Source organism: Ostrinia furnacalis, unplaced genomic scaffold (assembly GCF_004193835.3).
Source record: "Ostrinia furnacalis isolate ACB-3 unplaced genomic scaffold, ASM419383v2 OfSCF5758, whole genome shotgun sequence".
In the NCBI taxonomy this organism is placed as follows: Eukaryota; Metazoa; Arthropoda; class Insecta; order Lepidoptera; family Crambidae; genus Ostrinia; species Ostrinia furnacalis.
Genome location: NW_021135997.1, coordinates 56,031 through 177,581, shown reverse-complemented (window position 1 = coordinate 177,581; position 121,551 = coordinate 56,031). Strand labels below are relative to the sequence as shown.

General features: G+C 39.9%; 2 protein-coding genes across 3 annotated transcripts; both read right to left on the bottom strand.

The window, feature by feature from the left end:
• Positions 1-12,488: 12,488 nt before the first annotated feature.
• On the bottom strand, positions 12,489-81,771 carry FASN3 (Fatty acid synthase 3). 2 transcript variants are annotated; one of them, XM_028316515.1, is made up of 41 exons: positions 81,713-81,771; positions 78,685-78,837; positions 78,116-78,308; positions 68,067-68,187; positions 61,538-61,741; positions 60,756-60,872; positions 58,903-59,066; positions 52,465-52,607; positions 51,576-51,779; positions 50,594-50,783; positions 49,999-50,158; positions 49,185-49,354; positions 48,773-48,924; positions 47,714-47,897; positions 46,823-46,971; positions 46,182-46,366; positions 45,536-45,655; positions 41,408-41,517; positions 40,289-40,479; positions 38,250-38,419; positions 37,216-37,479; positions 36,827-36,947; positions 36,375-36,668; positions 35,624-36,067; positions 34,879-35,049; positions 34,204-34,334; positions 33,311-33,461; positions 31,955-32,126; positions 31,361-31,473; positions 30,705-30,866; positions 29,887-30,015; positions 29,253-29,332; positions 23,074-23,229; positions 18,782-19,033; positions 18,127-18,280; positions 17,470-17,674; positions 16,506-16,656; positions 15,820-15,991; positions 14,737-14,913; positions 13,579-13,681; positions 12,489-13,482 (listed from the first exon to the last, which is right to left on the bottom strand). In XM_028316515.1, the coding sequence occupies exons 2-41, from the start codon at positions 78,835-78,837 to the stop codon at positions 12,893-12,895; spliced, it is 7,272 nt and encodes a 2,423-aa protein (XP_028172316.1). In that variant the 5' UTR covers positions 81,713-81,771; the 3' UTR covers positions 12,489-12,892. The 2 variants fall into 2 exon arrangements, with proteins under 2 accessions (XP_028172316.1, XP_028172317.1); XM_028316516.1 differs by lacking the exons at positions 68,067-68,187; positions 78,116-78,308; positions 78,685-78,837; positions 81,713-81,771 and adding an exon at positions 64,720-64,826.
• A 22,932-nt stretch (positions 81,772-104,703) lies between these two features.
• On the bottom strand, positions 104,704-108,025 carry LOC114361489 (uncharacterized). Its single transcript, XM_028316538.1, has 5 exons — positions 107,948-108,025; positions 107,074-107,190; positions 106,336-106,383; positions 105,926-106,074; positions 104,704-104,836 (listed from the first exon to the last, which is right to left on the bottom strand). Exons 1-5 carry the CDS (start codon positions 108,015-108,017, stop codon positions 104,738-104,740), a joined length of 483 nt encoding a protein of 160 aa, XP_028172339.1. The 5' UTR covers positions 108,018-108,025; the 3' UTR covers positions 104,704-104,737.
• Between the last annotated feature and the right edge of the window lie 13,526 nt (positions 108,026-121,551).

Genomic DNA, 121,551 nt, shown 5'->3' with positions numbered 1-121,551 from the left:
TTATAATAAATCTGTAGAGAGGTCAATTCTGTACATGAAATATATTTTCAAAATAACTATCAGGGGGTGATTAGTGATCGATACTGATACCAAAAATGCAATCAGTAAAATTTTTGTCTGTCTGTCTGTCTGTCTGTCTCTCTGTATGTTCCTTATAGAAACAAAAACTACTCGACGGATTTTAACGAAACTTGGTACAATTATTCTTCATACTCCTGTGCAGCTTATAGTATACTTAGGAATTCCCACGGGAACAGGAATTAGCGGGAAAATCCTTTTGTATGAAAAATCTAAACCGCTTAAGTTAGACGCTTGAAATTTGGCATGCAGGTACCTTAGTAAACTTAAAGCTTAGTTACAACAGGATATTGCAAAATTCCCACGGGAACGGGAGTTAGCGGGAAAAAACATTTGTATGAAAAAATCTAAACCGCGTAAGATAGATGAAGGGGGTAAAACGGGATCCACGCGTACGAAGTCGCGGGCGGCCGCTAGTTGATAATAAATTGATCAATAATTCACACTTACCTATATTAGGTACTTAGTTAGGTAGACATGCAGACACGTTGAAGTTCTCAAAAACCTTTCCCAAGGAGGGGACTTGAACGATTTTTTTTATTTAAAAGGTATATTACAATAATAAAAAAACCATAGGTCTCCCTGGTTCAAAAAGCCCAGGCAAGCAAACCCGAGTTGAAAAAGGCTACTTAAAATATCGCTTATAGTCTTTAAAAATTCAATTAGCTAAATTCTTTCTTGTTTCTTATGGGCAATATTGTCAAATATATAACCCAGTAAAATAACTTTAGTGTTACACTTTTCTTAACGGTCATTTTATCTCTCCATTGGACTCAAGATGTCTTTTAAAACCTACTTTATGTACCTAGGCCGAGCCAGCTGGTAAATAAATAATCTAGCCAATTTTCCAGCCTGCCTTCTGGTTGGGATTGTTGTTTATAGGGATGTTAGATGTCGATGGTTAGATTTGTCGATAAACGTCCTCTTCCATCACTGTTTAATATTTGTCACCAGCTACATATACAATTGTTAAAAAAGAGAGGTGTGCGCAGTGCATACTGTGCAGTGCCTGCCAGAAAAACGGAAATTACGATAAATCACTCACAAGTAACTACACTCACTAGAAACACTATTTAGCGTTGAACGAGTTGATTCTTCAACTCTAAGATTGGAATGAAATGAAGTTCAAACTGATACTTAGGTCAAAGAATAACTTACGCCCGTATTCACAAACAATGCTTGCTTAAGTGAAGCAGCAAATCGAACGCACAGCGTTGAATAGAGCTCTGTGACTGATTCGTGTGTCACCCTGTGCGTCCACGCGTACTGTGAGACCTAATAGTAATGTTTGTCAATACAGGTGTTAGGCTCAAGCCTATTAAACGATCTTAGGACAGTCGAAAATGTGTAGGTATGTATCTTAAGGCGTCGCGATTGAAAAAAATACTTAGATATTACTAAAAGTATCGATAAACTTAGTAACAACACTAGTTGGCAAGCTGAAACCATTAATATTTACTAAGATGGCACTGCATGCCATGCACCGTGTTTGAATTATTACGCTTGCAACATTCATTTTTATTAGGACAATCAAATAATAATGGTGAGTAAGTTTCTTGCGGTTCTTCTCAGCACTGGCCCATATTGTCTAGCTATGGTAGGTAGGGTTAATTGCAAAAGTTTTCTTAGAGCTTAAATTAAACTAAAGTTTAAGTTTTTTGAAGCCTACTTACAACTTAACTTATTACTTCACAAAATAGGATTCCTATTTTGTGTCTAGTTATTGAGAATAAATGAACTCTATGCTTCTTTAAAACAAGTTTTATGAATTTTTGTGTCGTGAAATTAATCAATCGATTTAAGTATTCAATAAATTATGAATAAAAGCTTGTTAAAATGCTGGTCCTGTGGCTGAAATGATGATGATGATGAAAGGCCAAAAAAGACCGAGAATTTAAACTACTTTAAAAACAACCGCCTCTGTGGTCTAGTGGTAAGACCACCTGCTTCAGACCCGTCCATTCCCAGTGGGGGCAGATTTTTCTGTTCGCTTTGGTTGGTGGTAGGGCTTGTTCTAAGTCCGCCTGGTTAGCTACCACCATCTTACCTAAGTCTGTCGCCATAACAACAATGTTAACAGCATTGTTGTGTTCCGGCAGTTAAAGGTAAGATAGCCGGTTCCTCCGTGGTTGAGGATTCCGGGTGAAGCTCGCTTCCATCTTCGGCCTGATCATCACTTACCATCAGGTGAGATACAGGCCAAGAGCTTCCTCGTTGTGGATAAAAAAAAAGATTTATAAAAATGCCTGAATTTTGTTTATCTGTGAAAGTGTGTAACTTACTTACCTTTTCGAAATACATTCAATTAAACCACAAGGCATTATAATAATATATTTAATAATTAATTACCTACTACTTGTAACTTTGTGTTTTATAAGTAGGTACGACTTTATATCTACGTCTATCTAGGTACTATTGTGATTTTATACCTCATTCTAAAGTAAGGTAAGTGTTTACTTAATGTGCCTAAATCCCGAAGTTCTATTTAATTAACATTAATTACAAAGGATCGCTGTTTCAAAAGATAAATTGAACTTTCAATAGGTAGCGAAGTTTACTAAAATGCTTAAACTGAAATTTATAGTCCATTAAATCTTTCTTGAACTTTATCTGGCATTAAATATGGTCTAAAAATGGTAGAGGAGACCAAGGAGAGTTGTAACAAACCTCTACCTAGGTCATAGCACACTTATCAACTCCGAAAGGGATCAACACCGTACCTAGAGGCGTTTACGTTACGGTGCGGAATGCGGAAAGTGCGTTGCAGTACGGAGTTTCATACTTACAAAGAATACTGACCGCCTTAAGTTACGGCTACGATCCGTTTATGACTTGATAAGTGTGTTTCATCCTTATAAGACAGTTAGGCCCAAACTGACGGTGAAACGTAACTGCAAAGAAACTGCAACTTTCTGATGATTCTGATGAATGAAACTGAAACTGAAAGTTTCAAACTGGTCGCGTCATGTGTGGTCTCTCAACGGACGCTATGGCAGAAACTTAGATGCAACTCAAAAGTAACTAGCAGTTGCAGTTTCGTTGCGGTTGCGTCTCATCGTCTGTTCCGGGCCTTAGCGATCTGACGATTTCATGCAAACTATGGAGTGTCGAAGTAGCAACGAATTCGCGGTGTTGCTAGGTTCCGGGAAATAGTCTTTGTAAGCTCACCTCTGTTACAACTCTCCTTGTTCTCCCCTACATCTATACTAATATTAGAAGCTGAAGAGTTTGTTTGTTTGCTTGAACGCACTAATCTCAGCAACTACTGGTCCGATTAAAAAAAAATCTTTTTGTATTAGATAGCCCATTAATCGAGGAAGACTAAGGCTACATAACATCGCCCTACAGCCAATAGGGGAGGCGCAGTAAAGAAAAATGTTGCAAAAACGAGAAATTATTTAAACTATTTTCACACGTACGAAGTCGCGGACACAGCTAGTCTAAAATAAATCGCTGAGTAAACTCAAAAAAGTTTCAAAGAGATTGTATGGAAATTCCAGCTAACTTAGTGAGAAATAGAGCGAAGCCTTAGCATGGGCACGATTAAGACTCATGGAAATGAAACGCAAAATTGTCTAAATAGTTCTTTGTAAGGCACTTAATATTTTGAAGTTACAACAGTATTTGATGGTCTTACTCGTAAATTAAAATTTGTATTTTGCAGGATTCGATCACGCGACCGTTGTTGGTTCTATAGGCCGTTAAGTAACCACCAGGTACATGTTCTTATGAAAAAAACAGTATCACAGCAATATTGTAAGGGAGCAAAATGACAAACAAAACATATTAAATTCTCAAAAGTTACTTGAAAACAATGAAAAAATTCTTTTCACAATAAAACACACGTGTTAATTGTCACGGCAAAAACCATATGGCCAATATTCAATGAATTTAGTTGTGAATAGCTGAGTGTTGCAATTACAGGCATTCAATAAATACTTTACGAAATATGAGGGTGGTACAATTTACCCGGCGGTACAATATACTGAACTCTCCCCTAATATTAAATTAAAAAAAATATTGTCACTTTCTAATCCCAACTAATATTATAAATGCGAAAGTAACTCTGTCTGTCTGTCTGTCTGTCTGTCTGTCTGTCTGTCTGTCTGTTACGCTTTCCCGCTTAAACCTCGCAACCGATTTTGATGAAATTTGGCATAGAGATAGTTTGAGTCCCGGGAAAGAGCATAGGATAGTTTTTATCCCGGTTTTTGAAACAGGGACGCGCGCGATAAAGTTTTTCTGTGACAGACAAAATTCCACGCGGGCGAAGCCGCGGGCGGAAAGCTAGTGACTACATATTTGCGCCTTTTGGTGTCGAGACCTTCGGACCTTGGGGACCGAATGCTAAATTACTGTTTCGGACCATTTCCCCTAAATTAATTAAAATTTCGGAAAATCTAAATGCTGGCTCTTTCCTTGCACAAAGGCTTAGTATTGCCATTCAGCGAGGAAATGCAGCCAGCATTCTCGCCTCTTTGCCTCACGGACACACTTTTATTTTTGAGTAAAATAAGTTTATATTTTTATTTTGTTTAGAGTTAAGTTTACCTTAGTTTTAAAAAAAAATTCTGTTTATTGTAAATAAAGTTGCGATTACTTATTCAATAAACAGATTAATAGCCGGGAATCACTGGAGTCCGGAGTGTAAGGTAAAAAAAAAAAAAAAATTAAAATACCTAATTTACCTACTGAAGATTACTCCTAATTTTATTGATCAAAGGTATACCTACATTTAATACTCCTTGCGCTGCTTCTTATCAGCACTGGCCTATTTATTGTCCTGAAGCAGTGGTAGCGTTAATACTGGGACGTGTAAAAGTGTTTTTTAAAATAAAAGCCTACTTGCATAAATAAATGAGTTTTATGAGATTTTTACTAAAATTCCTATTTCACGTAACTATCTCGTTATGGTGGTTAGTACATTACGTACACTACAATAGAACTAACCAAAGTTACTCCAACGTTATCCAATAAATCCATCTAGCTCTGAATCCGATCGAACGTAATCCTCCGCTGATAGAACCGGCTGAAACGTTCCTGAAACGGCCCTGAAACGCAGGCTAATTCCCAGGCAAGCCAGCGCAAAATATTGCCCCACATCGGAACGTAATCTGATTTGGATCGTTTGATTTGTTACGTTTTAATCGCAGATTTTGGGTGACCATGCTTTTGAATATCTGAGAGAAAGTTTTATATCAGCTGATGTTTTTATAGCACAAGGCTTAAGAACATAAACAGTATTGTTTGTTACATTAAATAGTGTAGTACTAAAGTTGATTCATTGGAAAAGTTAAGAGAAGTTTTTTTACCACCTTTTGTGAACCATGTTGCTGATAAATTATCCTAATGTAGGCCTTTTCATACTACCGATCGGCTTATAATTTCTAAAGTAGGTAGCAAGCTGCATAAGTAGAAAAACGGAATATTCCCACCTCTCGTTCCCACCACTGCAACTCCTGTGTAGCCAGGATCTACAGCTTGACCGCCAATAAAAACCCAACCAGTGAAGGTCAAGTTTGTCCCGGGAGAAAGTTAAACTGTCATTGGACCTGCAACGTTTATCAGAAGAACATAGAAGGATTTCGAAGTTAAGGTTCGACTTCCCTGCGTTGCAAAGCGGATGACAGGCGACCTATCTTTTGAGCTAAGTATTAGCTACCTGCCTATAATAATTTACTCTAATAATAACTCTCAATAACACAACTTTTCACCTTGATATATTTTATTTAAGTTTGTGGAATACCGAACTTCACATAAGCGACGCCACGGACTAAAATTAGTATCAATCTGGTCAGGTGGGGATTCTTGGGTGGCTTAAACATGGAGTGCAGGTGCGGTTTTGTTCCCCAGTCGATGAAGCACCTGCCCTGAGTGCCCAAGCAACTGCACTCAGGAGGATTTGATGAGTGCTACTGACAACGCCACTCTTGTGGCGGTGTTTTGGGCTGACACTGTGTAGGTTTGTTGTCGACACGAAAAGAAGAAGAAGAGTCCAACAATACAATAAATACAAATACAAATAAATACAAATATTTTATTATGAAACACATCGCACACCTAGATCTAAACTGAGACAACTCAAAAATTGCCAATTTTGACTTATGCTTGTATTCAAATACTCGGTTATCATACGCATCTTTCCAACATAACAGGTTTAATAAAGCCTTGATCCATTTGCCGCTAGATGGCGATAACTTACTTTTGTTGAATCAACGCTTGTCAACCCCTTCCACCTAAACAAGCGTTTTGTCAGTTGACCTTCGCTAGTATCAGAGAGTGCACGTATTAAAATAAACGAAAACGCGGATATTTAGATTTGTTACAGTTAAGCAGAAAATATGTAATGAGTTAATTTGAGTAGTAACAGTATTGATTAATTGTTCTGCAATAGTCAACCAGATCATTTTGACTTGTTCCAGTTTTGTTTGATAAAGTAACTTATATTTTGTTACTATTTTGAGTTGAGTTTGTTTTGATGAATCAACTAGTGAATTTCTAGTTGGCGTAGTTTTGTTGGAACAAATTTCAATTCAATGTTTTTCTATACAGAACGCGTAGATTTGCATGTTTCACCTAAAATCAGGTACAGTATGATAATCCCTATTTCTAAATAAAGTTAGTTTTATTCAAACTGTTCAACTGTTGTGTTTGAGAAGAGTGTTTTGAGTTAACTTACTATTGTTGGATAAGTAAAAATTACAGTGGATATTTTTATTATTTTCCGAAAAAAATATGCTAGGTCGTTTTCTTTTAAATATTTTGAGAGAACAGTGTAAAGATAGTTAAAATGGCAATGTACAGACGACGGCACTTCAAGTTAAACACTGTAGTAACTAATGTAGTTGTATTACAAGTGTATAGTCTGATATGCTGTTGTCTGCACAAGAGATAAAATCTTCTTTATAATGTAGAAATAAAAAATAATGTCGAAAAAAGGTCTATAACAAGTAAATAAATAATAAATAAACATATCAATCAGCTGATGCTAAGAAAAAGTGGCTGAAGAAACTCAAACACCTATCATGTTCACCGTGTCATGAAATCTTCATTTATATCTCTTATGCTGATCCAAATCGTGTTAAAAAAGAACTGTTTTCTCAAACAATTCCTAAATTGATGATTAAGGATATCGAAACATTCAATGAAAACACTTTAATAGTGCAGGAAGAGGACTCAGCCACATCTTAAAATTTTGAAATACAGAGGACCAAAGAACGTGGAAGAGATGACATTTGAAAAGTTTTATGACACTAAAATCTTGCAAAAAATGTGGGCAACTAATTTGGTTGTAGACGAAAATCGGAATCAAGTTAAATGGCACGATATAAACATTTTTAGAGTGGAAAAGGAGGACTCAAATCTCAAAATGTCCAAACAAAACTGATTCAAGTGTAAATGTACTTTATTATTTATACAAAGTCATTCCCCTAAAATGTAACAACTAAAAAAACTGCGATTAAAGGTAAAAAGGATAGATTTTTTGACCCAGTTTATACACAGGGTCATTTCACAGCCTATCAATAATCCAAATTAAAACTGAGTTTCATAACTTCCCTAAGAAAAAATGTAGTAATACGTTTTTTTCGCCTCCTGAAAAATGCCCTTTTTTGAGTTGTCTCAGTTTAGATCTAGGTGTGCGACATGTTACATTGTCATTACAAATTAGCCTTATCCATTTAAGTTTTTAAAAACTTGTCCTAGGATAAAGCTGCTCTTCACAATGTTTAAAATTTCTAACATGAGTAGGTAACTAATAATTAAAACAATGAAGAGTTTGTACCAGTGCTTTTATTAAGGTTTCTCCGAAAGCGCTTTGAATTAATTGTCAAATAGTACAAAGTAATTATACAATTGAATTTGAATGGGAACGAGATCCGAACTAAGTAATTAATTATAGCTTAATTAATAGGTACGATCATTCGTTAGTGCGTTAAAGCTATTAGTAATTAACCTTTATTATCTAACTAGTAACTGTTAACGAGTAGATTAGTAAAGACGTGATCTATTAAAGGTTTTATATTATTTTCTTATTAGTCTTGGTGTTTTTAAATCTTTACCAATCTTGCTCTTGCATTGAGTTTAAGGCTGAGTCGCATCGCCTTAACTTTAACCGTAACTATAACTTTAACCGGTTTTTTGTATGGAGTTTGACAGATTTTTATAGTAAGATGGTGCAGGATAAAGCTTTTGCTCATTGCTTCGCCCGATTTCGGTCTGTCTCAGGACAAAGGAAGATATAGGTTACCTACGTCATTCAGGAATAATGTACCTAGTGTTTCAAAGATGAAATAATTTTCTAAATCCATTTAGTAGTTTCTATAAACCAGTGGTTCTTAACCGGTGGTCCGCGGACCACTGGTGGTCCCTGGAGGCATTCCAAGTGGTCCGCGAAGACATCGTAATAAACAAGTGACGTGACGTGATGAGTCGAGTCAACACAACGCTAACGGCGCACAGTGGGCGAGAAGTCGACCTCCCCTTTCATTGGATTTTGAAAAAAAAAAAATGTGGTCCCTGACAAGACAGAAATTTGGTAAAATGATCCCTCGTGGCTTGAAGGTTAAGAACCACTGCTATAAACAAACTCGCAAACTTTAAGTACCACTTAACATTTTTAACTGAAATACGAAAAATATGAATTAATATCCATCATTAATTTGCCTTTATTTTAACTACACAAAATATTGAAATAAAAAAAATACACAGGGTCTCTTCATATTTAGATTGTGTGGTTACCCTACTGAAGCCATGCTGCTATGACCCAGTCATTTATCATTTCAATCAATCGTACGCGTGCGGCGCCCCGCCATTCTTTCGGGGGCTTTGCCATCAAAATAATGCAATAGCCCTGAAATAATTATGAATTCCGACCAATCTGTATTTATTCACAATCTGCTACTTTTAATTGATTAGAACAGAAAATACATCTTTTGTTTATTGAATTACAGTAGGAATTAGAATTTGAGAAAACGAATTGTGCCAAATACATAGGTCCCAAAAAATGAAAAAAAAAATGAAAAAATGGTCGTGGCAGTGTATGCCTCGAAGCTGATTTTCAGCAGGTGATCGTTGGGCATTGTGGCTGCAATACAATGCTTAATTAGTACTTATAGCATTATAATGATAATGATAAAATAACATACACCAAGTAAGTAATCGTTTTTTCGTCATTATTATAATTTCAGTCACAGGACGTCCTCTGCTGAACATAGGCCTCCCCCAATGATTTCCACATGGCCAGGTTGGAATAGGCCTGTATCCAGCGCCTTCCGGCTACCTTTGGAGGTCATCGGATTGGTCTTTTGTTCACCTTGTAGGTGGACATCCTACGCTTTTTTCGTACATAATTTAACACTTAGGTATTAATTACAATATAAGGATGCCTAATTTGTTATTTACATATATAATAAATAGGTCTCGGTTCCGCACAGCATTGAAACAAAAAGTGTTCCCATTTAACCCATTCACAGCAAGTGAAAAGAGAATAGCTGGAACTAATGTAGGTGTTCGATTTAATCGAACTCCTGGTGCGGTGGCTTTCACCGAAATGGAGCGGTTTTTGTGTACGCGGGACACACAGGGACACAGCCTGGTGAGCACTTGTGAATTCTCATAAGTGCTCATCAGCCTAAGTATGTTTTACCAGCTTAAGTAAAAGTGCTTTTTAGAGTACCTACTATTTGCAAAAATAAACTGGTTTTATGAGTTTTTTCACAATATAATTTGAGGACTATTTATAGAATAAATAAAAATATTAAGTATCATCATCATCATCATTTCAGGATAGGACGTTCACTGCTGAACATAGGTCTCCCCTAATGATTTCCAGATTGGCCGGTTGGTAGCGGCCTGAATCTAACGCCTTTTGTGACCTTTAGTAGGTACCTACAAGTCGATTTTCAAGCATACGAGTATAGGGACATTTTAACCCGGTTTTTGGAACTCCCGATGAAGTTTTATAATATTTTTGACGTTCGGTTTTGATCTTTTTTGGGTCACGCAGACAAAACTACTACCTAAGGAATATACTTACTTTAAACAAAATTCAATTAAAATATAATAACAACTATCTGTTTTTAAAAGCTTTACTGAGCAAACTATGGTCCAATTCATTTTCATATCTAAGCGGTTGTCTGAACTTTCCGCCCACATACCACACAACTTTCCATTCAATATAAATCTCTGAGTTAGTCGGTTTCCTAACAATATGCGGTCACAATACATTTGCGAAGGACGTGAATTGCTGAATTTGTTTTTTTAGATTTTTAATTTGAAATATCTTACCTATCTACATCTACGTCGTTAACAAATAGATACTATAGTACTTCAAACCAAACCTTTTTTATTTACAAAATGTCCGAAGGCATTAAGTTCGTCTTTTAGATTATAAATCCTGGCTTAACTGGAAGTCTTTAAATATAGGTACTTCGGACGCAGATCGGCTGTAGAAAGAACGAAATCTCAAGTTAATTCAATTCAAGGGATTCTTGGATGGCTCAAACTTGGAGTGCAAGTGTGATTTTGTTCCCCAGTCGACGAAGCACATGATGTCGTGCCCTGCGTGCCACTGTTGTAGCGGAGTTTTGGGCTGGCACTGTGTAGGTTTGTTGTCGACACGACAAGAAGAAGGGTATGATAAATGTTTACAAAATGTAAGTAATTTGCTCCTAGAGGAATTCGAACCTGATACCAGCTGACCAACTAACTATTAACATCCTCTATAATACTAATTTTAGTAACAAAAGGTCTAGGTAGTTCTCCAAAGTCTCATCTATTTCCTTCATTTATCAAAATTAAGTTTATCCGAGAGACAAACTGATTAGTAAATACCTAAGTAGGTACCTACTTATGGGCTTATACATTAGCTATGTGCTAAGTAGTTAAGTGTGTGGCTTAACTGAGATAAGTTAAATTAAACCTCACACAGTTTGGTGTAACAATAACTGAGTTTAAACCAGTCGAAAGTGCAGAGCTGGCTGAGTGGCGAAGCGCTCGGATTAAGCACAAAACGTAGTACGAAAGCTTATAAAGCTTTACGCTGGAGTATTTTATCTCGTTGTGATAAGGGTGATTTTGCAGCAAAAAGATTTAGTTTGATCTGCTGTAGGCATATTTGGTGCTCGCAAATTTTACATTGGGAAATATTTGGCGAAAGTTCAGAGTAGGTAGGTATTCGTTTAGTTTCCGAGTGGAAACAGCCAATTCCTGTAGAATATAGCAATAACCATTAATAAAATGGACTTTAAGAGTAGGCGCACACCGTTGATTTTTCGTCGGCCGATAGTTTAGTCGGGCAGTTGATCAGTATGGGCATGTATGGGAGTGCGCACACTACGCCGATTCGATTTGGCCGATTCTTCATACAATTTAAAATCGGGCACAACTATCGGTCAACTAAAAATCAACGGTGTGCGCCTACTCTTAAAGAATGTACCTTCTACAGTCAGCGTCAAATATTAGTGACACACAAAGTGGCTAAAAGGCCGACAACACAACCTTAAATTCCTACGTGTTACGAACTTTTTGGCTACTTTGAGTGTCACGAACTAGGTATTTGACGCCGGCTGTACCTGCCTAATTTTTGTGATATCGCAGATGGTTTCAGGCAAAATATTAAATGTACGGGAGCATTGAATTTCATTGTAGGTTTCTAGTTCTGAATAACATAATTCATAAGTTAGTTTAATTCTGTATTTAATATTTGTCTACAATTTGGTGGCTTGTTAAAATAAAATTATGTTAATTAAAACTGAACATAGGCCTCCCTCAATGACTTCCACATCGCACGGTTGGTAGTGGCCTGCATCCAGCGCCTTGGGGGTTCAGCAGTGGACGTCCTGTGGCTGAATTGATGATGATGATGATAAAAAGTCCTCATAGTTTGTATAGTAGAGATGGCTCTTCAGCGATAAGACCGCCTACGATTCTTTGTTGTATAAGTATTTCTTTCTTTTCTATACTTGTCTTGTGTGTATAAAGCGAGTTCAATCATCTATTCAACTTTTTTATGATATCTCAGTGCCATTTTAAGAAATGACAATAAAATTGAGCTAGGTCATTCGACAAAGAGCCTTCGTGGAATCGAGTTGCTAATATTGTGAATAATATTGGAGGTAGTAGATATTTCAGGTGAAAATGTATGTTCTTTTACCTATCATACATAATAATATTGCGAAAGGAATCAACTGTCAAAACGTCATAAGAAATTAAAGCCCACGCAGTTTGAGGTTCTTTCAACGGAATATAAAATTGAATTTCGTTTGATTAATGAACAGGCGGATGGCTAAATAAAGAACTAAACAAACATAATTGATGATCTCTCCAGAACGCTATTGTTGCCCAAATAAGCCTTTACAAGGGGGATAATTGAGCCAGATAAAAGAAAAAACAACCCTTCAAATTGCACACAAAAATATATTTCAGTCCCACAAATTTGGCACGAAAAATCAAATCCATTTTATTATACATATTTAACCAACGGTTTCCACAATCAAAAACATAAAATCCAAACAAATTATTATAAAAAATAAACTATTACAAATCTAAAGGAATCCCCTAGAAACCTCAATTATTTTATTGAATTGAATATTTTGTTTGGTACTGGCGTCTTGAGACGGCGCTTACATCTAACGAACTAAACTAAGTTTAAAATTAAAGTCACTTAGCAAAACGGCCACTAATTTTATTTAAAAAACTAACAAAAAAACTTCCCTTAAATAAATAAATAAATTAACACATTCCAAATTCGAAATCAAGTTTGTCGTTGAAACGGGTTCAAAAAGCATAAAATTCTGTTCCAAAAAGGTTCAAATCAGACTTCGACCTGCCTCTGGTTTTCGACCATACTCGTGACCACATTCTGGGCGGTTTTCCCTTTCTCACCTTCAGTTTCGACCAGAAACCGATTGATGATGTTGGCACAATCCTTATTCTCGATAATACTAATGTGGTTTCCTTCAAGGAAGTGAACTGTGACCGGGAGGTCTGAGAACTTGTCTAAGCCGTAGTTTTCTTCGACCACCACAAATGGGGGGTTTTCTTTAGGTCTCAAGAGAATGATGGGGGACTTGAGTTTCCTGAATTTCTTGTGATCAAAGTTGAGAACGGCTTTAAGACGGTCAAAGCAGTTCACAGCGGTGGCTCCAACGAATTTGGGGGTGTATTTAGCCTGAACAGGGGACACATCAAGGGCATATTGAACTCTTTCGTCATAAGACTCGATTTCGCTGAGTTTCTCCATCAGGTTTTTGGTGACTTCGTTGCCGGGAGCGACGACGTCGAGAGTGTGACAGAGAAGGTTGTTTTGCAGTTGGAAGTCGTTTTTGAAGCTGATCGTCATGGTCAACATGGCGTAGAGGAAGTCTGGGGCACCGTCGACGCAGAATACTGTACCTTTGTTGCCTGGGGAGGTAATTATTCGATTAGTTAAAAACCAAAACAGATATACTGGTTAAGTTTTGTTGCAGTAGGAATTTATAAGAGGCACATGTGGTTTACCTTCACTCTCCAGTTTGGCAGCTAGCTCCAATGCAAGCAAAGAACCGAAGCTGTATCCAAGGACCCAGAAGTTGGCTCCAGGCGCCAATCTTGAACGAACCGTCTGAAACAAATAAGGAATATAGAGTTTACTGCAACATTTGACTTGCAAATTAATCCTTCAAGGCCCGCGAATCTAGACACAATAGATAATCAATTGTTATGACATTAAATAAATAAATAAATAAGAAATAAATCTTTGGACAACTTCACACAGCGCCAGCTAGCCCCAAAGTAAGCAACTTAATGCTTGGTGTTATGGGTGCTAGCTTAACGAATATACTACTTATATACTTTTTTTTTTTAAATACATAAATATTATACATAGTCACACCCAGACCCGTCACAGAAATTAAAATTCATCATTTCAATTTCTGCCCGGCCGGGAATCGAACCCGGGACCTCTCGGCATAGTAGTCCGTTCTGAACCACTACACCAAACGGCCGACTTATTCATCATATTATTAATGAATGCCGTCTGGGACTCAAGCGGTTAAGAGGTTTTGATGATGGTGATAAGTAATTTGGAAAAGGGCAGAGTTAGCATTATACCCCACTGGTGTTGAGCTGATAAAAGTGACAGAACATTGCTAGGGACAGTTCACTTCAACTGACCGCTTTGGCAATCTAAAAGAAAGACCCATGGTAATAATGAATCATGGTTCTAACTGGTGCAGACGAGAGACCTTCATCTCCAGAGTCCGCGGTAAGCCAGCTTTTACTTGGTGCTGACCAGTCATCATCATTTTCAGACTCCTTATCATAGCTGGGCGTTCAGGTAATATTAAAAGAATTAGGCCCCTCACCCACGGCGACTTTTTGTAGCGATTCTGTCGCGCGTTTGCATCGATACAGTCGCAATGCGGTCGCTAGCTGTGTGCCCTCGCACACATAAACGCGCTTCTGTCGCGATGCAAACGCGATTCAGTAACCCTCCCTCCGTTCTATCCCCGATATCATCCGACACGATCGCGCGTTTGCATCGATACAGTCGCGCTGCTGTAGCGCGTTGGCATCGCTTCTGTAGTGCGTTGAAAATGCGACTGACGCGCGTTAGTAGCGATGCTTTCGCTCGTCAAATCGCCGTGGGCGAGGGTAATGTAAGTCTTTAGCTCCTACCTCGTGCAGACGAGAGACCATCATATCAAGGGTCTCATGCTTGTGTTCAACCCCTAATTGCAGCGCGCAGACCTTGATCTTCAGCCGGCGGCACAACGGCTCCAGCGCTGCTGCGCAACCCTCCAGTCCTGGGATGACGAACATCACGTTCTCCATCACGTGGATTGCTTCTTCACCCTAAAAAGAAGAAGAATATAGTAGACCACTAACGCCCGTATTCACAAACGATGCTTGCTTAGGTGAAGGCAAATCGAACGCACAGCATTGAATGCGCGTTCATGTTCGCGATCGCGAGATATAAAACCCATTTGGATATTGTGACAGTGAAAAATCATATGGCATTCTTTTGTTTTACTCTCTGTCGGTTGGATTCGATCAGTGCACACGTCTGTTGAAATTATTTCGCATTTTTACTTTAAAATATACCTGATCCCTTAATGTCAACTTGAGAAAGACGGAATACGTTGCTGAAACTGCATTTTATTGATACGACAGAATTAGAATAGTTAGTTCGATTAACATCCTCTGTGATTGCCTCGTGTGTCACCCTGTGCGTCCACGCGCACTGTGAGCCCTCACAGTAATGTTTGTGAATACGGGCGTAAGTACGGTTTTCAAGTGACATGAACTAGCTGCCTCCAGATATCTATCCCCACAGTCTAACCCGAACACAATTCAAATTCTTTAATGGAATGTAGCCCCTTTCAGGGAAGTTACATGTTTTAAATGACGGCCCACCATCATTTAGGGACAATATCGGATGGTGTTTAGAAGAAGTGGTGGAAGAAACTCAGTCACTTACGACTGGGGCTTCTTTAAGGTAAGAGTGAATAGGCATTTCCTGGGCAGGTGGTGTACCACCCTAGATTGCATCTACACTTGATTGTAGTCAAGACACTGGCCCATTTTTGTCCCGAAGCAGTGGTAGGGTTAATACTGGGACGTGTAAAAGTGCTCTAAAAGCCCATTTGCAAAAATAAACGAGTTTTATGAGTTTTAAATATGTGTCTGCATAATTGAACATTTCATTAGTATTAGTGTACCTACATCCTGTGGTTGAAATGATGGTAATGATTAGCTTACCTCAACTCCATCGCTGACCATCGTAGGCATGTAGATGAGCGGTTCGGAGACCAGGTTCTCCTCGCCGAAGTTCCTCATGAGGACTCGGAGACCAGCGGCGCCTTCGGCCGCGGCTGGGCGGGCGGCGGAGGTGGACGCGGCGGCTTCCCGCTGGGCGGTCAGCTCTACGAGTCTTTAGGGCAATATGGGCGTTAGTGGTAGGGAAATAAGGGTGAGATTTGAGTTCATTGATGATAGTATGACCTATGACGTGCTACATTGAAGAAATGATAGTGTGCATATAGCAGTCTCTGAAAACGCGCCCATATCAAAATCAAGAATCTAGGTTATTTATTTATTTATTTTAGCACATACATACAATGCACTGTGGCGGACTTAATGCCGGATGGCATTCTCTACCAGTCAACCACGGGTCATGCAGAGAGAGTAAGGCGGTGCAAAAATTTTATGTTGCATAAATCATCGATGTAGACAAGGTGATTTTGTTTTAATACAAAAAGCATCAATCTTAATCACAATAACAAGGCAGAAAGTGTTTTAAGGTCCTGGTGATGAAAATGATCAAGTATTTCTTACGATTAAGTATTTTGATGTACTAAATTGTAAAGAATTCCTAGCATTTTATCAAAATCCCGAAAAGGGTAGAGGGATAAGGAACGAAAATGAAGGTCTTATCTTCAACCAACCTGGCAAAAGTGAGGGTTCTGATGTCCTGAGCCGTGAGGAAGATCTCGAACTCTCTCTCCAGGGTCTGCTTGATCTCCACCGCCATCATACTGTCCATACCAAGCTCGGCCAGGGACACTTGCTGCGAGACCGTCTTCAGGTCCTTGATACCTGTACATAGTAGGTTCATGTAAATACCCGCCAAAGCGGCGCTCCAGGAACTTGACCATCGCCGTAAGGTAGCATCCCTATCGGTTTTCTACAGGCTACACTTCGGAGAATGTGCGAAAGAATTACACGAATTAATTCCACCAGCCCCCTTCCATCATCGGGGAACCAGACGCAGGTTAGCGTACCATCCCTATATTGTTGACTTTCCACCAGCTCGCACTAAGCGTTTCGATGACTCTTTTATAATGCGAACAGCTAGGGACTGGAATTCGTTGCCTGCTGCTGTCTTTCCCGAAAACTATAATCCGGGCCTCTTCAAGGCGAGAATGAATAAGCACTTACAGGGCAGATATGTACCATCCTAGACTGCATCCCACTTAACATCAGGTGCGATTGTGGTCAAATACCTGCCTTGTTATGCATAAAAAAAAATACCAAAGCAAATGTGGCCCTGGTATATTGCTTGGGTATGGAGTCAAGTTTTTAAGTTACGAGATATCTAATATCAAATATGCTGGTGACAAATCCAGTGTAGCTTCAATCCTAGATAAAAGGTAATAATTATCTAATTAGATCTGTTATTTATAATTTGCTGTATCATGAAGTGTTGTACTGTAGCTAGTTAGTTTAAATATGAACCAAATTCTAGTACCTACTTATTGGTTAGTTCAAAATAAGAGCCGAATAGAACAGAAGCGTCACAGATTTTTTCATCTCAGCTAGGTATTAGAAGTGGAAAGTACCCGTACAAAAACGAGTTTAATGCAATGCTATCATAAACATAATTATGGTTACAGTTTTGTCTCTTCTTACCCATTATCTGAGCGACAGCATCCACGATGTTGCCACAGCCAGAGCCTCCAGCCTTCTTCTCGGCTACCACGATGGAGGATACTACTGGGCTGTCCTGCTTCAAGAACTTGTCCAAAGCTAGCAAGCAGGAGGAGATCCTTTGCTGGAGGGTACCACCGATCTCGAGCTGGACGTCGTCATCTTGCATGTCGGCTACTAGACCGACCTAAGGAAGGTATAACATTTTATGTTATTTGTATCTTCTTCTTGACTTTTTGAATTTTCCTCGTCAATGCTACAGTGCTGAGCAAGATACCTATTGGATCAATGCGTCGAACTGGTCTTATCTTTGGATATGAGATACCTGAATCACATAACTACCGACTATACATCACTCAGTGAGCTGCGAAAGAAAAGAGCTATGCTTGGGATCTTAGAAAACCCAGGATGAGGGCTTTTGGCATAAGAACAAAATGATGCACAAACAAAACGGTGCTAGTAGAAAGGTCAGGGATCTTCTAAGGGCACATATTCCTGAAAAATTCTGGCATGAAAGAATAAACAATTATGGCTATTCCTTTGACCTTCAAATAGGAAAATTTCAAGCTCTAAAGGGTCAGTGGTTCGGCTCTCATTGGGGTATATTGTTCAAATGAAATTGTTCATAACAGTACTCACATCTCCAACAGCTCCCCATTGCACAGCCAAAGCTGGTAGACCAAGCTTCTTCCTCCATTCACAGATCTTCTCCATCACACCGTTGGAGAGACCGTAGTTGGTCTGACCAGCGTTACCACGTCCACATGACACCGATGAGAAGACCACGAAGTTTCTGTAAATTGGAGTTGCTTGAGCTAGCTATAACGTATTTTGGACTGGTATATTTTGTCTTCCGGGTCATACTCTTGGAGTAGAGACTAAATGAGCTGATGATGATGATATTTATCAATCAATGTGGTTCCAGCTGAGTACTATTCCCGTGGATGTCTTAAGGGAAAAATATGCGAACATCAGGCTTCCCAAACAGGCCGGACGGGCCAGGGGAGAGTAGACCAAAATCTCCATTTGCCTCTGGTAAATTAGAGAAGGTCCTGCTGTGGGGACTAAATGACTTGATGATTATGATTCTAATCAAGAGACCAATATGCTTACAATAAAATCACATACTTAACCCTTTATACTTATACGGCAGAGGGAATATAGTTCCCAGTATTTTGAACTTTATTCCCTTGTCCTTCCAAAAAACCTTCCTAATTCCAAAAACAATTAAAAATTTGGACTTGTTTTATTCGTGAAAGGCTTAAAATAATTATGCAATAACTGTTGCTCTTACCTCAATCCAGGGCAGTGTTTCTTCGACAGCTTGTCCAGATGCATAGTAGCAAGAGCCTTCGGACCGAACGAGGTCTTGAAGGTCTCAGGAGTTTGGTTCTGGAAGATGGAGTCCTTAAGCACCACCGCCAAGTTGAATATCGCGTCCACGTGTCCCATCGACTTGGCCATGAGGAGCATTTCTTCGCAGCCACTTTCAGTGGTGACGTCATGGGTTGATATCTGGACGTCGGCGCCATAGCTGGCCCATGCTCTGGAGAACAGAAGGTAATTTGGTTTTGATGAAATTAATTTATTTATATTTATTTAAACCTTTATGTCTAAATAAATTTGTACATAAGGCGAACTTAATGCACTAAAGCATTCTCGACCAGTTTACCTTTGGGTTGAGCAGAAAAGAAATTTGTTTGGCGGTACTTCTAGTGCAGGAAAGAAAAACAAAAACAAATAATAATATGCTACATACATAAATAATATATAAAATATATAATAAATAAATACATACATAAAATAGATGATTGAGTTAAACTGAAATTACAATTACAAGTAGAAAAATTATTACGTTATTTATTTACTAGGCCTTTGCAATCAGTATCCAAATTAGGAGCTAGTCAGAATCTGTAACTTAATCGATTTACGTGAAGAAAACAATTTATATTTTTCATACTTATTAGAATTAGATTTTAAATATTATGTTTCTTCGCGAAAATACCACAATTAAAAATAACACCTGTAACGCCCCTGGGTCTGCGGGTGTCTATGGGTGACGGTAAACATTTACCAACAGGTGATCCGTTTGCTCGTTTGCCTCCTGTCACATTAAAAAAATTAAGATAAAGTGGTATTGAATTGTTCTATAGAGCTTATTAAAAATTTGGATACTGATTACAAAATTAGCCATTTTCGGAGTCGGTGTCGGTGTCCTACCTTTTGGTGACTCGTTTTGGAGTTGGTTTTAATTTTTAGTGAAATTAATCTATTTCATGCCTTTAGTAGACTATAGGTACCCAGTAGACCTTTGTTGTTCGAAAAATAAAATAAAATTTTATCCCGTACAAAATGTTCATGGATTTTGTTATTTTTATTAAATACCTTTACGCCTGAGTTAAATGACACCGACATCAAGGTTCATCAATTTAAGTTTAAAATAATAGGCAGTAATGTATGAAGAAAGAGCTTCTATTCTGTATCTACCTATGCCCGTGTATTTTTGATCGGTGTCAAATCGGAGTTCTTGGTGCGGGGTACGCGGGTGTTGCTCGCGGCGTGAAGGTCAAACGCCCAAGGTCATTGAGGACTCTAATCGCCTTAAGGCGGTTATCACACTGCGCCGCGCTCCGCCGCGGAGCGCGGGGCGACAGGTTTAATCATTGTATGCAAGTACCTCAGTTTGTATAGAAAGCACGCGCGGTACTTCACACTGACAACGCGTCCGCGCGCGTGATTTTTTATACGAAAATCACGGCGGAGCGCGGCGCAGTGTGATAACCGCCTATTAGCCTTTAAATTTTCATATACCTAAGCTAAATAAGTGAGGAGAGATTATTTATTTCAGCGTAAAATTGTCCCTAAATACTTTGGACTTAGCCCTAAGTTTTGGGAATGTAGGTAGGTTAGGAATTAAGGCTGTCTTTATTAATATAAACTTTAAATTAATTCCTTCAGTATCAAATTAATATGTTTAAGCACCAACGTCGCAGACTGAACAATCCCTACTAATATTATAAATGCGAAAGTAACTCTGTCTGTCACACTTAGTTGTACGTTTCAACCAATGAACCGATTTTGATGAAAGGCATAGAGATTGAGTCCCGGGAAAGGACATACATAGAATAGAAAGGAGATTTTTGTAACAGGGTCGCGTGTAGGGTTGCCAGGTCCAAAAACACAAAAGACGGACTCTGTGCTTAATTTGGCCGGACATTTTACCCGTATCATCGGTTGCCCAACATAACATCCTGATGCGTACATAGTCGCGTGCGATAAAGTTTTTCTGTGACAGACAAAATTTCAGTTGGGCGAAGCCGCGGGCAAAAACTAGTTTTGTATAATTCTCAAAGTGAGTTAAAGTAACGATTCGAGTTGGACAAACCCTTGATAACATTAGTAATTCACCCGGAGCTTGGAATTTCTTGTACTTTACCCTTTTCGGCAACTATTCGTCTCATTTGAAAATTTCGGCTATTCGGTAGACGGGAATTCTATCTTTTGAATTAGGTTAGAATCCAAGGGTTAGAATATTTGTATTTTGTTTTTGAGCTGGAATATGATGTCAAAAATATTTTCTATTATAGGAGCGCATTGTCTTGGGCGAGCGAATGGGCTCGCCAGCCAGTAGGCCAGCTCAGCCCTCCCACTATGACGCACAGTCAGCGTAAAATAGTTCGTGGCACCCAAAGTAAACAAAAAGTTGAGAAAACAACCGTATTTCAATTGTAACAAAGACTGACTTTTCAAGAGGTAAAGAGCGGCTTCCTGTCGCCCTTCGTCCTCCCAGGTTCCACTCTATAACTATATTTACACGCTGTCCAAGGATATTTCTTTAAATCCTTACCTGAGCCTCGACGACTGGTAGCCATTGCTGACGCCCTTCCGAGAGGTGAGGAGCAGCTTCCTCCCGCCTCTCATGATGAGCCAGTCGGCCAGCTCAAGTCCGAACCCTCCGAGTCCTCCCACTATGACGTACACGTTGTCCTCGTGGCACATGTATCTGAGGGAAGATTATCAGTTTAAGTTATAATAATAATGGCTACGCTTCGGTGACCTCTTCGGGGAAACCGAGGGTTTTGCTTGTGCAATTGCTGACGAGGTAATGATGACGAACAACTATCGAAAATATATCCTGAAAGACGGTACGGTCGACATTTGTCGAGCATGCCACCGTCCCGGAGAGTCACTCAGGCATATAATTTCTGGTTGTTCGCATCTTGCTAACGGTGAGAATTTGCACAGGCATAACCTAGTAGCCAGAATCATCCACCAGCAACTTGCTCTTCAGTACGGCCTTCTTGAATCTGAGTCGCCATATTACCAGTACCAGCCGGTGCCAGTTCTTGAAAATGGTCATGCATTGCTCTATTGGGATCGGTCTATCATCACAGNAGCGCACTCCTTCTTTTGCCCACAATAAATCGAGCGTTAGGAATAAATTTGAATCGAAATAAAATTGTCGCCGTTGTTCAGACATTTCGTTTGCGAATAAAAACAAATATCTCGACAACACAACCCCGAACACAACAACACTTCGCCGCTAAAGCGCCGCGCGAGCTGCCCGCTTGTTTCGAGAACGGGTCTGCGTTGCCCGCCCCGCCCCCGCGCCGCCGCCGCTCCCGCCCCGCTGCCCGCTAAATGCCGCTCCCATAAATTAGGCATAATCAGTGTCTAATTTATGGGAGCGGCATGGGAGGGTGATTTTGTAACGTCAAATGTCAGCGAGACTTCAGATCTCCTTCAGTGGGTCTAGACAAAGTGCAAATTATAATCGCAAACCAGTCGAAAAGTGGTCGCAAAGCCCCTTTTTTGTATGGAGTTTTGACGGTTCGATTTTCGATTCGATCAAAAAGTGCGTTTTGTCTAAGGGGGCTGATGTGTACATGCTCTGTCACGTCATAATATGTCAATCTCACCCCTCCCATGCCGCTCCCTTGAAGACTGACTGCGTTTAGCGCTAGATCAATAGTCTTAATTCTATCTTTAAGTTAAGTATTTTATTGTACTGTTTGAGTTGGAGACAGTTTTTACCCTGCGATCTAAGAGAACATGCTTTAGAACTTTTCTGCCCCAACGGACATTAGATTTACGAACTATATGTCCCTCCCATTGCCAGTTAAGTTTGGCAATAATGCGGGTTATACCGGTCACTTTGATATTCTGTGAACTGACGATCTGGTGAAGGTCGCGGGTAGCACCTAGATTTTGGGCAGTGCAGGAACGGTTGTTGTGGAAATCCTTGGCATTTATCCAGAATTGGACGTCATTTGATTAAAAATAATTAATGAACTGCGACCCGATCAAGTTAACTGCGTACCTGGAATGCGACTCTCCCTCCCACTTACCTGTACACCGACGTGATAAAAGCGGTTATAGTTCATTTCGTCCACGAAGATGCGCCTCACCAATTTTTGGTCGAGGGGAGCGCGGGGTGCGGGGAGTTTGATCCGAGCAATCCGAGCGTCATTATCGTAGTGTGCGTGTGCACTCATGGATGATTTAGCGTGTACCGATAACACTCAAACATTAGCGGAAGAATGGTGGGGCGCGTCTTCGTGAATGAAACGATCCATACATCCTTACCTGAGCCTCGACGACTGGTACCCGTTGCTGACTCCCTTCCGAGAGGTGAGGAGCAGCTTCCTCCCGCCTCTCATGATGAGCCAGTCGGCCAGTTCAAGTCCGAACCCTCCGAGTCCTCCCACTATGACGTACACGTTGTCCTCGTGGCACATGTATCTGAGGGAAGATTATCAGTTTAAGTTATAATAATAATAATAATAATTTTGTCGATTATTTTGCGCTTAAAACGGCCTCTACGTGTTGGATCTGTATCCCCACGCAAGCCTTATAAAGGACCGGGCCACTTTTGACCCGTGAGCTCCAAAGCGTACAAACATAATAATAAATAATAATAATAATAAGCCATGCCCGTAGCTGATCTTATATTATACCAGCTCTATAGCTGAGATGAAAAAATGGCAAACATATAAATAATAATAATAATAAGACCATAGGGACTTCGAGTAAAAATAAAGAAAACGTAACAATAATAATAATAGTTGTCTCGGCAAACGGGCTAATAGCGAAGAGCTTCGACCAACATCTAAAGAAGCTCTCGCTAGATGGTTGGCTCAAGGGTCAGATTCAAAAGGCGGTGATCCTCAGCACGGCACGCATTGTCCGGAGGTTCCTCAGCCTGTGACCCTGACCACCGGTAGCCTGGGCCCTGCTCCGCTGCCAGCGGGTTAACTATTTTTAAGATTTTTGTTTTTATAATGTATTTTTATTTTTTGATAATAATTACATTGTAAAAAGAAAAAATTAAAAATAAGAAAGTAAGATGAATAAAGGAATAATAATAATATATGATGACACTGCGCACTTTTATGAGCCTCCCTTAGTAATGGGGTACGATGCTTCTTCTCAGCATTGGCCCATTTATTTATTTATTTATTTATTGTCGCATTGCAGTGGTAGGGTTATTACTGGGACGTGTAAAAGTGCTTTTCAAAAGCCTACTTGCAAAACTAAAAGTTTTAATAAGTTATGCCACTTTTCGTTGCATATTCGTTCGTTTTTGATTTCGAAGTACTAAAGTCCAATGGTGGTTCCCGAAATCAATGTAATGAAAGTCAATTTAGCTTAGATATCTGCTATGGAACTTACGCAACATTTTATCTGGGATCTGTGACAGAGTGAAAACCACGCGCGTGAAATTATATGGAGAAGTAGGTATTTTATCACAAGTTAACCTTTTTATTCTGTATCTTTTACCAACCTTATGTACCTACTAAAAAGTTAACAAACGTTCAATCTAATCTTTAACACGAAGTAGGTACGATTAAACTTCAAAATTCACATTAGCGGTGCAGCCATCCCAAAATAGTTCCCTTCAAGATCCCGCCTCCGCCGCAGGAATTCTTCCCGGTGATTACAGGACCGGGCGAGATTATGCAAATGATAAATGGAGACGGAACTGTGAAGAAGTAAATAAATAAAACGTCCTTTATCTTCGTTGTGGAGCTGTATTTAAACTGGAAGTCTGAGATTTTATTGTGTAGCGACTTAAAAATTAATAAAGGGGACTTTCAGTACCCGTTTCTCTTTTTCTTGAGATACTAGGAAGTTCAGATTCTGTAAATTGTTAAGATGTTGTCATATTTTCTTTGCATTGGTTTGGAATGTTTTTGAAATGAAATTGGAATTCAGATGAGATGACTTGACGGATGCCTGGTTTAGTGTACCAGCCTATTCTAAGGGTCACGGATTTGATCCCCATCTCCATCTATTACTCAACTAACTAACTAACTACTAACTAACAGTCGGCCGTTTGGTGTAGTGGTTCAGAACGGACTACTATGCCGAGAGGTCCCGGGTTCGATTCCCGGCCGGGCAGAAATTGAAATGATGAATTTTAATTTCTGTGACGGGTCTGGGTGTGACTATGTATAATATTTATGTATTTAAAAAAAAGTATATAAGTAGTATATCCGTTAAGCTAGCACCCATAACACAAGCATTAAGTTGCTTACTTTGGGGCTAGCTGGCGCTGTGTGAAATTGTCCAAAGATTTATTTATTTTAATTTATTTATTTTTATTTAACTAACTACTTGATTGATCTGGGTGGTTTTGTGCTACTGGACGTATTTTTTCTGTCAACTGAACTATCTTAAATCGAAGAGAAGTTACCTTGGTACAGCATCTATGGGCATGTGTGTGGGTTTGACAGGCCTGTGGCTGCGCTCTTCGTCGCGGATCTTGACAATTACCTGTTTGTAAGGAAAAATAAGTTATAATCAAAAGCATTGCAAGATTTGCAAGTAAGTCTTTTAGTTGATCACCTGTATTCACTGCAGATTCAAAACTAAATGACGACAATAAATTTACATTTTTGATCAAGCAGATGCTTTTATACCACCAGCAGCATGTTGTATTACAATTTGTATGAAAATGAATTATTTAACGGGGTTCATTTTTAAGGTTCCGTAGTTAGAGCCTGCAAACGGGATCTTATTTATATAGACAAAGAGTGAGAATATAGGTAGCAGTAGACCCACGGTTCATAAGATACAGCCACAAATACAGCCCTCTAAGTATGATATGAACCGTGATCATGAATCTCATGAATCGTAAGTTGATCTAGACACGCGGTAGTGTGTCAAGCCAAGTTCAAGTAACAGACCTGGCGAACAGCACCGTGTGCATAACACGAACTATTTAAGCCTTTAAGGAATACTGTATTTACAGTAATGAGGGTTTTCGCGATTGAAAAATCCGCCAGATGGCAATACGTAGACGCAAGGTCCAAATGCTGTATGATTGGTGGATTTTGACATATCTGTCAATGTCATGTCAAAAATAACCAAGAATATTGTATTTTTTACTGCCTTTTTTTTTGCTTTGAAACTGCCGCTGCCACCAGTGTGCCTGCTGCCGCGCTGCAACTGACCCGCACTGCTTCTGACCCGCGTTTGGTCTGCCGAAGCCTTTAGACTATAGAGGGGGTCAAAACTCCCTCATAACTCAAAAACTATTTCATATAAAAGTGTCTTTGGCTAGTTGTTACAGAAAAAAGAGTTTGAAAGTGTTGAAATTTCCGTTATCTGGTACCCATAGTGCAAGCTTCGCTGTGTTTGGGACAGGTGTATAATTTCAAAAGGTATTTGTCATTATGGTTGTGTTGTGTCTCGCTCACCTTCCCGATATGCTTGCCGGCAGCCATGTACCGGAAGGCAGTCTCTACCTCGTGCTTTTCAAAGGTGCAGTACGTGAGTGGACGAACCGCACCACTTTCGATTCCTGACAGCAGCAGGTCTTGGAGACGCTATAGGAAGATGTGGTGGTTAGAAGACTGGCAGATAATTTAATTCATGCTTGACTTTAAAGCAGACGAAGAAGTAAACAGCTTTATTATAACATTGTGTATCTGTTAGTTGAACCCAATCATGTTCACTGATAGATAGATTAAAAAGAAAGAAAAACATAAAACGAAAAAAAAGAGTGAGAAGATTTTTAAACCTTAATAAAATCTATAGCCTCAGATGGCCTTTCTTCTAGTAGACGACTGCTTAATCGTTACGCTACTAAGACATTGGACATGGTGGTTTAATTCCCACTTTTCATATTGCAGCTGGTTTTCATGTTTCGTAAAATTTTTGAAATCTCAAAGTTAATCTACTTGAACTATGAAACTAGCAAGTAGGTAGGATTAAGCAAGAGGCGTAAAATTACCTTAGGTAAGTAAAAGGCAAGTAAAAAACAAAAGAAAGGAAGAAGAAAAGAGAAAAAAAACAACATGATTCTTACCTTCCTGAAGTCTTCGCTCTGGTCGAAGATGTAGTCCAACATGATACCGTGGAAGGACGTCTCCTTGAGGAAGAAGTACATCCCGATGGGAGTGTTGTTGCTGATGTCGAACTTGCCGATCTCGAGGAAGCGGCCTCGGTAGCAGAGACACCTAACGGACGCCTGGTGGAGAAATATCCTGATTAATGTCGTTAAGTTAGAGGTAGGATAGCCATTTCCTCCGTGGTTGAGGATTCCGGGTGAAGCTCGCTTCCACCTTCGGCCTGATCGTCACTTACCATCAGGTGAGATACAGGCTAAGAGCTTTCTCGTTGTGTATAAAAAAGAGGTATCATCATAATCGTCATCAAGGTCGGACAAAATATGAATTTGAATGTTTTTATCATCAGGCTATTAATAGTCTCCATTGCAGGGAAAATACTTTCCAATTGATCATTACGCAAATGGGAGATTTCGTTCACAACAAAGTAGCTAGCTTAGTAGAGGAGCTACGCGATGCCACATCATCAACGTCATTAGCTAATTCGTCTTCTTGAACATTGTCCTCTCATACCAGTAGTAATATCAGCAGTTCATCTTTTTTTTTTCTTTTGCATTTTAAAGCACTGCTAAACTAAGTAATTTGCTTGACTTTTTGCCCTACTTTTTGTACAACTTACATGTAGCTTCTCGTCAGATAGCGAGTTGAGGACTATGTCGACTCCCTTGCCCTTGGTCTCCCGACGGATCATGTCTTCGAAGGAGGTGTCACGGGAGTTGCCGATGTGGCTGTCTGTAACAAATACCAGCAAAATACTATCAAGCTCAAGTTTAAACTATTATTGGACAGAAAATGAAAACTTCTGGTCATGGTCATGAGAATTCCTTCAGGAATTTAGGTAAGCATTTCCGTGAACTGTCAAAGCGTACTATTGTAGCTACAGTTAGTACTATTGTAGCTACAGAGGTAGTTGTAAAGAAACGTTTGAAAGTTTACTATACGAAAAAGGCAAAGGATTTAAGCACAGGTATGGATTGCTTATGGCATGAAGTAGTCTTAATCCTGGGTGAAGGCCTCGAGCGCCTCTGTAACAGGCGTGGATTAGGATTGACACAGTTCAGATACTATAGCTACACAAAAATCTCATTCAGGGACTGGGTAGTCAATGCGAAAAAACGCTCAACGGTTGGAATGTGCAGGTGTCAAAATGTCCATACGGACCGGCTGTTAGTGTGGCAGAAAGTATGAACANGGCGGTGATCCTCAGCACGGCACGCATTGTCCGGAGGTTCCTCAGCCTGTGACCCTGACCACCGGTAGCCTGGGCCCTGCTCCGCTGCCAGCGGGTTAACTATTTTTAAGATTTTTGTTTTTATAATGTATTTTTATTTTTTGATAATAATTACATTGTAAAAAGAAAAAATTAAAAATAAGAAAGTAAGATGAATAAAGGAATAATAATAATATATGATGACACTGCGCACTTTTATGAGCCTCCCTTAGTAATGGGGTACGATGCTTCTTCTCAGCATTGGCCCATTTATTTATTTATTTATTTATTGTCGCATTGCAGTGGTAGGGTTATTACTGGGACGTGTAAAAGTGCTTTTCAAAAGCCTACTTGCAAAACTAAAAGTTTTAATAAGTTATGCCACTTTTCGTTGCATATTCGTTCGTTTTTGATTTCGAAGTACTAAAGTCCAATGGTGGTTCCCGAAATCAATGTAATGAAAGTCAATTTAGCTTAGATATCTGCTATGGAACTTACGCAACATTTTATCTGGGATCTGTGACAGAGTGAAAACCACGCGCGTGAAATTATATGGAGAAGTAGGTATTTTATCACAAGTTAACCTTTTTATTCTGTATCTTTTACCAACCTTATGTACCTACTAAAAAGTTAACAAACGTTCAATCTAATCTTTAACACGAAGTAGGTACGATTAAACTTCAAAATTCACATTAGCGGTGCAGCCATCTCAAAATAGTTCCCTTCAAGATCCCGCCTCCGCCGCAGGAATTCTTCCCGGTGATTACAGGACCGGGCGAGATTATGCAAATGATAAATGGAGACGGAACTGTGAAGAAGTAAATAAATAAAACGTCCTTTATCTTCGTTGTGGAGCTGTATTTAAACTGGAAGTCTGTGATTTTATTGTGTACCGACTTAAAAATTAATAAAAGGAACTTTCAGTACCCATTTCTCTTTTTCTTGAGATACTAGGATGTTCAGATTCTGTAAATTGTTAAAATGTTGTCATATTTTCTTTGCATTGGTTTGGAATGTTTTTGAAATGAAATTGGAATTCAGATGAGATGACTTGACGGATGCCTGGTTTAGTGTACCTACCAGCCTATTCTAGGGGTCGCGGATTTGATCCCTATCTTCATCTATTACTCAACTAACTACTTGATTGATCTAGGATTGATTGATTATGCGACTATCTTAAACCGAACAGAGATTAAAATTACCTTGGTACAGCGTCTATAGGCATGTGTGTGGGTTTGACAGGCCTGTGGCTGCGCTCTTCTTCGCGGATCTTGACAATTACCTGTTTAGGGAAAAAAGAAGTAGTATGTAATGTATTTATTAATTGGTTGATCATTTTAAAGTTTCCGTACCCAGTGTCTGTTAGTTGTTAGAGGGCAGTATCTCATGGTCCGTAATACTCGTAGTTGTTAAGTGTTTTCAAAAGCATTACTTGTCCCTTGTCTGGTACCCATAGTGCAAGAATTGTTGCATTTAGGAGTGGATAGTGCAGTGTACTTATAATTTACTAGTGGCCGCCCGCGACTTCGTACGCGTGGATCCCGTTTTTCACCCTTAGGTGTGGAGTTTCGTAAAATCCTTTCTTAGCGGATGCCTGCCTACGTCATAACATCTACCTGCATGCCAAATTTCAGCCCGATCCGTCCAGTGGTTTGGGCTGTGCGTTGGTAGATCACTATGTCAGTCAGTCACCTTTGACATAAATTAAATTTAAATTCAAAAGTATTTACTTGTCCCTGGTCTGTTGTAGTAGTACCCATAGTGCAAGCTTCGCTGTGTAAGACTGGATGGTGGTCATCCTAAGGATTATTATTATTATGATTGTGTCTCGCTCACCTTCCCGATATGCTTGCCGGCAGCCATGTACCGGAAGGCAGTCTCTACCTCGTGCTTTTCAAAGGTGCAGTACGTGAGTGGACGCACCGCACCACTTTCGATTCCTGACAGCAGCAGGTCTTGGAGACGCTATAGGAAGATATGGTGGTTAGAAGACTGGTAGATAATTTAATTCATGCTTGACTTTAAAGCAGACGAAGAAAGTAAGCTTTGATGCAATTAAGTTGTAAACAGCATAATTATAAGTAACATTGTGTAACTGTTAGTTGAACCCAATTATGTTCACTGATAAAGCCTGGTCCGAGAGCACGTAGAATCCCGTCCAATGACCCCAAGCTGCCCATCCTTGTCGCTCGCACGTAATTATGATGCTGTCGCGCTCGCACACTCACTGCGGGCGCGCGTCGCACATTCGCGACAGCAATATAATTACGCGCGAGCGATAAGGATGGGTAGCTTGGGGTCATTGGATGGGATTCTATCTGCTCACGGACCAGGCTTTAGATAGATTACAAAAAAAGAGTGAGAAGATTTTTAAACCTTAATAAAATCTATAGCCTCAGATGGCCTTTCTTCTACTAGACGACTGCTTAATGAGACATTGGCTGCGCTACTGAGACATTGGACATGGTGGTTTAATTCCCACTTTTCACATTGCAGCTGGTTTTCATGTTTCGTAAAATTTTAGAAATCTCAAAGTTAATCTACTTGAACTATGAAACTAGCAAGTAGGTAGGATTAAGCAAGAGGCGTACAATGACCTGAAAAAAAACAAAAGAAAGGAAGAAGAAAAGAAAAAACAACAACATGATTCTTACCTTCCTGAAGTCTTCGCTCTGGTCGAAGATGTAGTCCAACATGATACCGTGGAAGGACGTCTCCTTGAGGAAGAAGTACATCCCGATGGGAGTGTTGTTGCTGATGTCGAACTTGCCGATCTCGAGGAAGCGGCCGCGGTAGCAGAGACACCTAACGGACGCCTGGTGGAGAAATATCCTCATTAATGTCGTTAAGTTAGAGGTAGGATAGCCATTTCCTCCGTGGTTGAGGATTCCGGGTGAAGCTCGCTTCCACCTTCGGCCTGATCGTCACTTACCATCAGGTGAGATACAGGCTAAGAGCTTTCTCGTTGTGGATAAAAAAAGGTATCATCATAATCGTCATCAAGGTCGGACAAAATATGAATTTGAATGTTTTCATCATCAGGCTTTAATAGTCTCCATTGCAGGGAAAATACTTTCCAATTGATCAATACGCAAATGGGAGATTTCGTTCACAACAAAGTAGCTAGCTTAGTAGAGGAGCTACGCGATGCCACATCATCAACGTCATTAGCTAATTCGTCTTCTTGAACATTGTCCTCTCATACCAGTAGTAATATCAGCAGTTCATCATTTTTTTTCTTTTGCATTTTAAAGCACTGTTAAACTAAGTAATTTGCTTGACTTTTTGCCTTACTTTTTGTACAACTTACATGTAGCTTCTCGTCAGATAGCGAGTTGAGGACTATGTCAACTCCCTTGCCCTTGGTCTCCCGCCGGATCATGTCTTCGAAGGAGGTGTCACGGGAGTTGCCAATGTGGCTGTCTGTAACAAACACCAGCAAAATACTATCAAGCTCAAGTTTAAACTATTATTGGACAGAAAAAAATGAAAACTTCTGGTCATGGTCATGAGAATTCCTTCAGGAATTTAGGTAAGCATTTCCGTGAACTGTCAAAGCGTACTATTGTAGCTACAGGTAGTACTATTGTAGCTACAGAGTTGTAAAGAAACGTTTGAAAATGTACTAATACGAAAAAGGCACAGGTATGGATTGCTTATGGCATGAAGTAAATGTTGCTGTCGCGCTCGCACACTCACTGCGGGCGCGCGTCGCACAGTCGCGACAGCAATATAATTACGCGCGAGCGATAAGGATGGGTAGCTTGGGGTCATTGGACGGGATTCTACGTGCTCACGGACCAGGCTTTAGTCTTAATCATGGGTGAAGGCCTCGGGCGCCTCTGTAACAGGCGTGGACTAGGATTGACACAGTTCAGATACTATAGCTACACAAAAATCTTACCTTTAAGCTGCGGGAACAGCTTCTTGATGAAGGCTCTCTTCTCAGCAGTTCCGACAGTGGTGAAGACCTCACAGCCGTAATGTAGCGCCACATTGATGGCGGCCTGCCCCACTCCTCCAGAACCGGCGTGGATCAGGATCGATTCACCACGTTGGAGCTGGCCTACCATTACCTGCATACAAATAAATAGTAATCTAAGAACATTTTAATTTTTGGGGGGGGGAAGCCGGGGCATGGTCTTGGTGGTAATCGCTGACGTAGTGAGGTCAGCATTGCCTACAAAATGCTAAGAAGCCCTCTGCTGTGTTAAGTAGTGGAACACCTATGTAGCAGAACCCCGGCCAGTCCGCGTCATCCACGTCCTCGTCGTCCACCCTGGGACCTGCTGCAGCCACGCTCTGCGTGCCCACTACCTAGACCTGCAGCTGAGCTGAGGATGCAGGGCGAGTATTCTGCGCCTGAAAACAGAATCTCATCACTAGGGAGGATACCCGAAAAAAACCGAGCTAGTCCAGAAGGACTACTAGGGTACAGCGGGTTAATCACCCACTTGCCCGAACATACTCGATTAACGAAACGTACACAACAAGACCGAACGAGATGGAGGACTGTTGTGGACGCCCTCTGCCCCATCTAGGGGACATAGGACCATAAGTCAAGTAAGTCAAGTAAGAATATTTTGTTCACCACAGAATTTATGTTCCGCCTGATCATTAATCACTTTCCACCAGGTGAGAGAAGACGCGAACGTAAACAAAGGTAGGGTAAAGCCCACGTTGAGAAAACAGAATCGATAATCGTATGTGAGAATAGATGTTTGGTACTTTTCGCTACTTCACAGGGTTTTGATGAAGCTTTACAATGATATACCTACCTAGCTTAAATTTAGTATAATAGGTTCTTACGTTAGTTTGATTCTACAGTGGGCAAACGAATACCTTTAATTTCTGTGTTGTTAACTGCGGTATGTTTTCCAATAAACAGAAGTGATTTTGCAATTTAGGTGTCCCATTTATATGACAACACTAGCGCTAGGCGCTGAGAAAAAGTGGCGAAAGAAAATCACCTTTGTAGCATCCTAATTCCTATTACCTACTTGCGCCTAGAACAGCGATTCCCAAACTTATTTTGTCTACTGCCCACTTTAAGAATAAATTCTTTTTAGCGCCCCCATTTGTAGTCGAGTGTCGAGTGCTCAGTTGGTATCTAAGAGTCCTCCTAGTAAATGACGCCTCCCAAGCCTCAACACAACGTCCCGATTTTTTTTCTGGGTCTCTTACCGCCCCCCTTTAAGCCTGCAGCGCCCACAAGGGGGCGTTATCGCCCACTTTGGGAAAGACTGGCCTAGAATCTTACCATTGCATAATACACCGTGCCATAAGCCACAGGTACGGTGGCCGCCTCCTCGAAGCTCCACTCATCGGGAACGCTCCAGATCAGACACTTGTCACCTTCCACCATGTTCGCCATGCCAGCACTGCGGATCATGGCCATCACTCGGGAACCACTGGAAAAGATGGCTGGAGTCAGTGATTGGGATCAGACGATCATTATTGCTAGATATAGTCTGGTCCGTGAGCACGTAGAATTTTGTCCAATGACCCCTAGCTACCCATCCTTATCGCTCGCGCGTAATTATGTTGCTATCGCGCTCGCACACTCACTGCGGGTGCCAGTCGCACAGTCGCGACAGCAATATAATAACGCGCGAGCGATAAGGATGGGTAGCTAGGGGTCATTGGACAAAATTTTACGTGCTCACGGACCGGGCTTTAGACGGAGGGCTTCAAGCCAAGAGGTTCCTTTGCCTAACTCGCAATGGGTTTACACCATACTTACACTTGGCAAAAGCATTAATCTAACAGTTGGATTGTGTTTAAGATCTTTAAACTGACTAGCTTTCCGCCCGCGGCTTCGCCCGCGTGGAATTTTCGGTTTTATATAATAACCTATGACACTCAGCAATAATGTGGCTTTCTATTGGTGAAAGAATTTTTAAAATCGGTTCAGTAGATCCCGAGATTACCCCTTACAATTTAACAAATATACAAACACACAAACTTTAACTCTTTATTAGTATAGATGGACGGATGGCCTGAAGCTGTGTTACTGTTTAGGCTAAATCTCGGTGGATTAAAAGAGATCTTAGCAAGCCGGTTAAGAATGGTCACTGTATTCAAGGTGACGCCGCCTCAAAGGATTTTGGACGCTACTCAAAAGTCTATTAGGTGTAAAATCTGTTGACTTACTTGGGAGTCCTGCCAACGATTTCGAATCCCTGGACGCACTCCTGGGCCAATCTGCCGCGAGCCACAGCGTCTACTGTGACGCGGCCTGTCGCCGTCATGACGTCACGGAAGTTCAGGGCCGAGCAGTATACCTGGGGGAAACAGCTTGGTATGATGAAGAAAGTGCAAGAGAACCGCTAATAAAAAGACCTATTTCACCACTTATTTATAAAATCCTCGATAGCCAATTAGGAACTTCGTTTGTTCGTTTCAGTCAAATATCGTCCACAGCTGGACAAAGGCCTCCTCCAAGGATTCCCGTAACGACCGGTCCTATTAATTAAGAACATTATCTGTCAGATAAACTAAAATTTTTGGTAGCATAGGACTTTGAAGAGATAGTCAAGACGTCATCTGCATAGTAAGTTGGGGAGATACCCAAATAAATACTTGTTTTTTCAAGATTTCACTCTACCACTTTGTCTACTGTCACTAATGTAATATTTTATCCATATCGAATAACAGCTTTCTATTGTTAAGAATCTCCGATGTAGACCACAGACAAATAGAGTTTCTTGAAATTTTTGTAACACATTATTTTGTTTGTAATTCCTAAAATAAATAAATAAAACGGAACCCTAACAATAAACTGTATGAATTACTAAATCACCCAGCAAAAAAAACCTAGTTACTTACATGAATAAGCACACTCGAAGGGGTCTTGAAGGTCTGGTTGGGCCTGATAGGTCCTTCCAGCCACCTCATAGAAGACAAGTCTCCGATGGTGACAGTGTTGACGTAGCCGTGATCAGCGCGGACAGTGTCTAAGTCCCCGAGGAGAAGATGGCGGTATGTTCCCCATTGACCCTGGAGAATCGGCAGGAATTAGTGTATTGTTTCAATTATTAAGACCTAATGTGAATGCTAATGTGGTTATGCAATAAACGATTGAGTATTATCAGCCTATGTAAGGTCCATTCAACTGTAAGCGACAATTTGGTGTCCTTTAATCACCCATGGATAAGATGACCTAGGTGATCAAAGTGGACTGCAGTTTAATTATTATTTCAGTTTCCTTTAATCACCTATGTGAAATAGACCCATTGATCAAAGTGGAATAGACCCATTTTCCAAGCACCTAATCCTTCTCAAGGAATCGTTCAAAGAATATTTTTTATGCCTAATAATGTTAGTCCATTTGCAAGATCGCACACGAAAAGTTGTGAGACAATTACGTGTGACAATTTACAAACAGTAAAGTGGAACCAACTTATAGATTACATAAGAATATACGGACAGTATAACTCCTAGCACAAATTATGATTCACACCATAGTAGGGGCATTTCGGAGACCTTATTAGGGTCACAAAAACAGGTGGAGTTCTATTCATTACAACGACATAAAGTACATGATTACTTGAACACTTTAACTTTAACTTACATCTTGGAAAACATTCATGGCCAAGTCCTTATCCAGTTGCTCCTCATACATTTCCAAGTCCGGATTGAACGGTGGCGCTGACGGGTCGGCGATAAGCAGTCCATACACGACCTCACCACCAGGTTCTCTTCTCAAACAGTTGACTAGACCTAGCAGACCGTTGATGTGCTCATCTTGGTTGTAAAGCACGACCTTCTGACCTTCTTTAAGTTCTTCTTTAACTTTATCCACCCACGAGAATGTCTGATCAGTGGTGACGATTTTGACGAACTTAGCAGGGCGAGCTCCTACCCTCTTTCTCAAGAGGACTATGTATTCAAGGCCTGTGTCCTGAATGGTGATGATATCGTACTTGTCCGAGAAACGCTTGGGGTCGGGACGGTCTTTTTCTCTGCTCATGATGAAGGCTTTGTCGCGGAGGGTTCCTAGAGCTTGTTGGAGAACCTATTTGGGATAAATTGAAAGAATTAATATTATGTTGAAGCATTTACTGGTAACAGTGGTACTTGACTGACCACTTTTACCAGTTTTTTTTTTTGGGAAAACCTTTTAAGAGCCTAATAAAATTGCAAGTAAATATGACTATTGTGACTGAAGACAACATCAGTTTAACATTTCGATTCAGTGAAGTTAAAGAAATAGAAATGATGCCAAAAGGCTTTAATTACTAAGCCTAAATTGTCTGGGGGACCCTATTCCTTTCGATGTTCGTTGACCGCATTTTAATGTTAGTATTTATTTTAGTACTTACATCGTCTCTCTTCAGAAGGTTAGCACCAACAAACATCAGCGTATTCGATTCTCCAGACAGCTTCTTATTCTCCACTGTGACGGTGTGAGGCATATCCTCAATAGGCTCTTCAGATATCAGCAGAAGCTCTGCTTGTACCAGAGGCAGGTCACCCAGGATGTCCCCAATAGCCGGGATTATTGGCTCGAGGTTGTTCTTCTTGTATTCCTCGTCAACCAACTCAATGCTTTTGACTTTGTAAGTCTGTATGTTCTCGTGAATCAGCTGGATATTGGCACGGAGGATGTCTTCGATCTGGATTGTGAGCATTTATGTTACTGAGATTTGCAAGAACTTTCAAATAAAGAAGCTGATGTTATTTTAGTAAGTGCAACATAAACTTCTTTCAATATGGTTGGTGTACAAACTATTTTTTTACTAATCAGTGAATGCAGCTCTGAAGAAACTCTTACCTTCATCTTGCCAGTCCCAAAGTTGGGAATGAAGACATTCTTCTCCAATACCGGCACACCAAGTGGGATCCTCTTCGAAATGGGAGTTGCGTGGAGACCTCGGATCTCAACTCCACCGGCCCTAAAAGATATTAGCCAGTATTGTTTTCACTGTCTTAAAATGGACCATCCAAGCCATATATTTGGAGCTATCTGTCGGTGTCCCTCAGATTAGTAACTTTTGCTTTGAATGAAGGAGACGCTTGCTAAAAACAGTGTTGGGTAGCCCACAGCTCTTGACAAAGGCTTTTAGAATTGAGATGGCCAAAAAATTGTTTAAGGCAAGTTAAAGAAGAATCTTACAGCACACATAATCAAAAGAACTTAGAGTGAATTAAATTGTACATTACCTGATAACATCAACGTCAGGGTAAACCCGAACTTCAAACGAGTGCTTAGCCGAATCCGGGTTCATCTTGGAAATGGCATTATAATGCATATTGGCGTCGATCGACATCTTCTCGATCCTGGTGGGGACGAAGAGTCCTCGCGTGTCCTGGCCGATGATCTTCATCTGGAGCATGCAGTCCATGAAGGTGACCCAGTTGTTGACCCAGGCCAGCCTGCCACGGCTGCCTTCGACGTTGCAGCCGATTACGCCGCGGAAGAGGCCACTGTTGAAGATTTTAATGATAAATTAATTTTCTTGTATCCGACTTTGTGGTGAAGTGGTTAAACAAAACAGTGGGGGTACCTACAATCAGCGTCAAATACTCGTAGTTCGTGACGCCAAATGTAGCCAAAAAGTTCGGAACACGTCTTAGTTACAATGAGAGCTACCGTTTTTATACTTAACAGTTGGCACCCCTGGCGATTGACAGGACCTTACTCTACAGTGGCGCCATCTTGATGAGTGCAAATGCGATAGTCCTCCTACCACTTTCGCGCTCACCAGTTGGTGCCACTGTCTTCGCTACTAGCAAGTGACAGGACCTTACTCTACAGTGGCGCTAACTGGTGAGCGCTAAAACGATAGCCCTCATTGGAATAAGGTTGTGTTATCAACTTTTTGGCCATTTTGGGTGTCACTAACTATTTAACGCTGACTGTACCTACTGATGATATTGTTGATGACACTGAAAATTTGAAGTGTTTTATTCCCACTAGTGTGAAAAGTGGTGCGGTTCATACCATATCAATAAAATCATGTAGAGGCATTTCGAATAACTGCTTCAATCAACTTAAGCTTCATAATTACCTTCTTAACACTATATTGTGACCTGGTGTTAGATTCTAAGAGATCAATCAATCAATCAATAAATCCTGATTATTGTTTACTAACAGAAATACCAGGTTAACTTTTTTCATTTTTCTTGACGTAGTAGTTTAACTGTATAGTTACATTTACAAAAAACTAACAACTTCTGACCAGCTTTGTTCTTACCTGTACTGGTATCCTCTCAGTCTCAGTTCCTTGTAGAAGTCTTTGGTGAGCAGATGCTTGATGTTGGGCCCTGTGGACTCGGGCACTGGCGGAATGACTCTATAGTCCTGGCCCACGTTCTTCTTGGCGTAGATACGTCCAGTTACAATGGATGCGCCGCTCTCTACGATCTGTGGAGAAAGATAATATTTAATTGAGAGATAAGTATTCTTCTTCTTCTTCCTCGGTCCTTCACTGATGAGGAACACATTAAAGTGTTCCTCCACAGACTGCGGTCATAAGTTGAATGGAGCGCACGATAGGATAGGAATTTTGGGAGATATAGGTACTTTAATGTCTAGATATTTTTAGATCAACTTAAAACTAGAATCTGTCTAGTATTTTTATGGCAGACGTTTTGGTCCGCAAACCTATCAAACATTTTTGCGACTCTAAATCCTTACCTAGATTTCTTAGATCCATAGAGACTATGTTTTCCAATAGAAATTGAAAAGGATTCAAAAGTTGAATCATTTCATTTTGAATTGCAGACGACGACAGATCTCAAGCTTGCAAGCACTGGAGTACCTACCTACCTAACTTAAAAGAAGAGTCATTTTGTTGCAAAAATGTAATAGTCCTGTATTCGAGTGAATTTTATCTATCAATCTTTGAATTGAAACCGTGTGACTAAGGCAAATGTAAATAAATAGAGATAACGATTGTAGTTAATAAATGATTAGGTGCCAGGTGCTAATTTATGTAATTAGTTATTCCTAAAGTGATTTTATCAGCTAATGTTGTAATTACCTAATTAGAATGACTAACAGATAAACATTATATCTAAATTCGATACATACTTTATTATTATCATCCATCTCATGTTGCTTTGTAATATGTTTTCACACATGTTTATGTAAATAAATATCTTTATCTTTATCTTTATCTTTAACGAATCTTAATATCTGATAAAAAAGGCAATCTTATTGGGGAAGGCCTATGTTCAGCAGTGGACATCCCGTGGCTGAAAATGACTTTGAATGCTCGAACTAATCTAAAAGCACCCACCGGGATCCAAACCATTGACGTTGTAGTCAGTTAGGTAAACGAACTAATATTCCGCGCGTTCGTTTATTTTAATAGCAAGATATTATTATAAGTACCAGCCCGAGTGAGGCTAAATAGCCATCAAGAAATTTCATAACAGTCACGCACGGACGGACCAAGCAAAATACAGCATCTTATACAGTCGCAATAAGAACGATTTTGCTACCAATTTTAAGGCTAATACGCCGATGACTGTACTTATTGGATAATAAATATTACACAAACCACAGGTGTGCGTGAATTTTGGCGAAAAACCGATACTTTCCCCATTAATCATGCCGTAATATTGTATTTTTCCTAAATAAATTTTCTCCGATGTTAAGAGATACTAAGTACCTACCTACCAAACATTGATCGGTTGGTAACGTAATAAAGTACCTGCTTTTATAAAATTGGCTTCGAGGAAACTGTTCATTGAACGACAAATTGTTTATTGAAGTTAGAATAATATTTTCTCTGAATGTTGATTTTATTGTAAAGGTAGAGACATACTAATAAAAAGGTACACAGTTGTTGAACACTGTTTTAAAATGACATTTCCATACTAAATGTCATTTTAAAACGCTGTTCAACGAGCGTGTAAGTTTTATTAGTAAGATGTATAGTATCTAATTGAGACCGTTAATTTGAATTTTCTCGACTTTCTGACGCATTTATGAACCTAATTGACTATCCAATAAATCACCATATTATTATAATCATCAACCACACCACCCACCATACAACATAACAACAATGTTGTGTTCCAGCAGTTGGTGGTAAGATGAACAATCTTATGTGGTTATGGATTCCGGGTGAAGCTCTCTTCCACCTTCGGCCTGATCACCACTTTCCTTTAGGTGAGATGCAGATTAAGATTCCTTGTTCTTCTTTGCCCTAGATCTTTCCCATATTGATATTTGTGGTCACGACAAGATTTTACTCTTTGTGGATTAAAAAATCTCCATACAAACCTCGAAGTTCCCGCTGCCCTTCTGGATCATGATGATGAACTCCAGGTTGCCGTCTTTAGGGATGTTGGTGGCTCTCTGGAAGCGGACGTTCTCGAAGACGACCGACACCTCGGTGTAGAGTTCTCCCATCATCATGCCGAGGGTTTCCCAAACCAGGACTAGGTAGCCGGTAGCTGGGTATAGGTTGCGGCCTGAGGAGTTGAATGATAATTTAAGTCCAGGTATTTGGGTGATGCTTTGGCCTGATTATTACCAGGCCTGTTCATCTCCGCGAGTTTACATCGAAAACAAAACACGCACGATGGCCCACCTACAGGATACTATTCGACAAGGCCTCACATACGAGCGAACATTGACTCACGCACGCGTATTCTTGTGTATGATGGAAGAAAATAAAGAAAATGGTGTACTAAATACTGTGCAGTATTTAACTGCCTAAATAATAATAAAAACACAGAATGTCCTTTTTTAAGTTGCCTCAAGACACTGAGAGGTAAATAAGTAGTTAATATTATTCATGTTAATTCATGCTAAATCATGTATTTCCTCTGCAATTTTCCGCAGTTTGGCACCTCACGTCACATCATTTTACCGAAGTCAGCCCTATAGCTTCGGCGCAGTACCGATCACTGACGTTTGTCAACAAAATGGTGCTTGACTCTTGAGACAGGCTAAATTACACCATATTGTTAATGACATTGAGCATACATTTTTTTAAATACCTTTGCGAAGTAAAACTTCTGTACGTAGTACTTATTATTATTCTGTGTTTTACTCTGATTCGTTTGAGATGCAGACAAGAGCTCATCCGTTGGTGTTATAAAGAAATTATGCATGTCATGGTGTTTTCATTGATTTGGTTCACTGATATCTATTGTGGATTGTAGGTTCTAAAAATTTCATTATTTTCTGTAAATAGGCTTTCAAAGAGCACTCGTCTCTCCTACTAGGTACCGCTTTCGTTTGTATGGTTCTGGGTGTTTTCTATTTATCTATGTAAGTATTTATGTATACCTTTGTCTGGTACAAACTTGGTTTCATTAGGAATTAGATAGTGTCGTGTCCAAGGAATTTGTTTATTTACCTACCTATAGATATTTAAAACATAATATAACTTACCATCAACCACGTGGCCAGCCATGTATTCGCTGTCTTCGTCCACTATGGACATCCTCACCGTTCGCTCACCAGACTTCATCTTTTCCTGGGCTCTGTATGACGTCACATACCTGAAGAAAAAGAAGATACATAGAATATCTATGATATAAACTGTCAGCGAAAAGGGAGAACTTATTGAGTTGACAACTGTGATTTTTTTTTCTGAAAAGGAGCGTTTTCCCCGATGTCTTGGAACCTTTCTTTAAATTTTCATGTGTATAAGTCCCATTCAAAACGGAATCTTACGCGCTAAGAGTAAACGGCTCTTAATAAAAACAATGAATTGTGAATAACATAGAGACACCCAACTGTCTGTGAACACGATAATGGGGTAGTTAAATCTGTAATATTGCCAAATTGTTAACTATGATACCGAGGCAGTTATATCTCTTTAGCAGGCAATCTAACTTTTAATACTGGTGTTACTTGGCGCGGAGCATAATTGCTTATGATGCAATAGTTTGCATCCTAAGCAATTATAGCATGTGCGATTTTGTATCGCTAATAGTCTAATGTTGTAGACTCTACAAATGCCTTGCCTTAACATGCATATCCATCGGCAATCAGGCCGATATTTGCCTAACGAACCCGCCCTAACGAAATTGAGAATCGCCAATAGATTTCCTACCGCTTTATACAACATGGGAATTAATTTGCGGACAAAAATAGTTCATAGAGACTGAGGTCCGTAACAGAACGAAGCTGAAAACTAAATTCAATTTAAAGCTTAAATTGAAGCTTTGATTGATTGTATTTCATTAAAAAACCAATTACAGGGTGGAATCTGTTTTCTTTATACGTTTTCTGGAAGAGATAGCTTCATACCTACTGATAAAATCGCCTAAATTGTGTCGTCTCTTTTTGTACTATAGTTATTTATTTTTGTGTGGTGAGCAATCTATCAGAGAACTCGTATTAATGAAATAGATAAAACGTTATTTTGTTTATGTATTTATTTTAGGTTTTAATATACTCGTACCTAAAAAGACAGGTGGATACCTGAATAAATGTATTACATTTGTATTCAGGTAAGGTTCAAATTTAGATTCCTGTAATCCCGAAACTTAACCTAATGAGTTAAGTTAGATGATAAAAAGAGCTTTATAAAAGCTAACTTACTGAGAATGACATTAAAAATCGCTTAAAACATTCAACTGTATGCTATTATAAAAGCAATATCTTTTTAATACTTTTCCTCAGAATGAGAAAAACGCATTACTTATGCCTACTTAATAATTTCCAATGACAGGAAAATTTAAGAGGGGAGAAAATTTTCTTCGTCCAATATTTATTTCTGAATACCTAACGATTTCAAATTGTTACAATATATTGGAAGGAAAAATGGCTGCATATTGAGTTATTAAATTATATTACTCGCTTTCATTTATAGATAGAAGATAAAAAGAAACAAGTCATTTACAAAGAGCTAGCCATTAATTTTAGCTTGCTGCCATTTTTTTACTTCATTTGAAATTCTCCAACTTTCTGTCTGTTACCGTTTGTATAAATTTTGGTATTAGAGATGATTAGAATTTAAGAAATTACTTAATAAAACACTAATTTACAACAGGCTACTTTTAAAACTCTGCTAGTAAAATATACCTAATTATTGAATTTCGCCTTAATTTTATTTTCGTTTTGTAGATGTTAGGTACAAATATTGAAATCAAAACCAACGTTTGGCGATTCTATTTGTATTATTTTATCCATACAAATATAAATATTTTACTAAAACAGTTACAAATACAAATAAACTCAGCAAAGAAGGCATATAAAATGAATGAAACGTTACAAATTGTTCAGATTGTTCTGTGAAATTCAACAAAATCAAGATTTCAGTTGACAAAAGAATTTGTTCGCTTGTGTAAAGTCTAAGAAATAATACTAAAATGAAAGTTAAGCGAATTGAATCATTTTGAAAGTTAAAAAGTTCACAGAGAGGTTGATTTCGGAGTAGCGTTGTCGTTTTTTTAATTTCATGAAAAATGTTTTAACGTTGCAGTCTAGAAGCGGTCTAAGTGTACGTGTCTTCCGAAGCTAATCTAAATAAAAACTCAAAGGTGACTGACTGACTGACATAGTGATCTATCAACGCACAGCCCAAATCACTGGACGGATCGGGCTGAAATTTGCCATGCAGGTAGATGTTATGACTTAGGCATCCGCTAAGAAAGGAATTTACGAAACTCCACCCCTAAGGGGGTAAAACGGGATCCACTCGTACAAAGTCGCGGGCGGCAGCTAGTTATACAAATGAGTAAAGTCGCTTTTATCTTGATAATTGATTCATAACTGCACCTAGTGTTATTATCATGTCATCAATATAGATTATTATTTTGACATGGTGTGCCACTAAATTTACTATAAAGGCCTATTTTAATTAAATGTCCTATCCCGTAACCACAATTTGGCTAGGCATTGTTTATCATAAACAATGAACTTCACAATAATCTATGCTATACATTTTAGAGTGCGGCCGGTTTGTAATTATATTGGACAAAATGCAGTAATTGAGTCATTGTTTTGTAAAATTATTGCAGGAAATGCAGCGGGCTATTTAGTATGTGCATATATTTTATTTTATAACATGTATTAAGGTACTTGTTTGCCAAATTAAGGTATTTAAAACACATTTTACGAAAATAAACAGGCTAATGTCAGAGTATTTTTGATGATCTTTTATATCCTAGGCATTTTATGCGACATCAGTGTAAAACATCAAGTCCCAAATTGCAAAATCAGCGGCGAGAGACATAGTACTACAGATTATCGGGCTATTTGACTAGATACATGCATGGAATGTTGGGAAAACAAACAAAATTTCGAAACTTCCCTAGATGCGTTTGGTAGAAAGTAAACAAACCAAAGCCAGAGTATTTCTGAACTAACAAGTACCAAATTGTAATTCAGCGGCAGCAGGGGTGTTAAGGATATGAAGTTTCGGTTATGGATACGGTTACGAATATTAGAATAATACTATACCGGTTTAGGTTACGGTTACGGATATGAAATCATTTCGGATTATCCGAATGTTTCGGATAATTTAGGTTACGAATTAAAATTTGAAAAATGTAAAATTCAAATAGCAAGTTGCTGCGCGAGTCATCATATAGCCACTTTATGTACTACCTATGAAGACACCTATGATAAAAATAAAACAGGCGGGGATATTAGATGGTGCAAGGTAACGCCAGACAATAGTAACAAGTATTTAAAAAATATTAAGATTTAGACCCCGCCTTTATCCGAAACTTTTGAANAACTTTTGAATCGGTTACGGTTACGGATATCCATAACATCCCTAGCAGAGACATTTCGCTGCAGATCAGCAGCTATTTGTCTGTGGCCGCTGACGGATGCCCGTGATTAGTACACGACGCTGGTATTGCCAGTATTGCGTTCGCTGCGTGCGAACTGCGGAATGTTGGCAACTTTGTTGGCCCAAACTTGGGCCAAGATCTTTAATCAAGCGTTTGGAGAATGGGTCTAAACGGGTGTTAATTTAAAACGGTTTGTTGTACAAGTAAAGTGATTAGCGGTGAAGCTAATTACGGCATGCCAAGAACATAAAGTACATTAGAAGAATTGACTATGATTTCGTTGAAAAACGTGAACGTGTACTTGACAACACATCATGACGTGTTACAGTTGCCCTGTATTTCGTCTCACATATATTTTTTAAACAAAAGAGCAATGCCACTACTTTATATCTATTACCACAGTATTTTGCTGATGTCTAAGAGCAATGGCACCAATTGCAGACTACACATTTTTGCTGTCACAAAATAGTAATTTCTACTAAAATAAGATGCCACAGTATTTTGCTGATGTTTGCCTATCTATTCAACGATTCTTCTTGAAATTAAAAGAGTAAATGAGGTTTTAGTAATCAAAATCTTTAAAAAAAATACGCTAAGGTAATTTTTTGTATATATTTTAATATAACCCAACTCAACATTATGAAACAGCTTACATTAATGATGCCCCAAACCTTATTAAAGTCCAAAATTCCAGGACAGCATATTATTTTATTCTTTGTAAAATCGCTCCTATTGCATCTATATTAGATGTCACAATGAATGTACTCACCAATCCTCGCTGTGTTCCCATTCCACCAGGTGAGCGATCATCGGAGTCCCCTGGGACACAGGGTATGGCACGTGTGGGTAGATATTCGCGAGGTGTGGGTTCAATCCAGCCTCGTACAATCTGAGGACAAAGATTTGAATAATATTCTTGATGATGAGGAATTTTGCTTGATAATCGTGTGACTTGTATGTGGTGTTAAAGCCTTTATTTTAATAAGTAACAATAAGGCTCTACGCTCAGTGCGTTTTAAAACGCCCTAAACAAAGTTTTCCCCACTTCTATTTCTAAGAAACTGTTGAGGCTGTTGCTAAGAAAGTAGAATAGATATTTGTAATTTTAGTAACATCAATTAACAATTTACAACAATAATGCAGCGTATTATTAGTTAGATTAGGCGCGTCATGTGACGTCACACTTAGCTAACTACCAGCAATATTTTGACATATTTTATGATCGTCAAGAATTTGCCGGGTAAGAGGTGCGACATACAAGGTCATTTTTTTTATTCCTTTATACGACAAAGCATCGTTGATGAACTTAATAACTATGCTTTTGTCACATAAGGAAAAATAAACTTCACCGCGATGTAGAGTAAATGCAGCGCCATCTCTTGATATATCAAAGAACTTCGTGGTTGAATACTTACTTGCCCAATGCGTTGAGCAGCACTTGTACGTTGTCTTTGTTGTTCTTCTGGGTTAGAGGGATGTTGATGACGTCCTTCTTGAGGGAACGCCTGAGGATCGCTTGGAGGAGGCCGTGGGGAGCGATCTCGATTGTGATGGCGTTGTGGTGGATTAGTCTGGAGGTCTCTTCGAAGAGGACTGGGCTCTGTTGTGATGAAATAGAGTTGAATTTTTATTGTTATGCTAGTACTTTTTGCTATTCAATACTGAAATGTGAATTTATATGAAAATAATGTAGTAAACTGGAAACATTTCCTTTTTGTACTGTTACTAGCCTGTGACGTCATCGTAGGTTTATAGAATCGGAACCATTCTGACTTCGAATTTGATTCGTGTTTTTCTGGTTTTGTCAAAAAAACATCAAAATCTTTTTTGTGTTCAATGGTATAAATTAGAAAATGGATGTTCAAGACTGTAAAGTGCATTATGAACAACGCTCAAAGTATACGAGTAAAAGTACAAAAATATTTGTGATACAGTTTAGTCAATACCTTTAAGATAAGTCATAATAATGTCAGTAACAGACGGAACTAACAAAAATAAAAACACATTATCAAAAACATAACCCTTCTCTCTTCCGTCGGGTAAAGTTCAAACTCACCAATAGGTTGTTGGTGTGGTACTCAGCCGAGGACATCTCGGCCTTTGGGTCCTTCCACTGTGCTTGAGGCAGGGACGTGCACATCCACTTCTCTGAACGCCTCTTCGGAGTTGGGATGACTTCAGTGAGGTACTTGAGAAGCCTGGGACCTGTGGTGAAGGAATCGTCTTGAATTCATTTGATACGAGGCGAGGCGATCAGCTTCTATCTCATGTAAGCTGCTGTAAAATGGAAAATATCTCTCCCATCGTAAATGGCCATTACAGCAGATGATTGATTACGACTTTCCAGGAGGTCGTTCGATGCTGTTTTGGTACCACTGGTTGTATTGAAAATGGCGGAAAAAATTGCTCAGAGATTTTCCATCTCTAGTTATACCTACCTAGTTCTTTCAACTCACGAAGGCGAGTGAGCTTTACTTGTGTCTGTACGTGTAGTTCATGCACATAATGATAGTGTAATGTCTATCAACACTTTTGAAAAACGAAAATTAGCGAGCCATCACACAACACACATGTAAAGCTCACTCGCCTTCGTGAATTGCAACAACTATACCACCGCTGCTCTAATGTATAACCAGGTGTAAGTAGACCGCCAATAAAAAAAACAATCAGTGAGGGCCAAGCTATGTCCCAAACGAAAGCTCAACTGTTGTTGATCCCGTAACGATTATAAAATTGCGCGAGCTTTTACCTTTTCAATCATATTTCTATGCTAGAACCGCCCAGAACCATGGTCGTGGTACATTTTTGAATGAATTTGTGGTAAATTTCCTACTACCGCTCAAACAGAGTACGGGACATTTACTACCACCCCTGCAACTTCTATATTGTCAAGATCTACAGTTTGTTCAGCAGTATATCAAAGAGTCTTATCGTCTACCATATTCACCTGCTTCTGCGATGTATCTGGAGTGGTACGCAATGTTGGAGCAAGGCACTTCTTTGGCGAAGATGCCCTGAGCAGTCAGTTTCGCCACGAAGCTCTTCATGATATCAGCTGGCCCTGAGATGGTGCTGGAGTCAGGCCCGTTGTGGCAGGCCACCTCGATTTCAGGGGGGCACATGGTCTTCATCTAAATTGAGAAGATTATTGTCAACTGTGATGTACATTCTACAGTGTAAGTGAATGTGACCTAAATTTTATACTAATTTGTAGGTGACATTTATTTTGTAATACTTAAACGGGAACTTTCCTGCCCCAACGGCCATCGTCTTTACGAGCTATGTGCCCCGCCCACTGCCACTTGATTTTAGCAATTCTGCGAGCTATGTCGGTTACTTTGGTTCTCCTGCGGATCTCCTCATTTCTGATTCGATCACGCAGGGAGACTCCGAGCATAGCCCGCTCCATCCATCCAGACCACGGGCTGGAAGACGTAGCGTGGGCAGGCCTCCTACTAGGTGGACCGACAATCTGGTAAAGGTCGCGGGAAGAACCTGGATGCGGGCAGCGCAGGACCGTTCATTGTGGAAAACCTTGGGGGAGGCCTTTGTCCAACAGTGGACGTCATTTGGCTGAAACGACGACGACGACGACGACTTAAACGGGACCAATTTCACCTTTAGTTACGACAACTATCAACTCCTGTGTAGGCAGTGTCTACAGTTTGAGGGTCATGAAATACATTTTGGGACGAAGGCCCTGAAAAGGGCATGCATACTAATAAAGAATCGAAATTTAATCAGTGTCAGTGAAGTAAATGGGACTATGTGCACTTGTTCCAAATACTGGAACTACTATATAGCAAGGGTCTATAGCTTGTCACTAAACTAATACAAGCTGAGCTGTTAGTTCTGGGAAAAAGTTTTCTTGTGATTGTTGGACCCATAAAAAATTAACAGGCAACAATCTGAAATCAAGGCAAACGTAAAGAAGAGGGCGAAGAAAGTGATGCTATGTTAATGTCTCAAACATCAAAGCAGTTAGTGCTAACTCTAAAAAACCTACCTGGCTGTAACCCAGTCCAACAGCAGCCATGGATCCTTTGATGAACGGCGTCTCAATAGACGCCAGTCCACGGCTGTAAGCCGACAGGATCATTTGCTCAGCGGTGAAGCAACCGTCGGCATACGCGCAACCCAGCTCACCTACGCTGTGACCTGGTGGGAGTTTTGGAATTGAAATGGGCTGTTTTATTTCGTCTATGGTATAAGATTCTGCTAAAGTCGACAGCACATCAGATTAGGTACATTATTTTGTTGAAAAATCACAAGATTTCGGACTTATGTCCGCCGTCACCGTATTTAGCTTGACTTCTTTAGGCGAGATCAGCACCAGACCATATACGCGAATGTTCGCAAAATATACAGACAGATAGCAACTACTCTTTAAAATGAAGTAAAGTGTTTTATGATCTTACCAATAATGTAGTCAGGCTCAATCCCAATAGCCTTCAGGATGTCAGTCAGACCGATCTGGACAGCGGCGATTCCGATGAAGGAGTTGAGGATGTTGTCGTAGATCTTTGGGTCGGGTTCCGTGATGATCCTCGTCAGGTTGATGCCTTTGGGCTCGAGGGCCTTGTGGCATCTGTAGAAGAAGACATAGTTTTTGAACATCATCAGGTGCAGGGTATTTAGTTTTTACTGCAGGAACTTGACCTTACAATTTGGCAGAGATAGTTTTATCATTATCATCAGGTCATTCAGACTCTACTGCGGGAATATGACCTTCCAATTTGGCAGAGGGAAATGGAGGTTTTGGTCTACATTTCCTGAGTGGAAAGAACGCCTTTTATATGTTAAAGTTTTCTGCATCATCAAGGTTTTACCTAATGGTTCGGACAATAGTAGGTAAGTATATCAAGTTACTGTAGCATCTTCTGCAGTTGAAATAAGTGGTATATTACTACAACAATGTGTAGTTTGATGTGCGATAGCTGTACACAAGATGGTCTAAAAATTGTCTTAAACTCGCCTAGCAGACACGTCCCATACTTATCTAGTAGACGCAATTTTCTGCACAGGTATACGATACGATAGAATAGAATGAAGAACCTCACTCTTAAGCAAACGTTCTCAACTCAAGGGTAGGCATACCTATCTACCTCTTGAGGATCTTGGAATGTTATTGAATATTTATGGTAATGTCTAAATATTGATTTTAACAAACAGAGGTAAGTATGAAGACAAGCCTAATATAATAGAAGAAGGTTATGAAGACAAATTACTCACTTCTCAATAGCAGCAGCGAATATCGGGATCCTCATGAGCTCAGTAGCCATTCCAGCCCATTGGGAACCCATGCCAGAGTAAACAAACCAGACCGGTCGCTTCACACCGGAGAAGTATTGCATGTCGCGGGCGACAGTCACCGCCTTGGGGGGATGGGATTCTAAGACAAAATTGATTACAATATTAATATATCTGTTGATGGAATAGATAGAAATGAAAGTAAGGAAGGTGTATTGATGATAGATATAAAAATAAGAAACGTAACGTAAGAAGAAATTTGAAACACTACTAATAAAATTATCGTTATTAATCACAGCATGATTCTAAAATATAAAATACTAGCGGCCGCCCGCGACTTCGTACGCGTGGATCCTGTTTTACCCCCTTTTCCTGAATTTTCTTTGCTATAAACCTCACGGAGCCCGAGACCTTTCCAACGAATGCAAAACCGTGGAAATCGGTTCATGCGTTCTGGAGTTATAGCGTCAGGGAGGAAAACCCGACTTATTTTTATATAGTTAAATTGCAATAAAAAAACGTTTTCAGATATTATAAACATCAGTGTTATGCGCGTTTCAATCAGTAAAATACATACCCAACAAACTGTAACCCCTCACAACATGTCCTATAATATCTTCATCATGGATAGCATGGTACAGCCTGATGAGCTCAGTGTCTACTGGCCTGGACTCCAGGTCATCTAGGATCTTGGCCACAGCAGACTCAGTTCGGCCTGAGATGCAGACTAGGCGGGGCAAGTCGTCAGTTGGGACGCCGTGGTTCACCTAAAACGTATTTCATGTTTAGTAAAATGCTTATGATTTGTCTAAATAAGATACATTTTAACTACTTCAAAGTTGTTATTGGGTTGGAGATCGCAGTTTAAAAGATTGATGTTTTTCAGAAAGCCCTGCTGATCGTTCTCTGTTTGATGTGTAGTCGTGGGGATTATGGTAAAAATGTCCACTATAGTGGAGGACGCTCATAGTCCAGCAATGGACTGTAAAGGGCTGTTGATGATTATGAAGGTTGTTATGGTATTAGGCATCATGTCTACCTACGCATGCATCTGATCAATAGTAAAAAGCCAAATACAAAAAGACTGTTATCAGTAGCTTTTGTTCGGGGATTCCCTTGCACCCCAAGTTTGGAAAATCCCTTCTTAGCGGATGCATACGTCACAATAACTGTCTATGTATCTAAATGCCAAACAGTGCAATCCGTTCAATGGACTGCGTATTGCTAGATCAGTCAGTAAGAACGGTTGCCGTTGTTTATTAAAGATCAAAGAGAATTAATTGTATCCGCCACTACAACTGACGTAAATGCCTTGACGAGACCACGATGCCAAAAGCGAAACGAATAAGAAGGAATACAGAGGGCTCAGTGTGAGTTTACATCAAAAGTCGTCACTAGCGAGCGCGTTAAAAACTTATATGAAGATTTTAGTTCCTGATAGTTTCCGCTAGGAGCGCTGTACAATCCGTCATACTTTTAACGTAATTTTTTTGCGCAATCGACATCGAATGCTTTTGACGTAAACTCACACTAAGCCTCCTGATCATAGAATAACATACCTTATCTCTAGCAACGTTCTTCAACAACACGTGGGCGTTGGCCCCTCCAAAGCCGAAGCTGTTGATGCCACACATGCCCTTGTTCCACGGAGTCTTTTCCGTAACGACTGTCAGCCTACCCTCATCAAGGGCCGCGACACCTTCGCGAGGGGTGTGATAGTTCAGGTTGGGAGGGATGAGGCCGGTGGTGTAGGCTATACACATCTGGTAAAGGAAGAACATGAGATTAATGCCCGTTTTCACCATCTATTCCTAATTTTTAGTGATACATAACAGGAATTTTGTTTCCATCGGGGTCACTTAAATATTAGGGATCGATGGTGATACCCTAATGCCCGTTATTAGGGCATTCATTTCGTTATAGAATCTTCTTCTTCTGTGCCTTTTCCCAAATCTTTTGGGGTCGGTCCTCCTTGCTCTAAGTTGCAGCATTCATGCTAGCTAGTATCCAGTCTAGTATTGAATGTCAATATATTTTGATCACTTCAAGGTATGTATGTAACATTATGCTGCTAGATTGGGTGGGTAACTCTAGAGTAGGTATTCTTCTTTGCATATTTTGATACACTTTTTGTAAAGAAAAATCTACTTACTTTATAAAGTCGAGGACTTACTTAATTTAATCTAAGCGAAGATTAATTTCGATTCACCAATAGTTTCATCAGAAATTATGTCTGTAGGTAGTGAATTAATGTAGAATATGAAAATTAATGGTATACTTTTCCAAGATTTTAAATTTTCGCGTTCCAGTTCATCTTATTCATGTCTGCTTGTGATGAAAATGAAAATTCGCGTTTTGACCCGTGTCTTTCTATTATACCTACATAGTATTCTGCCAAAATATGGCTGATATTATTATCGTCTTATTAATTTCTAAATTCGTTTTTACCTTAGCAACGGAGCACAGTCCAGATGCAGGTTCAGTGTGGCCCAGATTGGACTTGACGGAGCCAATGAGCAGGGGCTCCGAACGTCCCGTGCAGAATATTTCGTCGATGGCCAACAGCTCCTCAGGGTCACCCACGCGAGTACCTGATGAAGGGTAGAGATATGAATGAATACTTTGCTTAGTGCAGTCTACCTCTACACAGTCTACATAATTCTTCTACTCTAATATAAAGAGGAAAGATTTGATTGTTTGCATTGAAAGGGACTGAAACTACTGGACCGATGACCGATTTGAAAACTTTTTTTTCATTAGCATCGAAGTTCGCCGAACACCTAGTTTGGAATAAAGCCGCCGATACCAAGTTGGGTTGTTGGCGGACTTGGAGTGTGTCCTTTAGGTTAAATTCAAGAACTTTTGCTGTTCAGGTGATGACTTGTTATTTTATTAGAGTTCCTTATCCAAAGGGCCAATGGGACCTCAAAACATTCGCTTTATGTCTACACTCTTGCTAACGATTCCTACTGGATTTTAAATCTAAAATGTTATGCTCTACGGCTAACTTTACTACGGCCGAAATTTCATTTCTTTGAGTCTTAAGGTTCGGTTAATTTCACCAAAGCGGAGATGAGAGGATATGTGTTTGAATAACCAATCAGATTTCCGAACTGAAGCGAGCGGAGAGATGATGTGGAAATAACAAAATTTGATTGGTTATTCAAAGATAGTTTTCCTCTCCGCTTTGGTGAGAACAGGGCCTCGCCCAAGCCTTAGGCCTCAGCCTCGAGTTTAGCGGGCAGCGGGGCGGGAGCGGCGGCGGCGCGGGAGCGGCAGGATCTTATGCGTAAAATCAAATAGACCGGTTCTCGAAAACAGCGGCGCGGCAGNCGCGGCAGCGGGGCGGAGCGGGCAACGAGCGGGCAGCGGCGAGGGAGCGGGCATCGAGCGGGCAGCGCACTCCTTCTTTTGCCCACAATAAATCGAGCGTTAGGAATAAATTTGAATCGAAATAAAATTGTCTCTCGAAAACAGTGGCGCGGCAGCGGCGCCGGAGCGGAAAATTGTCGCCGTTGTTCAGACATTTCGTTTGCGAATAAAAACAAATATCTCGACAACACAACCCCGAACACAACACTTCGCCGCTAAAGCGCCGCGCGAGCTGCCCGCTTGTTTCGAGAACGGGTCTGCGTTGCCCGCCCCGCTGCCCGCTAAGTTCGAGGCTGAGGCCTAAGGCCTCAGCCTCGAACTTAGCGGGCAGCGGGGCGGCGGCGGCGGCGGCGCGGGAGCGGCAGGATCTTATGCGTAAAATCAAATGGACCGGTTCTCGAAAACAGCGGNGGATAGTTATAACAGTGTGGCCGTGTGTACATGTGTTTTTGAACCAAATAACTATTCAATGCATCATACCTAAGTTAGAAACTTATTTGAAACTAATTATGATGGAGAGGCTAAGTTCTGCCACCTGTCAAGCAACAAGTAAGCTTGAATTATTACTTGCATGACACGACAGGTCGCGGCTTGTTGGGGAATCTTACGGGCTTAGTTTTGAGTCGGTTAAAGCAGAGCCATGTTTAAGGAGAATGCTAAATTTTCAGAAACTAATCTGTTATGATGAAGTGAAGAGTACGCCAAGTGCCGGCATTGTTAATAACTTAAGTAAACAACGCTCAGGAGCAAAATTGTATTATATTTTTCTTGTTACTTTTTAATTATAAAAAGCAATAAACTTATTAGGTCTTCTATTAGAGATGGGTTATACTAGGTAAATTTGATACTAGGTGCACCTATTCCTAGTATTTATTAATACTCGATCCAAATACCTATTCCACCTAGTACGTAGTAATTTAGTATACTTGACGCGACTAGTGCGGACTAATCCACGTAATATAACTTTAAAATACATTTTTTTTTTTAAATACAACCGTAGTATGAATAATGCAATTTGAAATTGAATAATAATTCCTCCCTTCATACTTCAACAGGCTTTGGACTGTCAACTTAAAAGTTGGCGTATTTAAAAGATTTCATAATAATATTTACATTTTTTTTTCTTATTTACATGAATATGGTTTGACTACGTTTGTGTGCGTTTACTTCGTCGTGCTCAAATTTGTTTATTTTGTTTGGTCAGACAGAGACGGAGTGAATCTCTACGTTCGCACATAAGCTTAACGAGAAATACTAGGTGCGCGTAATACACGACTACGGATTACGCAATAATAACCTCTATTACTTTGTTGGTAGGGTCTGAAATCGTGTAATTTATAAAATACTAGGTGGATCAAGTATTTAAAAAATTGGAATAGGTGCCGCCTAGTACTGTAAAATACCTAGTGTGTGGATCTGTTCTAGTAAATACGTCTCATCTCTATCTTCTAAAATAAGTTTTCTTGAAACTTTATGAATTTGAAAATTGTATTATCTCATAAGTAATTTTATGCAAATCTTCGAGAATAATGAAAATCTTTAACCGTGATTTCAGTAACAGTAAGTTTTTTTTACTTGTTTAAGCTAGTTGAAAGTTACCTTCATTAATGTGCTATACAAAGAAAAAATAATAATTTAGTAGGTAACTGACTAACAAAATAAATAGGTCTAAACAAATAATATTTTAAGCTAGTACAAAGCAATGAATGTTAGAACACAGCATAAAAATAGTTTTTCACCATAACTGGACTCAAAAACCACCATGCAATCAAAAGCTGAAAAAAAAAGCAAAGTTTTTAAAACCGTTATTATATTTCAACGGTCACCACGGCACAATAAACCTCTACAGTAAAAAACTAAGCACAATTCTAACGGGGAACTAGTGACGGGAAAAATAGCGCCGGAAAAACTAGCAACGGGAAAAATTTGCAAACTCCATTAGTACAGAGTGTGGCCATTGTCCCGCTGTAATCTGAGCGCTCATTAAATTTTACAGCGGCTAAATGGACGTAAGGCAAGAGTGAACGCAAAGGGCTGGAGTTAGGGAAAAGCCAGGAAAATTCCCAGTTTTTTACGTTAAAAAAAGATTGGTATTTTTTCGTCAGATACGGGCACGAGATATATACTTTAGTATAATTTTTGTAGCTAACAGCCATAATAACTTAATAAATGTGCAAGTAACTCTGGCGCTGTTACTTTTCAGGTTCAGTTCAGCATTTTTGGCATAACATTATTTGATGCAAAAATAATTTGACATAATTATGTTGCAACGATTTATTTACAGATTTCTTAAAAATAATTCAAATGATTAATACACATGGACAGAATGAGCTAATTTAAGTGATGCATCCACACGCAAACATTAGCAGTAAAAATATAATAGTATGAAAGTGATCTAAATCAACATTTTCCTAAAAGGATTTTTCCCCAATCCGTCGCTGTATTCTAGGGGGTAAGTGGGCAGGGTGAGCAAACAAAAACTAATTGTCAGCGGTTGCAATAGGCGGCGCTGCAGTCGCGGTCGCAAGCTGCATGGCCCTGTTCACACGGCTTTGTACTGCGCGTTTTAGTCGACTCGTATAGGGAAAACCATGAGAAAACTCCTCCACACTTCGTAAAATGTATTGGTAAGCGCATAACTCAACAACGCCTGGAGCAATTTAACCAATTCTTTTTTTTAAATGTTCCTGTTCACGGCGAGAAAAATTCGAATAATTTTCCAGCGAAATTCAACCCCAAGGAGGGTAAAACGGGGTTCACGCGAACGTAGTCGCGGGCGGCCGCTAGTACAGGATAAAATGACCACTACGACAGACTATTGCTTCAGTAGAATAATAATAATAATAAATAAACTTTATTTCACTTTCACAGAGGTATAAAAACTTATATCTAGTTACAGTAAGTTATTATCATACAGCAATAATACCTTTGTGAAAGACTGGTATCTGTACTAGGGTGCCTAAGACACCCTGTCTAACCGATTACCAGGCCCTCGCCAGTCGCCACTACAGACCTAACTACAACTAGATTGGGTCAGAATCAGTCCTTTCTTTGATCAGCCACTAATGGGTCACCCTGTATAAGATAACGTGCACTTATTCTAGTATACCATGAATTTACTGTCAATTTATGAAGCTTACAAAAGTGTGACGACGTGACGAGTCGAATCTGTGATAAATTGACAACAAAAATTCTATTACCTAAGGAAAAACCATTTTCTTTGATATCTTTTAACCGACTTTGTTGTAGGAGTGCAGTAGCGTGGAAGAACAACGGGCTCAATTTCTTCGATCACCATCGTCGCTACAGGAGGCCTGTTGCAGCCTAGACGGGCTGCTCGCCTTCTGGGGGGATCTGGGGTGGTTGGAGTAGGAAGATAAACCACAAATCGCGCACAATGGCCCAATCATGAGGCTAAGTGCGGTATTCGATTGCCCTGCAAAACTAACCGACTTAGTTATAGAAAATTAACACACCATGTAAACTGGACCTTATGCCCTCTACGTGGGGTTATGGCGACAGGGTAGAAATACGCACGCTCGTTGCATAGAAAACTACGCTAAAAGGCTCGTGTGGCGCATTCAGATTTTGCAGTCAAAACAAATACTTTAATGTAGGATTTTTAGGAGAGACAAGCGCCTGTCCTTGTGGTTTTGCTCGCATATATTACTCGTACAATCTCTTGGTACATATTATCGTGTAGCATAAATAATATGACTTTTTTGTAATCTTTCATTGTTTCTCATTCTCTAAGAACATCTTACTCACTCATCACGAAATCTCAGAAACTACAAGTGCTAGGAGTCTCAAATATTGCAAGGGGGTACCTTTTAGAACGTAGGTGCTCACTAAGACGGGATTTTACAAAACTCCACCTCTAAGGGGGTAAATCAGGATCCACGCCTACGAAGTCGCGTATAATGATAATAATGCATGGAAAGTTTGTACCTTTTAATACGTATCCTAAAGAAAGACTGACAGAGGTAAAGCCAAATCAAAAGTCCTAAAAGTGAAACTTATGAAAATGTGTAGATAATTTGGCATGATCACTGCAAATATAATACTTTTAGACTGACTAAAGAACGTATTATTCCTATGCTTTGTATTTTCTCTCTGACTAAAGAGAAATAACAATGTAGAGCCATTGTGTCAAAAAATTTACAATTTCCGCTCTCAGAGATACCCGTCAGAAGTCGCTTGGCGAAAAAAATATCACTTTGTTCACGTTCCTTGGCTCTAGAGTTGCTTATTAAAAATTTCTTGTATATTTTACTTCAGCACGCTTTCAATTCTTCCTTGTTTCCTTATAAAGAGGGTTTATCACAATTCTTTTGCATTAAACAATGGATTCAAGATAAAACTTGACCATTTTAAATTTATGTCCAGTAAAGAAAGGTCTGCTGTCAAGTTTTAACGATTCTTTTTTGTTTTATGGGTTAATAAAGTCTTTGCTAAATGTTTAATGGAGATAATGTGGTGTTCCTATTGGAAAATAATATTTCCAACCTGCTTTTGTTACAGCAAAAAGTTTATTTTACGATTTTTAACCTGTATTTTGTCATAAAATTAATACAAATTTTTACAGCTTCTTTATGCATAACAAGGCAGGTATTTGACCGCAATTGCACCTTAAGTGAGATGCAGTCTAGGATGGTACATATTCTGCCCTGTATGTAAGTACCTATTCACTCTCGCCTTGAAAAGGAAAGACAGCCGCGAATTCCAGCCCCTAGCTGTTCGCATTATAAAAGAGTTATCGAAACGCTTACAATTCCAGTCTTTTTAGGTTAGTGTCATGCCTCTACATCAAACGTCAACATCGGGGATTCCCCGATTTTAATGGACACATAAATATTTGCTGAAAACACATGAAACGTGCTCAAATTTTAGTCCCTTTTAAAAACCGTTTAATTTTTCCATTAGTACCGCTAATCCCTCGAATCCTCTCTAAAGCATTTTCTTTATTATTTGCGTTTTTAAAACCCCAGCATTTGTTCGGTCCTATTGTTTCTCGTAATAGAGATTGTTGAGGGGTTAGTAAGAAGCGGAGTTATTTGAAAAATAAAGTTTATGAAAATATTCAAAGTGGAATGGTTTGGATTCGATGAATACCTTTGGTACTTGCATGTAAAAATAAGAACTCTAATATAAACCAACTTTATGTAGCTTTTTGGATAAAAATTGTATAGATTTTCTTCTCTTAAAATTATGTACTATAGATAAACACCTATGCACTGTTTTTGATTTGTTTTTTCCGTTAGCGATTGGGTATATTATGTAGGTCTTGTTTGTGACAGCCCCTAGCATTCGACGCTCCTAGTGTGAACATACAGCGACTCTAGCATGCACTTCTGATTCTATTAGCACAGACATTCCTCCATCGCGTTCGGTCTTGAGCTTCGCGTTTGATCTCGCTCCAGGTCTTGCCGATTTTCTTCGCCTCGTCTGCTCCAGTGAGCCGCCAAGTTTGCTTGGGGCGACCACGTTTAAAAAGTAACTAGGAATAAAACTTACCAGTGCCGTGGGCTTCAACGAACTCCAGAGTAGAGGGAGGGACGGAGCACTCCTCGTAGAATTCCCTGAGGAGGAGCTTCTGGATGTGACCAGCGGGGTACGTGATGCCCTGTTCCTTGTAGCCGTCGCAGTTAGTTTTAGCGTGGAGGAGCTGGGCGTAGACCCTGAGAAAGGCATCGTGGTGTTAAATATTTCGGAACTGTGTACGTTGTTTTCCATGGAACCTTTTTCTTTTTCGTTTCTAAACATCGAGATCTATTTCTATGAAAGTCGAGTGGAAAATTCATATCTATGAAAATTCATATCTATATCTATATATATAAAAGAAAGTCGTGTTAGTTACTCCACTTATAACTCAAGAACGGCTGAACCGATTTAGCTGAAAATTGTCAGGGAGGTAGTTTAGAGCCAGGAGAAGGACATAGGATACTTTTTATCCCGTTCGAAATAAAAAAAGTCTGCTTATTTATTTCCATTAAGGCGGAACAAAGTTCGCCGGGTCAGCTAGTACATATATAAAAGAAAGTCGTGTTAGTTACTCCACTTATAACTCAAGAACGGCTGAACCGATTTAGCTGAAAATTGTCAGGGAGGTAGTTTAGAGCCAGGAGAAGGACATAGGATACTTTTTATCCCGTTCGAAATAAAAAAAAAGTCTGCTTATTTATTGCCATTAAGGCGGAACAAACTTCGCCGGGTCAGCTAGTTATTTATAAAAAAATGTTCTGTCTTTTAGTTCTATTGTTGTTTCATGGACTCTGTGGAGACATAGTAAAGCAGGTATCAGGAATTTGGTCTGTGTGGTGAAATAGCTCACGGTACACCATTATCGAAGAATACAGTAAGCTACACTAAATAACGGTGGTGGCTGGACAAAAACAGCGATCAAGTTTTGTGGAATTTCTGATAAAAAATTGTACATACTCGTGCCTAAGCAGATTTATTGTGTTTTTATTTAATTTTAATTTAGAAGTTCTAGAAATTTTTATAGTGCTAATATATATTATTTAGGATTATAACTTGGAGAAACATAGTCTTATTTATAGGAGCCTTCCCTTAAATCAAGGAGGTACTAATGATGAAGAAAGATAGGAAACAGAATAATAGATGACTTGCGAAGAGTTATGTTCGCATTTAATTAAAGTGCGTTAAATAAATTAAAGTGAATTTCCATTAACAGCAAAGTTAGATAAAACTTGTTGTATTCAACAAAGCATTTTCCAAACTTATTAGACACGCAATATGAACTTTATGCTGAAGTTATAAAATCTAAAATTTAGCAAACTAATTCAGAAAATCTATTTTAGAAAGTTTCTATAAACTCACCATTGTCTAATGCATTAATTAATTAATATTTCAAGGGTAGTTTTTAGTCACTTTAGCCTATAACGACTATTTTAATTGACTTCCACGCTGTATAAAGTTTAGTACAACGGAGAGGTCAAGCTGTATCCCTAGTTACATAGAAAAATAGCTTAGATTTTAAGTTGAAAGCTACCAAGCTGTGAAAACCAAATCAAAATCTTTCCAGCGGTTTTTGCATCAGAAATTTGAGATCAGAGAGCGCTCTCGTTTAAGCGGCTATCGGTTTACACGTTGCTCTCGCGTCCATAACTTTTAATTTCTTTTTATTTGTTGAAAGATTGTACATTTGTGTACAGACACGGTTTTTTACATTATGGTAGTAGGTAGGTTTTTTTTTATGTGACAGGAGGCAAACGAGCAGACGGATCACCTGATGGTAAGTGATTACCGTCGCCCATAGACACCCGCAGACCCAGGGGCGTTACAGTTGCGTTGCCGGCCTTTAAGGTGAAGATACGCTCTCTTCTTGAAAGGTGTGTTTTTCTTACCTCCTAGAGTCTTTAGCCTTCTGTAAGAAGCAGACGGCGACCGCCTCTGAACGTGCATATCCGTTGGCCTTGTTGTCGAAACTCTTGCATCTACCGTCAGGGGACAGCACTCCCAATCTGAAATGAACACTCTGGGTTAGATAATAAAGTCTACAGTACTAGTTCACATTGATAGAGTTGAAGAAGATCTACTCAATCCCTGAGAAAATGGCTATCAAACCTGACAAATACAACAATGCCTTCAACATTGTTGTCATGGCAACAGACTTAGGTAAGATGGTGGTAGCAAGCCAACTAGGTGGTTTAAGTCCACCAAGTCCAAGTTCTACCATCAACCAAACCCAGTAGAAAAGCCTATCTCCACTGGGAATCGAATCTTGGAGCTTTGGGTCTGAAGACCTCCTGTCTTACCACTACACCACTGAAGTGGATATTACCCAAATCGCTCTCACCTTGAGAACTGAAGGGACACATAAGGATGCAAGCAGAGGTTGGATCCTCCGACTATAGCAGCGTCACAGTGGCCATCCCTGATAACTGGCTCTGAATGCGTGTTCTATGGCGTAGAGGGAGCCAGTCACCCCCAGCCAGAAGGAAATATTCCTTAAAGCACTCTCACCTTGAAAACTGAAGGGACACATAAGGATGCAAGCAGAGGTTGGATCCTCCGACTGTAGCAGCGTCACAGTGGCCATCCCTGATGGCTCTGAAGGCGTGTTCTATGGCGTAGAGGGAGCCAGTCACCCCCAGCCAGTAGGAAATATTATCTAAAGCACTCTCACCTCGAAAACTGAAGGGATACATAAGGATGCAAGCAGAGGTTGGATCCTCCGACTATAGCAGCGTCACAGTGGCCATCCCTGATGGCTCTGAAGGCGTGTTCTATGGCGTAGAGGGAGCTGGAGCAAGCAGAATCCACGGTGTAGGAAGGACCAGTAACTCCTAACCAGTAGGAGATGCGGTTCGCCAGCATAGCACGGGAGCATCTGAAAGAGAATTTGAGTTTAATATTTGGGCCTATTCCACTTTGATCACCTGGATTTAATCACCCATGGATAAGAAGTTCACTTTGATAACCTAGATGATATTATCCATGGGTGATCAAAGGACACCAAATTGTCACTTGTCTACTTTGATCACCTGAGTGATCATTACCAATATTTGAAGGAACTTCTTGCTTTTTGTGTTGGTTACATTTTGTCCCGGGAAAAGTTAAATTGTATCATGGCGCCCCGAAACGAAATTAGGAAAACAGGAGGAGTTCGAAATTGAGGATCACTTCTCTAGACTCCTATGCAAAGCGGATCATCATCATCATCATCATCATCATTTCAGCCACAGGTCGTCCGCTACTGAACATAGGCCTCACCCAATGACTTCCACATCGCACGGTTGGTAGCGGCTGCATCCGGCGCCTTTCTGCTACATTTATTTAAGCAAAGGTAAAATTTAAGAAAAGACAGTATGGTTGACCCTATTGTATGTGGAATAGCATCACATAATTCTCTCACTTGTCTGTTAGTTAATAAGTATTAAAAAGTGCAAATAGACTCCTCGGAGTAAGGGAAATTTCTGGCTTTATTAATCTAAGCAATACTTCATTGTCCATAACAATATCTGCAGTCCCGTAGCGCCATAGAAATAAGAACTGAATGAGAATTTTGAATAAACTTTTGTTATTAACTTTGCTCCCGTCAACAGCGCATAATAACAATAGTTAAAACACTTTCTTAACTTGATGGAAACTGACAGCTGACGTAATAAAATAAGGTACAGTAAGCTCCGAAATATGAACATTAACTTACTTTTTAAAAGCAATCTGCGGTTCTCGACTCTCACAGTATGAGTAGCTCGATGGGCTTAAAAATCTTCATGATTTCGTAGTCAACGACTTTAATAAATATTCGTTATGTGTGGTAAAAACATAGTACGTGAAAAATTGAGAGTTGAGAGCGAGAAAAAAAGCAAAAGAACACCGAAATTGGTCGTCGAGAAAAGTTTTCTTGATTGCCAGTGTCGCGCGGCCAAGGAGGTGATCGTGTATGGCCGCAACACAATACACCAACGAAAAAAAGTATAATTGCAAAATTACCAAGTTATTCTAAAGCAGTTTTTTTATATCTCCGGAAACGACCTCATCCAATATACAAGAGGTAAAAAAAGATTTAGATTACACAAATAAACAACCCACCCTGGCCAGTTTCACCTATTCTAAAACGCTGGCTTTCCGAGAAAAAAAAGTTTGTATATTTTCTCCCATCTCGCCTCTATGACATCCACGGGAAGATTTGGGGCGGTCTTATTCTAATCTATCTGAAACATAGAGCTATCTATCTAAATGATCGTTATTGCTATTCAAAGGAGATAAACGATCCTGCTGTACAAACTTATATTGTACCAGAACCACTGCGAAGTTGAAATGAAAACCAAACTTCTGAAATAAAGTTCAGTGCTCATTACAACTCAGTGCACCTTCGTTTGTAAGGTTTCATTTGATTTGATGAACAAAGACGGAGAAAACTAATTGTGTTGATGGAGCGGCCTGGTGGAGAATCATTATTCTTTTTACCCATCTTCTTGTCGTGTCGACAACAAACCTACACAGCGTTGAATTAGAGCTCTGTGATTGGTTCGTGCGTGACCCTGAGCGTCCACGCGCACTGTGAGACCTCATAGTAGTGCTTGTGAATACGGGCGTAAGTCATTACAGTCATTATAACGATTTGAGAGGGATGTTTGATCTCCATTAACGGCTGCGCTAATTATGGAGATCAAACAATTTACAATATGGGCTTTATATGAACATGACTAGATGGGCTAGCGGGAATTTTAGCAATCAAAAAGACTTATGTCTAAGAGCACTACACACTTAGAGGGGAATATCGGGATATCATAAATTATGTAGTTGGTTTGGTTCTCAGTTACATATAGGTAGTCTGTGATCGTTCAGGATTTAGGTATATACTCGTACATAATATTCCTCAAATTATTCCAACTTCCATCAAATAAGTAATTCTTTTGATTTGAAAATATTTGCATAAAAATATACCGTATTTTCCAACCTTTGTATGTTGGGAACTTTGTAGATCCATCTGTAACAAGTTCGCGGAATCCAAGGCAGGTGCGGTGCAGAACGAACGTAATACATAGTACGGTACGGTATCCTAATAAATATGTATGTAATACTCATCAATTAATTGTCACCCATTTTTCTTTGAATGGAAGACCCACTAACCACTATTTACTTACTGATATTAGTGAATTTATACGAAGCGTGCGTGTATCGTGGTGATATATTTATAATGAGGTCTATTAAACCAACTATAGTCACTACATAGCACTCAAGGCACTATCGACGAGTTACCACTAGCGCTAAAGAGCTTCTTATAGGTTTTTTAAACCTTTGTTTGTCACTTGTCATCCGCTTTGCAATGAGAGAAAGAAAGAAAGAAACATTTATTGCCATGGACATCACAAAAGACAAAAGACAAAAGAGGTAAATAAAAAAAAAGCAAATAAGACAAAGGTGACTTAAAACATACAATGGAAGAGAAAGTAAACTGAGCAGTGCCACCCTGTCGCACAGCGATGTCCATCGCAATGGGACCCCACTCAGCATATGCCGTGGCCCCCGGTGAGGGAGGCCACGACGCTGGTTTTCAGTGGAGGGAAGTCAAACCTTAATTTCGAACTCCTCCTATGTTCTTCTGATTAATTTCGTTGCGGGTCCAATGACAGTTTAACTTTCCCCCGGGACAAACTTGACCTTCACTGGTTGGGTTTTTCGACAAAATGCTTGCAAAAAGCCGCGGCGTCTCCGCTCCGCGTTGAAACCGCTTGTGATCCGCCAGTGTGGCAAGGCTCTAACAGGAAATTTGTTTTCATAGGGGTCACTTAAAAATTAGGGATTGATGATGAAAACGGGCATGAGTCTGCCAGACTATAACTTAAGTTCTCAACTCACCCAGTGATACCGAATCCGTTGACCTGCATCTTCTCGTAGAACCAGGTCTTCTCAGACTCCGAGAAGCAGGCGCCCACGAATACACCCGTCTTCGTGTCCCGAAGCTCTTTGGGGTTCATACCTGATAACAAAGGTTATACGTTATTTATGTAGGAGTACTTACAACAGACTACACATTTTCAATTATTTTGCAAAATTGAACCCCTAATACCAGATCGTCGGTCCACCTAGTAGGAGGCCTGCCCACGCTACGTCTTCCAGCCCGTGGTCGCCACTCGAGAACTTTCCTGCCCCAACGGCCATCGTCTCTACGAGCTATGTGCCCCGCCCACTGCCACTTGATTTTAGCAATTCTGCGAGCTATGTCGGTAACTTTGGTTCTCCTGCGGATCTCCTCATTTCTGATTCGATCACGCAGGGAAACTCCGAGCATAGCCCGCTCCATCGTCCTTTGGGTGACCTTGAGGTGGACCGACGATCTGGTAAAGGTCGCGGGAAGAGCCTGGATGCGGGCAGCGCAGGACCGTTCATTGTGGAAAACCTTGGGGGAGGCCTTTGTCCAGCAGTGGACGTCATTTGGCTGAAACGAACGAACGAACGAACGAACCCCTAATGCCTTGATCACACGTACCGAGTAAACGGGCGAGACAGTAAAATGTTTACTCGGTCGAGACAGTTGGGTGAGCGAGTCACATACTCGAGCGCTCGGCCGAGCACTCGGCGTAATGTTCATACACACCGAGTACTCGGCCGAGAGCACTGTTTCGCCCGTTTACTCGGTACGTGTGATCAAAGCATAAGGGGGGCCGCTAGTTGTTTATAAATTAGAATAACATAATATTATAGGTAGGCTTTAATATTTGACGATCTAAGAAAACTGAAAATCACGCGGGTGAAACCGCGGGCAAAAGCTAGTTACCTACTATTATTCCTGTCAACAACTCCAAGTAAGCTAAATTGAGTTCAATAGTCCAACGGTCGACGTATTTACCAATGCATATTCACAAAAAGGAATAACTAATTACGAGTGTAACTAACTTGTACTCTAACTAAGTACATGTAAAATGTAAATCAATTACTAATTTACAATGTTCTCTGGTTCTTAATACGTAAACTAGTGGAACATAACTCGAGTAACTTCCAAACTTCTACTTGATAAAACTTAGACAACTTCGTAAGCTGTTGCATTAAAGTAACATTGTAACAAGATGTGCTTACAATATGCCAAAGAACACCTGAAGTATGTAAAACTACTTCTTAGAATGTTCAAGAAACTAAGAAATTGAATTTAATACATAACTAAAATGCTGGGTGAAAATTATAAGAAAATTGGAAGAAAAACAGAGCATATCAAAATCAAAATCAAAATTGCCATCTTAAATGAACGGTATAATATCGAGGTTTCGTCAGTACAGTTGCGAACAAAGGTGTTTGTGTAGTGTAGTTGAGTTGAGAGGTCAGATTATTGAAATAATAAAACGAACATTTTATTTTTTAAATGCATTTTAAAAATAATTTACATTACAGATAACAATGAGAGGATGACATTGCAAGGTGATGCCAGTCCAGTCTTAAATCCGTTGATATATGCTGCATCTGCCATGTTTTTGGCTGAAAGATTCTTCTATCTTGCAGTTTAGACTTTTATTACAGACCTCAGACAGTATTTTTGGAAAACTTTTACGCATGGTGGAGGAAGGGACGCTCTAGAGACTCAAGTCTAGAAGGAGTCACATGAACTCCAAGTTTTAAATCCGTTGACATCTGCTGACAATCTTTTTGGCTAGAAGATTCTTCTATCTTGCAGCTTAGACCTTTAGCTACAGACCTTAGACAGTATTTTTGAAACATTCTTACGCATGGTGGAGGAAGGGACGCTCTGGAGCAGTGGTTCTTAACCGGTGGTCCGCGGACCACTGGTAGTCCCTGGAGGCATTCCAAGTGGTCCACGATGTGCTTGCAGTCAAACTGGTTTTCACTAATTATGAGGTGGTCCCTGACAAGACAGAAATTTGGTAAAATGGTCCCTCATGACTTAAAGGTTAAGAACCACTGCTCTAGACTTTTATTACAGACCTTAGACAGTATTTTTGTGAAAATTCTTACGCATGGTGGAGGAAGGGACGCTCTAGACACTCAAGTCTACAAGGAGTCACATCAACTCCAGTTTTAAATCCGTTGATNGGACTGCACCAAATTTTCACCCATTTTTCTTTGAATGGATGACCCACTAACAACTATTAACTTACTGATATATTAGTGAATTTATACGAAGCGTGCGTGTATCGTGGTGATTTCTTAATAATGAGGTCTACTATACTCCACTACACTACCACTCAAGGCACTATTGATGAGTTACCACTAGCGCTAAAGAGCTTCTTATAGGTTTTAAACCTTTGTTTGTCACTTGTCATCCGCTTTGCAATGAGAGAAAGAAAGAAAGAAACATTTTTTGCCATGGACATCACAAAAGACAAAAGAGGTAAATAAAAAAAAGCAAATAAGACAAAGGTGACTTAAAACATACAATGGAAGAGAAAGTAAACTGAGCAGTGCCACCCTGTCGCACAGCGATGCCCATCGCAACGGGACCCCACTAAGCATAATATGCCGTGGCCCCCGGTGAGGGAGGCCACGACGCTGGTTTTCAGTGGAGGGAAGTCAAACCTTAATTTCGAACTCCTCCTATGTTCTTCTGATTAATTTCGTTGCGGGTCCAATGACAGTTTAACTTTCCCCCGGAACAAACTTGACCTTCACTGGTTGGGTTTTTATGGCGGTCAAGCTGTAGATACTGGCTACACAGGAGTTGCAGTGGTGGGAACGAGAGGTGGGAATATTCCCGTTTAGCGCTAAAGAGCCAAAATGTTAAAAATCTATGGCTGAGTTGCACCACTTATCTTTGACGGTAACTATAACGTTACCGATGTTTTTGTATGGCGTTTGACAGATTTTTGACGTTTGTCAACGTTAAAGTAAGATGGTGCAACTCAGCCTATAAAAAATCTATAAATAATCTAAAAAGCTTAAAAATGTTTAAAAAAAAACAACTGGGACTTTCAGTAGGCTGATGCCTGTTTTCACCATCAATTTCTAATTTTTAAGTGATCCCTATGGTAATAGATAAGGGCCTTGCCACACTAGCGGATTGCAAGCGGAGCGCGCGGTCGACAAAATGCTTGCAAAAAGCCGCGGCGTCTCCGCTCCGCGTTTAAACCGCTTGTGATCCGCCAGTGTGGCAAGGCTCTAACAGGAAATTTCTTTTCATAGGGGTCACTTAAAAATTAGGGATTGATGATGAAAACGGGCATGAGTCTGCCAGACTATAACTTAAGTTCTCAACTCACCCAGTGATACCAAATCCGTTGACCTGCATCTTCTCGTAGAACCAGGTCTTCTCAGACTCTGAGAAGCAGGCGCCAACGAACACACCCGTCTTCGTGTCCCGAAGCTCTTTGGGGTTCATACCTGATAACAAAGGTTATACGTTATTTATGTAGGAGTACTTACAACAGGAGAACCAGAGTGACTGACATAGCCCGCAGAATCGCTAAAATCAAGTGGCAGTGGGCGGGGCACATAGCTCGTAGAGCTGACGGCCTCTGGGGCAGGAAAGTTCTTGAGTGGCGACCACGAGCCGGAAGACGTCTGCCGTATCTGGTGAAGGTCGCGGGAGGCGCCTAGATGCGAGCGGCGCAGGACCGGTCTTTGTGGAAATCCTTGGGGAAGGCCTTTGTCCAGCAGTGGACGTCTTTCGGCTGAAACGAACGAACAAACTTACAACAGACTACACGTCATTTTCAATTATTTTGCAGAATTGAACCCCTAACTGGATAAAACGGGATCCACGAGTACGGAGTCGCGGGCGGCCTTTCGTTGGTTATAAATTAGAATAACATAATAATATAGGTAGGCTTTAATATTTGACGATCTAAGAAAACTGAAAATCACGCGGGTGAAACCGCGGGCAAAAGCTAGTTACCTACTATTATTCCTGTCAACAACTGCAAGTAAGCTAAATTGAGTTCAATAGTCCAACGGTCGACGTATAATTTACCAATGCATATTCACAAAAAGGAATAACTAATTACGAGTGTAACTAACTTGTATTCTAACTACATGTAAAATGCAAATCAATTACTAATTTACAATGTTCTCTGGTTCATAAAACGTAAACTAGTGGAACATAACTCGAGTAACTTCCAAACTTCTACTTGATAAAACTTAGACAACTTCGTAAGCTGTTGCATTAAAGTAACATTGTAACAAGATATGCTTATAAGGTAATATGCCAAAGAACACCTGAAGTATGTAAAACTACTTCTTAGAATGTTCAAGAAACTAAGAAATTGAATTTAATATGTACTTAACTAAAAATGCTTGGTGAAAATTAAATGAACATTGGAAAAAAAACAGAGCATAGATTACCACTCTTAAATTACGCTGTGAATTTTGGCGCCAATTTTAAATGGCGTTTGACGAAAAAAGAAAAACAACGAATAAAAGTGGCCAATGACTTTTTATTAGATCAATTTTCATTTCATTTTCATGGCTCAAATGCTCTATTAGCAAAACCTTATTTGCATTAGGTAGTTATTCAATTAAATATGCCTTTTCATTAACTACAGTAATAAACAGGAATACGAGTAGGTAATAAAAAACCACAAATTACTTGTAAGTCCGCGTTTTTAAAGGCTTTCTTTTTTCATCAAGCTTATTACGCCAACCTATTATTTTCGTTTCACGAAGTCACAAAAATGTAATGAAAATTACCAGTGGCGTGTGTAAATAGGTTCGTATTACACTCCTGAGTTCATCGTGAAACGTGTTAAGGGCGCTTTACACTTTTTTGGGATTGGAACTGGTTATTTTTCGTTTGTTTTATTTTGAAGTGTGTTAATTTTTGTTTTTTTTTCCTCGGAAAAGAGTTTGGTATTAGTTTTGGAAACTTTGTATAGACAACTAAATGAGGTTTTATTAAATTAAAGACAAACTTAAAAGTAATTTGGAGAAGTTTGTGATAATTCAAAAATAAGCAGTATTATTTTTTTTTTTACGAACTAAAATCACTTGCCTAAGTAAAATATATTTTCTATTGCACTCGACTTCGCACTGAGCATAATATTACTTCTTACTTCCAAGTATAAGCGACAGGACAAAAAAGTTCTTAGAAACTCTTAAACAGTTGCAATATAGGTTATTTTCCAACAAAAATGTGTACCTGTCGTGTCGACAAGCATAAACTTTGAATAGTCCATTCAAAGTTATTCGAAGTCGTTGGCGACTTTTGTATTTGATGCAACGTCTTCGTTCTAACTTAGATTATTGTTTGTAATGTAATATTTATAATTAAAAACAACGTTTAGTTCTTGCAAAGAAATTAGAGTGTAGTCTGGTATTAAACTTTATGAGCCATGGTGTTGACGAAATGAGGAATTTAGCGATAAATTGGTATTTTTCAAATTCAAATTTTTTATTGCATTTAAGAGTAGGCGCACACCGTTGATTTTTAGTTGTCCGATAGTTGTGCCCGATTTTAATTTGTATGAATAATCGGCCAAATCGAAGCCAGTCAGCGTAGTGTGCGTACTCCCATACATGCCCATACTGATCAACTGCCCGACTAAACTATCGGCCGACGAAAAATCAACGGTGAGCGCCTACTCTATATGTATTGCATTTTCGAACTGAAAGCAATCTTTTTGCTTAAAATGTCCGAGAGGATCAAACTGTTATCATTGGTCAGACATCTAGCCACCATACGATTTTTTTCTAATTTTTATTACTCCATTGAATCGACGACTTTTACTTGAAAAAATAAATAAAGAAAATCTCTAGAGCCGAAAATCCAGCAATGCCCATCAGGGTGCGAAAAAATAAAATAAAAACACGTTCTAAGGGCAGTACAATAATAATTATTAGAATTATTCCAACAAATTATTTTATCCTGATGTGGATTGGAGCCAGAATTGAGAAATTAATTAATTTTATTAATCTAAAAACAATGAGGGCTACCGTTTTTATACTTAACAGTTGGCACCCCTGGCGATTGACAGGACCTTACTCTACAGTGGCGCCATCTTGATGAGTGCAAATGCGATAGTCCTCCTACCACTTTAGCGCTCACCAGTTGGTGCCACTGTCTTCGCTACTAGCAAGTGACAGGACCTTACTCTACAGTGGCGCCAACTGGTGAGCGCTAAAACGATAGCCCTCATTGAACATGCATGTAAGGACAGTGTAAAGGGCCCTTAACTCCGGGCAAGGTTCCGATGCGGCTTACGTTTTCAATATCATGTCATTAACATACGCGCGTCAGGAACATACGTTTGAATAATTCAGAGAGCCGAACATACGTCATAGTGTAAGTGGGAGTAGTAAGCTTTGCTAAATATACGGGCTAAAACATTATTTGTAAGTTATAAAANTTATAGAAGTTAAAGCTTAGTCATAGTATAAATAGAAGTAGTAATTAAGCCTTCGTCTAAGAGTTATTTATGTCACTAACGTACACGGGTTAAAAGCATTAAGGGTCTATGCACATAGCGTTTTATAAACGCGCCAACGCGGCAACGGCGCGCTTTTTCCTACAAACGTCTATAGATAGGGTCGGACTTTTGTCTGTATTACTACAAAATCGCGCGTTGACGACGCGTTTAAAAACGACATGTCTGTGCATAGGTTCTTAAAGAAGCGAAAATGGGAACAGTACAAGTGAAAGTAGTAAGCCTTCTCGTAAGAATATATCGCGTCACTAATACAACGCTTATCAAAATCAAAAATCAAAATCAAAAGTATTTATTCAGTTTAGACCACAAGTGGCACTTATCATCATCATTATTCTAGTATAGCAGTTCAGTTTTGAAGATGACTGAGTTTCACCCTCCACTTCTTAACAGCAGTCCCAGTCCCGAAGTGATGGTAGGGCAAGCTATATTTGGGACGTGTAAGCGACCTGGAAAGAGCCTAAGTACTGAATAAATGATATTTTCATTAGATTTGAGATGTGTGTCAGCTATCTATCCTACTGTATATACTTTTACTGTGTACATTTGTTAATACACCTTTTCTGAGGATTACATGTTTATGTATTATCTACCTACCTGATATCGAAACTATTGAGAAAATACTATTTTCCAGCTTTTCTTTACTACCTTTATTCTGTCTAATATTGAGTAAAAACTAAAATGTCGTCGGGCGATGTCAGCGACTTTAGTTCATTTACGGATCTCCTCATTTCTGATTCGATCTCGTAAAGAAACACCGAGCTTAGCCCTCTCCATAGCACGCTGTGCAACTTTGAGCTTCTGTATGAGGCCTATAGTGAGAGGTCACGTATTATATTGAGTAAAAACTAAAATGTAAGGTAACAATATTTTTTCCCTCCCCGCTCCACACTTCACATCACCTCCTCCTAGTTCAGTTAAAATTTATTTTCTGGCTATTATGTTACCATTAAAATTCCGCAATTTGTTATAAAAGTAAACATAGTTAACAAAGAATACCTCATTAATGCACAATATAACGAATATCAGTTGTTTATCTTTGGAAATTCTGAGAAGTTATTCGCTCGTGAAGCCAACTCGATGTTTCAATAAAAAGCCCCAGTTTACCAAAGAAAACTCGGCAATACATCAATACAACCGATAATAGTGATGTCACGACGTGCATATCGATAGTCGTTAATATTAATTTAATATCTATTTGTCACATGATAAGAACGCTATAGAAGTGTTTTTAATCAAAGAATCAAATTTTCTTGAATTCTTTAATTTAAACAACTCTCCTCTAGGTTGCCTGGAAAAGATCGCTGTCGAATAGTCCGCCTAAATTGTTCCGTCTCTTTTTGTATACTTCTCTATTTTCTTTTCTTGCCTTGTGTAGTGTACAATAAATAGTGTGTTCTATCTATTTTCTATAACAAAACAATGTAGAAATAAATTCTGTCAAGAAAACTTGTATTTCAAATCTAGTCGCGAGCACATAAACCTTTACATTTTCGTTGCAAAATCACACCTAACACAACGACATAAGATGCCAAAGTATTAAGCCTGATGTGGTGTCTATACCAGATTTATTCTGCTTCTATATTCAAGTTGGAATGGGCCTTCTGGAAAATCGCCTGTCGTAGGTATCCCAAGATGAACACTCTGGTAATGTCTGTTGAAGGGGTGGGGCAGGGGGCTACGTTGTTTTTTAATATCGATAGAAATTAAGTTTAAATTTATCGATATTAGGACTAAAGAATTTATTTGAAGTAAAGACAGGAAAAGATAAAAAAAGTTAGTTATTTATCATAATAATTATTTGTTACGCAAGTAGATTCATTTTAATAGATAGGTTTTAAAAACATTAACAGATTTATGATTTAATAAAATAATGATTAAAACAAACTTAAGTTTGTTTTGACATTTTCCAGATTCTAACAGGTTTCCAGGTTTTGTTTGTAAAAAGCTAAAAGTAGGTAGGTAGTTTACCTACTGTCTACTCGAAATGAAATTATTTAATGCCGGCGTCTGTGTAAATAAAACGAATGAGTAACAATGAACGTAAACATCGATATAATCCATCGACTCCTCACAACTCTATCATGAATATTAAATGAACAAATTTAAATTTGGGCCGGGACTGGCCGAGAGACAATATTGAGTTATAATTACTCATAGCAGAAGTTTTAATGGATCCTGATAAAGTCTCCATCCTGAGATTGCGCTTGAGCAGGTAGGTATTTAGGGTCTAATGCTGGGAATTTAGATAAATTCAAGATTTGTGAGTTGTAAGGTTTTGCTACGCGGCCGTCTTGCAGATAACTCTTTACCGGATGAAACCGGTTTTGACTGGATTTTAGAGATTACTTAGGGATGTTTTTAGACATTCACAGTTGATACCATAAAATATTCAAACTTACGAGTATGAATTATTCATTTAAATTGCTTTTTCTGATGGCTGTATTATTTTCGAAACTCAAATAACAGAAAATACCTACATTAAAAGTAGTTCAAAATTTATTTTTCTTCATCTTTTAAACCAGTCTTTCCCAAAGTGGGCGATAACGCCCCGTTGTGGGTGATGCAGGCTTAAAGGGGGGCGGTAAGAGACCCAGAAAAAAAAATCGGGACGTTGTGTAGAGGCTTGGGAGGCGTCATCTACTAGAAGGACTCTTAGATACCGACTGAGCTCGACTCTTGACTACAAAAATGGGGGGCGCTAAAAAATAATTTATTCTCAAAGTGGGCAGTAGACTAAATAAGTTTGGGAACCGCTGTTTTAAACTAACAATTGAAATCATCCAGTTAGATATTTCTATGAAGAAAGAGAAGATTATTATAATTAGCGAGACTAATTTTAGGAAGTCTTATAAGAAATGTTTACCATCTTTTGAATAAGGAGGATATTATGTTTTTTCCTCCTCATTATTTTGTTATCAAGTTTAAATCAACCATTTTCAAGACATTCTTGATCTATTTGTATTTTTTATGAAACATCTTTGTTTTGTTTTGTTGAAAGGGTTATTGTCGAAACCCTTTGCCGGGTTAGTAGTGGTTTTGCACGATTTTCCTTCGAATGAAACGTCCTTTCAATAATATTTTTTTTAGTAGGCGTTTCACCCGGATTTATCAAAAGTATTAAAAACGGGTGCGAATCGACCCCTTTGAGAACTAGTAATCGCATACTACTAGTTCAAAACTACTACTTACCCGATTTGCGTCGATTCGTCGATTCGTCACGAAAAAAATAATGTGTAATTCGTCACACATATTAATTTGTACCAAATTGTCCAAATTATTTTGGAATTTGCCATTTGCTTATGAAAAACTTACTTTCATTGTATAGAACTTACCAAAGTGTGACGAAGCAACTTTGTGGCAAATCGACAATAATTCTGTCGATGGGTTTGGTATAGGTTCTCTTTTACCGAAAATATCTAGACTTCCACGACATCATAAAGGTAGCAGGAAGGCGCTGGACGCAAGCGTCTACCAACCGGGCAACATGGAAAGCATTGGGGGAGGCCTATGTTCAGCAGTGGCTAAGATGATGATGATGATGATCTAGTATTCTATGTCATTCATTTCTTTCTACCTATCCCTGAATAAACAATACAGGACGTATTCTATTTAATTAAATTAGAGCGAGCTCAAAAGATGGTCGGAATTGATCCACAGTTACGTGGGTTTCAATAGGTTGAAAGAAAATGTCGTGGAATTGTAAATCGGGCCTGCCCTTCCAGACCACTAAGGTTACAGATACCATTTTAGCTCGTGTGGACGTTTTTTTAAATCGCGAAATACCGAAATCTCTGAAATTGTAACACCTACAAACTTGTTTGGCCGGTAAATTCAAATTCATATTTTTATTGCATAAGTCGTAGGCTCCATAGTGTGTAAACATCCCCCTAATACCCCTAAGGGGGTAAAACGGGGTCCATGGGTACGAAGTCACGGGCGGCCGGTAGTTAATTTATATTCTAAAAAACAGGGGGTTACGTTCATCATCATCATCATCATTTCAGCCATAGGAAGTCCACTGCCCGATTAGCGCGACGGATTAGGCAAGCTGAAGTGGCAATGGGCAGGGCACATAGTACGCAGAACTGACGGCCGATGGGGCAGAAAGGTTCTGGAATGGAGGCCGCGTACCGGAAAACGCAGCGTGGGACGTCCACCTACAAGGTGGACCGACGACATCGTAAAGGTAGCAGGGAAGCGCTGGACGCAGGCCGCTACCAATCGATCAACATTGAAAGCATTGGGGGAGGCCTATGTTCAGCAGTGGACGTCCTATGGCTGAAATGATGATGATGATGATGAAGTCCACTGCTGAACATAGGCCTCCCCCAATGACCACGTACCGAAAAACGCAGCGTGGGACGTCCACCCACAAGGTGGACCGACGACCAGATAAAGGTAGCAGGAAGGTTCTGGATGCAGGCCGCTACCAACCGTGCGGAATGTGGAAGTCATTGGGGGAGGGTTACGTTAATTCGCCACAAAGTCGATTCGTCCCACTTTACAAAATTCCTTTTTATCAAAATAAACAATACGATATTATGCTGTAACAAAAATGTGTAGTCGGTTAGCCGTCATCTGGAATACAGAAGCTAACTTAAATTACAAGGTAAAAGTCAAGGTTATTTAAGGCGGCTCCCTGCAAAGCTCTCTCTTAATTTGCCTCAAGCATAATTACATGTTACAGCTTGAGCTAAAATCGTCGCGACGCTTACTTAGTCCCGTATTAGGGTCTGACACTCATAATTATATTGAAACTCAAGCACAGGGTTAAAGTCTGTGATTTCGAATTTGAAGTTCAAGAAATGAACAGTGAACTTCACCTTCTATCATCATTTCAGACATAGGACGTCCACTGCAGAATATAGGCTCCCCTAACCATTGATCGGTTGGTAGCGGCTTGCATCCAGCGCTTTTCTGCCACCTTTATGAGGTCGTCGGTACCTTGTGGGTAGATGTCCTACGCTGCTCTTTCCAGTAAGTGGGTATTTCACCTTATCAAGATTGCAAAACGGCCGTGCCACATATTTTGACTAAAGTGTGGATTCGGTTTGGTTAGGGCTTTTAGAGTTAGAGTTAGAAACTTGTCTCTACATGAGATCTGATTTTTTTCACACTAGCCCTAGGTAGACCGATTATTTCGTGAAGTTCGCGGGAGGTGCCTGGATGCGATTGACGCAGGACCGGTCATTGTGGAAATCCTTAGGGGAGGCGTTTGTCCAGTATTGGACGTCATTTGGCTGACACGAACGAACGCCACTATTATCAATCTATCTCCCTTGGCTTGGCAACATATGAAAATATTTTTAGCTTACTTGTAGGGGGGTCTATCCCAGCAAGTGGTCTCTCAGGCCTGCCCAATGACCGAGTGAGTCTAATTCAGCCGAGAGCCTCCGACTTTCGGATCAGATAAATTGGCCTCATTACTAACAAAGGGAGTCAGTGGTATCGGCGGAGATACTATAAAATTGGGGCTGACTTTACACCGTAGCGTGGCATTGTATTTTAAAACGGTTCAGTTTAAAAGGTTTATGAAAAAGTGTACTGGTGAACGCGAAAGTGTATTCTAATGTGGAGATCCTTTGTTATGGTATGAAAAAAAAATGTATTTTATGAATTTATAAACATTTTTTTCCTTAGTGACTGAGTTTGATTGTTGAAAGCTGTGACTCTTTTCAGCACTTACCTAATTGATTTAAGATTCGGCCAAACCAACGCGACCACACGCGATCACACGCGATCAGCCGGCGTGCAGCGATGGCGATCAATGCATTTAAGTCTGGTCGCCATCGCTGCACGCCAGTTGATCGCGTGTGATCGCATTGGTTTGGCCGAACCTTAAGGTTGTTTTCTTGAAATGTTATATTTTTTTGTCAATTTAAATGCAATTTTTTATAGTTCATATAAAAAGTAATCATTTTCACTTATTTTATAATGTTACTTTTTCAAAAATAAATCCTGGGGTCCGTCAGGCCTAATAGTGTAAGTATTTAAAAGGCGCGACTAGCTAAAGATTATTCTATTTTGCAATAAAATATATTATGGTGTGTTGTTTACTAAATTAGTTACGCCACGGTGTGACAGAAGAAACGCAAGGAGTAAGCAATATGGATGGTACTTATTAAACAGAAGGCGGTACCTGATCGGCCCATTTTTTGGCTCTTCACAGCCTGTGGGGCTGTATCGGTTACCTATAGTTTTTATAGTATTGGAAGGAATTAAGAATGAGTTTATTTAACTAGATTTAATAAATTAGGACTGGTTCGCTGAGCTGGAGAAAAGTTGTCAAATATTGGTTTTATTCCAAGAATTAATATCTACCTAATAGCCAAAGATATTGTAGCATGGCTACCTATCGTGTAAACTTATTGAAATAAGGCCGACATTAGTAATAAGTACCTACTAAAGCCTGGTCCGTGAGCACGTAGAATCCCGTCCAATGACCCCAAGCTACCCATCCCTGTCGCTCGCGCGTAATTATGTTGCTGTCGCGCTCGCACACTCACTGCGGGCGCCCGTCGCACAGTCGCGATAGCAACATAATTACGCGCGAGCGATAGGGATAGGTACCTTGGGGTCATTGGACGGGATTCTACGTGCTCACGGACCAGGCTTTACCTCTCACTTCCACTGTTTGCAATCCTGTAGCCAGGATGTACAGCAGAAGGAACAAGAGGTGGAAATAGTTACGTAAAACAAAGGCACTCACGAACGGTGGGTGTTTTGACTAGGTACACGGACCTGTCGTTCCCTCCTGCAACTCCTGTGTAGCCAGGATCTACAGCTTGACCGCCAATGAAAACCCAACCAGTGAAGGTCAAGTTGTTTTGACTGTCAAAAAACAATCTTACGAAATTTCGAGTAAAACCTTCAACAAATTGACTTACCAGCATCAATGACTGCTTCGTACGCCTTCTCCAGAAGGATCCTGCACATGGGGTCCATAGTGTGCGCTTGCTTATAGTGGACCCCGAAGAAAGATGCGTCGAATTTGTTGACATTGTTGATCTTGCCGGTTCTCTGAGGAATCTCAGGGTGGGCTAGCTTCCAGCGGCGGTCGTCGCCTGATATCAAGTCCACCTGTGGGTAGATGAGGATTTAGGTGATGTGAAATCTTTGACTTTGACTTCGACTTTTGAGCCCAGGCACGAAATGGTTGCGGTTATTAAGGTCTTGGTTGGTTTGCAGGTGGCACTGGTANCACTGGTATTAATGGCATTGTGATAATGTTTATGCATGTGTATTAAGTTTTACTATCAAAACTTAAAGATAAAAGCTTTCTGACAAGTGTGTTATAACCTTTAATCAGCTACCTATAATATAGTAAATAACCTAAAATTTATGCAACAAAAGTAAGTTCAATTTTATTACCCTGTTTAGGTACTAATAGCTACAGACACCAGAAACCAGATAGGTACAGATAAAAAAAAGTTTTAAAATAACTTATTTTTAATACCTTGTTGAAAAGATTTTCCTGCAGATGTATAACAGAGTCTGAATCCGGGAAGTATCCAGATACACCGGTGATGTAGATTTCGTCACCAGGGGGCGGGTGGGAGAGCCGGTGCCCTGACGTCAGCCTGTCCTCGGCTACTGTAGTTGGTGCCATCTGTGATTTAAAAAATGCATTACATATTTAGCACATGGCATGACGCGAAAGATTAGTTCAAATTCTCATTCATAGATGGCGCTATCCCAAGTTGACTCGCGGTATCATAAAATTTTTTGGGTTGAGAATAGTTTCAAGTGTTCTAATTTAAACTTTTAAAAGTATTTTAGCCTTCAAAACCTGTCTGGCTAGCTTATATCAAGTCCCTTATTTGCCTCTGGTAAATTATTAACGTGCTCCTGTGGTGGAGACCAAATGACCTGATGATGATAACGACGTCATGTTAGTCTTTAGGGAATTATACTTATTTGTGGGGAAATAAATAAATAATAATAAATATTTAGACCAATCATAGCATAGGCAGGTGCAGGCCGCCACCAACCGACCATTATGGAAATCATTGGGGGAGGCCTATGTTCAGTAGTGGACGTCCTGTGGCTGAAATGATGATGATAGCATACGCTGCTTGTAAGTGTAGAGCCATAAATAAATGAACAGTGTAAAAGTAATAGCTAATAATTATAATCAATGTTTTTTAACTTTACATTTCTCTATATGTATTAGTTATAAATACCGACTCAAAATAAACCGTAGTGAGTTTAAATTGAAGTCTATTTTACAATATTAGGCATGTTCCCTATTCATGGACTGGGATCGCGACCTCTTCATACAATGGCAGGAAACTTGAGGATATTCTTTAGAATAAATTTAACGATTTCCATTATTTTGAACCTTTATTACCGTATTATAAGCGATTGAATTGTAAATTTGTTTCAACAAAATAAACAAATAGCTTGGACTTTTAATTTTGGACGGTATTTTGTTGGAATATGTAAATTGGAACTGTAAAAATCTAGATTAATACAAAGCGAAGAGTTTATTTGTTGAGCGCGCTACTCTCAGGAACTACTGGTCCGATTTGAAAATTTATTTTTGTGTTAGATAGCCCATTAATCGAGGAAGGCTTTAGGCTATTAACATTACTTCACCCTACAGCCAATTAATAGAGGCGGAGCAGTAAAGAAAAATATTGCAAAAACGGGAAATATTATTCAAAATACCTACATTCACGCGTAAGAAAGACATATTCCACTTTGACCACCCGCTCAAATAGCACCTGCACGAATAGCACCTGGCCTATTCCACTTAGATCACCTATCGATATTTTGGGCAGATTTTTAAGTGGAATTACATTTATTTTTACGACATATTCCACTTAAGGCACCTACAACACAGCAGCCAAGTGCTGGCTGCTAATTTTGTTAGACAGGAAGTTATTAATTTACTAATTTAACCTTACAGAGCTATTTCAAAGTTTTTTTTTCGGCACTACCGAGAAAACTTTGATTGCGTAATATTGTTTATTTATTTATCACATATTATTATATGGTATTATATTTTATGTTAATTATATTTATTTATATTATATGTTTGTATGTATCTGTATATATGTATGTATATGTATGTATGTATGTAGGTATATGTATCTTAAATATTATATCAATTAAAAATTTAACTTCAATTTTAACTTCTACCCTTCTACCTCTACCTTCGCACTCACAGCTTTCTGCATAACCCAGGGGTCGACTGGCTGAGAATGCTTAAATAGCATTAAGTCCACCTTTTGTACTATTTTATTGTGCAATAAAGTTTTATAATAATAATAAAACTTTCAAAGACAGAAGTTTTTATGGCTTTAATAGTTTAGGTAAAATCAATGGTAGACAATAAATCACTTAACTATTATAAAGAGAAAAATTCCCAAATAATTTTACGCAAAAAAGCCGTTTTTGGGGATTTAAGATACTCTACCGCTAACTCTACTTTGACTGAAAATGCGGTAAATTGATAACAGGATTTCAATTAGATTGAAATATCTGTGTTTTCTGGAAGAAGACATTTCCTAGCGATTAGACCGCCTTAATTGTGCCGTTATATATTTTTTTTCATCTTTGTGTGTCATATAATAAAGAGAGAGTCGACGTATAGAATAATATCGTACAATTTACGGATTTGAACAGAATAAAAACGTATTATCTGTATACGTTTTTATTATTTTCTTGAAATTTTCTTCTTTGAAGTTTTGAAATCTTCTTCGATGAAATTTTGCTGTACCTACTTTTTTTCTTTTCCATTTTAACTCCTTTTAATGTGTACTTATTTTATTATTATCGGGCCATTTAGGCTCTTGCAACCCTCTCTAATTTACCAGAGGAAAATGGAGGATAGGGCATACATTCCCCATGCTGGCTAGTCTATTTGGGGAGGGTCTGGGCACTCGCTTACGAAGTAAAAATTTAACCAAAAATTACCAATGACTGATATAAGTCACATAAATAAATAAATAAATAGGCCATCTAATTTTTCAAATTACTTCCTGAATTGACATACAGTCATTCAACAAATACCTAACCGTTATATTCGACAGACTTTTTACAGAAAATATTAGGCAATCAAAATTCCAAATTATATCAAAATTGTCTTCCTTTTATATTGTCACTATAGTTATGGAAACATATAAAAAAACGAATCAATTAAGGTCATATAGTTAATTAATAGTCACTTTTTATAAAGATGAAAACAAATTAAAAAAGTGGGTAAGTATCTGTAAAATTCTTTCAATTACTGATTTGATCCACCGTAGTCTTAAGTCTTTAGCGTTTTCAGTAATTTACCGCGTCACTTCCCCATTACCTTCAGTTAAATTAAATTTTTCTTTTTAAAAAAACTGTCGGCACTCTTTTATAACACCTTACCCTTCCGCTACTTAATTCAGTTAACGTCATTTTTTACCATAAAATTTTCACCTCTACATTTTAAACTCAATAAATCTTATGTCAAAGTTTGAAAAGTTTCAAAAACCTGAAGAACTTACCTTTAAAATTTCACAAAATTTCACAACGTGGACACCGGCTGACACCCACTGTGCGTCTGTGCGATGCCCTCAACGAACATTCTTTATAAAATGGTCGATTTAAAAATTTCGAATACAGGCTGTCCCATTTTCAAACATTTGAAAATTATAAATCTCTTTAGATTTTTTATTGCATGGTTTTTATGCGTAAAAAGTATGGAAAATCGAAGGATCTTCGGGACTTTTGAAGCATTTATTTTTCTCTTCTGTATTATTAAGCATTGTCCTTACGAAACTGGGAACAATTTGATCTAAAAAGTTTAATTTTGACGAATTTTCAATTGTGTGAATCGATTTTAGGATATCTGCATCGATTTTATGATTTTTTATCTACCTGCTAAGATAATAAGAATAAGCAGGTACAGTCAGCGTCGGCCAATACGTTGACACCAACCTTATTCCGATTGTAACAAAAGTGTGTTACGAACTTTTTGGCTACTTTGAGTGTTACACGAACTATTTGACGCTCACTGTACTGAATCTGAACTCTATGACAACGATAGGCAAGTAATCTGTTCTTAGTAAGATGTTGAGCGACTCTACCAAAAGTTGCCTCAACTTAAAGCTAGGAAGCGATGCGCTTGGCACGTACTTCGAATGAGGATTATGATATCTGGATGTCACCAGCCCCCCTAGACAAGTTGCAAAATGTGACAGTTTTTATGTCGGAAGATGGTCGAAGTAGTATAGGGAAGCGCAGGCCCGGTAGTTTTGGAAATCGTTGGGGAGGCCTTTGTCCAGCAGTGGACGTCATTTGGGTAAAACGAACGGCGTTTTTATTGGCGGTCCAGCTGTCGATCCTGGCTACACAGGAGTTGCAGCGGTGGGAAGGAGAGGTATGCATATTCTGATTTTTAGACTGCAAAAAGTGACTTGCAAACTGAATGACCTAAAAACAAACAAGCCTGAATTAGCTTTATACGAGTTTATAAAAAATCCTCTTTTACCTATAAGGTAAAATAAGTTACGGAAACCTAGCTGTAACAACACTTTTGGTAACGAAAAGAACTTTTCATACTTCAAGCCAAGTCATCCTCTGGTTTGTATACAAAAAGGGGCACAAAGTGGTGATTTCTAACTAGACGTAAACACGTTATAATGGTAACCTGAAGGTATGTACTTATTTTTTCTTCAAGAGCACTTAGGCTGGATTACTTTAACTTTAACACACAAAAAGTTTGACTCAAACTCTATGCAAAAAATACCGGGTATGGTTAAAGTCACGGTTAAAATAAGGTGGTGAACTCAGCCTTAGTCAGTGCTTATTGCAGCGTTTCTTCTCAGCACTTTCCAAAATCAAAGAACTTTTAACACTAGCATATTTTTAGCTTACCATGCAGAGTTAACGGGACTTTAATATTAGTAATTTATTTTGTGAACATTAATAAACTTTAAAAAATGTTATCGATGGTAAAGTCATGACTTCATGAGCCATATAGAGCTCCAAGGTAAAATTTGACAATTTGGCAAGCACAATTCATGTAGTCCAAAAAATAACAGAATTTTTGAGTAATGGGTATTGCAGTTTTAAATAGAACACCCTGTGTGTAATTTAAATATATGTTGCAGTAAAAGTGTGAACTACAGTTACGTTAACATTGTTAATGACATTGTAATGAGATCGGCTCTTCGATTTAATTAGACGAGCGTTAACGGGAATAATGTATAAACTAACACAGCTGATCCAGGAAACTAATAATTTCTTCGCTGCTTCTTCTCAGCACTGGCCCTTTTATTGTCCTGAAGCAGTGGTAGGGTTAATACTTAGACGTGTAAAAGTGCTACTTACTTGCTTAAATAAATGAGTTTTATGAGCATCGTCGGTTTGTTCGATTCAACAAAGAACGCCCACTACTGGACTGGAAGTCCTTCAGGATTTCCATAACGACCGATTCTGCGCTTCTCTATACCTTGATTAAAAATTGTTTCTAGCAATAATGTGGATTTAAAACTACGTTTGAGAAAAAATTACTACCTTAGTAGGTAGAAAACTATAGGTACTAGTGTATAGTATTAATATTTCTATTTAGTCATGACTTCTACTATCTCACTCCGTATGTTTTGTGTTTCATTCCACCAAGAGACCAATTGGAAATGGAATTGCTTAGAAAATTCAATTCTTGCAACCACGATATGATCCCGTTTCCATGGAGTTGAGAAGACATAAAACGAAGAGCTATCGATTTACTTTATTGTAATTTTGTAAGTGGGCGGCAAATCATTTTAGCGCGTACGAATTTTAAGTCTCACGTAAACTAGTTTTATTTTTTCATGCATACCATTTTATCACGACACCACCGGTAATCTGGAAACTTCCCAAAATCCCCTATTTCGTAGTTTCCCCGCAACAATCATGGCATATCGGCGATTGTTTGTAAATGAGTTGTTTTTAGTAGATAGTCGCATGACCCATGTCACCGGCCGACTACATTATTGGCCATGCGCATGGGGTTGATAATCTGTTGTCGCCATAATAAAACGAGTCTTCTAGCTTGGTCCACGGGCCAAGTCGTTGGTTTGAATTATTAAATAGTGTGACTGGGCCCACCTCAAGATTCTAGAGTAGATTTTTGTAGATTTGGTGTATAATTTTAATTTCTTAAGCTGACTTGCACCACCTAACTTTGACCGTAACTATAACGATAGCCGGTGTTTTTTGTATAGAGTTTGACAGATTTTTGACGTTTGTTAAAGTCAAAGTAAGATGGTGCAACCCAGCCTTAGGCCCGGTTTTTTGATTCGTAGTTAAAATAACCAATGGTCAAGTTTGACAGATGTCAAATGACAAGTGGTTAAATATCAGAAAAAAATGTTTTTCGAACAATGGTTAGCTTGACTTTTAGTACATTTTTTAACTACTAGTTAACATTTTGTTAATATTTAACCATTAGTAGCAAAATTTAACAATTTGTTATTTTAACTACGAATCAAAAAACTGGGCCTAAGTTGATAAAACATTGAAGGTGGACCTAGTCACTGGAAGAATAAATATTTAAAAATTCAAATTTCAAACCACTGGAAGGCTCCATAAAACGATTGAATTTTCTGTTTTTTTCTTGTGATGTGGAAGTACTCGAAACCGCCTAATAACGTGGGCTATACGCACGCGGAAAGGAAAACTCATGTATGAAATAATGAAATGCGGCCCACTACAAAAGACGTCGAAGTTTCGAATGTTGCCATCCCCTCACGCAAAGCGAGAAGCCAGCATGAGTGCCGGTGACAGATAGACCCGAAACTACGTTAACAGCATGTCGGAATAGCCCTCCAGATCCGCACGCGTGTGAAAAAATGCACTTATTTACAGTTGCCTCCGCTAGTGTGGCATATGGGAATCATGTGCAAAACATGTTTGCATGCGATGGAGACTTGTAAAAAGCCTAGTCAATCAGTTGGGTCTTGCCTTAGCAATAACTTGAAAATAATCGAACGGATTTTCATGCGATTTTCATTAAATTCGTACTTAATATTGGTTCTCAATTTTGGGAAACTGGGAAGTTTTTGTGAATAATTTTGCCCCCGTAAGGAGGACGTCGGGGTTCAAATAGTGTGTTATCATCTACAGGGTGGAATTTTGTAATGCCACCTGGAGGGAAAGTACTCTTAATACTTTACAGCCAATAGGGGCGGAGCAGTAAAAAAAATGATGCAAAAACGGGAAATATTATTCAAACTATTTTCACACGTACTACGAACAACGAAGTTACAGCACAGGCACAGCTAGTTAACGATATTCGTAAACAGTTAAAAATATAACCAGTGTCAAGTGCCTACAATGTAAATGCTCATACGTACGGGTATTTAAAACGTAATGAAATCGGAATTAATTGAGTAAACACGTTTTTGTCGTAGGTCGTACCGATTAATTCTTTTTTACGTTAAAGGTCACTGTCAAATTTAGTTCCAATTTTTTTTTTGTTATTTTAACTATTTGTTTTTGTGGAACTATTGTACTATCGGCCACAGTTCCAGCTACCGTCCTTTCCAGTTGCCAGTTTCCGTTTTTTCTCTCGCTCTCATGAAATCTAAATATAAATAACTCAAAGGTGACTGACTGACTGACTGACTGACATAGTGATCTATCAACGCACAGTCCAAACCACTGGACGGATCAGGCTGAAATTTGGCATGCAGGTAGATGTTATGACGTAGGCATCTGCTAAGAAAGGATTTTACGAAACTCCACCCCTAAGGGGGTAAAACGGAATCCACGCGTACGAAGTCGCGGGCGGCCGCTAGTGGTGAATATTTGCGATCGAACGAGACGACATGACCGGAAATGGGTAGCTAATTTTGTAAACTCCTCCGAAACGGCTCGACCGATTCTTATAAAATTTTGTTTGTCTAATCAGGAGGTCTGAGGATCAGTTTTTTATCCACAACTAACGAAGCTCTTGGCTTGTATCTATTGTTAACTAATGTTCTTACCTCTAGGTGCAAAACTACGTTTGCTGGGTCAACTACCGAAATGATAAAAAAAACCTGATATAATACTTGCCCTTTTGCATTGAGCATAAAGGTCATAGCAGACTTAAATCAACTCGGAAAGGATTCAACATCGCCTCTCGCGCGCTATCAACCGCGAGGCGAGGCGTTTGGATAAGTGCGTGCAGTAGGAAGTTTCATACATCCCTTTCCAGGTTGATAAGTGTGCTACGTCCTCAACCGATCGATGTGTAACTTAGCCTGGATCCAGTAGAGTCTATAAGTCCTTTTATCGTGCTCACGTACAACCATTATGGTGGATCGAATGTCTCGATATGACTCGAATTTCCTTACAGATATATTTTATCTTTTTAAGTACACGTATCAGGTGTAGTTTAAGTGGTAGTGTGAGGTAGACATATTTGATGGTGTTTTCCTCCTTTCATAACTCAAGCAATTGAGCATAGCGTATTGTTTTACATTGATAGGAACATACTGTGGGGTGTAGTCACGGCTTAAGTTCGTTTCAGTCTTAGATTAATAAAACCTAGATGGATAGTCTTCATACAAACGCTTCGTCAAGAGTGAGGCAAAAATCTTATGTCATTAGTGTCAATTTTGTTGGGGAGTGTAGACAGTGAAGGCGATTTTCCCGAAAGTAGGGAAATTTTTAATACGTTTTTAATTATTTTATAATTAACAAAAACAAAACGCATCATGTACTTACTTATTTATTGAATTCAAAGTACCTACCTAATTACAATAAGATAAATCGACTTAAAAATCTCGATATCATAAAAAAAGGAAGTGTATTTGTAGGGCGAACAATTGGGAAACTTTTCTTGTTACTGGTATCATTCCCGTATTTAATTTTTGAAAGCCAAATTCAAGCAAAATACGCGTCGAATTGTAGTAGGTACTTACTTATGAACTGTAGGTAACATTGGTCACTTTCTTTCGTTTTTCTGATGTATTTAGACACCCTTTCACAGCACAAACCATCATAATTAATTAAAATTCGTCGGACGTGTTTACCAATTTTTCGTTTTGACAGTTCATGTGACGTATACGGGTGAGCCGTTCCGGCTCACTAAAAGCTGCCTCACCTTTCGTGCACTGACTATCTATCTAGGCTTTATTAATCTAAGGCAGCGATTCCCAAACTTATTTAGTCTACTGCCCACTTTGACAATAAATTATTTTTTAGCGCCCCCCATTTATGTAGTCAAGAGTCGAGCTCAGTCGGTGTCTAAGAGTCCTGCTAGTAGATGACGCCTCCCAAGCCTCTACACAATGTCCCGATTTTTTTTTCTGGGTCTCTTACCGCCCCCGTTTAAGCCTGCAGCGCCCACAAGGGGGCGTTATCGCCCACTTTGGGAAAGACTGATCTAAGGTTTCAGTCAAATGACGTCCACTGCTGAACAAAGGTTTCCACGACGTCCGGTCCTGCACTGCCCACATCCTACCATCGGTATTTCCTACGATCTTCACTAGATCGTCGGTCCACCTAGTGGGAGGTCTGCCTACGTCTTCTAGTTCGTGGCTCGTAACACACGTGTATCGTTTATTCATTTTGCAACATGCCGCGTCTGTTTTATTTAAAACTAGCTTTCCGCCCGCGGCTTCGCCCGCGTGGAATTTTGTCTGTCACAGAACAACAATATCGCACGCGTATTTACTCACCGTTTAGACCTACCCTGGACTACGACAAAATTTTTAAAACCAAGATCAGCTCAATCGGCCCAGTCGTTCTCGAGCTTTAATCAGACTAACGAACATCAATTCATTTTTATTTTATACTAGCGGCCGCCCGCGACTTCGTACGCGTGGACCCCGTTTTACCCTTAGGGGTGAAGTTTCGAGTTTTTTAGGGTTTACCCGGAAATTATTCAAACTTTTCTCGCTGTAAAAACCATCCTTGGACTTCAACAAACATTTAAAAAAAAGAATTGGTAAAATTGGTCCAGGCGTTGTTGAGTTATGCGCTTACCAACACATTTTGCGATTCATTTTTATATTTTATATAGATTAAACCCAGTATTTTTCCTCTGCTGGAATGTTTCCAGCCTCCTTTGGTTTTTGAAGCTTGTTTAATTTGAGTGCTAATTAGTACGGGCTTTAGCAATCCGCCAAAGACTCGGCGTACCTTTGTACAGAACGCATTGACTTGCAACAAAATTATGATTTTTTAAAATTTTCATACTAACGGCCGCCTGCGACTTCGTACGCGTGGATCCTATTTTAACAGGGGTTAAAATAGGGTCTTAGTGAGCACCTACGTTCTAAAAGGAACACCCATGCAAAATTTGAGACTTCTAGCACTTGTAGTTTCTGAGATGAGTCAGTCAATCAATCGTCTTTCGCTTTTATAGATATAGATTTATATACTTAAGAAGGCTCAAGGTCACTCAAAGAGTGATGGAGCTATCTTCGGAGTTTCAGAGAATTAGAAATGAGGAGTTCCGCAGGAATACCAAAGTGACCGACATAGCCCGCAGAATTGACAAACATAAGTGTCAGAGGGACACATAGCTCGTAGTGCTGATGGCTGCTGCGGCAGAAAAGTTCCCGAGTGGCGACCACGGGCCGAAAGACCTAGTGCCCTCCTACTGGTTAGGGGGCGTCCATTAAATCTCATGAAATCTCACCAAGGTGGGTTAAAAATTATCCAAAATTGTCTCACGTAATTAATGGACGCCCCCTTATGTAGACCGACGATCTGGTGAAGATTGTGGGAAGTACCTGGATGCGGGCAGCTCAGGACTGGTTGTTTTAGAAATCCTTGGGGAAAGTCTTTGTCCAGCAGTGTACCTCATTTGGCTAAAACGAACGAAATGTACTATCGGCAACAGTGTTAACTGCCCATTGCCAGTCATGTCATCTCGTTCTATCGCAAAGAATCACCATTTGATTAGAGCGAGAGCAAAAACGGAAATGGATAGTTAACAGTGTGGCCGTGTGTACCTACCTATCTACTAAAAATCGAATTGTTATACCTAAATACACTCATCATCATCATCATCATTTCAGCCATAGGACGTCCACTGCTGAACATAGGCCTTCTCCATGTTGATCGATTGGTAGCGGCCTGCGTTCAGCGCTTCCCTGCTACCTTAACGATGTCGTCGGTCCACCTTGTGGGTAGACGTCTCACGCTGCGTTTCCCGGTACGCGGCCTCCACTCCAGAATCTTTCTGCCCCATCGGCCGTCAGTTCTGCGTACTATGTGCTCTGCCCATTGTTACTTCAACTTGGTAATCCGTCGGGCTATATCAGCGACTTTAATATGCATATTATGACTATAAATACACTGTATAGCATTAATTCTAAATCCCTATCCCAATTAAGACCTAGTTCTAGATCCTAAGATCTAGGAAAACGTAATTCCTAATTAGTAATTAATTTGTACCAAAAGGTCAAATAACTTCTTGATCCGTTAGGGATTATTTTTGTATTGCAGTAACAAGCAAAAAGCAATCAGTGTTCTTATTATAGTCTTAATCGTAGATTGATAGAAGGTCTTATTATTTAGTCTTTTACTGTATTTCTTATCTTATTTGGGCATAAGAAACATGTTTTCGTAGGGTATCGCTAACTATTTTATAATGCGAATAGATAGGGGCTGGAATTCGTTGCCTTCTGATATCTTTCCCAAACAATATTATTATAATCTGAGCCTCTTCAAGGCGAGAGTGAATAGGCACATAAGCCTTGATCACACGTACCGAGTAAACGGGCTAGACAGTGCTCTCGGCCGAGTACTCGGTGCGTATGAACATAGCGCCGAGTCAGCCGAGTGATCGGTCGAGTGCTCGGCCGAGCAAAGCAGCGAGACAGTAGCTCGACGTACTTGCCCTAGTGTCCACCTTCCCGCTTCCCCACACTGTCTCGCTCGCTCGCTCGGCAGGTCTGAACGTGCTCGTGCACTGTCTCGCCTCTCGGCCAAATGACTGACGTCACGTCCACAGATTAGAGAAAAAATACCAATCGAATTGAGAGCCTCCTCCTTTTGTTGAACTGTGCTAATTTCAAAACCCGTGTGAACAGCTACTCGCTTACATTACTGTCTCGGCCGAGTAAACATTTTACTGTCTCGCCCGTTTACTCGGTACGTGTGATCAAGGCTTATGAAGGCTTTACAGGGCAGGTAGGTACAGTCAGCGTCCAATAGTTCGTGACACCCAAAGGGGCCAAAAAGTTGACAACACAGCCTTATTTCAATGAGGGCTATCGTTTTTATACTTAACAGTTGGCACCCCTGGCGATGGACAGGACCTTACTCTACAATGGCGTCATCTTGATGAGTGCAAATACGATAGTCCTCCTACCACTTTAGCGCTCACAAGTTGGCGCCACTGTCTTCGCTACTAGCAAGTGACAGGACCTTACTCTACAGTGGCGCTAACTGGTGAGCGCTAAAACGATAGCCCTCATTGTAACAAAGAAGTGTTGCGAACGTCATTGGCTACTTGGGGGTGTCACGAACTATTTGATGGTGATTGTACCACCATAGACCGCATCATGTGATTAATATTTACGACCAAATGGAGCAATTACCTATCTCTACTTTTTATAAAGAGTAGTTATTATTGTTTAAGCTAACAAAATTTACCCTGGCTTGCACTGTACTATCTTACTCTTAAACTAAAACAAATCAAAGTCAAAAGTCTGTCAAAACTGCACAAAAAGCACTGCTGAGGTACACAACTGCGGCTTAATATTTTATTTTTTTTTAGAATTTTTTTTTTAAATACTATAATGTGTAAAAGTCTGTTATTTAATTTTTGCTGACAAATAAAGTTTTTTTCTTTCTATTCGAGTTAAATTTTTCCTTTTGTTCAAGTTACATAGTAAAAGTCAAAAGCCAAAGGCTCAAATACGAGAGAGCACGCACTCTCGTTAACGCGCACCGTTACGTTTTATTCCAAAGTGTATTTACACCATCCGACTTTTTTATCAGCAGTGTAATAAGTTACCGAGGAACCAGATGCAGGTTAGCGTACCATCCTTACATTGTCGACATTCCACCAGCTCGCACAAGCGTTTCGATAACTCTTTTATAATGCGAACAACTAGGGACTGGAATTCGCTGCCTATTGCTGGCTCTGTTTGTATTATTATTATAAAGAGCTGTGGTTTTCTGAATAAAGAAAAATAAAATAAAAATAAAATACTGTCTCGCCCGTTTACTCGGTACGTGTGATCACAGTGTGGGCAGGTATAGGGTTGCCAAGTCCTAAAACACAAAAGCCGGACTCTGTGCTTCATTTGGCCAGACATTTTACCCTAAAAGCCGGACATGTCACGGGGGGGGGGGGGTATTAGTGTCATAGCTTACGAGTGAATTCTATTATTACCCAACATCCTGATGCGTGCGCTTGATATTATTCTGTAGCTCGACTTTCACCTGGCGCGGCAACCACATAAAAAGCCGGACAGGCCGGACAAAACAATTTTTGGCCGGACAAGACCGTAAAAAGCCTAACATGTCCGGCTGCAACCGGACACCTGGCAACCCTAGGCAGGTAGGTACAGTCAGCGTCAAATAGCGTTCGTGACACCCAAAGTGGCCAAAAAGTTGACAACACAACCTTATTTCAATTGTAACAAAGAAGTGTTGCGAACGTCATTGGCTACTTGGGGGTGACACGAACTATTTGACGCTGATTGTACTGCCATAGACCGCATCATGTGATTAATATTTACGACCAAATGGAGCAATTACCTATCTCTACTTTTTATAAAGAGTAGTTATTATTGTTTAAGCCAGTGGTTCTTAACCGGTGGTCCGCGGACCACTGGTGGTCCCTGGGGGCATTCCAAGTGGTCCACGAAGACATCGTAATAAACAAGTGACGTGACGTGATGAGTCGATTCAACACAACACAAAAGGCGCACAGTGGGTAAGAAATTGATCTCCCCTTTCATAGGATTTTGAAAAAAAAGTGGTCCCTGACAAGACAAAAATTTGGTAAAATGGTCCCTCGTGCCTTAAAGGTTAAGAACCACTGGTTTAAGCTAACAAAATTTACCCTGACTTGCACTGTACTATCTTACTTGTAACTAAAACAAATCAAAGTCAAAAGTCTGTCAAAACTGCACAAAAAGTACTGCTGAGGTACACAACTGCGGCTTAATATTTTAAAAATTTTTTAGAATTTTTTTTTAAAGACTATAATGTGTAAAAGTCTGTTATTTAATTTTTGCTGACAAATAAAGTTTTTTTCTTTCTATTCGAGTTAAATTTTTCCTTTTGTTCAAGTTACATAGGCAAAGTCAAAAGCCAAAGGCTCAAATACGAGAGAGCACGCACTCTCGTTAACGCGCACCGTTACGTTTTATTCCAAAGTGTATTTACACCATCCGATTTTTTTTATCAGCAGTGTAATAAGTTACCGAGGAACCAGATGCAGGTTAGCGTACCATCCTTACATTGTCGACATTCCACCAGCTCGCACAAGCGTTTCGATAACTCTTTTATAATGCGAACAGCTAGGGACTGGAATTCGCTGCCTGTTGCTGTCTTTCTCGAACACTATTCTCCGGGCCTTTTCAAGGCGAGAGTGTACCACCTAATTCAGACACAGAGGTCCCAGATTCGAATCCCAGTGCGTGACTCATTGGGAAAAACAACGCTAAAGAACGTAGCTTATCAACCCGGTTAGGTATCGTAACCGTATCAATTCTTTGTGTGAAGAAACTCTATACTACAACACTCACTTATCCGCACTCGCGGTTAGGGTTGCCAGGTAAAAGTCCGGCTTTGGCCGGATATGTTTGGCTTTTTACGGTCTTGTCCGGCCAAATATTGTCTCGTCCGGCCTGTCCGGCTTTTGTTAGGCTTTTGCTGCGCCAGGCGAAAGTCGAGAAACAGATTAATATCTAGCGCACGCATTAGAATATTGGGCAACCTATGATGATAGTACTCACTCCTGAGCTATGACACTAATCCCCACCGTGACGTGTCCGGCTTTTAGGGTAAAAAGTCCGGCCAAATGAAGCACGGAGTCCGGCTGTGTTTAAGGACCTGGCAACCCTACTCGCGGAACTCNATTTTGTGCCTCTACACTGCAGTTCGGATTGCCATGTAAGCTATTTTATTTTTGTAAATTTTGTATTTATTTTTCATGGGGTATTTTTTTTATAATATTTTATGAAAATTATTACACAAATGGAATCTTAACTCGATACCTATTAACACCTTAATGGATCGGACGGTGTTTCCGTTACATATTGTATAGATTAAACCCAGTATTTTTCCTCTGCTGGAATGTTTCCAGCCTCCTTTGGTTTTTGAAGCTTGTTTAATTTGAGTGCTAATTAGTACGGGCTTTAGCAATCCGCCAAAGACTCGGCGTACCTTTGTACGGAACGCATTGACTTGCAACAAAATTATGAATTTTTAAAATTTTCATATCAGCGGCCACCTGCGACTTCGTACGCGTGGATCCTATTTTAACCCCTCCTTAGGTTTGATTTAGAAAAATCCCGTCTTAGTGAGCACCTACGTTCTAAAAGGAACCCCCATGCGACTTCTAGCACTTGTAGTTTCTGAGATTTCGTGATGAGTGAGTCAGTCAATCAATCATCTTTCGCTTTTTTATATGATTTAGTTCCAACGAGACACAATTTCAACGGGACACATTTTCAATCAGACACATTCCCACGAGGACACATTAATTATTGTATCATCAGTTAAATGTTTTAATGAAAAAAAATAAAATAAAATGTGTTAATTGTCATGGGCATGGGTATGTATTCGTCTGCCGTTTGGTGTAGTGGTTCAAAACGGACTACTATGCCGAGAGGTCCCGGGTTCGATTCTCGGCCGGGCAGAAATTGAAATGATGCATTTTAATTTCTGTGACCGGTCTGGGTGTTAGACTATCTATACTTATAATAAATCTGTAGAGAGAGGTAGAGAGGTCAATTCAGTACATGAAATATGTTTTCAAAATAACTATCAGGGGGACTATATATAACTAGTGAATGCCAAAAATGCAATCAGTAAAATTTTTGTCTGTCTGTCTGCATATTCCTTATAGAAACAAAAACTCGACGGATTTTAACGAAACTTGGTACAATTATTTTTCATACTCCTGGGCAGGTTATAGTATACTTAGGAGTATCCCACGGGAACGAGAATTAGCGGGAAAATCCTTTTGTATGAATAAAAATCTAAACCGCTTAAGTTAGACGCTTAAAATTTGGCATGCAGGTACCTTAGTAAACTTAAAGCTTAGTTACAACAGGATATTGCAAAATTCCCACGGGAACGGGAGTCAGCGGGAAAAAACATTTGTATGAAAAAATCTAAACCGCGTAAGATATGTAGATGAAGGGGGTAATAAAACGGGATCCACGCGTACGAAGTCGCGGGCGGCCGCTAGTCTTTCCATATCTGAGATCCGAACAGAAATGGAGAGACAGACGGCTAAACTGGACACGGCGGCCACCTACGCGAGTGTTGCGGCGGCTGTGCCGCCCCAGCACTCGAGTGGGAGGTCACCAGTGACGAAGACACTTCACTCAGTCATAGTGTCCTCGGAGGACGTTTACGACACCGGGGACGCTGTGCTGAGTAAAGTGAGGAAGGCTGTTAATGCGAAAGAAGGATGGGTCAAGGTCGAGCGGATCCGAAAGGCGAAAGATCAAAGGATTATCATGAGCTGCGGATCCAAGGAGGAGAGAGCTAAAGTGAAGGCCAGGATAGAGAGTGCAGGCGATCGGCTCGTCGTCGAGGAGGTGAAGAACAAGGACCCGCTCCTGCTCCTTAAGGATGTTCTGTTGCTCAACAGCGACGAGGACATCCTTAAGGCAATCAGGAGCCAAAACAAGGACTTGTTTCGCGACCTCGGCGACGGGGAGGACCGTCTGCAGATTAAATTCAAGAAGCGCGCCAGGAATCCGCACACTAACCATGTGGTGGTCGCCACCTCACCCGCCGTTTGGCGGAGAGCCATTGACAGCGGTTCCCTGCATGTGGATTTGCAGCAGGTCAGGGTCGAAGATCAGTCCCCGTTGGTCCAGTGTACGAGGTGCCTTGGCTACGGCCACGGAAAACGCTTCTGCACTGAGACAGTCGACCTGTGCAGCCACTGCGGGGGCCCGCACCTCAAGACCGAGTGTGCGGACTCGAACACTATTCTCCGGGCCTTTTCAAGGCGAGAGTGTACCACCTAATTCAGACACAGAGGTCCCAGATTCGAATCCCAGTGCGTGACTCATTGGGAAAAACAACGCTAAAGAACGTAGCTTATCAACCCGGTTAGGGATCGTAACCGTATCAATTCTTTGTGTGAAGAAACTCCATACTGCAACACACACTTATCCGCACTCGCGGTTAGGGTTGCCAGGTAAAAGTCCGGCTTTGGCCGGATATGTTTGGCTTTTTACGGTCTTGTCCGGCCAAATATTGTCTCGTCCGGCCTGTCCGGCAGTGGCGGCGTAGCATGGCTTGGCACCCGGGGCGATCACCCCCCGTCATAAGTCCTAAGGCACCCCCTGGTACCCCCCCAGAATTTTGGGGTGAACTAGCGATTCAAAGATTGAAAGACAATCGCACCCCCCACCCCCCCGTATCATGACATAGACCGCAGACTTGCCATGCAGATGCGCCAGTGAGTACTAATCTGCGCGACTTGTGTCACCCCTTGATGCTTGGCACCCGGGGCGGACCGCCCCCACCGCCCCCCCCTTACGCCGCTACTGGTCCGGCTTTTGTTAGGCTTTTGCTGCGCCAGGCGAAAGTCGAGAAACAGATTAATATCTAGCGCACGCATTAGAATGTTGGGCAACCTATGATGATAGTACTCACTCCTGAGCTATGACACTAATCCCCACCGTGACGTGTCCGGCTTTTAGGGCAAAAAGTCCGGCCAAATGAAGCACGGAGTCCGGCTGTGTTTAAGGACCTGGCAACCCTACTCGCGGTTGACAGCTCGCGAAAGGCGATACGGTGTTGATCCTTTCCGAGTTAATTTGTGTGCTTCGTCCTTAAATCTGACCGTGTAAATCCCGCCTGGGCAACAATAAAAACGTACAATGTACGGTAAGTGTTATCGCATCTGTGACGTCACACGTAAAGAGGCGTTTCATACGCCTCGTGGTCATCATATCGCATCTTTTTATTATTATTTTTATCTGAAAAGGTAAACACATAGTAATGGAATAGTAAAAAACCTTCTAAAACGTATAGGATGGCCGATGGGTGCCACGATATCTTATCGAGGCATTATAATAATATCGATGTTAGAAGCTCTTCTAAATCGCTATAATGTAAGACTGTGATTTATAGTAATAATGATGTAGATGATAAACATTGATAAGTTTAGTAATACTAATAATATATTATCTTCTATTTTCTTAATAAAAATTAATGTTGCTATTAAACGCAAAACTTGAGAACGGCTGAAATTTAATTAATGACAGAAAAAAAACATAAAAATTGCGTTCTGTAACAGAATTAAATTTACGTGGGCGAAGCCGCGGGCAAAGATAGTCTTGAAATAACTATACAAGACCCAGTTCCAACTATTGATTTTCTTTCTTTGTAGTACAGAAATAGCTAAGATAGGTATTTGCTATGAAATCATAGCGCTGTCTTTTGCCCGGGACAGGCGCATTCCCACCACGTCACCCGGGCAGCGAGCATCCGAGTAATTTGAGGCCCGGGCACAGAGTATAAACTGTACAGCCAGTACATTGAAAGATTACGATGTACATCACTTACTTAGTTTAGAACAAAGAAAGTATACGGAAAAAAGACAGAAATAGCACACACATATTACAACCGCTACCAACCGGGAAAAATGGAAAGCATTGGGAGAGGCCTATGTTCAGCAGTGGACGTCCTATGGCTGAGATGATGATGATGATTACAAGAAAATAAAAAGTAAACTGAGCAGTGCCACCATGTTGCAACAGCGATGCCCAATGGAACTCCACTCAGCATACCGTGGCCCACGGTGGGGAAGGCCACGACGCTGGTTTTCAGTGTGCCCCATGCCGATAAGTGTTTTTTGTATCATCCGGTTTTATCCTTAACTAAACTAAGCTTTTCATAACGACCGGTCTTGCGCTGCCCGCATCCAGGTTCTTCCTGCGACCTTCACCAGATCGTTGGTCCACCTAGTAGGAGGCCTGCCCACGTTGCGTCTTGGGGGAGGCCTTTGTTCACAAGTGGGCGTCATTTGGCTGAAACGAACGAAACTAAGCTGTTGATACAGACATTGTTTGTTACGCCCACAATTGGAAATGTCAAACCATATTTTCGTCCATAGAAAAAACGAACAGTTTTACCTTAAGATGAAAATTTTCCGGGAGATTTCCGGAAGGGAGGGAGATTTCCATTCATGAGTTGCTCCATTAACCATTCACGCGAGACTGAACGAACAGCAAATTTATTCTAAAAAAAACCGGTAGATTCGTTAGGGTTGTATACCATAAGACCCGGTTTCCACCAAAGCGAAGCGGAGAAGAGTTGGACAGTCAAATTTTTGTACAGAATTTAACAGCAGCAGCGGCGCGGTGCGGAGCTGAAAATATGGAAATAATAAAATCTGATTGGTTATTTAACACATTTCTCTGCTCCACTCCGCTTTGGTGGAAACCGGGCCTAATGCAAGAATTGAAATTGAAGTGCTTGAAATTTCTAAAATACGTATAGTCTGGTCTGCGAGCACGTACACTGGGGGCGCCCGTCGCACAGTCGCGACAGCAATATAATTACGCGCGAGCGATAAGGACGGGTAGCTTGGGGTCATTGCACAAAATTCTACGAGCTCATAGACCGGGCTTTAGTAACTGCTACAGTCTCAAAGTTGCATGTATGTCCTGAAATTTTATGGTGGGTATACTGGTCTCCTCTAGCTATGTCCCGTGCCCAACCTTTGCCGTTAGGAATTCAAGCAAACCCGCATAAAGGCTAGCCTATTAACAAATTGCTGACACAGGTTATATTCGGGATATTTTCGTTGCCTTTTATAATAATTTCATTTATATTTTACTAAGTTATTAAAATATTCGCCTCGCACGAAAAACTATTGATTCTCACGCCCGTATTCACAAACGATGCTTGCTTAAGTGATGCAGCAAATAGAACGCACAGCGTTGAATAGAGCTCAGTAATTGGTGCGTGTGTCACCCTATGCGTCCACGCGCACTGTGAGACCTCACAGTAATGTTTGTGAATACGGGCGTCAGTCATATCGCTACTTCCCTACTATAGATATTTATTTTAAAAATTGTTTTTACCATCAATCCCTAATTTTTAAGTGACCCCTATGGTAACACTTATCAGGAATTTTGTTTTCAAAGGGGTCACTTAAAAATTAAGGATTGATGGTGAAAACGGACATCAGTCTCTCTGTTACGCTTTCACGCCTAAACCACTAAACCGATTTTAATGAGATGTAGAAATAGTTTGAGTCCCGCCTGGGAAAGGACATAGGTAGTTTTTATCCCGGTTCGTGAAACAGGGACACGCGCGATAAAGTTTTTCTATGACAGACAAAATTTCACACGGGCGAAGACGCGGGCAAAAGCTATAACCTCCTGTCATATATTCTATACATCGTGGTATCTACTTTTGTTCTATGACTTTTAAAAATGTGCATTTTTTTTTTATTGTTCTATACAAATTAAATCGGTTGTTTGATAACTTTGTACGGGAAGATGAGTTATTTTTATGTTAAAGTCATAGAACAAAAATGTTTTTCACCGTGATGTGTGGTACATGCGGTAGTAAGGCTGTCCCTGATTTACGGGACACCCTTTATAATGTAACAAATCCTGGAATATTTCTTTGACATAACAATTTATTGTGGCCAAAAGAAATACAAGTGGGCCGTAAATATAGACATCGGGGAGGGCGGTAAATCACCCGAGACAAATGCCGGGCGATATATTATTGCCGTGACCTGCAACCNTTGCCGTGACCTGCAACTAGTATTAACAGAATAATACCACTACTCCTATTTTCTGGAGCGTTTCCACGTACTTTCAACGTTTATATTGTCCTATATCAGTGGTTCTTAACCTTTAAGTCATGAGGGACCATTTTACCAAATTTGTGTCTTGTCAGGGACCACCTCATAATCATAATCGGTCAAAAGTAAACCAGTTTGACTGCAAAAATCAGTTAAAAGTGGTTTTGACTAAGGCGAGCAAGTGCACTTCGTGGACCACTTGGAATGCTTCCAGGGACCACCAGTGGTCCGCGGACCACCGGTTAAGAACCACTGTCCTATATTATGTATAGCCAATATTATGTGTCCCGTGGTGGTAGTGGTAGGGTACCTAAGCTTTATTGGGACATGTGTTCGTCCGTTCGTTTCAGCAAATGACGTCCACTGCTGGACAAAGGCCTCCCAAAAGGCTTTCCACAATGCACGGTACTGCGCTGCCCGCATTCAGGCTCTTCCCGCGACCTTTACCAGATCGTCGGTCCACCTAGTAGGCCTGCCCACGCTACGTCTTCCAGCCCGTGGTCGCCACTCGAGAACTTTTCTGCCCCAATGGACATCGTCTCAACGAGCTACGACATAGGATAGTTTTATCCCGGTTTTTGAAACAGGGACGGACGCGATAAAGTTTTTCCGTGACAGACAAATTTAAAAAGCTAGTTTCGATTCTAGGAAATTCGATTTTTGTCAAGTTATTTAAAATCTATGGGTCACTTTCAAGTTCTTATACAGGTTGTTAGGTAAATGGGTATATGAGCCGACACTAGCCCATGTTAACATGGTCATATAAATGGTATGGTGAAGTCAGAAATTTGATAATCATCATTTTAATTTTTTTAATTTTCATACAAAATAAATTTTATAAAATCTGATTTGTATGAAAATTAAAATGAAGATATCAATTTTCTGACTTCACCATACCATTTATATGACCATGTTAACATGGGCTAGTGTCGGCTCATATACCCATTTACCTAACACCCTGTATTATTATAAGTACTTGAATAATTTATTTATTTAAATTACTTATTTGATTATTTTTGTATCACAATTGCGAACGGATCTTCGAATACTGAAATAATTTAATTGAATTATCGATTTCGATAGAAACCAATCAAATAATGTAGTGGAGTACAAAAGGACAGTCTTTCGTATTGTCTACGCTCGTATTGTGGTTCTGGCTCAGTGTGCCTACCATGAGTTTACGTTAGGTGTGCTCGCTAGCGACTACGTAAAAAAATGACATTTAAATGTATGACATATTGTGCAGCGCCCCTAGCGGCTACTTTCAAGAAATAAAATCTTCATAGAATTTTTTGACGTATTCGCTAGCGAGCTCACCTAACGTAAACTCATGGTAGGCACACAGATCATAGAAGGGAATAGATGTGAAACGGGGGCGTGGCGCGTGTCTCCGCGATATGCCCAGAAACGAACATCGGCAGCGTAGCTAGGTTAGTCGCGATTCAGTCGTACTAAGGAAATGTTCTCCTATATTTTGGATAATGCGTCGTTACGTGCAATAAAACAAGTGAAACGAAGAACTACAGGAACAATGGAGTCATTTACTACATGTAAGTATTGCAAATCCATTGGTATTTTGCTTATAAATAAAAAAAACTAAACATTTTTACGAACGAATTCAGTGCCGTAACAGTTACTGCGATATCGAAATCAGTGGTGATAAAAATTCTAACACACTTGTACATTGACGATTTAGTTAGCAACCACTTTATGTCATGCTCAACTACTGCGCAATGTATTTAATTTCTTCCGATATCCACTGTCGTGTGAAAATACACAGTACGGCCGCATGTGCCGGTCGTAACATAGTGCCGTGCTCGTGTTCTAATGCGGTTTCCTATTTATCGATATATAGAAGTAAATTATAATTTTCTATTTTGTAATTTTAAATAAAAAAATTATGTGTTACTTGCGATTATAAGATTTTACAAAAAAAATAATAACAGTAGAAGTAATTAGTAACTATCAACTATGTAATTACTAATAAGAGCTAGTTGAAAGCCTAATATAGGCATTATTTTTGATAAACATATGCGGTACGCAGATCGCCATAATTAAAAACTAAATGCGTGATAGTAATTAATAATAACGTATAATAATAAAAAGGTTTTCATACATAAGCATTTTGTAAAACCAGTTTCGAGCCTTGCCCCTAGCGATTTAAAGTATCTATATCTTGTCGACTCCGTTTTATCTTTGTTCTCTCACTAGCGTTTTCAAAGTGTGCGTAACGTCACGCGGCCATTGATTGGCCATAAGGCACGCCGTCTGGCCAATCACAGCACTTTTAAGCCGGTTGCACATGTTGTCGTAGACTCTCAGTCGCTTTGTTTTTACACAGTTGAATGTGTGTGTGGGAGCTGTGGTGGGGGAAATGTGGGGACCCTGGTTCTCGTTGTAGTTAAGCGTGACTTCATATCTATTCTCTTTCTATGATCTGAGGGTTCTGGCAAATTAATTACATTTTACCGAAGACAAATAGCTAAAGGTGTGATTTCGTAGGCGACTGCATTCATTCACGTTTCATCTCTAGTCTACACTCCAGTTACGCTCCATTTTCATTCCAGCTGAAGGGCAATTCAGTATTGCGGTAAAGTTCACGCGCAAACAAAGACGAAACAACAGACTAGCAGAGCTATTAAAAGTCCGAACACCCTATTTTTTCATTAAAACAGCAAATCTTCTAAAACTGAAAAAGTAGCCTTCTGACAGCTTTTACAATAAAGACGCAGTTACGTTCCGTTTACGTTACAACTTCGTTTGAACTGTCAAAGCGACACCGCGATACGAATTTGCGCAAACAGCTGAATTTAGTTCGTCGTCCTGTCGCGTTGCAGTTGACAATATTTAGCGCAATCGGGGCGCTGGTTTCTATGTCTTCTTTTCCGTAGCCCTTTTCTCATTATTTGGAGTCGGCTCTCCTTGTAAGGCGCCATGCAGTCTGTCCTGGGCTGTCGAAATGTTTGTCTGGGTCTGGGCAAGCTCTAAGTCCTTGGCCACCATGGACCGCCAGGTAGCCAGTGGGTGACCTCTACCTTTCTTATTACTTGGCAGTGCTTAGGCCTTTTCTAAAGCCTGGTCGTGAGCACGTAGAATTTTTACACTACGGCTTTACACTACTGGTTCCTATGTTCGTTCGTTCGTTCGTTTCAGCCAAATGACGTCCACTGCTGGACAAAGGCCTCCCCCAAGGTTTTCCACAATGAACGGTCCTGCGCTGCCCGCATCCAGGCTCTTCCCGCGACCTTTACCAGATCGTCGGTCCACCTAGTAGGAGGCCTGCCCACGCTACGTTTTCCAGCCCGACACACAAAGTAGTGTGTCGCGGTGATATTTATGTCGTCTGCTGCAGTCGGCTTCGAAAACGTACCTTAAGTGTAAGTTAACTAAGTTACACGACAATAAGTGAATAGAATGCTGAAACAAAAGACAGAATTTCGAATTTCCTTTGCTACCAAAGTCTTAAAATATTCTTTAAGCTTCGGCCAAACCAACGCGTGCAGATCGCGTTAGCGATGGCGATCACTGCGCGTGCATAGATCGCCGCGACTACAGGACGCATTGATGTGAACTCATCGCTATAAATTCATACACGACGTCTGATCACCGTTGCCATCGCGCATGAACGCGTTGATTTGGCCGAAGGTTAAAGCTTAAAATAATTATAACTAGCGGCCGCCCGCGACTTCGTACGCGTGGATCCCGTTTTGCAAAACCCGTCTCAGTGAGCACCTACTTTCTAAAAGGAACTCCCATATAAAATTTGAGACTCCTAGCACTTGTAGTTTCTGAGATTTCGTGTTGAGTGAGTCAGTTAATCTGACCTTTCGTATTTTAATAGATGTTCAGATTACAAATATATTTCGTTCAATCAACACGTTCTCACAGCAATTTAGGGTTAGCCTGGCTTCTATCGTAGTCGACTAAGCCCTACCAATTAATCAGGAATAATCGTCAAAGGAGTCACCACCAGAAATTGAGGGCAATCCATTTTTTACAAGCTACATGGGTGGGAAATTATACCTCTGCGGTCTGAGATTGGCGGACTAGCAAGAACGAATGAAGGAGTGAATGAACGAACGAACGTAATAAAGACTGATAACGTTATCGTAGCTGACTGAGGTTAGGGTGACAACTTATTAAAGGGACAGAGGGCTTTGTGTAACTTTGCATCAAACGTCGTCACTAGTGAGCGCGTAAAAAATGATATTAAATGTATGACGGATTGTACAGCGCCCCTAGCGGAAACTTTCAAGAACTAAAACATTTTTTTAATGCGCTCACAAGTGAGGACGTTTGATGTAAATTCACACTAAGCCCTCCTCAGTTCAAATGATAAGTCAATCAATTTTAGTGGTTAGACTAGATGACCCAGCGAAGTTCGTACCGCCAATAAAAAGTTTTATTAACTTATCAAATTCAATTTTTTTATTGCATAGCTGGCTCAGCAAACTTCGGTTAGCGAATGCATGAGTGAGGTGTCCGTCACCGAAAATGGCGGAGTAAATTCTAATTAATTATACAGTAACATTTTTACTTTTATGCTGCAGGGCAGGGAGGGATATCAGCACAAACATCACCGAGTATTTATGGTGTTAATCTATAATCTATAAAAGCGAAAGGTCACTGATTGACAGACTCACTCATCACGAAATCTAAGAAATAATAAGTGCTAAGAGTCTTAAATTTTGCATGGGGGTTCCTTTAAGAACGTAATGTGCTCACTAAGAAAGGATTTTACGAAACTCCACCCCTAAGAGAGTAAAACGGGATCCACGCGTACGAAGTCGCGGCCGGCCGCTAGTAATTCTAAAGCCTGGTCCGTGAGCACGTAGAATTTTGTCCAATGACCCCAAGCTAGGTACCCATCCTTATCGCTCGCGCGTAATTCTACGTGCTCACGGACCAGGCTTTAGTAATTCTGTATTAAAATGAAAATTGATAAACTGTTGCAAAGCGAAATATATCCGCTATCACTCAACAACATCTGATCTGCCTTACACGACTCAAAGCAAGTATTTCATAGGTTTAGTACTCGTAATCCGTTAAAGGATTCTGGGCCCACAATTTTGGCGAGTTTGCACATAAGTATGGCGAATTTATTGGAGAATTCATATTGGATTGTATGACATATAAAACATTTATACTTAATACATTTAGGTACTAGCTTTTGCCAGCGGCTTCGCCCGCGTGTAATTTTGTCTGTCACAGAAAAACCTTTATCGCGCGCGTTCCTGTTCGAAAACCTGGGATAAAATCCTATGTCGTTCCCAGAACTCAAACTGTATCTCTATACCAAATTTCATCGAAATCAGTTCAGTCATTTAGGCGTGAAAGCACAAAATTGTGGTGATAGCGTGACAGACAGACAGAGTTAGTTACTTTCGCATTTATATTTTTTATATTAGGGGTAGTACTTTGTGTTTTTGGTTTTACTCCAGCAGTGAAGACTTAAATAAATCTGATGATCATCTCTTAAACAAAAACTAAATTTACTTAAATGAAGTAAAATATAGACATTAAATAAACTATTGACGTTTATATCTTTATTAAGATACATGCTTCTATCAACTCAAGCAACAGACGGCGTTATTGTGATAGGCACCCTGATGCAAATAACTGACTGGTCTGCCTCATCCACCACTTTGAACTCTATGGTCGCTCGGGTGCCCTGAAATAGAAAAAAAGTTGAATTAACAATAATACGAGTAAAGGTTGAAGGAAATCGCTGGATGCAGGCCCCTGCCAAACGGTCAATCTGGAAGTCATTGGGGGAGACCTATGTTCAGAGGTGTACATCCTGTGGCTGAAATGATGACGATGACACACTGACACAAAGTAAGTCAGTACAAAAGGTCTCATTGGGTGAGGAATTATGCTCATCAGAGGAAATCCAGTGGCTGAAATGATGATGATGATTGATACAAAGTAGCCAGTTACCGTTGTGACTAAATGCAAACCACGAAAGCCAAGAAAAAAGAGTAGTCAGTTATAATTCGTTTCATCCACGAAGACGCGCCTCACGAATTTTTGGTCAAGGGAAGCGCGGGGTGCGGGGAGTTTGATCCGAGCAATTCGAGTGCCATTATTGTAGTGTGCTCACTCATGGATAATTTAGCGTGTATCGATAACACTCGAACATTAGCGGAAGAGTGGTGGGGCGCATCTTCGTGGATGAACGATCTATACAATAGTCGGCTGATAGGTGTACCTAGTTGTTCACGTATCGATTTCCGAACTACGTCGTATTAAGTTTTTTTCAATATCCGTTATCGAGGACCAGCGTTAACTGATTTGGGACTAGAACGGACAGAGTGAAATTTCCAAGGTGATTTTATTTTTTTCTCTAATGTTTAAAAAGCTATCGATACTGACCACAAAGAAGCTCAATGCGATAAAAAATTTTAAGGTGTACTGCAGGACCTCGCCTGCCAGCACGGGGCAGTAGGAGTTGGTCAAGAAGTTGCAGGTCAACTGCGGACGAATGTCTAACTAGGACAATAACTCGCGGCACCGTTTTTTTGGGCTCTGGTGGACACCGTCGGGTTTTAGTGGGTAGGCCCCGCCTTTAGTAAGCAGGCGGGGAGAGTCCCACACAAGCCACTGGCCGTCCCCATCGACCAGTGGGTATGCGCAAAGCATTTCCCGACGTAAAAAAAAAGAGTTGCCGGTCAAAGCTTTTGTCATCCAGGGGATAGGGCACCAGTAGCGTCATGAAGCTTAGGCTAGGGTGCATAGGCCTAAAATTTTAAATACTTACCACCAGGAATGACGATTCAATGAACATCTTCAAGGTGTACTGCAGGACCTCGCCGGCCAGCACGGGGCAGAAGGAGTTGGTCAAGAAGTTGCAGGTCAAAGCGTTGTCGCCCAGGGGATAGGTTATCGCAGGCATCGATATGATCCGCCGTAAGCCGTGTGGTGACGGCAGAGTAGAATACATTTGTCACCAACCCCTACTCTTCCCGCGGGTGTCGTAAGAGGCGACTTAGGGACTACACATCAAACAGAGAATGGGCAGCAGCGCTCTCTGAAAAACATCAATCTTTTAAACTGCGCTCTCCAACCCGCCTGCCAAGCGTGGAGATTATGGCAAAACCCTCCACTATAGTGGAGGAGGCTCATAGTCCAGCAGTGGACTGTAAAGGGCTGTTGATGATGATTGATGATGATGGACAATCGCTGCCGCCAAGGTACGCATGGACGTCATAGTGCGGGCTAAAATTATTAAAACAAATTTTAATAATGAGAAAAAAATAATTATTGCCTTCTAGCATACAGTACAAGACGAACAAACGTGTGGAATAGCAATAAAGAATTGAATTGAATTGAATTGACTGAGTCCTTGTTGCAAGTGGAAATCTTTGTAACGCTCATTTTCAATTCCATTTCATCTAATTCAATTATATAACTCAAAGGTGACTGACTGACTGACTGACATAGTGATCTATCAACGCACAGCCCAAACCACGGGACGGATCGGGCTGAAATTTGGCATGCAGGTAGGTAGATGTTATGACGTAGGCATCCGTTAAGAAAGGATTTTACGAAACTCCACCCCTAAAGGGGTAAAACGGGATCCACGCGTACGAAGTCGCGGCCGCTGGTTTCACATAAATTAAGAAAAGAAAGTGTTGCGGAAGTGTCGATTATCAACTACTTAATATTATACTCCTTAACTTCGAACTCCTCCTAATAGGTACTATGTTCTTTTGATTAATTTCGTTGCGGGTCCAATGGCAGTCTGGCAGTTACCTTTCCCCCAGGACAAACTTGACCTTCACGGGTTGGGTTTTTATTGGAGGCAAGTACATCCTGGCTACACAGGAGTTGCAGCGGAAATGAGAGGTGGGAATAGACCCGTAATTGTATAACTCCATCTGTGAACTAATAAATTTTGTTACTTACGTGCTTGAAAGACAATATTGATGACCGCATCTTGCAATTGCGGCAGCAAGCATGGTGGGGTGGTGCAGCCCTCGATATAGGCATTGATGGGCAGCTCTGCGTCTGTGATAAGCTGGCCTGTAATCAGAAATATTATAAGTATCAATAATCAAAAAGCACGAGTCCACTGCTGAACATAGGCCTCCCCTAATCATTTCCAAATTGACTGATTGGTAGCGGCCTGCATCCAGCGCCTTATGAGGTCTGTCCAAATACGGTGGATGCACGCCACGCTTCAAGTAACCGACATAGCCCGCAGAATTGCTAAAATCATGCAGAGCAAGATGGCCTCTGGGACAGAAAAGTTCTCGAGTGGCGACCAAGGGCTGGAAGACGTAGTGTGGGCAGGCCCACTAGGTGGATCGATGATCTGGTGAATGTCGCGGGAAATGCCTGGATGCGGGCAGCGCAAGACCGGCCGTTGTGGAAAGCCTTTGTCCAGCAGTGGACGTCATTTGTCTGAAACAACCAAAAACATTTGATATCCACTTACCTAGTAGGAGGCCTGCCCACGCTACGTCTTCCAGCCCGTGGTCGCCACTCGAGAACTTTCCTGCCCCAACGGCCATCGTCTCTACGAGCTATGTGCCCCGCCCACTGCCACTTGATTTTAGCAATTCTGCGAGCTATGTCGGTTACTTTGGTTCTCCTGCGGATCTCCTCATTCCGTGGTCAGGCCTCCTACTAGGCCGACCGTTTGGACCGACGATCTGGTAAAGGTCGCGGGAAGAGCCTGGATGCGGGCAGCGCAGGACCGTTCATTGTGGAAAACCTTGGGGGAGGCCTTTGTCCAGCAGTGGACGTCATTTGGCTGAAAAGAAGAAGATCCACTTACATGTCTCTACATCCGTAGTTTGTCCCTGGACAGCCACTGTAAACGCTAGGAAAATTAAACCTACTATCATCTTGGATGTCGTTTACGCAAATGCTAGAAATAATGATTATTCAACTTTTAAATATTTTTTGCCCAGACTTGATCAATAGATAGCTAACCTAGCTAAAGAAGACTCAGTAATAATTAATCTGTCAAGTAAAATTTAATGAAGTAAATTAAGTAGGTATGCATTTAATTTTATTAGAGCAGTTGATTGAATTTTGATTGACAAAGGTTCTAATGGACCCATAAAAAATGTTTGCGTCAGGAAAATGTATTAAAATGCATAACCCTTCAGATTTTACAACTCATAAATAGCTGGTGTCATCTAAAACTTACAGTCGGTTTAAAACTCTTAAGGTGTCCAATGCGGTGCAATATGACTCTCTCTAAATTACCTGAGGCTTTTGAAGTATTTGGCCTACACACTCCGCGCTACGGGACTAATATTCCCACCTCTCGTTCCCACCGCTGTAACTCCAGTGTAGCCAGGATCTACAGCTTGACCGTCAATAAAAACCCAACCAGCGAAGGTCAAGTTTGTCCCACTCCACGCTTGCCAGACGGACTAGGGAGGCCTGGTAATCTCCATTCGTCGCCTCTTACGACATCCACGGAAAGAGTGAGACGGTTATATTATACTCTGTTGGACACTAAAACTAAACACAAGATCTTCGACCCTTCAACCTGAATGTAGTCAAGGAAATTCCCTCAAACTTCTCCGGGCTTTCTGAGGTCACTCGAGAGTTTGGCCCTCTTGAACCGCAGGTCATGGGTTCACCCAGATGGGTCGTACAAATTGAAAATCACTTTGTGATTTTGCCAGGTTCATTAGGATATACTAGCTGTTCCCGCGACTTCATACGCGTGAAAATAGTTTGAATTATATATGTCCCGTTCTTGCAACATTTTTCTCTACTGCTCCGCCCCTATTGGCTGTAGGGTGATGTTATATAGCCTAAAGCCTTCCTCGATAAATGGGCTATCCAACACAATTGAATTTCAATCAAAACTCTTTTGGTACTTAACTTTGGTGATTATGGTACTTAAAACCAGGATGTAGTTTTCTGATTTATTGGTATGATTAATCCATAGAGAAAAATATAAAACGTTTACTTAGAGAGAAGCAATTGCGGCGTACAGATTGAGCCTCATCATCATCATCATCTCAGCCACAGGACGTCCACTGCTGAGCATAGGCCTCCCCCCAGTGGCGGCGTAAGGCGTAGGCGACGTGGGCCACCGCCTACGGCCTCGCGGAACAAGGGGCCTCGCGCATCAAAAATTTTGAAAAAACGTATACAAGGTGGAGATGACAATAAATGCAAACATTGACTATTAAATATAAATTCTTGATAGCTAAACAATGTATGTAGTTAAAAAAAAATATTTNGTCAGCGGTGGGGGCATTCGGCGTCCGACCGTGGTGCGGGCAGGTCGTGCTGTGTGCGTAGGCGAGCCAAATAATAATCTAATGGCGGAGATAAAGGTGTACAATACAAATAGACCCGTTTTTTTTTCTTTTTATAAAATCCGTCTTCAGGTCGCCACAGAACAAGGCCTCGCGAAATCTGCCCACATCAAATTTAGGTCTTGCCCCGCCACTGCCTCCCCCAATGCTTTCCATGTTGCCCGGTTGGTAGCGGCCTGCGCCTTCCTGCTACTTTACGATGTTATCGGTGTCGTCGGTACAGAGTGAGCCTACTCAGTAATAACTTACTATTTTTATCACAGATCATTTGGGTAAGTGATAAATATGTATTTAGGACTTTGCTCATAGTAATTTTGGGGGCATTCATTGATAAAAGTGATAATTAATGAAACACAGGTGGACAGATGACTCACTTTGAGCAGGCCTATGTTCATTGGAATATCTATGGCTTAATGATGATGATGATAATCTATGTTACCTAAACTTGTAAGTTTTGTATTGTTTGCTTGAACGCGCTAATCTCAGGAAATACAGGTCCGATTTGAAAAAATATTTTTGTGTTGGATAGCCCATCTAAGATGGCTTTAGGCTATATAACATTACCCTACAGCCACTAGGGGCGGAGCTGTAAAGAAAAATATTGCAATAACCGGAAATATTATCAAACAATTATCACGCGTAGTTACTGCTCCGCCCCTATTGGCTAAAGCCTCAAAATAAGACTAAAGAGCGCTTGTAGACGTCCGTTTTTTGACCGGACAACGGCCCGATTTTTTCACCGGATTTAGCGGTGGCGTATGGTTTTAATGAACGTGTGCACATGCATCGGACATAGGTCCGGCGAGAAAATTGACAGCAAACAAAGGATATCCATTTTTTGACGGTCCGTCGTCCGGTGAAAAAACGGACGTCTACAAGCGCTCTAAAGCCTTCCTCGACAAATGGGCTCCCAAAACAAAAATAATTTATCAAATCGGGCAACTAGTTCTTGAGATAAACACGTTTAAGCAAACAAAGAAACTCTTCAGCTTTATACTATTAGCACAGAATCCTATTCCTACTGATATTATAAATGCGAAAATTTGGATGTCTGGATGTTTGTTACTCTTTCACGCAAAAACTTCTGAACGGATTTTGATGAAACTTTACAGTATTATTGTTTATAACCAAGAATCTATACTAATATTATAAATGCGAAAGTAACTCTGTCTGTTTATCTGTCTGTCTGTCTCTCTTTCACGCCAAAAACACTGAACCGATTTTGATGAAATTTGGCATAGAGATAGTTTGAGTCCCGGGAAAGGAAATAAGATAGTTTTTATCCCGGTTTTTGAAACAGGGACGCGCGAGATAAAGTTTTTCTGTGACAGACAAAATTCCACGCGGGCGAAGCCGCGGGCGGAAAGCAGTAAGTAAGTAATATATTAGTAAGATGTTTTGACAAACATACTACTGTAGTACTGCTAGTGCAGTAATAGTAGCATGCTTTCATGCTAATGGGACTATTTCCACATGTCGTCCCCAGCCCTGCAACTCCTGTGTAGCCAGTATCTCCAATAAAAACCCAACCAGTGAAGATCAAGTTTGTCCCAGGGAAAAGTTAAAACTGTCATTGGATCCGCAACGAATCAGAAGAATACGCGAAGTCAGCGAGCAGGCTAAACACATGATCCTATTTTAATATTGTCACTCTGTATTACTGTGTTTTTGGCAAATAAACATTTTTTAATTTTTTTTTTTGAATAATCAGAAGATCTTATAGGGGGAGTTTTAAACTTTCATGGTCAGTAACATAATTATTATTATTACCTATTGACGGGATTGCTACCATTCGGAAACTCGAAATTAAGATACATGGTAGCAATCCCGTCAGTACCTAATAATTATTATATCATAGGAGGAGTTAGAAGTTAAGGTTCGACTTCCCTTCAGTGCAAAGCGGATAACAGGAGACAAACTAAAGATTATATAGTAACCTTTAAGAAAATATATATACCACGGACAATAAATATCAATTAAGGGGACCTATCTGCTTATACAGAAGCTCAAAGTTGCACAGCGTGCTATGGAGAGGGCTATGCTTGGTGTTTCTTTGCGAGATCGAATCAGAAATGAGGAGATCCATAAACGAACCAAAGTCGCTGACATAGCCCGACGGGTTAGCAAGCTGAAGTGGCAATGGGCAGGGCACATAGTACGCAGAACTGACGGCCGATGGGGAAGAAAGGTTCTGGAATGGAGGCCGCGTACCGGAAAACGCAGCGTGGGACGTCCACCTACAAGGTGGACCGACGACATCGTAAAGGTAGCAGGGAAGCGCTGGACGCAGACCGCTGCCAATCGATCAACATGGAAAGCATTGGGGGAGGCCTATGTTCAGCACTTCAGCAGTGGACGTCCTATGGCTGAAATTATGATGATGATGATGATGATGATCTGCTTATGCTTTCGTCACTTTTCGTGCTACTAATGAGTATGTGCAACTGTACCTTTTTAACTCGGGAACCTGCTAGTTGTCTTTATTACGGAACTAGCGGGCCGCCTGCGACTTCGTACGCGTGGACCTCGTTTTACCCCTTAGTTCGTAAAATCTGTTGTTTGATATCATGTTGATAGATGGTGTTTCACGGCTTCCCCCGCATGAATATTACGAACGTCAAAAACAGTAGTTTTTGTCCAGCGCTGTAGATTTTAACCAATGAAGATAGATGGCGCTTTTTAGACACGTCTTATTTATTTATTGAAATTTANTGTTAAGGTGTGGTTAAAATAAACTCTTGAGTAAGATTTCTCACGTATATTTCAAGCAAAATAAAACGTATTACAAATCAAACAGTCATGGCGAGAACAACCGAACAACGAACCAAAAACAAACCCCTGGCGGTATTCAAACGAACTATTTACCTTTTTAAGAATACCACGCAAAGATATTAAGTATTATAAAATTTTAGAATAATAACCTACTTAACTATAAAAGCTTCAAAACAACTCACTTTCCATTCAACATAAATAAATAACTATGAAAGACACAGCTTCTGTTAAAAAAATGTGCGAGCTGGTTTGAGCTTTCTACATATTTAACACAATACATACGTTTACGTTTTAAGACGTGTTTTGTATCTTACTATATTGCCCTCTGTATCTCTTTTTATACAAAATACCCACTTTGAGGACACTGTTCTCTCATGTTTCTTATCTACTAACTTCCACGTTTTATTTTCTTCTAGCGACTGTATTTCTGCCTTTATAGCTTCTTTCCATTTACTGCCATCTCTACAATTCATAGCTTCTTCATATGTAGTAGGTATATCAAATTCAACGAAATTTGCTTCTTCATTCCTGTTCCTTCTAGGACGCAGTGTAATATTTCTTGTATCATCTTCCGAAATTATCTGCGAAGGCTCATACGTTCTGTCATTGGGATCTTCTTGTGTCTCTACACTTTCAAAACTTGATTCAGAAATATCTTGGTTGTCTCCTGGTATTTCTGGACTTTCTTCGTTTTGATTTTTTTCCTCAGTAATGGAAATTGTAGTAATATTTTTTCTCAGGACCGGTATATTGTTCTCATTGAAGTGTACATTTCTACTTATTGTTATCTTCCCACTTTCATTATCAAACATTCTATAATTTTCATTTTCATATCCAACCAATATTAGTTTCACACTTTTTCTATCAAGTTTTCTTCTTCTTGCATCAGGTATATGAACATAACCTTCTGAACCAAANGGTGACATTTTATACTGATAAAATTTTTCATGTACCATCATTTTGTTCAGCTCAGACTTTTGCTCGTAAATAGATTCCAACTTTGTCATGACTTCCTTGGCTGTTTCACAATTTTCTATTAAGGATATTTGATTTAAATCCATGGACGATGTTAACAAAAACATGGCCATACCATCGTTTTTGTCCCATTGGCTTGTGTCACCCACCATGGGTTTCTCCTCATCAATATTCAAGCCTTTAGCCTTCAAGGCACATTTAATTTGGAATTTCCACTGTCTAAAGTCTTTTCCGTTGAATTTTTCGATCCGCATGGAATTTGTGACTTCCATTTTTTTCGAACGACACTTTTTCTGCTCTTTACTCAATTCGTAGGTATTAACGTACCTGGGCCCATAACCTGTTAAGATGTGGTTAAAATAAACTCTTGAGTAAGATTTCTCACGTATATTTCAAGTAAAATAAAACGTATTACAAATCAAACAGTCATGGCGAGAACAACCGAACAACGAACCAAAAACAAACCCCTGGCGGTATTCAAACGAACTATTTACCTTTTTAAGAATACCACGCAAAGATATTAAGTATTATAAAATTTACATCTTAACATGGATAGTGGGCAGTTACAGGATGTCAGATGTCAAACTGTCAATCGTCACTGGTGTCTGACATGGCGCTATCTGAGAAGTGCCTGAAGACAAGTTCTTGATTTTGTTTTAATTAGCTTTTGCCTACGCCTTCGTTATTACCTAGTTAGGATTGGATTCTCGTTTCATTCTCTTGGGGGGTTAATTTTGGAGAGTCAAAAAGCTCAAACATAACATTTTATTTGTTATGAGTGATTTAAATAGATACGAACGTTTTGCCAAGAACGAAGCGACTGAGAAGAAGGATCAAATAATTAATTTAAATTAGAAGAAGAAATACCTAAACGATCTCAACTTTTTGATGCGCGCTCGATCAAATTCCGTGCTGCACGTTATACAATGTTAAATTCTTTGTCTCGAGAGGAATTTCTTTATTTCCTTTAAAAATATATCTCCATTGATCTTAAGAGTTCATTAAAGGAGTAGGTTAATTGTTTTGTTAAAATTTGCGGTGTTGAGCTTTATGCAATTTAGCTGATGCAACAAAAATTACTCACTAACTTCCTATTTTAAATTGAGTTTATGAAACCACTAATTTATGTACGAATTTAAGTCATTTTGACCTCTTGGGTTAGTGTTTATGATCTGCGAATGTCAAGCCTTAATGTTAGTTAAAAAAGTCTTAGGCTGGGTTGCACCATCTTGCTTTAACTTTGTCAAACGTCAAAAATCTGTCAAACTCCATACAAAACACCGGTTATCGTCATAGTTACGGTCAAAGTTAGGTGGTGCAACTCAGCCTTAATTTTTTTTCTGTGGTTTAGTGGTTAGACTGGGCTTGGATTCTCCCGATCCGGAAGACCTGTGTTCGATTTCCAAATGGACACACTAATTAAAATAGAACTAAAATAGAACACACTAATTGCAAAAAAACTGACCCGGGTTCGATTCCCAGTACGATACGATACGATACGATAGTGCTCACCCAGCCAGGACGGTGCCTGCTCCGGTCAAACCGGCATACCAGGAGGCACGATTTTAATTTTTAAGGAAAGACACGCTCTGGGATGGGAGAAGACGGCCGACTAGCCGCTGCGTCTTTAAACCGCAACCGGTCGACCACAACCAAGTAGATATGCATCCTGGGCCTGGTCTAGGAAAATAGGTAAAGACGGGTTATCGTTGATAGGACTGAGCGTTGATGCGATGAGATGGGCGGTCTTGGTTCGATTCCCAGTAGGGCAAAAGTTTCTTCTCGGTTTGGTTGGTCATAGAGCTTATTCTAAGTACGCCTCGCTTGCTACCACCATTTTAAGTCTGTCGTCATAAAATCATTGTTAACGGGACTATAATTCCCACCTCTCGTTTCCACCACTGCAACTCCTGTGTAGCCAGGATCTACAGCTGTGTCAGTGGCAGTTGAAGGTAAGATAGCCAGTTCCTCTGTGGTTGAGGATTCCGAGGACAGCTCGCTTCCATCCTCGGCCACATCATCTCTTTCCATCAGGTGAGATGCAGGCCAAGAGCTTCCTTGTTGTGGATAAAAAGAAAGTTGATCAGAATCAGATCTTATCATTAGAAGTCACCTCAGTCTGCAACCCACAAGATTAATAAAATAAGGACTTACTCTGATGTCATCCTTAAGAAGTTAAGATTCCATGCTACTTTTAAAAGGTGACGCAAACCATCTAAATCATAAATACTCGTACATTCCCCATGATGCAATGCGGTTAGCAAAACTCAATGCAACACAACATGTGTGGTAAATACAACTTTTACTCGATCAAATGTGCAAAGATACATCTTAGAAAGATGATTTTGTAATGATATGAATCTTTTAAGTAGGTAAGCTTATGAAATGTTATGAGCTACTCGTATAATACTTACAACTGACCCCGGAGTGGCACCTTGCCGTTTCAACAGCTTGAGATACATAAAGCTTACTTTCTGCATAATTTTATTGTAATTAAAGGTTAATTTGAGTAACCTGGTGGCCATTAACTACCAAATAAGTACCTTCGTAATCGTAATGCTAATAAGTAGGATACATAAAGTGACAGCCGTTCAAGATACGAATGAATAGGCATTTTCTAGGCTAGCTCTATCTTCATCATATTCATAGATCGCGTCTACAGATATCTTGAATTTTGTAGTCAATAGAAATTTAAAAAAACGCATAATAAATAGTCGTGTAATGCAGTCAACGTTTGATAAAGACAGGATAGGTAGGTAATTACTAAACCCTTCGAAAGGTTCCAATCACTCCAAAGCCTTTCATAAGCCTGAAAACAGTCCTGAAAAAGAGTCTTTCAACACCCACCTAAACAATGAAATGTCAAGGCTTTTATTCAGCAATAGGTACTTAGAAAGGAATTACTTTGAAAGGGTCTACTTAGACCCTTGAAAGGGTCTAAGTAGACCCTTTCAAGGGCGCTTATACAGTCCCAAATATAGCTTGCCCTACCACCTCTTCGGGACAACATATGGGCCGGTGCTGAGAAGAAGTGGCGGAAGAAAGTCACCTTTGTCATCAAATAATATCATGTAATCAATTGACTAAAAACGGGACTATTCCCACCTCTCGTTCCCACCGCTGCAACTTCTGTGTAGCCAGGATCTACATTGGACCCGCAACGAAATTAATCAGAAGAACATAGGAGGAGTTCGAAGTTAAGGTTTCAACTTCATTGATTTTACTCAAGTGGCTATTTTATATAACAGAGTAGGTATATAATATTATTTGTAAGATTGCAGTGGACCACTTACACACATCGTAGACGACATTCCTAGCAATTAGTATTGTTACATCCCACGGCTTCGTTCGCGGAAGTGGAGGTAATTGGTCCGTCTGTATCGAGTGGTAATTGCATTGAGGGTGTTATTTATGTAAATGGGAGGAACCTATGTCACAGGTTATGTAGAGCAGACAGCCCGTTGAAAAATTAAAAAAAGTGCCTCTTTGTCGCGGAGTTAAATGCTTTGCGAACTGTCTCTACTGCCGGGGGACAGGGTGTTGTGTGGGACTCCCGGAGCCCTGAAAAGGGCGCTGCTTCGTTAGGAACACCCATTAAAACTTCCGCGGCGTTCCATTTCAACTAAAATAGTAAGACACGGGTCTTAACGCGATGTTTATTCATCATCATCATCATCATCATTTCAGCCACAGGACGTCCACTGCTGAACATAGGCCTCCCCCAATGACTTCCACATCGCACGGTTGGTAGCGGCCTGCATCCAGCGCCTTCCCGCTACCTTTATCAGGTCATCAGGTCATCGGTCGATGTTTATTAATGAGTTACATTACAGTCTGCTTGTGACCACGGCTGCAGCATCGCAGCCGAAACGTCAAGCCGTGAGTACATAATGTACCTATTAATAAACGTCGCGTTAAGACCCGTGTCTTACTATTTTAGTTGAGGTTTAGTGCCTGAAGTATAGCGGCACGGGAGGGGTGACATTGGCATTATGACGTGAGCATACAATTCCGAAGATCTGAAGTCTCGTTGACGTTTGACCGTCACAAAAACACCCTCCCGTGCTCCTCCCACACCTCAGGCACTAACTAATTGTTAGGCCTATATAGTTACGTCCTTACAAAATAAAATAACTTAACTAATCAACAGGGTAGTACCAAAATGGCATCTGATATCTGCAAATAATCTTACTTTATCTCTTCAGTTTAGGCGTAGAGCTAGTTGACCTAGAGACTTATGACCTGAAGAATGTCTTGCATCGTCTGATGATGAGACAATATTTGTTATTTAAGTATTTCTTCACATATTGCAAATAATGTAGATTCCTGAGACATTCGCCGCCGTAACCTACTTTTTTTTTGCGCTAAACTGCAATCAGTCCTAAACTATAAGCAGATTTGTTCCATGCAGTTTTAACATGTTCAAGGAGCTCCCCAGCAGGATACTCCGCATTCACTATCTGCCACCAAGTATATAACTATATCGTGGCGTTTCAGTCGTTTAGTGTATGTAGCTGATGGTTGTCAACTGATTTGGGTGATTTTCCAGTCGCGTTTTATATTTATTCCCTGTCAGCTTTAGCTCCTCCCTAACAGTTATCATGCTCAGAGCTTAGAGCCGTAACCTACTTAAACTCAAATAATTTTAATAAGGTGCACGATACCACTAGTTAACCCTTTCAGACCTGGCGTCCACAATTGTAGACATAAAATATAAATCAAAATTATAAACTTAACTCTGTACATTTGAAACTTAAAACGGTTGTCTTCATTTGTTCAATTAATAAACTACCTAATTTAGTACTTTTAACACCATCTCTCGTTGTATAATATCACTAATTGACAAGTTTCAACCAGTGCCCGAGCGTGATTTGAACTGTGCAGGTGAGCTCTTTATTTTATTTTGAAAAAATATGAAATAGTAACACATATTTTCTGCTGTAATAATACTATCGTGTATTTATTATTACACATGGAACATACAATTTGTGTATTTTGTGTTGTCTTTGTATTACTAATCTCGAGTTTTAGATTTGTACTCAAATGATCCCATCAGGAGGCAACTGAGCATTTTGAAATTGTTCCAAGTGATAACGGTTTTATTATAAATTCTTTTTTTTTTTCAACTTTTTTATTGTTCAAAAATACATTTATGTTAGAAATAATATAATATATTTATGTTATGTATTAAATAATTATGTAAATCATTTTTTTTTATTTCCAGATAATAATACTGTCAAAATGTTCTCACCAGAATAATTAATATAAAAAAAAGTTCAAACTATATAACTATAAATTATGTATTAACTTACTGTCAAAAGACCAAAGTTTAGCATACAAAAGCTTTTATACTGATATCATGCTTGGTTATTTTTAAATAAAATGTTAAAGTCGTAAGAGCCTTAATATACCGAAGTAGGGGGCACTTACCTTATTTCTTCACATATTGCAAATAATGTAGATTCCTGAGACATTCGCCGCCGTAACCTACTTTTTGTGCGCTCATCTGCAATCAGTCCTAAACCATAAGCAGATTTGTCCCATGCAGTTTTAACATGTTCAAGGAGCTCCCCAGCAGGATACTCCGCATTCACTATCTGCCACCAAGTATATATATCGTAGCGTTTCAGTCGTTTAGTGTAGCTGATGGTTGTCAACTGATTTGGGTGATTTTCCAGTCGCGTTTTATATTTATTCCCTGTCAGCTTTAGCTCCTCCCTAACAGTTATCATGCTCAGAGCTTAGAGCCGTAACCTACTTAAACTCAAATAATTTTAATAAGTTGCACGATACCACTAGTTAATGATGATCCTAGGGTCTAAGTCTAAGTCGGGTTGGATAAGCATTTACCTAACTATAAATCATTAATTCTCGAATCCCCATAAAAATTACTATACAAACGGATATTCAAAGTCGCACTCTTAAATGCTTCATTATAATCAAGACGTCCACTGCTGAACATCCTCCCCCAATGTTTTCCAATGTAGCGGCCTCCATCCAGCGCCTTCCTGCTACCTTTATGAGGTCGTCGGTCTACCTTGTGACTCTTATACTTAGGCCCAGAACAGACGGTGAAACGCAACTGCAACGAAACTGCAACTTTCTGATGATTCTCATGAATGAAAGTTTCAGAACTGAAAGTTTCAAACTGGTCGCGTCATGTGTGGTCTCTCAACGGATGCTATGGCAGAAACTATATGCAACTCAAAAGTAACTAGCAGTTGCAGTTTCGTTGCAGTTGCGTTTCACCGTCTGTTCTGGGCCTTAGTGCTTGCTTAATGTATTTTCTGCAGTGTAGTTGCTGTTCTACCTTGCACATGACTAGACACCTCAGTTATATGCCGTAATTACAGATTGCCCACATACGGAAGGAAGAACCGTATAGTCTTTGTGTGTGGGCTCAGAGATGCTTTCAATGGGAAGTACAGCCGTAATGAACGTAAAAAAAGATTTATAAACACTTAAATCGATCTTAATGACGGCCGATGACCGCTTACCGACCGAGAAATCATGAATTAACTCGTTCAGTTCAATGGACTTCGCAAATTTTGTATTATGAAGAGCAATATGGCATCATAAGCCTTAGTCGTTTCTAGGAGCTAAGGCGCTAAACTATTTCAGAGATCTCAACATTATGCTCTAAGCCACTGGAATAAATTATAAACATAGTTTGAACTATTAAAAGGTTGCGGGAAGACCCGGTTGTGAGCAGCACAGGAACGATATATAGCCTGACCAGGAACATAAAAACCCTGGCATAGAGGCGCTTCAATTGCATTTGATAGTGCAACACTGAGTACAGTCGTACATGTGTTAAATTAATAGGCTAAATTTATGTATCAGGATTCAGAATTACGGGCTAATTTGATATTTTCATAAATGAACGAAAAATATTATTAAAGGTAACCTGGTTTAAATAAATTAAATGAAACATCAATCGAGCTAGTAGGATTTATTTTATTATTCATCAATAATCAAATTCAGAACTTGAATATTCAACTGCAATGTCTGCTCATGAACGCTTCAAACTCGGTACCTACTTCTTTCCCAATTCCATAAAATTCAAAACTTAGAAAGTAACAAAAAACTTTAAAATGGGTAGTTGAAACAGACTACAGCTAATTTTCATAGTGGACTGTACTACAATTCATAAGTGTATAGGCATGGCAGAGTTAATAGGTTCAGCTTTCTGAACCAGGGCTTACACGAGTCCAACGAGTCTAAATTGCATTTCTAATGGGAATATAAATATTTTCACTTATTGTTAGAAATAACAAATCAAAATTGTATTATACTAGACTCACATTATTTCTTATGAATATTTCAGGTAAGTAATATCGACAATTTCACATAATTATTTTATTCTAAATTTTTATTATAGTTTTTAAATTTATTAAATCCTTAATCATTATTAAAATAGCCTAACTGGAAGCATAAAACCTTATNTGAAGTTTTTAGTTACTGTTGCCATTAAAAGAAATTAGTACCATTAGTTTTCCACAACATGGCGAGGGTTTTTATGTTCTTGGTCAGGCTATACCTACCTATGTGGAAACTGGAAATCCTTGGGACATGACTTTGTGCAGCAGCAAAAGTAAAAAAAAAACACCATTGATCTTCTTAAAAAATTAACAACCTAACATCGAGTTGTTTTAAATGAAAAAAGTTGAGACTAATGAGCACAAACAAACATGTTTTGGCACTCCAAAAAGAATGATGTAAGTGAGCACTTAACCCCGCGGGCGATTGTAAGTAGGCTGATTTATTTACGATACTTTTGACAGCAGATTTGTGCTGATGAAGTTTGGCAGCGTTAGAAAGTGCTAATTAGCAAAACAAATAAGAGTAAAATTAAAATGTTTATGAAGTTCTGTTCTAAAGACCTACCTCACTGTGGTTTAGTTTACGTGAGTATGGTTTTGGTCACGATCCTAACTTTTTAGGAATTAATTACGTAACAGATTGAGGCTTTAGTTAGAGGCTGATAAGCATCTGATATGGCTCAATCGGACTGAGACGGCTCAATGCATAGTACCCCAAACTTTTTGTCTAGAGACTTTGGTTCTCCTAGACCAGTGGTTCTTAACCGGTGGTCGGCGGACCACTGGGTGGTCCCTGGAGGCATTCCAAGTGGTCCACGAAGACATCGTAGTAAACAAGTGACGTGACGTGACGTGATGAGTCGAGTCAACACATCGCAAACGGCGTACAGTGGGCGAGAAATCGACCTCCCCTTTCATAGGATTTTGAAAAAAAAAATCTAAGTGGTCCCTGACAAGACAGAAATTTGGTAAAATTGTCCCTCGTGACTTAAAGGTTAAGAACCACTGTCCTAGACAATAATATT

What these genes read in the sequence shown, in the direction of transcription:
- FASN3 (XM_028316515.1), bottom strand. Translation starts at nt 78,837, where the DNA reads ATGGCACCAACTACAGTAGCCGAGGACAGGCTGACGTCAGGGCACCGG. An exon ending in TTCGCTGCTGCTATTGAGAA is followed by an intron (nt 49,355 to 49,998) that starts GTGAGTAATTTG and finishes CTTCTTCTACAG; the next exon opens with ATGCCACAAGGCCCTCGAGC. An exon ending in CTGCTCAACGCATTGGGCAA is followed by an intron (nt 45,656 to 46,181) that starts GTAAGTATTCAA and finishes CTTTGTCCTCAG; the next exon opens with ATTGTACGAGGCTGGATTGA.
- LOC114361489 (XM_028316538.1), bottom strand. Translation starts at nt 108,017, where the DNA reads ATGATAGTAGGTTTAATTTTCCTAGCGTTTACAGTGGCTGTCCAGGGA. An exon ending in AACTACGGATGTAGAGACAT is followed by an intron (nt 107,191 to 107,947) that starts GTAAGTGGATCT and finishes TTCTGATTACAG; the next exon opens with GCCAGCTTATCACAGACGCA. An exon ending in GGCGGCAGCGATTGTCCATC is followed by an intron (nt 106,075 to 106,335) that starts ATCATCAATCAT and finishes CACACGGCTTAC; the next exon opens with GGCGGATCATATCGATGCCT.